This window comes from Crinia signifera, chromosome 9 (genome assembly GCF_055691185.1).
Source record: "Crinia signifera chromosome 9, ASM5569118v1, whole genome shotgun sequence".
Lineage (NCBI taxonomy): Eukaryota > Metazoa > Chordata > Amphibia > Anura > Myobatrachidae > Crinia > Crinia signifera.
Genome location: NC_139225.1, coordinates 122,098,357 through 122,242,535, shown reverse-complemented (window position 1 = coordinate 122,242,535; position 144,179 = coordinate 122,098,357). Strand labels below are relative to the sequence as shown.

At 45.3% G+C, this 144,179-nt stretch overlaps 1 protein-coding gene across 1 annotated transcript; it reads left to right on the top strand.

Moving 5' to 3' along the window:
* The first annotated feature begins 44,654 nt into the window (after nucleotides 1-44,654).
* Nucleotides 44,655-90,705, top strand: LOC146036907 (kinase D-interacting substrate of 220 kDa B-like). The gene is given in 8 exon segments (XM_083160751.1): nucleotides 44,655-44,663; nucleotides 44,997-45,236; nucleotides 48,016-48,747; nucleotides 55,905-55,959; nucleotides 66,440-66,571; nucleotides 80,465-82,233; nucleotides 90,417-90,587; nucleotides 90,589-90,705. Coding segments are annotated over 8 exon segments (3,225 nt in total).
* The last annotated feature ends 53,474 nt before the right edge of the window (nucleotides 90,706-144,179 follow it).

The following is a 144,179-nucleotide window of genomic DNA, read 5'->3' as shown; positions in this document are numbered from 1 at the left end:
TATCTCCCACAGCAACTATATCGTGATTTTCAAGGGGGCATAGGAAGGATGAACCACCTCCCTGCAAATCATCCAATTGCCTGCATAATCTAACAGATGAGGCATGGATCTCACGCAGGATCTGTTGTAAAGAGGAGTCCATGTTTGTCCAAATCAGTAGTCGTCTAATAAGTGTCACAGAGTCAATAGTAGAAAAGTAGACTGGTAGTGCAATCACAGGAAGTAAGTTTCTAAACAGGAGAACTAGCGTCTGCGTGCCAAGTAAGTATGTAGCAGCCGGCAGCAGCAGGGATTATAGCAGTCCCCTTACCTCTGCGCCACTCAATGGTCCCGTGAGCCAGACAAGATGGCGCCAGCTCTCTCCGTGCGGACAGCGGCAGCAAGTCTCAGTGAAGACCGCTAGCCGCTTTCCCCGCCCAAAAAACTCCGGAGAGGACACCAGCGCAAGTCCCCCCAGTCCACTACACCACCTGGGAGCAGGGTGTTGCGTTCCGTGTAGGGCCGCTGACCGCAAGCGACGAAGTGTCCGGGAGCCGGCGTATTGATAGGCCGCAGCAGACGTGTCACCTGGAACTGCAGACAGAGACCACGTAAATGTTCTAGCAGGGGCACCAGGCGGTCAGGTAAGTAGTCTCTCGTCAATACTGGTTTCAGAGCCGTCAGTTAGGGCAAATAAGGATGTTATACAGGATGGAATTCAGGAGCTTCAAGAAAATGCTGCCTGCACCTAGCTCGTTCAAGCCACGCCCCCGAGAGTCACTTTTTATATGCTGCAGGAGCCGGTACCTGACAGAAGCGCCGGCCTCGGCAGGAGGTACTGTGCACGGGAGGGCACGGGGTACCGGCAGGGGCAGATGGCAGCGGGTAACTATAGCCCCGCAGCCCCCCCGGCGCCCACACCTTCTCAGCGCCTCCCCGCCACTGCAGGGGCTGCGGGGCTATAGTTACGTCACTGGTGTTTATCTACATAAACATGCCATATATACATCAGACACAGTATACCGTATCACTTGTAAAAATAAATTGTATGCAATTATAAGCAATCATTCATTTATATTTAAGGCTTTTCTGCTACCTACTGTAGGCCAGCGCCCACAGCCTCCGCCCACAGCACATGTGACTTCATGATGACACAGGTTTGGTGCAGGAAGCTGGATGCCCTTCTAGGCACCCCACAAACCAGAAATAGGGATGGCCATTGTTGCCATTTCTATCGAAGGTTGCCATCGATGGCAGTAGTGCATCTAGTAGTGGCATACAATGCAAAGAATGGCCATCAATGTTTTTACCTATCGATGGTCATCCATTTTCTTTGATTGGCCTGTGGGCCAATCAAAACATGGGGGGTAGGCCGTCATGGGTGTTAGGGCGGAGCTATGCTATGCTCCATGTCCCAGCCCCTTGGGACAAAAAAAAATAAAAATTGACATTGATGGAGGGAAACCATCTGGTTCTCCCCCATCGATGGCAAAACAATGCTACATCGACCATAAACCATCAATGATTTAGAATCATCCATGGTCAATGGCCATCCCTAACCAGAAATAGGTGACACTAGGGCAGTGACATTGTTTCCCACGCCGTGTTGCTCCAAATATTGGGATGCCAGCTTTGTACACCTTTGTTCCAAGGTTCCCAGTCTGCCGCAATGAATACTTGCCGTTGCTGACAATGCTAGACAGTTTGAAGTATTACTGTACATTGGCAATGAGGTTATATATATTTCACTAAAAACAAAAAACTTGTACCTATTTATTTAATAGCATTGCGGCCAGGCTGAGGTGCACGGTTGGGCAATTAAACAGAAATGAATAGATACAGGTGTTTTTGTCAATTGAGGTCCAAATTCATAAGCTGTTCTAGCATCCTATTACTAAGGTGGGCACAATTCTAGACCTCATTTCAGGTCAGTCGGACTGTCTTGTGACTCCTTTGTGTCTTAGTAGTGGAAAAATGACTGGTTCTCATTAAGGAGCAATGGATGTGCCAAGGCAGTGGCTCAGTGTAATGTAGGCACCAGTCTTAACATGTATAAACAGTGATAGTTCTGCGGGATTAATTTCGCAGCACGGTTCCGAGAAATCCACCACATTCTTTTCACGATTGGAACTCACCCGAAAAGCTTCACTTTAGTTTATAATATATTCCAAGGCACTTCTACACTCAGAAGTGTGCTGACTTTATAGAGGATGTTTGAGAATATCTATGAGGAACAATGAGTACTCTGTCTTTTATGACCTCTCTTTCGTAAGTGCTTTCAAGTTTTCCCCCATTCCAACACGTTCTAGCTGAAAAAAAGCAATGTAATAGTTGGAAGACTGGGCCAGGTATCCACTGTGTGCATGGCAGGTCTTCTTGGGTGGTCAAGGATGCGACTACTGGGGCAGATGTATTAAGCCTTAACAAGAAATAAATGCAAGGGTGATAAGGAGAGATAAACGTCAGCACATAAACGTCAAACACAGCCTCATACCCTCCAACATATGAAGGGTAGAAATCGGTACATATTCAGAAAGGGAGCGTGGCCACTGGTAAAGGACACCCCCTTTCCTATACTTTGAATCAACATTTGCAGACCCAGAATCAGCTTTCCTTCCCTCAGTGCACATCAGGCTATGGCTGTATTAATGACAGTTACCAAAGGTGCAGCAGACAAGCTCAATGTTTCCTCTGTCTGCTGCTTCACACAAATTACCTGTAAACATAGGGTTATTATCCCTGCCCCATGGAACAAGTGCAATAAATAAGAGGACAGTAGGAATACTACCAGTTGCAATATAACCACTGTAACTGTGAGCACAGCACTCACCTATCAACTCCCAGCGGTCTGTCTGACTCTGCCCCAAAAACTTACTAACAGGCAGAAGAACTGTTGAAGACAGAACAACCCGCTCGCTCAGCCGTGATGACATCCCCGGAAGCTGGCCTCTGGCCTTGTGGGATATGTAGTCTTCAGCGCTAATGCCCACCCTGCAGTAGTGTGCCAGAAGTGGCAGGCTTCAGGGGCAAACGCAGGATTTATAAGGAGGGGTTTCCATGTGTGTGTGCAAGTGTCTTTCTATATATGTGATGAGGTCAGCATCCCTGTGGCCAGGATTTTGGTGTTCAGTATACTGACGCCGGAATGCCGTCTACCACCGGGAGACCAGCACCAGAATCTTGAAATCAATTAGGATGCTGCTGCCAGGATGCTGAACTGCAGTACATGGGCAGCATGAACATGTGCCCAGGAAGGGGAGTTAGGTTTAGGTACCAGTGGTTGGACGTAGGCAGTACAGGTGTTGGCATTTAGGGTTAGGCTATTAGCAGGGGGGGGGGGGTTAAGGTTTGGTAAGGTTTAGGCACTAGTGTGGAGGGTTAGGCTTCGGGGGGGGGGGTGGCGGGGTAGTTAGACTGCTGTAATGTAGGGTTAGAGTTTTAGGGGGGGGGGGGGGCAGGGGGAGAATAAGTATACTTTTATCTGACCCCGTTGGGATTTCCTCCAATTGGAATGTCAGCATCTCCATTCTGACCATCTGTATCCACATTGTATCGCGCGTGTGTGTGTGTGCGTGTGTGTGTGTGAGTGTGTAGATATACATATTCATTAGAGGTAAGCGCAACCAATATGCAAGTAAAAAAGTAATTTTAAAAGAATCATCAAACATAAGCAAATACAAAGTTCATATTGCAGTGGAGACAAAAACAACCAATAACATCCATATACTTATCAATAAAATGCAAAGTCGGCCAAATATATATACATATAATACTGTATGTGTGTGCATGTGTTATGTTGTTGCTGCACATACTGTATATATACACCACTTCACTATAAAAAGAAAGATGGACAGAGAGAGAGAGAGAGAGAGAGAGAGAGAGAGAGAGAGAGAGAGAGAGAGAGTAGACAGATAAAATACATTATTTATTTATTTATTAACAGTTTCTTATATAGCGCAGCATATTCCGTTGCGCTTTACAATAGCAGACAGTGAAACAACAAAACAGGGTATTTACAGACAGTCAAAATGTAGGAGGGCCCTGCTCGCAAGCTTACAATCTATAGGGAAATAGGCATTGATACATAAGTATAGATATTGTATTCTTTATTGCATCTATTCCACCAGAACGCAAGGTTCTATGACTGGTTCTGGAATTTGATAAGCTTGCCTGAAGAGATGAGTCTTCAGGGAACGCTTATAGGTTTGGAGACTGGAGGAGAGTCTTATTGTGCTTGGGAGGGCATTCCACAGAGTGGGTGCAGCCCGAAGAAAGTCCTGCAGTCGGGAATGGGAGCGGGTAATGAGTGTGGATGAGAGACGCAGATCTTGGGAGGAGCGTAGAGGTCGTGTTGGATGATATTTTGAGATAAGAGAGGATATGTATGTTGGTGTAGTTTGGTTTATGGCTTTGTGTGTAAGTAAAAGAATTTTGTATTGAATACGGTAGAATACAGGTAACCAATGAAGTGACTGACAGAGTAGCTTTGCAGACGATGAACGTCTGGCTAGGAAGATTAGCCTTGCAGCTGCATTCATAATGGACTGTAGTGGTGAGAGTCTGTATTGGGGAAGGCCAATAAGGAGACTATTGCAATAATCAATGCGTGAGATGATGAGAGCATGGATTAGAGTTTTTGCAGTGTCTTGTGTAAGGTAAGGGCGAATTTTAAATATGTTTTTTAGGTGCATGTGGCATGATTTTGAGACAGATTGAATGTGGGGTACAAAGGAAAGTTCTGAGTCAAGGATAACACCTAGGCAGCGAGCTTGAGAGGTAGGAGTGATTGTCATCTTCTCAACAGTGATAGAGATATCAGGTTGGTAACTACTATTTATTGGCGGAAATATAATTAATTCTGTTTTTGAGATATTAAGTTTGAGGTGGCGAGATGACATCCAGGATGAAACAGCAGAAAGGCATTCAGAGACACGCTTCAATACAGATGGCGACAGGTCCGGGGAGGATAGGTAGAGCTGAGTATCATCCGCATACAGATGATACTGAAATCCAAAGGAGCTGATTAGTTTGCCAAGAGATGAGGTATAGATTGAGAAAAGCAGGGGACCTAAAACTGAACCCTGAGGTACTCCAACTGAAAGAGGTAGCGAAGAGGAGGTAGAATCAGAGAAACGAACACTAAAGGAGCGGTTAGAGAGGTAGGATGAGAACCAAGAGAGGGCTGTGTCTTTAAGACCTATGGATTGTAGTGTTTGTATGAGAAGTGTGTGGTCAACAGTGTCAAAAGCAGCAGAGAGATCTAGAAGAATTAGTAGTGAGTAGTGGCCTTTAGACTTAGCAGTGACCAGATCATTCACAACTTTAGTCAGTGCTGTCTCTGTGGAGTGTTGGGCACGAAAGCCTGACTGATGCGGGTCCAATAAGTTGTGCGAGTTAAGAAAGTGTGTGAGGCGAGTATAAGCAAGTCTTTCAAGTAGTTTGGAGGTGCATGGAAGTTGAGAAATGGGACGGTAGTTTGAGAGAGAGCTTGGATCCGAATTCTGTTTTTTCAGAATCGGAGTAATAACTGCTTGTTTGAACAATGAAGGAAAGACACCAGTAGAGAAAGAGAGGTTACAGATTTTAGTTAAGATTTGAATGAGCACAGGAGACAGAGATTTACTTATTTGCGAGGGTACAGGGTCAAGAGGAGAGGTAGTAGAGTGGGAGGCAGAGAAAAGTGCAGATACTTCATCTTCATTTGTGGGATCAAATGAAGCAAATGCTTCAGAGGGCTCAGGTATGGAATTGAGCATATCACCAACTGAGTTGGAGCATACCAATTCATCTCTGATCTTGTCAATCTTATCCCTGAAGTAGGAGGCAAGATCTTGTGCATGTATAGTGGTTGGTGGCTTGGGTGAGGGAGGGTTGAGAAGGGATTTAAATGTATTAAAAAGTCGTTTTGGGTTAGAAGCTTGAGCAGAAATGAGAGTTTGGAAATATGTTTGTTTGGCAGTTTCCAGGGCATAACTATAGTACTGGTAGATATTCTTATATGTAAAGAAATCCATTGGACTGTGAGATTTACGCCATTTACGCTCAGCTTTGCGTGAGATATTTTGTAGGTGTCTCGTTAATTTAGAGTGCCACGGTTGGCGTCTAGGCCTACGTGGAGTGTGGTGGGTAACTGGAGCCACTTCATCCAGGGCTGTTTTGAGGGTCAGGTTTAGGTGTGATACCGCCATCTCAGGAGTAGTGAATGCAGAAATAGGAGCAAGCTGTTGTTGCAGTGAGGAGGAGAGTACTTGAAAATTAATATCATTAATATTTCTGCGGGCTTGAGGTGGATTAAAGGATTTCTGTGTTTTTGGGTTAGAAGTACTAGAGGACAGCATGCAGGTGATAAGGTTGTGATCTGAGAGAGGGAAAGGAGAATTGGTGAATTCCGACACTGAGCACAGCTTAGTGAATATCAGATCAAGACAGTGGCCATCCCGATGAGTAGAGGAGTCAGTCCATTGGGAGAGGCCGAGAGAGGAGGTTAGAGAGAGTAGTTTGGAGGCATGAGCAGCAGATTTTGGGCTATCAATAGCAATGTTGAAGTCACCCATGATGATGGTTGAGATGTCAGCAGAAAGGAAGTGAGGGAGCCAGGCAGAAAAATCTTCCAGAAATCGTGTTGGCTGCCCAGGTGGGCGATAGATAGCTGCAACACGCAGCGAGAAAGGAGTGTAAGTTCTGATGGAATGTACTTCAAATGATGTGAATGTGAGTGATGGAACCTGTGGTATAACTTTGTATGTGAAGGATTGGGATAGTAATATTCCAACCCCACCTCCTCTGCTGTCACCAGGCCTGGGTGTGTGTGTGAAGTGGAGAGCACCGTGTGACAGGGCTGCAGAGGAGGCTGTGTCTGATTGTGAGAGCCATGTTTCTGTTATAGCCAGCAGGTTGAAGTTGTTTGAAATAGCAACACTACTAGTTTCCACTGTAGTATCCCAGCTCCTGATGTGATGGCTGGAAACAGGTCTCTCCCCCACCCACGCTGCTGCCTGCTCCTGCCTCCGAGCTTCTCCATGCCATCTTCCTCAGTGAGTGAACGAGCTCAGCTTTCACTTTGTGCTCAAAGCAGAGCACAAAAGGAAAGGAGGACATCTAGAGGCACCTGGTGGTACTGCAGTGAGCAATGACTTTCAGCAGCTTTCTCGTGTATGCCGGCTAGCACAGAGCATAAGATCCGTCTAGAAGCCTGTATTTATATGTAAAAGCATTATGGCTTGGCCTGAATATTACACAACACTGATATATAACTTTATATTAGTTACAAGGCATCTAAGTTATAATAAATGCATCACTGTGAATGATTCCTGACCTTACAATCCCATAAAATTCTATTTCATCTATCAGATGTATGTAAACGTCACATCAGAGCCTTCACGCGGACAAAGACGGTTTCTTATGAAATTCCATAAAGGGTCAGTGCTAGTTTTCTAATGACAGCATAGTAAATTATCTAGCACTAGACAACAACACGGCTTTGCTAGTGGCCCTAAAGCACCATAACACATATAGGGGCAGATGTATTAAGCCTTAACAAGAGATAAATGCAAGGGTGATAAGGAGAGATAAACATCCATCCAATCACCTGCTAATTGCCATGTTACAGGCTGCATACCCTCCAACTGTACCGATTTAGCCGGTACAGTACCGTTTTTTCACGTTCTGTACCGGCTAAATAAATGTGTACCGAATATAGCGTTTTTTGCGAACAGGAACTTTATCAGGAATCAAAGCACAGCCGGCCGGTGCAGGGAACCACGCAGGAGAAGACACTGCAGCTACTGAAACAACTAGCGGTAGCTGGCAGGCATGATAGATGCTGGCACAGCCAGAGACGCCGAATGCGGCCAGCGAAACTACATATCCCATAAAGCCTGCCACTTCTGGCACACTACTGCAGGGTGGGCATTAGCGCTGAAGACTACATATCCCACAAGGCCAGAGGCCAGCTTCCGGGGATGTCATCACGGCTGAGCGAGCGGGTTGTTCTGTCTTCAACAGTTCTTCTGCCTGTTAGTAAGTTTTTGGGGCAGAGTCAGACAGACCGCTGGGAGTTGATAGGTGAGTGCTGTGCTCACAGTTACAGTGGTTATATTGCAACTGGTAGTATTCCTACTGTCCTCTTATTTATTGCACTTGTTCCATGGGGCAGGGATAATAACCCTATGTTTACAGGTAATTTGTGTGAAGCAGCAGACAGAGGAAACATTGAGCTTGTCTGCTGCACCTTTGGTAACTGTCATTAATACAGCCATAGCCTGATGTGCACTGAGGGAAGGAAAGCTGATTCTGGGTCTGCAAATGTTGATTCAAAGTATAGGAAAGGGGGTGTCCTTTACCAGTGGCCACACTCCCTTTCTGAATATGTACCGATTTCTACCCTTCATATGTTGGAGGGTATGAGGCTGTGTTTGACGTTTATGTGCTGACGTTTATCTCTCCTTATCACCCTTGCATTTATTTCTTGTTAAGGCTTAATACATCTGCCCCAGTAGTCGCATCCTTGACCACCCAAGAAGACCTGCCATGCACACAGTGGATACCTGGCCCAGTCTTCCAACTATTACATTGCTTTTTTTCAGCTAGAACGTGTTGGAATGGGGGAAAACTTGAAAGCACTTACGAAAGAGAGGTCATAAAAGACAGAGTACTCATTGTTCCTCATAGATATTCTCAAACATCCTCTATAAAGTCAGCACACTTCTGAGTGTAGAAGTGCCTTGGAATATATTATAAACTAAAGTGAAGCTTTTCGGGTGAGTTCCAATCGTGAAAAGAATGTGGTGGATTTCTCGGAACCGTGCTGCGAAATTAATCCCGCAGAACTATCACTGTTTATACATGTTAAGACTGGTGCCTACATTACACTGAGCCACTGCCTTGGCACATCCATTGCTCCTTAATGAGAACCAGTCATTTTTCCACTACTAAGACACAAAGGAGTCACAAGACAGTCCGACTGACCTGAAATGAGGTCTAGAATTGTGCCCACCTTAGTAATAGGATGCTAGAACAGCTTATGAATTTGGACCTCAATTGACAAAAACACCTGTATCTATTCATTTCTGTTTAATTGCCCAACCGTGCACCTCAGCCTGGCCGCAATGCTATTAAATAAATAGGTACAAGTTTTTTGTTTTTAGTGAAATATATATAACCTCATTGCCAATGTACAGTAATACTTCAAACTGTCTAGCATTGTCAGCAACGGCAAGTATTCATTGCGGCAGACTGGGAACCTTGGAACAAAGGTGTACAAAGCTGGCATCCCAATATTTGGAGCAACACGGCGTGGGAAACAATGTCACTGCCCTAGTGTCACCTATTTCTGGTTAGGGATGGCCATTGACCATGGATGATTCTAAATCATTGATGGTTTATGGTCGATGTAGCATTGTTTTGCCATCGATGGGGGAGAACCAGATGGTTTCCCTCCATCAATGTCAATTTTTATTTTTTTTTTGTCCCAAGGGGCTGGGACATGGAGCATAGCATAGCTCCGCCCTAACACCCATGACGGCCTACCCCCCATGTTTTGATTGGCCCACAGGCCAATCAAAGAAAATGGATGACCATCGATAGGTAAAAACATTGATGGCCATTCTTTGCATTGTATGCCACTACTAGATGCACTACTGCCATCGATGGCAACCTTCGATAGAAATGGCAACAATGGCCATCCCTATTTCTGGTTTGTGGGGTGCCTAGAAGGGCATCCAGCTTCCTGCACCAAACCTGTGTCATCATGAAGTCACATGTGCTGTGGGCGGAGGCTGTGGGCGCTGGCCTACAGTAGGTAGCAAAAAAGCCTTAAATATAAATGAATGATTGCTTATAATTGCATACAATTTATTTTTACAAGTGATACGGTATACTGTGTCTGATGTATATATGGCATGTTTATGTAGATAAACACCAGTGACGTAACTATAGCCCCGCAGCCCCTGCAGTGGCGGGGAGGCGCTGAGAAGGTGTGGGCGCCGGGGGGGCTGCGGGGCTATAGTTACCCGCTGCCATCTGCCCCTGCCGGTACCCCGTGCCCTCCCCGTGCACAGTACCTCCTGCCGAGGCCGGCGCTTCTGTCAGGTACCGGCTCCTGCAGCATATAAAAAGTGACTCTCGGGGGCGTGGCTTGAACGAGCTAGGTGCAGGCAGCATTTTCTTGAAGCTCCTGAATTCCATCCTGTATAACATCCTTATTTGCCCTAACTGACGGCTCTGAAACCAGTATTGACGAGAGACTACTTACCTGACCGCCTGGTGCCCCTGCTAGAACATTTACGTGGTCTCTGTCTGCAGTTCCAGGTGACACGTCTGCTGCGGCCTATCAATACGCCGGCTCCCGGACACTTCGTCGCTTGCGGTCAGCGGCCCTACACGGAACGCAACACCCTGCTCCCAGGTGGTGTAGTGGACTGGGGGGACTTGCGCTGGTGTCCTCTCAGGAGTTTTTTGGGCGGGGAAAGCGGCTAGCGGTCTTCACTGAGACTTGCTGCCGCTGTCCGCACGGAGAGAGCTGGCGCCATCTTGTCTGGCTCACGGGACCATTGAGTGGCGCAGAGGTAAGGGGACTGCTATAATCCCTGCTGCTGCCGGCTGCTACATACTTACTTGGCACGCAGACGCTAGTTCTCCTGTTTAGAAACTTACTTCCTGTGATTGCACTACCAGTCTACTTTTCTACTATTGACTCTGTGACACTTATTAGACGACTACTGATTTGGACAAACATGGACTCCTCTTTACAACAGATCCTGCGTGAGATCCATGCCTCATCTGTTAGATTATGCAGGCAATTGGATGATTTGCAGGGAGGTGGTTCATCCTTCCTATGCCCCCTTGAAAATCACGATATAGTTGCTGTGGGAGATATCCCTACATGCACAAAACCTCAGGCAGCTCCTGCTACACTCCTGAATTATACAAACCTGCATGAAGCCTGGGAGGGAGACCCACCCTTTCTTTTCAACTCCAGAGGATGCTATACAACAAATGCGCGGGATGCCTATATGTCTAAAGTTCCTCTGGTTTATCCTGATACGGGTCTGATTTCTTCAATGGACTCATACTTTCTTGCTGACCTACACAAATTTATGGCTGTTTGGTATATTACCCCTGTAGGCATCAATGACGATACAGTTTGTCTCCAGCTACCTGCTATGTTACTGAAGACTATGTCTGCCTCTTATATTTGCCATTACATGCTCTCTGGACAGTGGCAAACGCAGGATTTTCAGAAGGGGGTTTCCAAAGGGGCGGAGCAAAGCACGGAGATGGACACTTAGGTGACCCAGTATATGCCGGGTCAGTTAAAGTATTATAGATAGACCAAATGTATATAAATAATAATAATAATAATAATAATAATAATAATAATAATAAAAAAAAATATATATATATATATATATATATATATATATATACATATACATATACATATACTTTGTCACCTACACCTTGACAAAGGGGCATCTGCCCCGAAACATTGGTTGTTGTACTTTTGAATACAAAATTTAAGCACAAGTCCCAGGAGTGCCAGTTTCTTTCTTCCATTTATTGTTCATATACATACATACATATATATATACATACAAGGGCATCAACAACAGTGTAGGCCCCTGGGAATAGCAATGTATTGGGGCCCCTACCGATCGTCCAGTGGTAGGGGTGGGGGAAGTTTTGATGTCCCGCGGGTGGTAGGGGGTATTATATCAGCCGCTCAGCATGTAGGGCCTGGATCAGTAATTTCCACTAATTACCCCTTTATTGCACATATGGTGGGAGATGGGGTGGGAGAAGGGGGCATTGGGCTGAAGGAAGGGGCCCTGATACATAACTTCCAGGGTGGTAGAGGATGTTTAATAAGCAGAGGAGGGGTGTATAGTGGAGTGGGCTTATTATTCATAATTTTCTGGTGGGAGGACAGCTTGCTTGACTGCAGATATCTCCAGTTCCCGGAAATAGATTTCTTAGATTTTAATGGAATTAAAAACTAGAGAATTCCACCTACCAAATGGTAAAATGGACTAGAGCAGGGGTGGCCAACCGGTCAGAGGTAAAGAGCCAAAAAATATCGGTAGTCAAGCTAAAGAGCCGACATCATGCACGCGCCGAAGGTGCATGCGCCAAAAAAAGGGGCGTAGTCTATTTTGACCCCTTGGGTGGGTGTGATACAAATATGCCTCCAATAGTGCAGTGCCATATATACATATGCCCCCAATAGTGCCAGATACACATATGCCCCCCACGGTGCCAGGTATACACCACACGGTGCTGGGTATGCCCCTACGGTGCCAGAAAGCTGGTATGCCCCTACGGTGCAAGAAAGCTGGTATGCCCCTACGGTGCAAGAAAGCTGGTATGCCCCCACAGTGCCACAAACTGCTATGCCCCCACAGTGCCACAAACTGCTATGCCCCCACAGTGCCACAAACTGCTATGCCCCCACAGTGCAAATTCCCCAGCAGCAGCACTCACCATTGTTGCTGCTGCTGCCGGGCGGGGAGAGGACAGTCTGGTGTCCCCCTGCAGTCCTCCTGTCATGTCACCGATGGGAGGAGAGCACAGCACAGCACAGCACGCATCTCCTTCCCCCTTACTTCCCTGTGACTGGGCCGTCCACCATTCAAAGCTCGCTGGCCGGCTCCTGATTGGCTGCTGGCCACCAAGCTCTGATTGGCAGACGGCCCAGTCACAAGGATGCACAGTAAGGGGTAGGAGAGATGCGCGATGCGCGATGCGCGCTCTCCTCCGCTCAGAAGGAGAAGGGATTCAGGGATCCGGCAGCAGGGGGGACTGGGACAGACGGTGGGCAGCAGTGGGAGCAGGAGCCGCACTTTACAAGGGGGAGAGCCGCATGAGGCTCAAGAGCCACGGGTTGGCCACCACTGGACTAGAGGATCAGACTTCAGAGCAATCTGCCAATGAGTGTATAAAACTACATACCAGGTGTGTGGAGCTGGAGCAGTAACCATCTGCTAGAAGGCTGACATCTATGGTTCTGGGAACAGAAGAGACAAGCTACTAGTGTCCTTCAAAGGGGGAGAAACCCAGCTTTTGGAGTATACCCTCAGAAAAACTCTAAGTGAGACAGAACCTGAAATATCTGACTGGGAAGAGCAATTAACAGGCTTGGATGGGGACCACTGCTTTGAAGTCCGATATCTCCGGTTCCCAAGGGCCGATTTTTAAAATTCTTGTACCCATGGAAAGAGGAGACCCTCAGCTTTCAGCCTAGGGCCCTTAGACTCCTGGGGGGGTTTCTGGGTACCCAGAAACCCCCCCTGCGTGCGCTACTGTAACTCCAGTTCCCAGCATGATGTGCAACATAAATTTAGAGATTGTTTTGTTAATAGTGTGTGAGGCCATGCGGATGCATGCTTTACAAACATAGCTTTAGGCCTATAATTTGTACAGCAATGTCCTAAATTTAAAATAGTAAGGAGTGCTTAAGCCGCAACAATGTCATAACCCTTAAATAGCACAGCCTAATTGTGAGGTTAGAGGAGAGTCCCCCAAAACCAAACTACCAATTGGGATACAGCATACATTCATCCAAGAAGGAGTAATTTAATTAATGTTATTTACTATGTACAGTATGTGTGTGTTATATTATTTTTTAGTACTGTGTTTACAGCAGACCCATCTTCAATGTAGTTTAAAAATGTATGTGGCCTTCACACATAACTCACAACTTTTTATTATGTACAAATACAACAAGCATTTGTGTATATTATATATATATATATATATATTTTTTTTTTTATCCCTTCACTACAGACAATGAACAGCACCAGGAGGAGGTGGCAGTCATCATACAGGAGATATTCCTGACTCTCCTGTACCTCCACATCTTGTTTTGCCAACTCGAGGCCCGGTTATAATTTTATTTTAAAAGTTTTTCAGTTTATATTTTAATAATAAATATTTCTGTTCAGGGAGAAGTTGCCTGTGTTGTGATTAAAACATATGTTTGCAGGTTTGTAAGGGCAGGTACATACAGATGTGTAATGTAAGTTATATTTGTATTTTGATGTGAGGGTAACGATTGCTGTGTGAATGTGTGTGTTTTTGAGTTAAATAACACATAGTGAAAATGCATGAATGTTTAATGTTGTTAGATTAAAACATCACACATAACATCAGGGTAGGTATACATGATACACATTTTGGACAAACTAATTATGGACATAATTTAGTACATATACAGAAACACCAACATAACTTGATTTAAAAGTAACAGCAATGTGGGGACACATAGATAGTGATTAAAATGCCACATTAGAACATAACAAATATACATGTAATGAGGGTTAAAATGTTGTTTTATTAGGGTCTTTATTAAGGTAGACAATTGAGTTAATAGAAAACAATAATTGAATAACAATTAGAATAATTAATTAATTGTCAGAATTGTAGTTGAAAGGCAAGATTTGCAGGTCCATATATGTGAAGGGTATGCCAGCGTGCACGGACGTACGCTCACTCTCACGAGCGGTGACATAAGCTGAGTTTTCTATTGAAAACAATAGGGACCCGTCCGTACAAGCTGGCGTACGCTCAGATAGCCGCAAGAAGTCGGCGGGAAGACGGATGAGAGACGTCCGTAAACGGTGGCGTACGCTCTGTTGTACGCCAGTTGTCGAAGTGTAAGGGCTGGTCCGTCCGTGTACGTTGGCGTACGCTCAATTGTACGCCACTCCCCTTAGGCGTTGTTTCTGGCCGTACGTATGCGGCTGATTTGTGGGTGGACTTAACCTCAACGAACGCGTACGGATAGCGTACGTTAATATGGAACGTACGCACGTTTGGCCGCACCGATCAGAATAACCTCCAGAATCACAAGTGAGCTAATTAGCTCCACCTGCGGATCTTTTAAAATGTGTCAGTGATTAATGAGTGCAGCTGTGCAGCAGCTAAGTTGTCTGGAAAATGTGAACTGTTGGTAGCTCTCAAGGGCTAGGATTGGCTACCACTGACATAACTGCTTAGACCATTAGTTGCATAGACTGCATGTGTGTATTCCAATTAGAGATGTACAGGCTCTGATTTACTCTGATTTCAAAGCATGATTTGGGATAGCCAATAAGATCCTGCTTTGAAATCAGAGTAAATCAGAGCCTGCACATCTCTAATTCCAATGAGCACATAAATCTGTGAATTAGCAGCTTCACCATTGTGTGAGTGACAGCAATCTCAGGCTGTGATGGTGTACCATATCTGTATTGTGCCCTTTAAGACGCCAGTCTCAATGATCGGAATTTCATCTCTTTTTGGAGTTTGAGTGGAAGAGTTACAACAGGTTCCTGTCAGATCATGTGTAAGAAGCCTTAATGGGACATGTGAAACCATAAGGTTTTTTGTCTATGGAATATTCAAGTATTCAGGGTTCTCCTCCATGGGCCTGGATCTGTAAACTTGGTGAGTAGCGCTCCTTCTCTCTCTGCTGTCATCATTATTGTGCTTACTGCAATATTTCCTGTGTGGTCTCTCCATCTTTCTCCCCATGTCCTCTGTCTCCTCAATGTTTTTGCCTTCCATTATACTGAACAGTACTTGTGCGCCCAAGGCTGCTCCCGAAGATGCTAATTTCTCCTAATACCGCCACATTACTTGCTCCCACTCCACATACTGCCCCAATTTTACCCCCACTCCACATATTGCCCAATAAAGCTGCGCCCACTTCACATACTGCCCCAACACTGCTCCCAATCTACATACTGCCACAACACTGCTCCCAATCTACATACTGCCCCAACACTGCTCCCAATCTACATACTGCCCCAACACTGCTCCCAATCTACATACTGCCCCAACTTTACTCTCACTCCACAGTGTCCCAAAACTGCTTCCAGTCTACATACTGCCCCAACTTTACTCTCACTCCACATACTGCCCCAACTTTACTCTCACTCCACATACTGCCCCAAGGCTGTGCCCACTTCACATACTGCCCCAAGGCTGCTCCCACTCCACATACTGCCCCAAGGCTGCTCCCACTCCACATACTGCCTCAAGGCTGCTCCCAATCCACATACTGCCTCAATACTGCTCCCAATCCACATACTGCCTTAAGACTGCTCCCACTCCACATACTGCCTCAAGGCTGCTCCCACTCCACACACTGCCCCAAGGCTGCTCATCTCCCACTCATAGTGTATAGCCACTCCTCTCTGGTCAGGTGGCCACACCTCTTCAAAAAGACCATGCCCCTTGGTGGGCCCCTGTGAGCGCATTTCCCTGGTGGACCCTTCATGCCCCCAGTCCAACACTGGAAGTCTCCCATTGCCATAAAGACGAACCACATTACGTTACTTCTGGTTCCGTCTGCAGCATCACCAGCATCTCCTCATGATTTTGCCTGGCCAGCAATCAAATGGTAGCTACCCGTACTGCCCTCAAACATCAGCAATCATCTGCCCTGCACTGACACGGGTGGAGGAAGCAGCAGTATTAATCCTACATGCATTAGTGGAAACCCCCGAGACAGTACACAGCTATCAGCCAGACACAGAGAGACTCAATTTCTGACCGCACACTACTCCGCCGTTACTCCTTAAAATACTGTAAGGACACGTAAACCACACACCTTCACTTCACTCATAAGTACTGTGGATTTTTCAAATTGAGAGGAGAGGGTTCTCATAATTGAAAAGCCTAATCAAGGAGTACGGAAAAAAATAAAGGTTGGGAACTGCTGTTATAGAATGTTCCAGCATGTACTTTTCCTTTCCTTACCTGAACCATTAGTATTATTTGCAACCAGTGGCTATGCTGCTGTCATCTTTGTGTCCACCCCCACCTCCCATATTAACACATTTGCTCTTACATACCATCAGAGTCATCCGGATGCAGCTTATATGCCATCAGACCCCTTCATATGCACTTACTTACCATAGCACTCTTCCATAACTGCTATCATACTCATCCAGATGCTGCTTATTTTCATGTTCCCCTCCTTGAAACTACATTCACATGCCCCTTCTATAGCATCAGGCTCATGTAGATGCTACTTATTTGCCATCAGACCCCTTCATATGCCCTTACATGCCATTGCACTCTTCCACATGCCCCATTTTAGCCAGATATTCCTTATATGTTATTAGACCCCTTCATATGCCTTTAAATGCCATCCCACTCTTTCACATGCCCCTTGTTTACCATCACACCATCTAGATTCTTAAACCCGTACCTCCACCTCAAACTACAATTCCCATTTAGGGATGCTTTCATGTTGGCATGAAATGTTTTGATTGCCTCTTTAAGCTACTTGGTGTAATATGAACCTTGGTTCACATTCCAGCCAAGCTGGTGTCATGGAATGCATCCCAGCCAACTGTTTTAATAAACATACAGCACTATGCTTTGCTTTTAGATGTTCACATAATAAGCGTATTGTTGGTAGAGTGACGTTTATGTACTGTGCATGCATGCAATGCATATACAAAGACATTTGCGAAAGCATATACAGTAATGATCTGTTTATTGGTACTGAGGGGTGACCATCCTAGGACACAAAGACAATGTTTGATGACTCCAAATGAAATCTATTTATTGAGTACAGGTGTTGTTATTCCACCAGCACTACCGCAGGCGCACAAAGACCAAGGTCAGTTTGTCAGAAGCCAATTATCTGTTTTTGGAGTATAGAAGGAAATCCACAAGGACTTGGCAAGAACATACAACTTTAACACTGATAATGCCCTGCTGTGTGTTCATGGAACGGATGAACATGCATACATGCCACGTGATTGGACAATTTTCTACAGCAATTAGAACTGTGTTATGTTCTTCAGGCGTTTGCTAGAAGTGTCATCTTTCTATGATGTCATACTAATCACTGCTTTCATCATATAAAATCTTTATTTTGTTGGTGTTTTATTTACTGCTGTATAATCACAGTAGCACATTGTAAAGCCAGAGCACATGGGTGTGGTTCATAGGTCAGCCACAGGAAGGTCGACATACATTGAGTCGACCACTGAAGGTCGACAGGCTAAGGACGACACCCTCAAAAGGGTGAAATGGGTCAAGGTCAACAGGGTTATTAGGTCAACAGAAGCATTATGTCGACATGGGGAAGGTTGACAGTCAAAAGGTCAACATGGGTTTTTCACTTTTTTTGTCCTGAATGTTGGCACAGTTGACATGGACACCATGTAGGTGCTGCACTGCTCCCTCCATTCCCTAGTGGATGGTAGTGCATGAAATATCGCCTGCCGGCACATGTCGGCTCAAAAAAAAAAACTTAAAAAAAACCCATGTTGACTTTCCCCATGCCGACATAATGCTTATGTCGACATAACGACCTTATTGACATAGACCCATGTCGACCTAAGGCCTGTCAACCTACAGTGGTCGACATGGTCCAATGTATGTCGACCTTTCTGTGGTGACCGTATCCAGAGCACATCACTTTCTTTGGTTTTCTGTCTTGTATTTTTGGAAAAATATACCCCCACCCCATTTTTCGCAGCACTGACCTCAGTGTACAGTTGTGCTTGAAATTTTGTGGACCCCTAAATTCCTAAAAGCAGAAAAAGGGAACCAAATCAAACAAATAAGACAAAAAAAGTATTTAGACTTTCTTTTTTTTTATTGCAAAAAATGAGCATTCTCTATTACATACAAAGGGCGCTGAGCGCTGTGCTTAAACATGGATCGTTCAGCACACAGCGATGCACCCGCAATGTGGGATCCGTGCGGAGCAGCATTTTCCCTATGCTAATTGGCAAAATGCTGCCATCTTATCAGGTAAGACCAGGGCTGGGCAATACCGGCCCTCCAGTTGTTAGTGAACTACACATCCCAGGATGTTTTGCATTAGTTTTGCTATGTGGCCATGCTGAAACTGATGCAAGGCATGCTGGGATGTGTAGTTCAACAACATCTGGAGGGCCGGTGTTGCCCAGCCCTGGGTAAGACAGTGCATCGACATTACACACGGAGCGATACATGATCCATTTCTAAGCGATCTCTTCAGATCACTAAGAAAAGGAGCGGAAATTTCCCCCGTGTGTATGTCCCTTTACCCCAGATAATTTTTAAGAAAGCACCTATAATAAAACAAAGTGAATCCCTTAGTAAATAAAAAAAATAATGGTCCTCTAAGGTGTGCTTATTGCCATAGTGACAGACAGCATTTTGCCAATCTGAGACTTTGGACTACACTCCCATTGCAACAAGAGACTCTGCAGTGATCTGGGAGACTCAGACCCAGAAGGGTAGACAACCCTGTAATTATCTAGTGTTATGAGTGCGGAGTTGAACACATCCATATTTAAGACAGGTATGCTGACCGTATCGACATAATGAAAAACTTACAAACACTCACCAGGCTGTGGGAGAGATCTTGCATTGTGGACATTTGTGCCCATGGAGAGAACGCCCAGCCATCGATCCTGACTGCTGATTTGCTCTTCTCCCCTTCTTGTCATTGACTTTTGAGTATAATGCCAGAAAAATACTTCTGACAAGGGGCTTCAGAGCAATTATAACTTGCACCATAGAAGCCTGAACTGTCTGACTGCTAAGTATAATCTAAATAAAAGTGGGCACCTGCACTGTTTATTGCAAGAACATAAACGTTTTAGGCAGTGCGGATGGTGTAATGGTTAGCATTACTGCCTCACAGCATGGAGGTCATGGGTTCGATTCCCACCATGGCCCTAACTGTGCGGAGTTTGTATATTCTCCCCGTACTTGCGTGGGTTTCCTCTGGGTACTCTGGTTTCCACCCACAATATTAAAACTGGCTAATTGTCTCCCACCCAATTAATCCTAGAATGTCTGTGTGTGCGTGTACATGTGGTAGGAAATATAGATTGTAAGCTCCCCTGGGGCAGGGATGTGAATGTTCAAATATTCTCTGAAAAGCGCTGCGGAATATGTGTGCGCTATATAAGAAAGGTTAATAAATAAACATGGTTATAGCCTAAAAAAAAACCTTAGAGGTTCCCTGTTACAGCAATAGCAGCTCAGCCTTCATAGCCTTGTTATAGTAGTGATCATTTATGGCAGGAAGGGGCAACTTTTGGGCCTCCAGCTGTTGTTGAACTACACATCCCAGCATGCCCTGCAACAGTTTTAGCATGGCCAAATAGCAAAACTGTAGCAGGGAATGCTGAGATGTGTAGTTCAATAACTGCTGGAGGGCCACAGGTTCCCCATACCTGATTTAAGGTAACCCCACACTATCGCAAGCACTTTTGTGGGGGATAGGTAGTGATAACGAGTGATGTAGAATTTTACATAATCATGCTCTCCGCAGGCAAAGGCTGCGTACACGTGCACAGTGTTATTTACCAGAATGTGCAATTGTGCAGTTACAAAAGCCACACTGAAATATGAAACTGCATTATCGTGCCTACAATATGTTTACTGTACACACAGCTATTGTTATGTAGTTAGTTACAGCAAGTACATTTGGACAGTTTGTCTTTTGCTGATGAGAAACATGATCTACCGTACCATACATTTACAGTAACTGATAGAACCTGTTTAACAATAGAAACTCTCTCAGTCGCAGCTTCTCATGTAACAGTCTCCAGCAGACCAATTCCCCTCTAATCCCATTTCTGCGATCCTATACTATAACTAAGTCATGGACTGTATAGGAGACGGTCACCATCAGCCTTGGTTACTATATTTGTTTTACTATAGACTCTGTACTGACAATAGTTTGTGCGAACATCTCACTTTGGCCCTCCACACCCTTTATCAAAGTAGTACTACCATAGGTGCAGGGAGTGCAGGTGCTATGGGGCCCAGAGCTGAGAGGACCCCCTCAACTTACCTGTCAAAGTAACATGTGCTATATATATTTTTCACCATTGAGTAATACATATAGGGGTCCTTAAAACCTTTGCTATGGGGTCTACAGTGGTGCCGAGAAGGGGGGGGGGGGGGGGTGTACTTTTTACATAGGCCCAGGTCTGATGAAGGGGCCCATGTCCGGCTTCCCCCTCCCCAGTTGCAGAGCCGGGCAGTTGCAGAAAGATGACAGGCTGCAGCACAGCCTCTCTCCACAGCTCAGCACACACTGTTCAGTGCCATGTGCTAAGCTGGGGGGAGATGCAGCTACAGTGGCAGCCTGTTCTATCTCTCCTGCATTGGTGTGTGATCAAAAAACTAAAATGTCCCCCCAGTGCCAGATTAAGCCCTCAGGGGGCCCGGGGCACTTTAGACAGGGGGCCCGCTTGCACTTGTCATTACTGGCCACAAACCGCATGGGAAAATATTACACTGTCAAAACACAAAGTAAAGGCAGTATAAAATTGGTCAATGGGTAACTGCAGGCAGTGGCAAACGCAGGATTTTCAGAAGGGGGTTTCCAAAGGGGCGGAGCAAAGCACGGAGATGGACACTTAGGTGACCCAGTATATGCCGGGTCAGTTAAAGTATTATAGATAGACCAAATGTATATAAATAATAATAATAATAATAATAATAATAATAATAAAAAAAAAAATATATATATATATATATATATATATATATACATATACATATACATATACTTTGTCACCTACACCTTGACAAAGGGGCATCTGCCCCGAAACATTGGTTGTTGTACTTTTGAATACAAAATTTAAGCACAAGTCCCAGGAGTGCCAGTTTCTTTCTTCCATTTATTGTTCATATACATACATACATATATATATACATACAAGGGCATCAACAACAGTGTAGGCCCCTGGGAATAGCAATGTATTGGGGCCCCTACCGATCGTCCAGTGGTAGGGGTGGGGGAAGTTTTGATGTCCCGCGGGTGGTAGGGGGTATTATATCAGCCGCTCAGCATGTAGGGCCTGGATCAGTAATTTCCACTAATTACCCCTTTATTGCACATATGGTGGGAGATGGGGTGGGAGAAGGGGGCATTGGGCTGAAGGAAGGGGCCCTGATACATAACTTCCAGGGTGGTAGAGGATGTTTAATAAGCAGAGGAGGGGTGTATAGTGGAGTGGGCTTATTATTCATAATTTTCTGGTGGGAGGACAGCTTGCTTGACTGCAGATATCTCCAGTTCCCGGAAATAGATTTCTTAGATTTTAATGGAATTAAAAACTAGAGAATTCCACCTACCAAATGGTAAAATGGACTAGAGCAGGGGTGGCCAACCGGTCAGAGGTAAAGAGCCAAAAAATATCGGTAGTCAAGCTAAAGAGCCGACATCATGCACGCGCCGAAGGTGCATGCGCCAAAAAAAGGGGCGTAGTCTATTTTGACCCCTTGGGTGGGTGTGATACAAATATGCCTCCAATAGTGCAGTGCCATATATACATATGCCCCCAATAGTGCCAGATACACATATGCCCCCCACGGTGCCAGGTATACACCACACGGTGCCGGGTATGCCCCTACGGTGCCAGAAAGCTGGTATGCCCCTACGGTGCAAGAAAGCTGGTATGCCCCTACGGTGCAAGAAAGCTGGTATGCCCCCACAGTGCCACAAACTGCTATGCCCCCACAGTGCCACAAACTGCTATGCCCCCACAGTGCCACAAACTGCTATGCCCCCACAGTGCAAATTCCCCAGCAGCAGCACTCACCATTGTTGCTGCTGCTGCCGGGCGGGGAGAGGACAGTCTGGTGTCCCCCTGCAGTCCTCCTGTCATGTCACCGATGGGAGGAGAGCACAGCACAGCACAGCACGCATCTCCTTCCCCCTTACTTCCCTGTGACTGGGCCGTCCACCATTCAAAGCTCGCTGGCCGGCTCCTGATTGGCTGCTGGCCACCAAGCTCTGATTGGCAGACGGCCCAGTCACAAGGATGCACAGTAAGGGGTAGGAGAGATGCGCGATGCGCGATGCGCGCTCTCCTCCGCTCAGAAGGAGAAGGGATTCAGGGATCCGGCAGCAGGGGGGACTGGGACAGACGGTGGGCAGCAGTGGGAGCAGGAGCCGCACTTTACAAGGGGGAGAGCCGCATGAGGCTCAAGAGCCACGGGTTGGCCACCACTGGACTAGAGGATCAGACTTCAGAGCAATCTGCCAATGAGTGTATAAAACTACATACCAGGTGTGTGGAGCTGGAGCAGTAACCATCTGCTAGAAGGCTGACATCTATGGTTCTGGGAACAGAAGAGACAAGCTACTAGTGTCCTTCAAAGGGGGAGAAACCCAGCTTTTGGAGTATACCCTCAGAAAAACTCTAAGTGAGACAGAACCTGAAATATCTGACTGGGAAGAGCAATTAACAGGCTTGGATGGGGACCACTGCTTTGAAGTCCGATATCTCCGGTTCCCAAGGGCCGATTTTTAAAATTCTTGTACCCATGGAAAGAGGAGACCCTCAGCTTTCAGCCTAGGACCCTTAGACTCCTGGGGGGGTTTCTGGGTACCCAGAAACCCCCCCTGCGTGCGCTACTGCACAGCACGCATCTCCTTCCCCCTTACTTCCCTGTGACTGGGCCGTCCACCATTCAAAGCTCGCTGTCCGGCTCCTGATTGGCTGCTGGCCACCAAGCTCTGATTGGCAGACGGCCCAGTCACAAGGATGCACAGTAAGGGGTAGGAGAGATGCGCGATGCGCGATGCGCGCTCTCCTCCGCTCAGAAGGAGAAGGGATTCAGGGATCCGGCAGCAGGGGGGACTGGGACAGACGGTGGGCAGCAGTGGGAGCAGGAGCCGCACTTTACAAGGGGGAGAGCCGCATGAGGCTCAAGAGCCACGGGTTGGCCACCACTGGACTAGAGGATCAGACTTCAGAGCAATCTGCCAATGAGTGTATAAAACTACATACCAGGTGTGTGGAGCTGGAGCAGTAACCATCTGCTAGAAGGCTGACATCTATGGTTCTGGGAACAGAAGAGACAAGCTACTAGTGTCCTTCAAAGGGGGAGAAACCCAGCTTTTGGAGTATACCCTCAGAAAAACTCTAAGTGAGACAGAACCTGAAATATCTGACTGGGAAGAGCAATTAACAGGCTTGGATGGGGACCACTGCTTTGAAGTCCGATATCTCCGGTTCCCAAGGGCCGATTTTTAAAATTCTTGTACCCATGGAAAGAGGAGACCCTCAGCTTTCAGACTAGGACCCTTAGACTCCTGGGGGGGTTTCTGGGTACCCAGAAACCCCCCCTGCGTGCGCTACTGGGCTTTATGGGATATGTAGTTTCGCTGGCCGCATTCGGCGTCTCTGGCTGTGCCAGCATCTATCATGCCTGCCAGCTACCGCTAGTTGTTTCAGTAGCTGCAGTGTCTTCTCCTGCGTGGTTCCCTGCACCGGCCGGCTGTGCTTTGATTCCTGATAAAGTTCCTGTTCGCAAAAAACGCTATATTCGGTACACATTTATTTAGCCGGTACAGAACGTGAAAAAACGGTACTGTACCGGCTAAATCGGTACAGTTGGAGGGTATGCAGCCTGTAACATGGCAATTAGCAGGTGATTGGATGGATGTTTATCTCTCCTTATCACCCTTGCATTTATCTCTTGTTAAGGCTTAATACATCTGCCCCTATATGTGTTATGGTGCTTTAGGGCCACTAGCAAAGCCATGTTGTTGTCTAGTGCTAGATAATTTACTATGCTGTCATTAGAAAACTAGCACTGACCCTTTATGGAATTTCATAAGAAACCGTCTTTGTCCGCGTGAAGGCTCTGATGTGACGTTTACATACATCTGATAGATGAAATAGAATTTTATGGGATTGTAAGGTCAGGAATCATTCACAGTGATGCATTTATTATAACTTAGATGCCTTGTAACTAATATAAAGTTATATATCAGTGTTGTGTAATATTCAGGCCAAGCCATAATGCTTTTACATATAAATACAGGCTTCTAGACGGATCTTATGCTCTGTGCTAGCCGGCATACACGAGAAAGCTGCTGAAAGTCATTGCTCACTGCAGTACCACCAGGTGCCTCTAGATGTCCTCCTTTCCTTTTGTGCTCTGCTTTGAGCACAAAGTGAAAGCTGAGCTCGTTCACTCACTGAGGAAGATGGCATGGAGAAGCTCGGAGGCAGGAGCAGGCAGCAGCGTGGGTGGGGGAGAGACCTGTTTCCAGCCATCACATCAGGAGCTGGGATACTACAGTGGAAACTAGTAGTGTTGCTATGTATTTTATCTGTCTACTCTCTCTCTCTCTCTCTCTCTCTCTCTCTCTCTCTCTCTCTCTCTCTCTCTCTCTGTCCATCTTTCTTTTTATAGTGAAGTGGTGTATATATACAGTATGTGCAGCAACAACATAACACATGCACACACATACAGTATTATATGTATATATATTTGGCCGACTTTGCATTTTATTGATAAGTATATGGATGTTATTGGTTGTTTTTGTCTCCACTGCAATATGAACTTTGTATTTGCTTATGTTTGATGATTCTTTTAAAATTACTTTTTTACTTGCATATTGGTTGCGCTTACCTCTAATGAATATGTATATCTACACACTCACACACACACACGCACACACACACACGCGCGATACAATGTGGATACAGATGGTCAGAATGGAGATGCTGACATTCCAATTGGAGGAAATCCCAACGGGGTCAGATAAAAGTATACTTATTCTCCCCCTGCCCCCCCCCCCTAAAACTCTAACCCTACATTACAGCAGTCTAACTACCCCGCCACCCCCCCCCCCGAAGCCTAACCCTCCACACTAGTGCCTAAACCTTACCAAACCTTAACCCCCCCCCCCTGCTAATAGCCTAACCCTAAATGCCAACACCTGTACTGCCTACGTCCAACCACTGGTACCTAAACCTAACTCCCCTTCCTGGGCACATGTTCATGCTGCCCATGTACTGCAGTTCAGCATCCTGGCAGCAGCATCCTAATTGATTTCAAGATTCTGGTGCTGGTCTCCCGGTGGTAGACGGCATTCCGGCGTCAGTATACTGAACACCAAAATCCTGGCCACAGGGATGCTGACCTCATCACATATATAGAAAGACACTTGCACACACACATGGAAACCCCTCCTTATAAATCCTGCGTTTGCCCCTGAGTTACCCAACACCTGGACCCACATAACTACAACACCACTAATGTCAGATATCTCATTGGATGTACTGTTATGTCAATTATTCAAGGGGTGAGGCATGGCCACACTCCAAAAAACCACCAAGGGGACCCTTGTTCCTGGAGAAGGACCGGCCACACCTCATGGTCGCCCTGCAGTGATATGTTGCAACTAATGTTGATGTTGGTTACACATATGTGGTTGTTGTGATTGTTTATGTGTAGAAATGTGTAGGTAAACATTAGACACATTATTTACTTACGGCTAGTTGAGCCATCCTGCTCGCTGCTGGTTGGGTGTGCGGTGGTTGGGGGGGTCAGGAGCAAGGGGGATGGGATAGGACTTGGGATACTGGTAGTGGGTTGGAGTGGGGATTGGAGAGGTTTGGGGGTGGGTGGTGGAGAGGTGTAGAGGGGTTGGAAATGGGGTGGGGAGGGGGTGGGTGTAGGGGAGGGGGTGGGGGTAGGGGAGGGGGTGGGTGTAGGGGAGGGGGTGGGTGTAGGGGAGGGGTGTGGGTGGGGGTAGGGGTGTGGGTGGGGGTAGGGGTGTGGGTGGGGGTAGGGGAGGGGGTAGGGGTAGGGGTGTGGGTGGGGGTAGGGGTGTGGGTGGGGGTAGGGGAGTGGCTGGTGGAAGGGGATGTAGATATTTGGTGGTCCCCAGCTGGACCCATTGTCTCCTCCTCTTCCTCCTCCTCTTCCTCCTCCTCTTCCTCCTCCTCTTCCTCCTCCTCTTCCTCCTCCTGGGCTGCCTGCTCCTGGGCTGCCTGCTCCTGGGCTGCCTGCTCCCGGGCTGCCTCCTCCCGGGCTTCTATGCGTGCCCTTGCCCGTGCTGAAATGTTCATGTTGATGGGATAGAAATCGAAGGTTGGGTTTCATAAAAAAGGGGGAAAGAAAAATTCACATTAGTCATGCTCATAACCTTACAAATTATCATTGCTGTTATATTTCAGACATTTATCATGCGAACTAATTGATATGCTACACCCCAAAACTGAGCAACTACTTAAACCCCCCCTATACACCCCCTATACACCCCATATACACCCCATATACACCCATATACAGCCCCTATACAGCCCCTATACACCCCCTATACACCCCCTATACACCCCCTATACACCCCATATACACCCCCTATACACCCCCTATACACCCCCTATACACCCCCTATACACCCCATATACACCCCCTATACACCCCCTATACACCCCATATACACCCCATATACACCCATATACACCCACATACTCAGGAACATATTTATAAAAAGTACAGAAAACATTGCAAAAAAACGCAGACATACTAGTAAATAAAAACTTACATTGGGCAATATGGTGGCGAATAGAGCAAAGTAACACTGGCTGCCGCCGGCGCAGGTCAGACCAGCGGCGCTCCACCTGTGCCAGGCTTCTGCGGACGCCGGTCCGGGTGTATATTAGGCGGCGGGCAGCATTATACGCCCGCCGCTTGTCCATGTTGGACACATATGGGCCCCTGGGCCCCAGCCGACGGTCCATGACCTCAACCAAGGCCACCAGCTCCTGTGTCGAAACGCGCGAGCCCTGGTTGAAGTCATAGTGGCAATGGCGCAGTTATTAATTGCAGGTACATATATCACTTTTGGTGCTTGCTGATTGGTGTAAAAAATTGTTTGTTTAGTATTAACTTTATTAATCCTTCTTACATTAACAAACTGGATGCGAATAGAAACTTACGCGGACCGTTCCGATATACACACACCATAACCAACAGCATGCATTCAATGTATAGAGAGGAACTGTATATACAGTGTGCGGAAAAGAATACACGCAACCGTCTACTAATAAATACGCTGCTAAAAGGGGCACAATGCAACATGTTGGTGTATGACAATTTCATACTCATTACATATGTAAGGAAAGCATTATACCGTGATGTTTTGAAATGTGACTCACAAAGCATACACGAACTCCAACAGATACCAGCTGACAACACTCATCATTGGAATGACAGGTGCACACATTTCATGATGTAGCACACAATGCTCCACAACCTGTGTATGTGCATATACAGGTGATTGATCAGGTGCGTTGAGACCTGCGTAATTTAAGCGGCAATTATCGGCGGGAAATATCGGCGTAAATTAGCAACTACATTGCGGGGAAAAATATACGCCCCCTTGTTCATGGCGGGAGATTAACATATAAATATTCAGTCAGATGCAGGCCAGAATTGCTGCAAACATGTCTAACTCAGACGATTCCGCAGCTGAGGACGCTCTACAGAGAGCTACAGCAGAATCCCTGCTTGAAGCTTTGCAGAAGAGGGAACAGGAGCGGAGAAGGAGGGCCCAAGAGAGGAGTAGCCTGCAAGACCAAGCGGGCCCCTCACTAACAGGCCCTGTTCAACCTCCACCAGCTCCACAAGGGCCAAGCAACCAGCCAGAACAAGAGGTTGCATCTCTCCAAACAGGTGTGACCCAGCAGGTGCATGGTGAGAGAACTGGGGCCACCAGAAAACGAGCTGCAACATCTAGGGTGAGGACTGAGCAGGATACCACCACCAAAAAGAGAAACCCTGCATTTGTAGAGGCAGAATTAAGAATTTAAGTGCCCAGAGCACGCGAATGGATCGAATTGCCAACCAGGAAGCCGGGTGCCAGTGCAAGGAGAAACCTTTGGGACAAGATCACAGAGGAAGTGAACCAGGTGTCACCAGTGGTCAGAGATTGGCAAGCGGTGAAGAAAAGGCAAGTGTGTTTGTCCCCCTGATAATGTCATATGTGTGTACATATGTTACATGTATGTTTTGAGAATAATAGAAAGGTGTGTTTGTAGATAGTGCTACACTTCAATGTCACATGTGAACACAACCATGTCTAATAACCCACATTGATATATGAAACATGCACCATTGGTGTGATGTGAGGTTATGGGCACAGTTCTGCTCATGTGAAGTATGTGAAGTATGTGATGGGACAAGAGAAAGTGTGTTTTTGAAAGAGTTGTTGTAACATGTTCCATATGATGCTACTGAAACAAGAATGACCAAACTGTGCACATGTAGCTGGTGAGAAACTACACATCCCAGTATGCCATCCCATAGTTACATTACTCCATAATAACCACACTGTCAAGCTATGGTGGAATGTGTAGTTTCACAACAGGTGGAGGTGCATAATTTGGCCATGGATGATGTCATTTCTGCATAGTGATCTATGTATGTGCATTTAGTGGCCTAATGAATGAGATGAGACACTGAAATGCCTCCTAATGGAGACATTAATGTGTGTGTGGGACACATATGGCTAAAAAACATAAGATCACCCACACTAGGAAATGTCACGTAGTCATGATGTTCACTAGCACAGTGGTGCACATATCTCATGGTGATATTTGTATTTTTAAACTTGTAGGTGGACAGACTTCAAAACGACACTGAAGAGGAAGATGACTGACCGGTACAACCACAGCATGTCCACCGGGAGAGGGCCTATGCCAGATAATTTGGAGTATACCCCCTGGAGCAGGACGCCTTGGATGTCATTGATGTGGCCGAGGTCAGGGGGATATCCAATATGGATAGTGAGCTCCCGGCGGAGGTCTTTGCTGCTGCTTTTGATGGTAAGTCACAGTAATGCATTGTATTTTGAAAGATATTTTTTTGTGCGTATGTGATGGTGACATTGTTTTCAATTATTATCCTAGAAGAAGCAGAAACCCAGGATGAACCGGCAGCATCTTCCTCTGCAGAGCCACAGGTGGAGCAAGTGGTCCAGCCTCCACCAAGACGACACCCCCAGCCACAGGAGACATGGGATGCCAGCGTGATGGTGATGCTGGAGAGGATCGAGCAGCAAGGGGTGGATGCTGCGATCCGTCAGCAGCAGGTTGGGGAATTTTTGGAGGATTGGAAGGCCACAAACAGGCAGCAGTGTGAGGCCTTCAACCGCATGAATGACACTCTGGCGGCTGGCATGCAAAGCATTGGCCAACACCTCAGCCGCCAGAATGAAATTCTTGCGGAGCTGCTGACCACCGCCAGGTCCCTAAGGGACAATCCCCCATCTGCTGGCCCACCCCAAGCTGCTCCCCAACCTTCCACCTCTGCTGACCCTCCTGTGTCCACTAGGGGAAGACGCCGCAAGCCATCTGAGCCAAAGGCCCCTGTCCCCAAGGCCCCATCTAAAAGGGGGGAAAAAGGGCCCAAATAATGACACCTGGTTCACTTCCTCTGTGGTTGGACCCCAAATGTTTAAATTGCACTGGACATCCACTTCCTGAGTTGGCCATCGATCCATTTTCGTGCCATGGGCATTAAAGTTCTTATTTTGACCTCTACAAATGCAGGATAAATTTTTGGTGGTGTGTATCTTGCTTAGTATTCACCCTGGTTGTTGCAGTACGTATTCTGGTGTCCCCATTTCTTTCACCATTGCATTTGCAGGGTAACACATGTTTGGAGATATGCAACCTCTTGTTCTGGCTGTTTTTTTATTTTTGTGTCTATTTTATTTGTTTATTTGATTTATGACATTAAAGTGTCAAATAAGCTGTGATGCTGAACAGCAAATAAATTTATTTTACCAATTAAAACAAAATTGTTGTATGTGTAATTTCTTGTGTGAAACAAATACTACATTTATGTGTACTTACTGACCAGGGTATTTTTGAACATTTGTTGAAGTGTGGTAGAAGTTTCCCATGTGTAACCCTCTCCATGGCCATTCCCATGTTCCTATCCAACTTTTCCCTGCTAATTAGTTTGTGTCAGCACATGTGCAGAGCAACTTAATATGTGAGAAAGCAGTTTGTGTGCAGGTGAGGTAGCTCCTACAGTAGTAGGTAAAAGCAGGTCCAGAACAATGCTTTCCTCATGGAGTGGGTGAGGCAGACAAACAAGGGTCAAAAGGTACATTTGTGTAGGAATGCATATGTGTCCTCCCTAAAAAAAGATGTGTGAATCGGCCAAACATGAGAAAATTGCTTGTGAACAAACATGTATAACTTTTTAAATATATATGATTTTACAGTGTCATAAGCAGATGTAGGAATCCTTTGTTAGAGAGATGTGAGTGCAATAATGTGATTGGTGGCATCTTACATCCAAAGTGTAGTAAAATCCAATTCATAGCAGATCAGATAGTGGTACAGTTCTGTATTTTGGGTACTATACAAAGATTGTGTGCAAAATAGTGGGCATGGGCTTAAAACATTGCTGAAACATCCTTTGTAGGTGTTAGATGTGGTTTATGTTATTGTATCATAAATACAAAACCTATGTTTGTATTAGAGTGAACACGTTGACACATGTCGACTTGTGTAGATTGAGTGTGCTACTGTGTAAAGTCTATGAAAGCACGTAGTGAATGTGTATAACTGTTTAGCAAATACCTACCTTAGCATATATAAGCAGGTCTTAAAAAGATTCTTACCTTAAATTTAACAAACCTTTAAATGTAGAGAAGTATAGAAAGATAAGCTTCCAATGTGTTTGAGTGCTGTGTGTGGCTTGCAGGTAGTGAAATCATGGTTTGGACTTAATAGACTGCAGCATTGCTTATTACATTCAGGTGTATGTGTTTGAGTAGTAATCAGCGTTAATTAGCAAACCCAGGCGCACGCAGGCATGCAGTATCTGTAGGGGTGGTCTGAGCTGGCGGTTGGCGGGCGCCTGTTTTGTGTCCGAAATGAACGGTGCTTTAGGCAATCGTGCGGTAGTAGCACTGTTCATTTTTGGTGCACACCCCCGTGTACGCCCATATTTACGCCCATTTTCCCTCATTATTTCGGCCGCTGCCCTCATCGCGCCCCTATGCCGCCCCCAATGCCCGTACACTCGCGTACAGGTTTTTTCGCACGTAGAGACCCCGTCCGTAAGCGTTGTGGAGTGTTCGCGGCTGCGCATTGGAGATGGTACGCATGCGCAGATCATGAAAAACCCCGGAACATACGCGTACAGCCCGGCCGCACCAACCAGAATAAGGCCCTCTGTGAGGAGACCTGCAAAACATGCACTGTTGGTAGCTCTCGAGGATTAGGGTTGGCAACCCCAGAGTTATGTGGTGCACCCATCCCACTTAGTGCCTACACCCATCCCATTCGGGCATCAGAACATTCCCACCTTGTTCCAACATCCTTCTCACTCCATACATCCATCTCAATTAGTATACACATTTAGCTCACAAACATTTTTGGTTGATTGCTAAAACTATAATACCCCATCTACAGTCTATGCATCTACACTTAGTTCCATTATACGCTTCCATGCTTCCCCAAATCCTACTGCTGTGTTCTCCCATCTCTGCTAGTCTGTACTAATTTATCCATACCTCCCAACATGACCCTCTCCTGGAGGGACACTCTGCTCTGCTCCTGGACTTCCCTCTTCATTTAGGATTGCCATCACCTGTGGTGAAGCACCTTTCTTATTAGTTAACCAGTTCAAAAACAGTTGATGGTAATCATGAATTAAGTACAATGTCCTGGAGCAGAGCATTGTGTCCCTCCTGGCATGGGTCATGTTGGGAGGTATGATTTATCTGCACCATCTGTCTTTCCCCATCTGGGCATTGTCCATACCACCATTTTCTTCTCTCTGCACTGCTCAGTGTTTCCCTCTTCAACATCACTCTGCCTCCTCCCATACATGCCACACTGTCTACTCTCCCATCTTCACCAGTTTTCTACCAACCATGCCAGTGTTTTCAACCAATCTGCATCTTTACCCCTCATCCACAGCACTCTGTCTCCCTTCGGCATAATCTCCCCGTATCCTCACCATTCTTATCCCATTAATTTAGCTGACATTGCCGGCAAGGTAAGTATTGAGGTCACTGTTAGGGCTATGGCCCTGGGGTGGTGGTGGGGTGTTAGTCCTAGCCAACCCCCAAGGATTAGGCCTAGCTGCCACCCTCTGTGCTACTGTCTTTCCCCCATCTGCACCATTCTCTTTGCCCTATCTGTTGCACTCTCTCCCCCCACTGCATCACTCTGTCTTACTTCCACCCATCTGCACCAGTTTTCCATCCATCTGTGTTGCTTTGTCCTCCCACCAGTGTTGCTGAGTCTTCCCCCTATCCACACTGCTCTGTCTTCTCCCTCCAATCAACACCACTATTACCTCATCTGAGCAGCTGGTACTTGTGTACTATCACGGCTCCCATCGCATGACATTGCATGCCATAGGTAGTGGCATGCGATGGCATGCGATGTGATTTTTCCGTGTTTTTTATGAAAATGTAACAAAAATCGCATGCCATCGCATGCCATGCGATGCCATGTGATGCGATGTCATGCGATTTTGATCACAAATGCATCCAAATGCATTTAAATTAGTAGCAAACATGTTAAATGCACCCCAAATATAATTTTTCACACTGTACCACCCCCACTATCAACGCCAACCCGAAGCGTGACGAGCGCAGCGGTACGCGTCCTACGACCTTTTCATACCCCCACTATCCACGTCGGCGTGGAGTTGAGAATAGAAAGTGTGGCGAGCACCGCGAGGGGACGCGGATACCTGTGAAGCCCGCGAGGGGACCTCGTGGGGCTCGCTGCGCTCGCCACACTTTCTATTCTCAACTCCACGCCGACGTGGATAGTGGGGGTATGAAAAGGTTGTAGGGCGCGTACCTAGTTGGCTCGCTGCGCTCGCCACGCTTCGGGTTGGCGTTGATAGTGGGGGTGGTACAGTAACAAATGCCCTTTGGGGTGCATTTAACATGATTTTAACACGTCAATGATTTCTGTGAAAAATGGTATCTCATCGCATCGCATGCGATGCGATTTTTTCATATACAATGCACATCGTGGGAGCCGTGATTCTACACAAGTACCGAGCAGCTTTGTCTTCCCCTTCGACCTTTGCATAGACTGCATGTGTGTATTCCAATGAGCACACAAATCTGTGAATTAGCAGCTCCAGCAATCTCACTCTGGGCCTTATTCTGGCCGATGCGTAATTTTCCGAATTCTTTCGGATGGCGTTTTTTAGCCGTCTGCGCATGCATGGGCAATGCTATGCGCATGTGCCACACAAGGTCTCCGTACTCGTTCTCACTAATACCGTACAGAAATGTGCACCGCATTCACTCTGGAAATAGGGGCGTAATATGGGCGGCATTCGGAAGTACACAGGGGCGTAGTTTCAAAGTGGGCTAAACTGGGCGTAAACATGGGCGTACACGAAGGAGTGCACTTATTCTGCATTCGGACAGCACACCGACTGCACACAAACAAAAAGGCAGTAAATATGCGGTCTTCATAAGCAAATATTGCTTTGAAGAAACCACTCGGTCATGCGCTAGGCATTCGGAATGCCCAATCAGTACGGGCGCACCTGAACCAGGTGTTAAGTTTCCCTTAAGTGTGTGTTAGTAGTAATTAGCACATTGTAGAATATTGCATTTGACGTGCAATTATGATAAAATATGCATACATAAAACCTAGATAAAGGGGTGACAATGAATATATAGCACTTCACATGATGTAAGGGTTAATGTCTGTAATGAATGTGGTAGTAATGTGTTTAAGTATGTATTAGGATTTAATTGATTCCAATTCCAAACAAACACTTTTTAATGAGGTTGCCTAATTGCATAAGTGGGTCATGTGACCGATTTCGGAGTTCAGATAATAGTGGTGAGTTTTGTCCACCGCACACGCAAGGTTTGGATGTCGTCCGTAAACACACCCTGTTCTTCTAGTGGGAGTCCGTCCGTATGCGGAGGTCCGGTGGGCGTTTCTTCGGATGATGTCCGCACAGCGTGGCATGTGGACCACTCCGAAAGAATTCGGAAATTTATGCACCAACCAGAATAACCTCCTCTGTGAGAGTGCAAATTCTGCACTTACCCACAGGTTGTGATGGCGTACCATATCTGTATTGTGCAAGGAACACGTCCATTAAGGTGCCAGCCTCAATGATCACAATTTAATTGCTTTTTGGAGTTTGAGTAAAAGAGTTACAACAGGTTTCTGAAATGTCAGATCATGTGTAAGAAGCCTTAATGGGACATGTGAAACCATACGTTTTTTTGTCTATGGAATTTCATAGCTTAAATCTATTTTTTTTTTAACTCAGAAATGTAAAATGTCACTGTAAGAATAAATATTGGATTTTTTTTAAATGTTTAATGAAAATGTTTGTATAACATCACTGTTTTGTGCAAAATGCAAAAAATATTTTTATTTACCAAACAGAATTGTTTATACTTTTAACTTAGCTCAAACTACTTTGTTGCCTTAAAAAAAAAACCATGAAAAGCCATCATAAAGTCCAGGTTTTTATGCTTTTGTCTTCCAATTTTACTGGGATTGGGATTCAGTAGGGATTATAATTAAATATGGGAATGTATTGGGGCAACGCATAGGGAAAAGGGGACCTTAAGTGGGTGACACACAGGTTCCAGTGACTGTAGTGGGGGGCAGCAATAAAGTGTGCAGAAGACTGTAGGGTGCAGGAAATAAACATGTAATTAGACTTAAAAAAAAAAAAAATCACAGTTCCCTGTTCTATGCTATTTCTTTACTGCCACAGATATAAACCTGGAATACATATTAAAAGATTATTATGAAATTCAACAAAGACATACATGGGGAATTACACTGCATAAATTGTATATTAATTATCAAATATGGACATGTCTATAAAACATATGACCCGTGTCATAATCCGTCTGGCTATCATGACAATATACAAGATAAAAACATTTTAATTTCAAAACTAGAACCATTAACAAAGGATAGAGATCTCTTATATTTGCTTTTATTTTATTTTTCTTCATAACAGATGCAAATAAAACAGCACAGAACAACCCATCCCAATAATAACCATTGTACAAACAGTATAACCATGGCAAAACATGTCTAGTATATTGCTTTTAGGAGCAGCTGCAGCAATAAAATACAGTGATTTTAAAGCATTGTTAATTGAATGATAGTGTGTACATACTGTATATATATTTTAGACCGTCTGGGTGGTTTGGGGCATGGTGGGGGCAACTGGGCAATGCTACACTTAGGGAGTATGTATATACACATATATATGTCAGACGGTGCCCTCACAAGTAGAGATAACCTGCCAGATCGGACAATTAAGACCAGATGCACTAAGCTTAAAAAGTGATAAAATGAAGAGTGACAAACAACTAGCCAATCAGCTCCTGTCTGACAGTCTGTGACATGCCAGGTAGGCATGTCAAAGTCCATTTTAGCACTTTTGAGGCCCCCATACAGGACCCAATTCTCCTGTGAGCCACCCGGCAGCTCCCTGGGAGGCTCACATATGAGTTGGCACTTGATGTGCCATTTTTTACATGTGATAAATCACTTGCGATTTATTACATGTAAAACCGGGGAGCTGCAGTGGGCAGTGAGGAGCAGTGGGGCAGGGGTCGGGCAGCGGGTGCTGAGCGGAGCACTAGCTGGCCGGGCGGTGATCATATCATCAGCGGGATGCCGGAATGGGCAGTATTAGATTTTTCAAATAACCTGTCAAATGAGCACTCTCATCCAATCAGCTGACTCCCTTCCGGGCTGCCGCTGATTGGCTGAGAGAACTCTCAGCCAATCATAGAACGGCAAGTCATTTGACAGGTTATTTGAAAAATGTAATACCCGCCACTGCCCATCCCGCTGATGATTTGATCACCATTCGGCCCGCTAGCGCAGCGGTCAGCACTCGCCACCCACTAGTGCAGTGCACATGACCCGCTGCCTGCCCCACTGCTCCCTGGTCAGGCTGCAGGGTAGGCATATGCATACAAGGAGGTCAGACGTGATCTTGTGTGCTGAACGTCCAACCTCCTGATCCAGTCCGAGGCGCATCGGATCAGATATCACATACATGCGATTTCACCCGATTATCGGTCCAAAGTGCCACAATAGTTCATCTGGCCCTAAATATGTAGGTGTATGACCAGCCTATATATGAGGAAGTCACTTGGAATATGAGATTTATGAAACTGATGTCTTATAATTATTGTAAAATTAACTTAATATAAACAGAAACATTTTAAAAGGAGGAGTTTTAAAGAATGGATATTCCCAATACATGTGTGTACACTTTTAACAAGGGATACATGCAGATGACCGGCGTTTTGGATGCTGGCATTCCCAATACCAATGCCAGCATTGCGAAGGAGGGAGTCCTGACAGGGGTCAGGTAAATATATTTACCTTCCCTTTGCTCCACCCAACCCTAACGCTACTTTCCAGCAGCTTCCCTGACCCAGGAAGCCTGTTCAGGGCCTTCCACTGGTTGGATTTGGGTAAATCTTTAATGAACTGTAATAAGTGACAGAAATAATCATAATTCAATGACCTAAAATTACTGGCAGAAAAGGAGGTGGAAAGACCCAGAAGCCTTGGAATAGCAATATTGATAAAAAAAAAGGAAAACTTTAAACCGATGGAAAAGTGTTTATAAGATGAACATAAAAAATAGCTTGGGATCAAAGCTACTGACAACACCCCCAAAATGAAAATGGCTACTAAATATTTTTAATATGGTGACAGTTGCATCCAACGTATTGATAACTTTATTAGTACAAAATGTAAATCCCAGGCAATGTTGGGTACTTCAGCTTGTATGTTTATAAGAAAAAAGACTGAGATTAATATCCCATTGTGGGCCTAGGCAAAAGAAAATGTGCTCTAGGTATCTGCCTGTGGTTCCTAAAATATGATCAAGATCTATACTACAGCCATTAAGGGCGGGATGCAGCAAGTATTGCAAACAACTTGCGATTCATCCGGCCACTCTCGTATGTATGAAGACTTTAGCAGTGGATGGCTCTTGCAGTAAGAGCCATTTGGTGATAGACATTCAGAGTTTAGGTCTCGGAGTCCTATCTGGATGCATTGTGTGAAGCGTGTACTGCAGGGGATGCTGGGAGGGAGCCGCAATAGAAGACCATAGGCTTCTTTGGGCAACGCTGATCTGAAGATGGGGTTGACCGCCACATCCAAGCCCAGGAAAGTATTGCATTCCAGGCTTGGTGCATATGTGAACCATGGCCAAACGTGCAAAAACTGCATTTTTGGATGTGTGCCCGCATTTTAACCATTGCTGCATCTTGTCCTAAAGCTGAAGACCTATCTTTTTATTAGAGAAAAATTAATTGAGTGCACTGTGATGATCTAACCATAAATTATTTATTTTGGTTTAAATCCCTATATATAAAGGATAAAGATAACATATACAGGATAAAAATAATATTAATAACAAAAAGAATAAATAACCACAACACAAATCACAAAAAAATCGCGGGCATCGCGGGCATCACATGCACTAAAAAATCGGGAACAATGTTAAATGGTAAAGAGTACCGTTGATTATGTGAAGGACCAAACACCATGCATATATATTCAGGTACTCGGTTTTTTTGTACATACAACAGGAATGAGGACGATGGGGAAAAAGGGGGAGCTTCTTTGTAGGGGTACTTGAAACTGGTGCAGATGACCGCTCAGTCAGAGGCATAACTCTGGGAGGCAATGGAGTCATCTGCCGCCGGGCTCCTGCTCCCAAGTGGGTACCTCTTCTCCCCGCAAGTTTGCTTCAGTTAATTGAAATCCATTGATGTTACTTCCTTGGCTGACTCCCCCTCCTAGCAGGCTAATATACATCACACACTCTTTATTTTAAACCATATCTATAACACACATGCATACATATAGTTATATAAAGCGGTGTGTGTGTGTGGGGGGGGGGGGGGGTGCACAATATTTATCTTGCCTGCAGGCAACTGGGATGAACTCACGCCACTGCGCTCAGTAGTGTGGGATATGAAGACCTGTCTCTTTATTAGAGCTTATCCAAATTATGCCGTTAGCAATGATACCGTTATAGATGGTAATCTGTGCAGCTGTGCAGTACACCACAGTGCTGTCCGGTGGCACATACTCCTGATTCAGATACAATACCGATACAGCAGTGACCCTTTTTAGTGCTGGAACTGCGGGACAATGCAACTGTTGCAGCCACCCAAAAGTGAACAGAGACACTGCGTTCCCAGACACTGATGCCATTGCAGTTTCCACACTTCTGCTACGGGCTCTGAATCAGGAAAGGAAATGTGCTGTGCCTTGGCAATTCATCTCTTTGCAAATTAAGCCCTGTATGTTGGTTTTCTGCCATTCAAAGGCTGCCACCTAGTGGGAAAAGGCTCAAATATCATTTAAAAAAAATGACTAACTTGGTATCTCTATTTAATGCTTATTTTTAGAGTATGATTAGTTTTAACCACTTTAAGCAATTTTTTGAATTTCAGGGCATGCCATAAATAATTTAATGTAAGAAAAAAATGCTATATTCAATATTTATAATTAGTGTAAAGTGAAGCTAAACTTAACAGTGAAAATATTCTACACTCATAGTTGACAATTTAAAATAATTTCCAGTAACATTTTGCTACAGAGAAGGTCAAGATAAGCATATTATGTGCTGTCTAATGTGTAGCTGGACCATCATAGACTACCATGCCATAGCTGCCTACCCTCCTGCATTCTGCAGGAGACTCCCTGAAATAACAGCAATCTCCCTCTCTCCCTCATTAGTCTAGCAATCTCCCTCATTTCACCAAGCCCATATTATTCAGCTATTATATTTTTTTGGGAAAAAATAAATGAGAGATAGATACATTCATATAGAATCATCAGCACCATTTCCCAGCATTGGTGATAAAACACAATGATCCTTATGGCTACATGGTGTCGTGTGGCCATTTATAGGGAACCACGTGTAAAAAACAATAGATGAACAATCCCTGACATATATCAGTGACTTTTCTTTAGCAAGTATAGTAGCTCTTACTAACTGATCTGGGGCTCATCTACATTTGTATAACAGGGCCAGATTCTCTAAGCTTCAAAAGTGATAAAATCCAGAGTGATAAACAGCCAGCCAATCAGCTCCGACCTGCCATGTCACAGACTGTGTTTGAAAAATGTCAGACAGGAGCTAATTGGCTGGCTGTTTATCACTCTCTATTGTATCACTTTTGAAGCTTAGAGAATCTGGCCCTAAGTCATTTAAAAAGATTCCTCTCAGAAATAACAGTACACACCCACGCTTCTAGGTACCATGTTCACAATCTCTTTTCACACTCTCTCCATATATGGAACCAAACACGCCTTCTAGGTGGAGCATGACACATCCTTTCATTGGGGCGCTGTGCAAAATTCTACTACCAACTTCAATCTCTCTGAAACTAGTTTTCAAAAGTAGGCAAGTACTGTATGTACCATAGACATCATGCCATGTTCAGCAAAACTATTTATAAAGGTGTGTGAGCGAAAGTGACTGCCTACACAACTCACAGCTGTGTCCACAGCGGCCATGTTTAGATGGACGTAGTTCAGCTGCCAAGCACAGGTGCAACTTTTAATGGTGCATGCAATTGTGTGCAAATAGTGTCAAAAATTGCACGCAGTGAAATTGGGCATTCTGTGCAAATTCAGAAAGGCACTAGTTCACCATGGAAATGCTGAATGTAGCATGTGCATATTGGGGATTTTTCTGGTTGAGTCACAAGGCTGCGAATTCGCAGCCTTGTGAGTCCACCAAACCCCTCCCGGCGAATGAACGCCCCCCGCACCCCCCCCTCGTAGTGCGGGTTCGCCAGCACAGGCTGCGAATGGATGTTTTGCATAAACATCCATTCGCATGCCTAGGGTAACCTCCCACATCTTCGATGGTTGGCGACCACCGAAAGATGTGGTGCGTGCACACATATAAAAGTGACTTCTAAGTCACTTACATATGCGTACACGCTGGCATGACTATGGGTGGCAGCTGACATCTGGTGATGTCAGCTGCCAGCCCCCTCCTCACCGCCTCATTACTATGAGAATGCCCAGCATTCTCATGGTAATGCCCATGGAATGCTGGGCATTCCCATATGGTAATGGAGCAGCCTGGCGCCCCCCCCCCCTCTCCGCTCCCTGCATGCCGACATGGGTGCGTGCACCCAGCGAAACGAAAGTTTGCCGTGGGTGCACGCACCCTACATCTGCAAATGCGCAGAGACATGCCTGCGAATGCACAGAGGACCAAATGGATGTGAATAACCCCCATTATCGCACACTCAACTCTACTAATGCTGCTTTCAGACCGCAAAACTGGCTTTGACCCTGTATTTGGAAACGTTTCCAAAAACGGGTCTGCCAGGTAAAACACCTTTCACACCGTATCTCTTAAACGGTATATTACCGTTTAATTGCGGTTTTTTGACACTGGCAGACCCGTTTTTGGAAACTTTCCAAAAACAAGGTCAAAGCCAGTCTTCAGCGCGCGCCGCCCACGCCCCCCCTCCCCCGGGGGTTAACACCCCCAAATCCCCCCCACCCCAGGGCTAACAAACCCCCCCCCCCTGTGCAGCCGGTACCTCCGTTGCGTGATCCGGCACTGCAGTTGGTCGGGGAAGCACTTATGAAAAAAAGCGTCTTTCAGAAAATGGCTGCCCCATAGGAAAACCAGTTTTAAAAAACTGTCTTTCGTATGGGGGCAGCCATTTTCCGAAAGTCACTTTTCTTATAAGAAAAGTGACTTTCGGAAAATGGCTGCCCCCATACGAAAGACAGTTTTTTAAAACAGGTTTTCCTATGGAGCAGCCATTTTCTGAAAGACGCTTTTTTTTCATAAGTGCTTCCCCGACCATACTTCACTGCCGGGATCCACAACGAAGGTACCGGCTGCACGGCGGGTGTCGACACACGTGCCGCGTGGGGGGTGTCGACACATGCGCGGGGGGGGGGGGGGGGAGCGACACGCGCGGGGGGGGGGGCGGCTCCAGTGCTGCAAATATTTAATGAGTGCTCATTAAATATTCGCTGCTCTGAATTTAGGACCCAGCTCATTGGCTGGGTCCTAAATACCGTTTTAGACCCGATTTTGATGCAAAAATACCGGGTCTGAAACGGGTAGGACCCTCCATTTTAACCGTTTTACAAAATCGGCTTTTGTAAAACGGTTAAGGGGTCCTGCACCTTTCAGACCGCACAGATTACCGTTTTAAAACGGTAAAAAAACGGCAATATACCGTTTACAAAGTGCGGTCTGAAAGGGGCATAACAGACACAAGAGCTGACGCAGCAATGCCCACCTCAGGCCCTTGATGCACAGACTGCACAGCCTTTTGAGACGAAGCCTTCGTGTTTCCATTTTTAAGTAAGAATTTTGTTTGTGGTCAAAGTTGCCACCAACATCAATAATATCTGAACAGAGTAATACATAGTAACATAGTAGTTGAGGTTGCAAAAAGACTTACATCCAGTGGATCCAGTGGAAGATCTCTGATACGGCTATAGAACTTCCTGCTCCGCCTCATTGCCGAGGTAAAACCAGATGGCCAGTCCGGCCCTGGTGGTAAGGGCTTAAAATTGACCAATACTGCTCTGCTGTTTTCAGTTCCCCATCTCTACAGAAAGCTGTTCATACATTAATAAATACTGTTGTACTCAAATTAAAGGTTGCATAGTTAAATAATAATTACAGTGCATAAAGGGTCCAGGGAAGCTATTGTCAGAGTTAAATAAAATGCATGAGCTCTTTTCTTAATACAGGTCACAAAAGTCAATTGTTAGTAATTTGATGTGATTTGTTTGTATGCAAAAGTGATGTCATTATCGCATTCTTATAATGGTCTCAAGTTATATGGACATCAGTAATGACTAAAAGCCCCCATACACTAGTGCAAGGTATCCCATGTGAACTTCACATGCAATACACCCAAGTTCTCTCCTCTGGACCATAGCCTTTCCAGTCTACTAAAAACTGAAGCCTGCCCCGCACTTGATGGGCATCCAGAATTTTTCGAATCTCAAATTCTACTCCTCTCTCTGTTCTCACTTGTACAGATTTTGGTGGAGCTCTTCTGAAACGATACGTGGAAGGTATTAGATATTTTGAGTGAGGAGGGAAGTTTGAGCCGAACTGCAGCTGGATTAATGACTTCTACAATGACTCCGACATCGCTTTGGTCTCGGGTAGAGAAAATGGGTAGATACGACCATGGGGCGGAATCTTCCACGGCACTAAGTCTATAGGACAGTCCCATTCCTGATGGGGTGGTAACAGATCCGTGGCCTTCTTGTTGAACACATCTGTAAAGGAACGATAAGATTCGGGTATCCCTTCTAGTCCGTCAGATGCAGAGACACATAAAGGAATTACTTTAGAAAGACAAGACTTTAAACAAGAGGAGCTCCAGGAAAGAATCTGCATGGATGACCAGTCGATGTGTGGACTATGCATTTGTAACCACGGGAAACCTAAGACCACCGGGTAGGAGGCTTGGGGTAGGACCAGGAATTCCAATTCCTCGTGATGTAGCACTCCTACTTCAGGAGCTCCTGAAGAAGCTGGGTGTTGGACCCAGAGAAACGCGTTGAGCCCATTTTACAATCCCCCATCACAGATTGGACTATATTCTAAAACGCATCCATACAAGTCAGGCGAAATCTACACTCCAACGGACTCTCCAGTGCAATTGCACCACCCCATCCGGACATACAACTCCGAGGCAGCGACTGGAATTCACATCTATCCTCCAGGTTTACCATCTCTCCCACCAGAGAAACCAATACAACAACTGGACTCTGTTTTTGGGACTGTGATTGGCCACCTGGTCACCTGCTCCAATGGGACTAACATCTAAGATGTCTGTGTGGTAATATACTAATATATGCCTGTTAAGAATATTGTGATGCATATTGAATGTCCAAATGTTTTATTGTAACCCCCTATTTTACTGATAACTATATCAAGTTACCAATAATACAGCTCTTTAGAGAAATTCTTTTAATAAAATTATTGTACAGGATACCGTTCTGAATATTTATATATTCTTTCAGCCAGCGCTGGTACATCTCTTTTTTTCTATTCTTCTAATTGGGACCTGACAAGTCCCAGTACCAGCTGCAGATAGTAGCGCACTGATCAATACACTTTCTTCTTGAGCTCGATCTCCCCTGGTCTTCTCGACCTGCCTTTCTTGGTAGCGAAGATACACCTTGTTACAAAACTCTTCTAAATTCTCCTGAAGATCCCGGGTTGCTAGATCGTCTTTAATACGCTCTGAAAGGCCGCTCCAGAATGCGGAGAGCAGGACCTCATCGTTCCATTTCACCTCAGAGGCCAGGGTCTGGAACTGCACTACATATTGCGCTAAGGATCGATTTCCCTGGCGGATACAAAGGATATCCATGGCGGATGAGGCGGAACGACCGGGTTCATCGAATATTCTTCTGAACTGGTCTAGAAATCCAGGATAATCAGACAAAAGGGGATCGTTTCTCTCCCACAGAGGTGAGACCCAGTCCAGAGCGGTGCCAGAAAGTAGGGAGACGATGTAAGCCACTCAAGTCCTGTCTGAGGGGAAATGACCTGGTTGAAGGGCAAAATGGACATCGCATTGGTTCAAGAAGCCACGGCACAATTTCGGAGTGCCATCAAATTTGCTCAGTGGAGGCAGATGAAGCTGACCGGGAGATGCAGTGATGCTGGAAGGTGGCTGGACCAGCTCCGGAGTGGGTTGAGGAGGAAGTGGTGCTTTAGACAAGGCTGCTTGTAGAAGATCCTGCCGCTGGGAGATATCTTGCAGGCCTTGAGCAAGTTGTCGCTGTGTATTCTCTAACCCTTCTAAACGGGAAGCGATCCGCTGGAGCAACTCAGCCCCAAAGTCAGAACCCGAGGTGGAATCCATGCGGCTGGTGCAAACTGTCACAGATAACGGAGGTTGAGGACCCACCTCAGGCGTCTGCTTGGGAGAGGGCTGCACAGGCGGCACCTGGAACTTAGTGGGCTGAATGTAGGACCTTCGCATAAATCTTCGGATGTGAGCGAACTCCGTAGTGAGGGCGCGGAGACTAACTGCCCAGCAGTCTTCGCCAGTGACCCCCGCAAGGGGATTTGGACTTTGCAGCGACTGGACAGCAGGTCGCGGCCCCTCGCCAGGAGGACTCACGTATCCGAGAGACAGTGAGACTGAACTGGCCGGCTGTTTCAGAATAACGTAAGGAAATGGGCCAACTTGGTTAAAACAGGATAAAACAGAACTTAAACAGGACCGACTTGGTTTTCAGGATAAAGCAGAACTTAAACAGGACCGACTTGGTTTTCAGGATAACGGAGAATTTAAACAGGACCGACTTGGCTTTCAGGATATCGCAGAACTTAAACAGGACCGACTTGGTTTTCAGGATAAAGCAGAACTTAAACAGGACCGACTTGGTTTTCAGGATAACGCAGAACTTAAACAGGACCGACTTGGTTTTCAGGACAAGGCAAAGCAAGAATCCAGGGATTGAGCTGGGACGCAGCAACGTAATACCAGATCAGGACACTGGAGGCTGCTGCAGAGCAGTGCTCTGACCAGCTACACTGTTGCACCAGCACTGAGGCTTACAGCCTGCTGGATTTTATAGCCCTGCCCAGCATAGTGACCCAGCCCCTATTCCCCAGAAGGGATAAAGCATCCCCAGGCTGCCAGTCCCGGGAGCCGGCGCCCAAGTTGCCGCCGGGTCCGCTGTGGAACCAGGACCCCCCAGAGGTGGCTTCCCCCACGGAACCCTTCAGCCAGGCACCTGAGAGGCGCAGAGACCGCAGCACCCGGCGGGGTGAGTATCGGTTCCCGTGGCCGGCGCTGCGGGACGTGACAGCTGATTTATCACGGATAAATGACACAAGATAGCAAATTAGTATTTATATGGGGATTACGGGTTTTGATCAAATGATTTGTTCACATTGGTGGAGGGAGTTGTATAATGGATAAAGTTTATGAATTAGAAATATTGATTCCATTACTGGAGGGTTTGTCCTGTTGCATACAATACTGAGTGGGAGATACAGTAAGCCTGGATGTTACAGCAGTTATGCCTGCAGGTCTATGAGAAAAATGATGGTGTCACCAGAACTATGCAGGAGAACAAGTAACCGGAATTTCTAGTTTTGTGTAAAACATGTACACTTTGCTTCTGGATTAAGACCATGGGCGTGATGTATTAATATACATCGCCGCCCGGCCACATCGATGCCAGCGCATATGTACTAACATATGCGACTGGCATCGCGGTGCGGTGACGGAGGCCCCCCGCGATACCTGGATTGTGGTTTGCAGGGGGTCTCCGTCACCTCCTGGGCTCTGCGGCGGTCCCCGGCATCTCCTCCTCCCCCCCCTGCAGCCGGAAGGATATCCCCAGCTGCAACATGCTGCTGGTGGAGGAGGAGCAACCCGGAGGACAGGGGAGGGGGGGTGCGGACGCTGGTCAGCGATTTAAGCCCATAGTCTTCTATAGGGTATCCCCACCCAAAGGTGGCGATATAAATACAAGAAAAAGAGAAGACTGTCATGTGCTGTGGCGCACTCAGGATATCAGAAGAAAAACAATCATAAAATGTTACTTTTAATCATTTTCATTTAAAGAACTGCAACATATAAAAACATTTACCATAGGAGGTACATAGAAAGTAGGAAACTTTAAAAAAGTGGATATTATCCTCTTATGGTGAACCCCAATGTCAGTTCCCCTGTATGAAATTGGTCGGGGCGTCCTACAGTGTGTATCCGCTTTACTGCACTAAATAAAATAAATTGGTATCACTATTATTGTCAGTGTCTTATTCAGATAGTCCTCTAGCAGTTGGACACTTCATACCCTCTCTATAAGAAAATTCTGTTTAGGGTAAGTGCTCAAATGAGGCAGTGGGGATGTCAGCGAGTGGTGGTATATATTTATCACACACTATCTTAGCCAGTATCTGTTGCCGTATATTGTTCTTTAAACTGCGTATCAATGTCAGCCTCTGTGAAGACATCGCATTCAGGTGTGGATGCGCGACTCTTACTTAAACCATCCTGTCAGTATACACCCTCGTCCCCCGTTCAAGTTTTAAGGGGTGCTGGTGTACACAGGGGAATAGTGATGTTCCAATTTACACCTTGTTATAGTGAGTGTCCGTATCTGCTAGTGGCAAGAGATCACGGTCAGAGGTTAGCTGCGCGTCTCTTACTCTGCCAGCGCTGCCGGTATTGGACAAATCGCTGCTCGTCAGTGTCAGCAGCCGCCGGCGTCTGAAGGGGAATCATGGTCAATGGAGGTGACGCTACGATTCTTACACCCTTTAAGACCCGTGTTGCGTGTTGCTGCACATTGATGCCACAGGGCTGAATAACGTTTGTATCTGCACTTCCGTGCTCCGTTCGCCCCGCTGTGTTGAGTACGTGGTCAGGGTCTGACCCCACAACTCTAGCTCAGTGCTAGGTATATATTTAAACCGTCCTGTCAGTATACACCCTCGTCCCCCGTTAAAGTTTTAAGGGTGCTGGTATACAGGGCCGGCGCTACCCACTCAGCAGCTCCTGCAAAGCAGGGAGGTGCCATGCTGAAAAGGCGCTGTCTCCCTCCCTGCTCTGCTAAAGCTGCCTCAGTCCTCACTGCCACTGCCTCCTGCACGCCGCCCGCAGCGCCTGTCTGACAGCGGGGGTGGCAGTATGGAGAGGCTGAGCAGCTCCCTGCACAACACACACACTGTCCTCCTCCTGCGACCTGCCCCCTCTTCCTCACGGATACTTGCACTGCGCTGTCTGCCAATGAGGGGTGTAATGGCATCCTCAGTGTCCTGCCTACGCAGATAGAAGAGGAGGGACTGCACAAGAGTTAAACAGCAAAATAACAGTGAGTCTTTTATTATACATGTTTATAACAAATTTTTTAATAATTGTAGATTTTTTATATTAATTTAGACACTTTTTTAAATGATGGGCTGGGTTATGTGCCTAAAGATGGCCATACACGCTGCAATAGCAGCATCCGATGCGATATGCGCTCCTGCAGGCATTGCATCGCATAGACCAAAAAGTATGTGCTGCACATACTTTTTGTACCGCTTTCGGATCGCATCGCACACACGCAAGATCCCATTGCGCACTACCCATTGACGCCTCTGCTATACACGCTACCAAAGATCCACAAAGATCCGCAGCAGCCGCCGGGTCGCCCCATCATATCGGCGAGAGGATCATTGTACTATGGCATATCACAATATCTTGATTCCTACCTGCAGCCAGTAGTGCAAGCACAAAGCACCTTCTTGAAGGACACCACGGACCTGATTATAAGACTGAACCAATTGACCAACCTACCTGAAGCCACGATCCTGTGTACTATAGACGTGGTTAGTCTATACACGAATATCCCCCATCATGAGGGTCTCGAGGCTACCAAGGAGTTGATCAGCAACAATCCAGCATTTGTTGGTCTGGAGGTGAATTTCTACATGCACCTGTTAGAGCTCACGCTCACCAGAAATGATTTCTACTTCGATGGTGCCCATTACCTGCAGCGTCGGGGCTGCACAATGGGATCTTGCGTAGCCCCGACGTATGCCAATGCCTACATATTTGCCATGGAGAAGAAACTCATCTTATCACATCCAGCAGCAGTAGCCCATACTGCCCTCTACGTTCGTTACATCGACGATATCTTGCTTATCTGGACTGGTCCTGTGTCATCATTGGAAGAGGTACTGCTGCATGCCAACACAGCTGACCCACACATAAAATTCACTTCAACCCACAGCGCATCAACCATAAGCTACCTGGATGTCCAAATAACTATCGACAGTTGTAATCTGTCAACATCTGTGTTCCATAAAGCTACAGACAGGAACACCCTTCTTGAAGCAACGAGCTATCACCCTCCGGCTGCCAAGCGCGGCCTGCCGTTCTCCCAAATGCTACGCATAAGAAGAATATGCAGCGTACCAGCAGTAGCAGCAGACCAAATGGATGAGATGGTAAATAAATTTGAAAATCGAGGCTACAACCGGGAGATGTTGTTACAAGCAAAAGCCAAAGCCCTAGCCATCCCCAGAGAAGATACCTTATGCAGCAAGGCTACATCCAAATCATCTAAAAAAAATTACCGTTTATCAATACATATACGACGGCTAGCTCTGTATTGGTCAAATCGGTTAAACAAATATGGCCATTGGTCAGCCAGGATCCTGAATTGCCGGCACTTAAAAATGTATCTATAATGCCCTGCTACAAAAGAGGGACCAGCTTACGTAATAAATTGGTGAAAGCTGACGTGACGGGTCTGGGCAGCACAACCAAAACAGCCCACTTTCTCTCACGCAAGCCTGGGAACTATTGCTGCACAGGCTGTGTTACATGCGGTTACTTAGAACGGGGTGACTCATTTACGCACCCACATACATGGCACAGATACAAGATTAGGCACATCTTCACATGCATGAGCCGGTACGTCGTTTACATTATAAGATGCCCATGTGGACTGGTTTACGTGGGCAAAACCAGCAGAACTTTCAAAGAGCGTATGGGGTTGCATCGCTCGGCAACCAAGCAAGCCCTTGAGGGACAACCAGCCGAACAACCTGTGGCGCGGCACTTCAGGGACAAATGTCATACGCTGCCCACACTAAAATACAAGATGATTGATCAGGTAGCTGCCAGCGTGCGTGGTGGCGATCGTGATAGGAAATTGCTTCAATTGGAGGCTAAATGGATTTTCAAATTGAACGTTATTGCACCAGCAGGCCTCAATGAATATTCCTCCCTTAATTGCTTTCTCTAATTACATGCACTTTCTCTATGTCCCTTCTCTATATCGCTACATGTTTATTTATTTTTTCTTTATCCTTTATCTCTTATTTCTGATACTTTCCAGCATTACTCATGTTAATATGTTCATGCACGCTTTGTGCGTATGACTCTGGATCCCTCTCTATGCTTTGTTTCTGTCTGTTGCCGACTTGGTTTCATGTCGTCAGCTTGGTCATGTCGACCATACATTGCTTCCATTTCTAGAATGCTCTGATCATGCTAATATGTCACATTCACTATTGTATGCTTGTCACTTGGTTACTGCAGGCTCCGGAGGGTTCCCATAGCAACGCGCCAAGCAGAGCAGCTGACTGCACAGAGGAGAACCCGATGACGTCAGTCGTATGCGCCAGCTCGGCTGCGAGCATGGGAGCACCGGAATCAGCATGGATGTCACCTCCTAAGTAAGTGTCTCTGTTTGTCAGTCTGTGTCTTTGATAAAGGCATTTGGTTGCCGAAACGTTAGATCACTACATTGTGGTTCTGTGTTTCATTTTGCATCTGGAAATCCGTTCGAGTGCCGCCCCCTCTGTGTCTCCTGACACTCATCTTTATACATTTACCTGGGAGGGCACCCCGGTTGTTGTTCAGGACATTTTATTCCGAGTGCCGGACCCAAACCCTGTATATAGAGATATATAGATATATATATATAGATGTAACCTTGCATTTTTTTGGATTTATGTCTCACTATGTTAAATGTATTCATGAATATCAATAGTAATTTTGTACCCCCTTTAACATGCCCACAGATGCCCCTAGCCAAGTAGATGAGGGTGTCCGTGGGGCCCTCCTACGACTCAGGGAGCACCTGCACCTAGTGATGGCCAACCTGCAGGACCTGACTGACCTGCTCCAATAATTTTATTTTGTTTATTTTTTAATTTTCATAGTATATTGTTGTTATAATAAATTGTTGTGGAAAGTTAGAATTTGTCTGTGTATTTTTTTTTCTTTTAACAGTATATGTGTAAATAGTTTACAATATTTGTCATTTGCAAAAGGTAAATACTGTATATAGATGTATGTTATTGTAGTGTGCACATCCTTGCAAGACACAAATGTACTATAATTGTAGAGCAAATAACATTATCCAAAAAAACAAAATACACACACACTGTGTTTATAACTGTTGGTAAGTGAGCTTTAGTATGTGTTAGTAATAATTAGCACATTGAAGAATATTTCATTTGACGTGCAATTATGATATAATATGCATACATAAAACCTAGATAAAGGGGTAATAATGAATAAATAGCACTTCACATGATGTAAGGGTTAATGTAAAGTGGTAGTAATGTGTTTAAGTATCTATTAGGATTTATTTATTCCAATTACTAACAAACACTTTTTAATGAGGTTGCCTAATTGCATAAGTGTGTCATGTGACCAAATCAGATAATAGTCGTGAGTTTTGCGTTAATACACCGCATCGGTGCGTACAGGCAGGTTCCCGTCCGTTCTGAAGCTGTAAGACCGTGCAGACGCTGTAAGACTGTGCAGAATATGTGTGTGTCCACCGCACACGCAAGGTTTGGATGTCGTCCGTAAACACGCCCTCTTCTTAAAGAGTGAGTCCGTCCGAATGCGGAGGACCGGTGGGCATTTCTTTGTACGATGTCCGCACAGCGTGGCGTGTGGTCCGCTCCGAAAGAATTTGGAAATTTACGCACCAACCAGATTAACCTCCAAAGTTGTGGGGAAAAAACAGAAAAAGTTTTTCTTTTTTTTAAATCCCCAGGTTTAAGAAGAAGTTTAAGATTTAACTTTTAATCTTTCGTTTAAATATTATTAGACAGACATTTCTTCTAGACAGTGACACACATACATATAAACAGAAATAACCATAAAACAGTATACGTTTGTGTCTCCATGCACTCGGGTGCACTACAGTGAGTCCTCTATAAATTGCAGAGGGATTGCACTTAACGTGCAGATAGTAGTCCCTTTTGTGTATAGTTCCCCTTTGGAAGTCACTCTGGGGATATGGTCAGGGAATGTGCTCCTGTGCTCCTACAAACAGGGCTGGCAACAGCATTCTTGGGGCCCTGTACAATTAAATTTCTGGGGCCCCCACCTAATCCCAAATCCACACAACCCTCTTCTGTACAAGCCTCATTTAACTTTTCGCTGCTCCAGATCCTGCTTTCAGGTGCGGACTTCTCTCGTTCTCAGTCCTGTTGGCCTGGCTCCTGCCTTCTGCTGGCCTGTCACTTTCACAAAAGAACGCTGAGCACTACAAGTAGGCACGGAACAGACGACCCGCGCATGTGCTATAAAGTACAGTAGCCAGAGACTGAGGCTACAGTGCCAGCGGCGGGTATGGCTGTGCACCTGCGGCCACAGGCCATGTGCACACACAGAGTAGATGACACCAAACGGCAGGGTGCACACACAGTAGACAGCAGTGGCACACAGTGTCAGTCAGACTCAGCCACACACAGATGGTGCACAGTAGAGGGCCTGGCCGCGAGGGTCACTGACAGGCCAGTGGCCGTGATGGGGCATGGAAGCTCTGGGGCCCTTGAGATTGCTGGGGCCCGTCACACTTGTCCCCCTTGACCCCCCCTGTCGCCTGCCCTGCCTACAAATATCTTTCAATCTTGAGAACAAGGCTTTAGTAAACACTGTATCCACAGGACCTACAATATGAGACTTTGTTGCAAATTTCCTTTAATACTTTATCCTCAAGGGAGAGGAAACTTAAGGGCCCCTTACACTTGTGAGATTTTGTCAGATTTGATCCAATTCAGGTGGATTGAGTCAATTTATCGGACAAAATCAGATGCGCCTGTCTGACAAAATCTTATGTGCCTGATGTGTAGGACACAATTCACAATCCCTTGCCATTGGGTATAACCAAGAGATTGTGGGCTAGATGTATCAAGCTTCAAAAGTGACAAAACGGAGAGTGATAACCAGCCAGCCAATCAGCTCCTACCTGCCATGTCACAGGCTGGGTTTGAAAAATAACAGGTAGGAGCTGATTGGCTGGCTGTTTATCACTGTACACTTTATCACTTTTTGAAACTTGATACATCTGGCCCTGTAAGAGATTGATCCTCCTGCACATAGGATATATTTCGAGTCAATCAGGTTCAATTTGTTGATCAATAAGTTGAACAAGTGTAAGGGGGCCTTTAGTTTTAAGCAAGGATAAATGTATGCAGACAATTTGCTATGCAAAGAAAAACATATACAGACAATTTACACCATCCTAATATGGATGTCTTCGTCACAGTGTGGCGTTTTAAATTAGAGAGGCGAATAAGCTGTGCTTTTTCCAAGTGTACAGCACATGTGCTCTCAAAATTTTTGTCCTTTAATGTACTGGAGCAAAGCAGTTCAGCGAATTATCTACTGCAGCTCTTAACCTCTAGGAGTGTCAATATTAGGTAACCAATAATGCCTCTCTGACTCCAGTACCAGGAAGGGAAATTTGAGGCAGTCAAAGCAAGGGATAGAGAAGTAGATAGGAGATAGAGTGGTAGTAGTAGGTTTGAGTCAAAGCCTGAGAATCCCAAATTAGGCAATATTCGGTGTTCCCAAACCGACTTTATATACCTATAACAAAAGGGGAGGGGGGTCTGGTCAAAACAAGGAAGTCCCCTTTCCTGTTTAGCAGAAACCTCTGATCCGATCGTCAGCTGCCACTGGTTGCTTAGTGGGCTTTACGGGTATTGTGGGGGAACACCTTTCCTCATGGGATGTCAGGGAAAAGTATAGAAAGCTCTAACGGCCCTTTAGTGACAATCGGCTGCTGCCCAGCTTTATATACCATCTGGTCAGGGCGGAATTAATACATGTACTTTGGGAGAGGTCACCCTTCTCCTATTGTGTTTTTAACGCCTCTGGCCGGCTACCATCAGGTTAATTTTGGGCCTTGTGGGTATTGCGGGTGAGCGGGCTTGTGTGCACATAGAAGGGGGTTCCTATGGTTAGAGCGGGTAAGTAGGGGTACTGCTGTCCAGTTGTGTCCCTATGTCCCCCTGGTTAGATCTCCGACAGTGCAGGGTGGTATTTAGGGACAAGGTCTGGATGAGTGTTCCCTGGAGTGGTATAGTGACCAGGGGAGAGAGTGAGAGGTAGGGGGTTGGGGGTTTAAGTGCTGGGTGGTATCCACATGTAACTCAGTGTACAGAGGTGGGGGATGAGCGGTACCTAGAGAGTTAAACCAGCGAGATAGAGAAAATGGAAGTGGCAGTAAAGGAATGAGGTCCAAGGCTGGACGGAGATGAGGCTGAGCGGGGAAGGGGGCTGTGTACGGGAGAACAAATGAGAGGGGGCCTGTGCGTGCGCTCCGTGCACTTGCGGCACCCGATGAGGTTACTCAAGCTGCTAGCTGCTGCTGCAGGAGGCGCTCTGTAGTGGCATCACTCCACTATCACCACCAACGATCGTTTCACATGGATAGGCTTCTTCAGGGTGCATGTGTGTCAAAGCATGTTATAGATGGTGTTTGAAAAAAGATAGGTGGTAGCTGAGTTATCACTCTCCATTTTATCACTTTTCAATCCTTAGTGCATCTCGACCTGAGTGGGAGATAAGCCTGGCAGTTACAGCAGTTATGCCTGCAGGTCTAAGAGAAAAATGTTGCTGGCACCTGAACTATGCAGGAGAACAAGTAAACAATATTCTTAGTTTTTCATGTCACATCCCTTTTCACGTTATTTACAGCCGATTTCACGTTAAGATAACCATTTGGCCCATCTCAAATATAGTTAACCCATTGAGTACCAACATCTCTGGGAGAAATGTGCCCAATATCTGCCTAAAATGCCAGCATCGCTCACATTTGTTATATAAATTCAAATAAAAAATGTTGTGTAAAAAAAGATTATATTTCCTATTTAAGGTAAACATTACAGGTCATTAGATGATGTTTCCTTGGCAATTTTCAAACCTATTTTTTTTTTTTAAATCACGTGGCACTCAAAGGGTTAAATCCACACAAATTTTAAATTCATTTTTTTACCAAGAGAAAATCATTTGGAATTTAATATATATTGCATTTAATATCATGTACATTGGTGGTTATTCTGATTCACTGGGAAAGGCATAATCACTCTCTAATGGACAAAACCATATGCACTGCAGGTGGGACTGATGTAACATGTGCAGAGAGAACTAGATTTGGGTGGGGGTGTACTTAAAACTGATATATATATATATATATATATATATATATATATATATATATATTCCAAAAAATCCACTAATGGAAATGAGCACTCGCCTCCAAGTTTTTAAGATAAAAAAACTTTTTTCATTTATTCATCAACAGAAAAAAAGATTTTTAGGTTTTACACATACCAAGTCAGTTGTCAGTTTTTCCAAAAACTGTCCCAACGTTTCGATCCCAATCCAGGATCTTTATCAAGGGGAAGTCACCAAAATATCACAGCCTTTGAAGGGAAAATGGAGTCAGCAGTCCAGAGGTCCTTCTGCTACAGTGATATATATACAGTATATAGAAAATGGGGGGAGTGTGGTCCTTTTTCTTGAAGTTGGATCTGATGTCACCTACTTGAACAAAATTGTCATCTGAATTTGTAATGTGAATCAAATTTTGTACAAACTTTTTTTATTGATACTTTATTATTGTGAAGAAATTTAGAATAAACACAAATTTTATGTACCAATGCATGACTATTAATGTACTAAAGTGGTGAAATAGACAGAGCGCACATCTATCTCTTTTTCTTATATATATATATATATATATATATATATATATATATATATATATATATATATATTACCCTGCACAGAAACAATAAAACACCCAAATCTAATTCTCTCTGCACATGTTACATCAACCCCACCTGCAGTGCACATGGTTTTGTCCATTAGAGAGTGACTGTGCCTTTCCGAGAGAATCAGAATAACCCCCATTGTGCTGAGTGAGAATAAATAAATATCACATCAAATAGTTGCAAACAAATAAATCCAATATTATTATTATTATTATTATTATTATTAATAATAATACTTGCTAAATTTCCCAAAACATATAGTTAATTATATAGAAATATCTCCCAACAAGCATTTCAGCACATGTGCACCCATATATGGAGCTAGACATGCCCCTTGGGTGAAGCATGACAGGGCACTGTGCAAAACACTACTTCAAATTAATCTCCCTGAAACTAGCTTTCAAAAGTAGGCGAGTATGAATGAAATATTACTGCATTCTTTTTTCCACAAGACAACAGAAAGAGAACGTTAGTGAGGGGAGGAGAATGGGGTGGACCAGTGTTTTTGTGAAACACTTGGGTCCTAATATGACTGAGAGGTCACATTAACACAAATGTGCTCTCAACAGGTAAACGGACCTCTGGTGGAGCCCCTGATATCAAGTACTGACATGGTGTTTTGTGGTAAGGAACTGCTTTCTCTTCATTAAGCCTCCTGTCTTCCCTATACGCATTTCATGTGGTATAATGTATCCCACCACCTCTGTATATTGTGATCTTTTATTGCCCACCACATTGGCACACTCCTGGACAACTAGTTTCCAACCAATCCAGGTGTGTGTTCCTGATGCCAGCAGTAAGGCAATGTAATCTAATCAATATTACCCCTCATCTCCTCAATCATTAGTTACATAATATACAAGGCATGTATGGCTTGTGTAAAAGTTCAATATGCGTTTCTCACACATAGGGGGAAATTTACTAAGGTAAAATCGTCTAAAAAATTTGTATTCGTACAGCAAAATACGTTTTATTATGCGCATTCGTATTTTCAGGATTTACTATCCTGAAAATACAGTGATGTGTATTCTTATTCATGGTGTATACATGGCGTATTCGTATTTGTAAATACGAATGACTACAACATCGATAAAATACGCCTATTTTTAACATGAAAACAACGTACTTTAGTAATTTACTAACAATTCGTATTTGTAAATAATAGTGTGCCAAGCACAGCGACAGTGTCCATTTCGACAGTTGTTGACATTGATACAGTACCAACATTTTGAAACACATCTGTCTACCTTTCCCGTGTAAAAATGTCCCTTTTGATCCTGTCGACCTATTGACTGTCTACCTAGACACTGTCTATTTAATAATCCCCACCGAAGCACTGTACTGTACAGTATACCAGCCATGGGACTGTATAAAATGGTTAGTAATTCTTATTGCTCCATCTTGTAATATGTATGAATATAAAGACAGAAACGGCCAAATGTAATAGGCTCGGAGTTCGGAGGCCATGCGGGATACCAGCTGAACACTACAAGGTTTTTTTTTTAAAAGGGGCAATCATTTAAAGGTCAAAACCATTCCTTGTAAATGACTGCCCCTTTTAAAAAAATCTCAGCGATTGTCTGGCATCCCGTACGGCCACCGGACTCACAGGCTATTACATTTGCCTCAAGGCATGCAACACAAACCAATTGGACTGGTTTTACAATTTAAAAGGCACATTTATTAAACATATTGCAACCAAAAAAGCAAAATTTAATAAAACAGTATAAATTAAATTACTTGGCGGATAAAAGAAATGGGGGTACTTGTGAGTTATCTGGACGCCCGATTTTTTGATTGTATGCCTTAAGTTAAGGCATACAATCAGATGCGATGCGATGCGATATCGCATCGCATCGCATGCGACCATCGGATGCGATGACCCGATTTTTCCATAGGAATCAATGTTAAAATGGACTGAGTCCTATTTAAGGTAAACATTACAGGTCATTAGATGATGTTTCCTTGGCAATTTTCAAACCTATTTTTTTTTTTTTTTAATCACGTGGCACTCAAAGGGTTAAATCCACACAAATTTTAAATTCATTTTTTTACCAAGAGAAAATCATTTGGAATTTAATATATATTGCATTTAATATCATGTACATTGGTGGTTATTCTGATTCACTGGGAAAGGCATAATCACTCTCTAATGGACAAAACCATATGCACTGCAGGTGGGACTGATGTAACATGTGCAGAGAGAACTAGATTTGGGTGGGGGTGTACTTAAAACTGATATATATATATATATATATATATATATATATATATATATATATATATATATATATATATATATATATATATATATATATATATATATATATATATATAGAAAATGGGGGGAGTGTGGTCCTTTTTCTTGAAGTTGGATCTGATGTCACCTACTTGAACAAAATTGTCATCTGAATTTGTAATGTGAATCAAATTTTGTACAAACTTTTTTTATTGATACTTTATTATTGTGAAGAAATTTAGAATAAACACAAATTTTATGTACCAATGCATGACTATTAATGTACTAAAGTGGTGAAATAGACAGAGCGCACATCTATCTCTTTTTCTTATATATATATATATATATATATATATATATATATATATATATATATATATATATATATGTATATATATATATATATATATATATATTACCCTGCACAGAAACAATAAAACACCCAAATCTAATTCTCTCTGCACATGTTACATCAACCCCACCTGCAGTGCACATGGTTTTGTCCATTAGAGAGTGACTGTGCCTTTCCGAGAGAATCAGAATAACCCCCATTGTGCTGAGTGAGAATAAATAAATATCACATCAAATAGTTGCAAACAAATAAATCCATTATTATTATTATTATTATTATTATTATTATTATTAATAATAATACTTGCTAAATTTCCCAAAACATATAGTTAATTATATAGAAATATCTCCCAACAAGCATTTCAGCACATGTGCACCCATATATGGAGCTAGACATGCCCCTTGGGTGAAGCATGACAGGGCACTGTGCAAAACACTACTTCAAATTAATCTCCCTGAAACTAGCTTTCAAAAGTAGGCGAGTATGAATGAAATATTACTGCATTCTTTTTTCCACAAGACAACAGAAAGAGAACGTTAGTGAGGGGAGGAGAATGGGGTGGACCAGTGTTTTTGTGAAACACTTGGGTCCTAATATGACTGAGAGGTCACATTAACACAAATGTGCTCTCAACAGGTAAACGGACCTCTGGTGGAGCCCCTGATATCAAGTACTGACATGGTGTTTTGTGGTAAGGAACTGCTTTCTCTTCATTAAGCCTCCTGTCTTCCCTATACGCATTTCATGTGGTATAATGTATCCCACCACCTCTGTATATTGTGATCTTTTATTGCCCACCACATTGGCACACTCCTGGACAACTAGTTTCCAACCAATCCAGGTGTGTGTTCCTGTCTCCAGCAGTAAGGCAATGTAATCTAATCAATATTACCCCTCATCTCCTCAATCATTAGTTACATAATATACTAGGCGTGTATGGCTTGTGTAAAAGTTCAATATGCGTTTCTCACACATAGGGGGAAATTTACTAAGGTAAAATCGTCTCAAAAATTTGTATTCGTACAGCAAAATACGTTTTATTATGTGCATTCGTATTTTCAGGATTTACTATCCTGAAAATACAGTGATGTGTATTCTTATTCATGGTGTATACATGGCGTATTCGTATTTGTAAATACGAATGAATACAACATCGATAAAATACGCCTATTTTTAACATGAAAACAACGTACTTTAGTAATTTACTAACAATTCGTATTTGTAAATAATAGTGTGCCAAGCACAGCGACAGTGTCCATTTCGACAGTTGTTGACATTGATACAGTACCAACATTTTGAAACACATCTGTCTACCTTTCCCGTGTAAAAATGTCCCTTTTGATCCTGTCGACCTATTGACTGTCTACCTAGACACTGTCTATTTAATAATCCCCACCGAAGCACTGTACTGTACAGTATACCAGCCATGGGACTGTATAAAATGTTTAGTAATTCTTATTGATCCATCTTGTAATATGTATGAATATAAAGACAGAAACGGGCAAATGTAATAGGCTCGGAGTTCGGAGGCCGTGCGGGATACCAGCTGAACACTACAAGGTTTTTTTTTAAAAAGGGGCAATCATTTAAAGGTCAAAACCATTCCTTGTAAATGACTGCCCCTTTTAAAAAAATCTCAGCGATTGTCTGGCATCCCGTACGGCCACCGGACTCAGAGGCTATTACATTTGCCTCAAGGCATGCAACACAAACCAATTGGACTGGTTTTACAATTTAAAAGGCACATTTATTAAACATATTGCAACCAAAAAAGCAAAATTTAATAAAACAGTATAAATTAAATTACTTGGCGGATAAAAGAAATGGGGGTACTTGTGAGTTATCTGGACGCCCGATTTTTTGATTGTATGCCTTAAGTTAAGGCATACAATCAGATGCGATGCGATGCGATATCGCATCGCATCGCATCGCATGCGACCATCGGATGCGATGACCCGATTTTTCCATAGGAATCAATGTTAAAATGGACTGAGTCCATTTTAACATGGAATTCAATGGGAAAAAGGGGTCCTTTTCATACCCCTACTATCCAAGTGGGCATGGAGTCGGATATAAACCTGTGGCGAGCGTAGCGAGCCACCGAGCCCGAAGCGTGGCGAGCGAAGCGAACCCCGCGAGGGGACGGTATTCCGTGTCCCCTCGCGGGGCTCGCTACGCTCGCCACGCTTCGGGCTCGGTGGCTCGCTACGCTCGCCACAGGTTTATATCCAACTCCATGCCCACTTGGATAGTAGGGGTATGAAAAGGACCCCTTTTTCCCATTGAATTCCATGTTAAAATGGACTCAGTCCATTTTAACATTGATTCCTATGGAAAAATCGGGTCATCGCATCGCATCGCATCGCATCCGATGGTCGCATGCGATGCGATGCGATGTCCCGATCCGACCCGATTTAGAAATCGGGCGTCCGGATAACTCACAAGTACCGAAATGGGAAATCAATACTGAGGTGCTAGTGCACTACACTTAAAACCCACACAGTTCCTGGTACATCAAAAATAATATATTGGGGATCTGTCCGTTCCTATAGAACCCTTAGAGTCACTCCCAAGATGTGAATAAAGGGGTGTTTATTACCGTCCACCTTAAAGCACAGTCCCGCGCTGTTGTTTGCCTTCTGGGCAGGTGTATTAGCTGGTCCAAATGGATGTCCGGTGCACCATGGAGCATAGCTGGCGGTGGGGGCTTGATGGAAATAGCTCCTGTGCTGGACCTGAAGACAATTTACAAGATAAATTGAAACGTTGTTGCTACTTGGCTCGACTGTATTCTTTTGTACCAGCTACGAGTGCCACACCGCCACGCACCTATACTTTATTTCAGTGGAGGCACCGGCAAAGCTACCTTCCGTTACAGGGAGTGCCAAACCTCAGTTATATATATACTCAGCGATGCTATTTGTATATTTCTTTCCTTTTTATCCCAGTTTTAGGGATTAACTATCCCTACACAGCAGCAGCTCAGTGAAGCCAACTCAGTTAAGCACCACCATCACCCCCTAAGGGGCGCTGCTTTCTTTTCATATTGGAGCTGATGACTGGGGCTTTCCAACTAGCCCAACCCAGTGTCGCTAGCCCTCCAGGAACCGGAGATATCGCCAGACAAAGCCAGAACGTTTTCCTCATAGGATAACATGGGACCCGATAATTCTGACCCCCACCCAGTTCCGACGGCTGCCATTTTATCCCGCAGCATCACAGAAACCCGCCGTTGATCTCATTCGAACCCAAATCTCTGGGCCTTCGATTTGACAGGTCCATGTGGGTCAATTAATTCCAGAGATATTGTGGGTAAACAGAGTTTTTTATTTCTGAAATGTAATTTCATGGCTGTTCATGTTCTTTGAGGGCAGATTACTCTGGAACCAAGCAGCCCAGTTTCACGGGACCAAAATCATTTGAAGCCCACTTAAAAGTTCTTCAATATGATACTATACTGGTCTCATGTAAATGAGTCAGTTGGTTCCAAAGATATAGCCGGCTAAACGAGATAGCCGGTTAAAGGGAGGGGAGGGGTGGTTTTCTTCCACCTGACACCAGAAAATACAGGGACTAGGCTCATGTAAAAGGGGCTAACCCGGGAATGTCCCTGCATGATCCTGGGACAATATTCGCTGGTAAATCCCTGCATTTTCTGGTGTGAAAGGGGTATTATTTAAAATAGCCGGGACCTGCAGTGCTCTGAATACAGCCAGACAGCCCCCCGCTCTCTGCCTGGCTGTCACTTCTGCCTTGCGGTGGCTGTCCCACAGTTACCGCAAGAATGTATTCCCCCTTGGCAATGAGCATGCAATCCCACATGGCAACGAGCATGGAACCCCTTACAATGAGCATAGAACCCTTGGCAATGAGCATGTAGGTAAGAAGCACTTATGTAGCATCATTTTTAATAGGCGTTATGATGTTTGGCATAATACATAATGGACATAATGGCGTGTAACTTAACGTGTAATGGATATTATGGTGTAAATGTTTAATGCGCGCCTTTGGTGGACAATGTCCCTGTTTATGAAGTGTATTGTGAATTTTTAATAGGCACAGCCGTATATACGGCCGCTAAATGCAAATACGAAACGGCAGCCTGCAGGGTCAGTCAGATCCGTGCAGGCTGCAGTGTGCAAAAATAGAATAATTAAATGAATAATTTAAAAAAACGGTGTGAGGTTCCCCCCACGGCCTAGCCAGCCCTGCGCTCAAAGAGCCAGTTCTGGCTTTAGAAATTCGTGGATCAATTGCCATAGGGGAACAGTAGAATTTTTAAAACCAGCACCAGGCTGGAAAAATTTAAAGGGGTCCTGTGTATTTTAAGAACTAGTACCGGGCCCAATCAGCCAGCAGATTAATGGCACAGCTGGGGGGCACTTTTTATATAAGGACCCGCGGCCAAACCATTAAGCACCTGACTGGTCAGCCCGGGCAGGGACCCCGGGGGAGTGGGGAGCCCCCCAATAAAGGGGTCCCCCTCCAGAATTAACTATGCCAGGGCTGAAGAGATGTGGCCAATCAGGAGCCGAGTTTTCCGAAAGAATGTAAACAATAATATTGTGTGCTTCTCATGGTCCGTCCTAGCTTCGGACATTTTTATTTCCAGTCAGTGAATGCCTACTTTGGAACAGAAAGGACAAATCCACACCATAGGAGCTGGTAAGTATAATTTCCTTCTGCAGGTACCCCAAACTTGAATACTACTGGAGAAGGGGACAGATTGTTCAGGTCAAGGTAAGTATAAGTATGTATGGGCTTTGTATGTAATAATATATTTACACTACTAGTACCAGTGGGCCCATTAATGCCCCGCATGCTGGGACTTGTGGTTCTCCAAGTCCCTGCATGTGGTGCAGGCTTGCTGGGACTTATAGTTCCACAACAATGTACAATGGTTTAATCTATTTTTTACACTGTAATCAGCATGGTGCCCTCCACTCTGGGGCACTGGGGACAACCCCTGGCTTCAGGCCGGGCAGCGTTAATTTTGGGAGGGGAGACCGATTATTAAGGGAATTACCACTCCCCCAGGGTCCCTGACCAGACTGACCAGCTAGCTTTGGCTGGGGAAACTAATATACAGAGTTTCCTCCGGCTGTGGTATTACCCTGCTGACTGTTTGAGCCTGTTGCTGGTTCTCAAAATATGGTGAACCCCTTCTCCTTTTGTCTCTCATATTATGGGAACCAGGGCCGAGCCAAGAGCCCGGTGCTGGTTTCAGAAATTCAGGGGGACCCCAACTTCTTTTTACCCCTGAATATGTGGCACCAGGACCGGCTCTTTGAGCCCGGGGCTGGTAATTGCGGGACGGGGGGGGGGGGGGGGGGAACCGCGCATCGGGTTTTTTAATTATTTATTTAGCTATGCTATTTTTTACACATTGAAGCCTGCAACGATCTGAGTGATGTTTGCAGGCTGGAAAATGAGGCGTATTTTCCACGCATATTTTCGCAGCAATTACTGCACTTATATTACATATGTCTGGTTAGTAAATCACCAGTCGACTGAATAGTGATTCCTAGTCCAGGGCCGAAACTAGGGTTTCTGGTGCCCGGGGCAAGACATACATTTAGTGCCCCCCCCCCCAAAAAAAAAATTATATATATATATATAATTTTTTGTTGTTGTTGTTCAGAAGGAATGGGATCATTCGTCAGACTGCATTTAGGTCTACAGTCATTAGGTCGACCCCACTAGGTCGACTGGCAGGAAGGTAGACCTGACTTAAGGTCGACATGGGCCAAGGTCGACATGACTTAAGGTCGAATTTTCATAAAGGTCGACATGAGGAAGGTCGACTGGTCATAAGGTCGACATGGGTTTTTCACTGTTTTTTGATCCGAATGTCGACACAGTCGACATGGACACAGTTGGCAATGAGAATCGGACCCTCGCATCGCTCGCTTCGCTCGCAATGCTTCGGGCACGGTGCCTCGCTGCGCTCGGCACACTATTTTATTCTCCCACCATGCCCTAGTGGATGGTAGGGCATGAAATACCGCCTGTCGGCACATGTCGGCTCAAAAAACAGTGAAAAACCCATGTCGACCTTATGACCAGTCGACCTTCCTCATGTCGACCTTTATGCAAATTCGACCTTAAGTCATGTCGACCTTGGCCCATGTCGACCTTAAGTCAGGTCGACCTTCCTGCCAGTCGACCTAGTGGGGTCGACCTAATGACTGTAGACCTAAGTTCATTCTAATAGATGACCGCATCCCGTTCAGAAGCAGGCACACATTTGGCATTTGGTTTTGCACAGAAAGAAAAACATTAATCAGATGCCATTTATGTGCTTACAGACAGCAGAAGGGTGACATTAAACAGGGACAGTGCGCGCCAAAGGCGCGCACTAAAAATTTAGGGCATTTTTTTTTTGGGGGGGGGGGGGGGGGGGGGGGAGTGGTGTGGTCACATAGTAGTATCAATTCACATTATAGAACACACCGTAATGCCCAGTACACATTCCAGCACACACTGTAAGGCCCAGAGCACATTAAACCACAAACCATAATGCCCAATACACATTATAGCACACAACATAATGCCTAGTACACATTATAGCACACACCGTTATGCCCAGTACACATTATAGCACACACCATAATGCCCAGTACACATTATACCAAACACTGTGATGCCCATTATACATAATGACACACACCGTAATGCTCATTACATATGCCACACACGCTAATGCCCATTACGCATAATTTTACACACTGCAATGCCCCTTACACATAATATTACATGCTGTAATGCCCATTACACATAATGCCACTGACCATAATGCCCACTACACATAATATCACATGCCGTAATGCTCATTACAATTTATACCACACACCGTAATGCCCATTACACATTTTTAGTTGGGTAAAAGGTGTCACACACACACATAAGGGGAAGAGGGGATCAGACACCAGGGAAATTGGGGCAGATAGGGTCACAGACACAGAGGAAGGGAGTAACAGGGGACAAGGTGTCACACATGGGGGAAGGGAGCAATCTCCCAATAGGGGCAGAATACAGGCCTGAATAGTTCCCCTTAGTTAGGCAAGGTGGAATGGGGCTCCACAGTGGCGGCAGGTACTCTAATGGCCCTCCAGGTCCTGGGCCTGTTCCCCTCTGGTCCCTCAGGTGGGGTATTAGCTGGAGTGCGGCCCAAGCGGGAGACACTCCGGGTGGGATGGTAGGTGTGGGATGGGTTCCTTGGAGGAATACCTGATGGCAGGATCACGTCTCAGGCTCCTGCCCGTCACGTCTCTTCCCACACAGTCACTGGTCGGCTGTTCTTCCACACCGCCTGGAGCTCCGTCCCTCGATCAGCAGGGTCCCCTCCGTCTTTGGCCAGAGGGCGTACTAGTGCGGGCGCCACAGCGTTGCCGCACTCAGTCACCCCCCCTGGTTGCTGGATGCCAGGCTGGACGTGTCTCCCTCTCTCTGTGCGGCGGGGCTAGAAGTTCCGGTCTCCTCCACGCCGTCCTCTTCTTCTCCCTCCTCCTCACACGCGCGGAGTCAAGGCCGTCCCCCTTGCGCTGAACTCCGACCTCCTCCTCACACACCGCGCGCCTCACTTCCTGCCGCCTCCCATTCGTCCTCCAGTGCTGTCAATCAGCCTGGGGACGCCTCCTTGTGCCCTGCAAAGGTCTGGGGTGCCACATATGTCTGCGGCGCTAGCTCCCCGCTGCTGCCGCTGCTCACCCTAGCGCCCCCCCGCCTCCAGCGCCCGGTGCGCGTGACCCCCTAGCCCCCCCCTAGTTACGGCCCTGCCTAGTCGTATTCTTTCTATGGCATATGCATTTGTATTCCTGAATAGGAATATGAATATGCTTGTCAAAAGAATATGAATGACTGTATATCGACCATAGTAAATTCAGAAAATACAGATATACGGTCGTATGTGGACAGAAATAGCTAAGCATAGGTGAATTTGGAGCCATTTCTAATGAGTAAATTTCCCCCAGTATCTGCTATACATAATGATAAAACCAGTTCTGATTCTGACACAATATACTGTATATTACTATATATTGAATGTGTAATATTATCGGGGCCGCCGATAGACTGGGGTGCTGTGGGTACAGCTGTCTCGGGCCCCGGCCTCTGGAGGGGCCCGGGCAGCTAATTTTGCCCACCACAACCCTGTGCAAGTCCCGAAGCTGCACCGGCTTTTCAGAGCGGCTGCCGGTACATAAGCTCTGATTGGCTCACCAGCCGGTGCTGCATTTTAATTGGCCGCCGGTGTCCTGCATTGAAGAAACCTGTGCTTCGGGCACTGATGCATTCAGCAGGAGGGGATGATAGACTCAGAGAAGGAGTCTGGTGGTAAGTGAAAGGGGGGGGGGGGTGTGAGGGGGGAGATTGGGGGGGGGCAGAGGGGCCCGGACTGAAAATCAGTCCTGGGCCCCAAAATTCCTAGTGGCAGCGCTGAAAATTATAGTTTGTAAACAATAGTAAAGTTATGTGACTTCCTAATATGTTATTTCCATTTAATCTTTCTTAAGATTTCAAGAGCATGGAGGACATCTATTGCCATTCCCTGGCCAAGGCTCTCTATAATACGGTCTCTCCCGTGACAGTCGGATTCTATGCACCATGGGGCAGAGATACGGATTTCCTACTCAATAAGGTTAAATGTGAGTATTTGAAGGGCAGCGTAGTATTACCGGAGTTCTTACAGTGATTAAACCTTTTACAGGACCCGTTAGAGGGTGTTGCCTAGATGTTAAACCCCATTTGAATTTTTGGTACTTGTTTCCTAGCAGGGCGCCCAGTTTTCTTATGTACGCGAACGTAGTGAAATCGCATCGCATTCCGTTATAGTATGATGCGATTTTCCCTTTCCCGCTCCCTGTCATTCCCACCCCCTGTCAGATCCTCTCAGAAATCACTGCAATGTAAAATTCCGGTGGCGCAGAATTGCGCGAACGGCCACGTAATGCGCCTTTCTGTGAAGGTATGCATGTGGCGCTGCCATGTAAAAGCGTGCCAGCTGAAGGTGAGTCTGAGAGTGGCCCACTGGTTACCATGCTGCGATTCATCTATTCCTGGGCCCAGGAGCTCACCTCTATTGAGTATTGCAGCCAGCAGCTGGACATTTCCAAAAAAAATAGCAGCCCTCTATAACCGCTGGATGCGGGAGGCTTGCGCAATGGACTGTCCCCCCTGACAGGCCTGGGCCAGGGAAAACTGTACCTGCCCCCCCCCCCCCCCCTCTCAGCACCCCTGTTCACTGGGACACAGCACCTAAATTAATAGTTTAAAACCCACTGTATTGATGGCAGATAATGGATGAACATCTAATACCAGCATACATGCTCATCTACCAGTAGATGAGTGGCAGATCAAGTGAAGATGATGGAGTGCACATTAGCGCTCACTGCTCATCGCAGACTGCCCCCCCCCACACACACAGCTGACTGCCCCCACACTCTCCAACAAGTTATAGCTGTAATGGCTCACCGCAGGCCCTGCCCGGTACACACCAATGACATTGACTAAGAGTAAGGCTGCCACTGTCTGACTAGGAGCTGGATGGAGGACCGATGACCAGAAGCTCTGCAGTTATAACAGCATAAGAGGAACTGGATGCTGTGCAACAGCTCCCCCTCAATCAGCTCCCGATATTACACTGCACAGAGAGGTCTTGATTGAGCTCTCTGAGGAGCTGCTGTTTGGAGCCACAGGGGGTCCTAGTGCCTACAGGCTCTGTTAAGGTTGACGGTCTGTTTTGCCTGAGTGCCCCACCCACCCTGGATCCACCACTGCAGCAATTTGTAGAACTACAATCATCAGCATGCCCTCATATTAACATAAACACTCAATCACCTACAGTATGATCGGTACTTGTGTAATAGCACGGCGCCCACTAAGCAAATAGCTTAGTGGGCTATTTTGCGAAGTAAAATCGTATCGCATCGCATGCCATTATTGTATGGCATGCGATGCGATGCGATGAGATACGATTTTCCTATTTCATTTATTCACTGCTCTCTGTCAGTGAATAAATCAAAAAGCTTGTATACGTTCAAAAAATTGGGTCCGATGAAAAAATCGTATCCGATATCGATATTGTATTTTGTGTACTAAAAAAATCTTGTCAGATGAAAAAATCAGATCCGATATTGGGGGGGGGGGGGGGGGGGGGGGACCTAAATAAATGACATTGGGCTAGATTCTCTAAGCTTCAAAAGTGATAAAATGGAGAGTGATAAACAGCCAGCCAATCAGCTCCTACCTGTCATGTCACAGACTGTGTTTGAAAAATGTCAGACAGGAGCTGATTGGCTGGCTGTTTATCACTCTCCATTTTATCACTTTTGAAGCTTAGAGAATCTGACCCATTATATGTCATTTAATTGTATACCACATTAAATGCCATTATAACATTTAAAATCGGATCCGATTTTAAATGTTATAATGGCATTTAATGTGGTATACAATTAAATTACATATAATGTCATTTATTTAGGCCCCCCCCCCCCAATATCAACGTCATCCCGAAGCGTGCCGAGTGCAGCAAGCCCTGCGAGGGGCGGTGGAACGCGTCCGCCCGACCTTTTCATACCCCCACTATCCACGTCAGCAGGAGTTGATTATATATAGTGTATCGAGCGCAGCGAGCCCGAAGCGTGGCGAGCCCCGTGAGGGGATGCGTAATACATGTAACATAATACGCGTCTGCTTGCCACGCTTTGGGCTCGGTGGCTCGCTGCGCTCGCCACACTGTATAACATCAACTCCGCGCCAACATGCATAGTGGGGGTATGAAAAAGGTCGGGCGGACGCGTTCCGCCGCCACGCTTCGGGATGATGTGGATATTGGGGGGAGGGACCTAAATAAATGACATGATATGTCATTTAATTGTATACCACATTAAATGCCATTATAACATTTAAAATCGGATCCGATATCGGATCCGATTTTAAATGTTATAATGGCATTTAATGTGGTATACAATTAAATGACATATCATGTCATTTATTTAGGTCCCCCCCCATATCAACGTCATCCCGAAGCGTGGCGAGCGCAGCGAGCCCTGCGAGGGGTGGCGGAACGCATCCATTTGACCTTTTCATACCCCCACTACCCACGTCGGCGTGGAGTTGATTTTATAAAGTGTGGCGAGCGCAGCGAGCCACCGAGCCTGAAGCGTGGCGAGCGTACGCGTAATACATGTAACATAATGCTCGCTGCGCTCGCCATGCTTCGGGCTCGGTGGCTCTCTGCTCGCTGTTAATACACAAGTACCGTATGATCTTTTAACAATAATTTATACACATGGATCAAAGGGGGATCCTTTTTTGTGCTTCTAACTTTTACGTCAATGGGAATAGAATAAAACACTTGGGCACCGCTAATGTGCTCCAAAAGCCACAAATGTAGATGACAGCCTAGGCCAATTTATTTTTTATTTTACTATATTTTATCTCCATCAGATTAAAAACAGGAAGACTGATACTGCTTTTAGATCGCAATGCCCAGCACTTTCACACTAAACCTGGGTTGCCTGTTATACACAGGGTGGCCTGGGTTTGACCCTTTTTAAAAACCCTGGTTGAATTGCTGGGTTGGTTGATTCGGTTGATCAGGTTTGGTGTTTTCACACCGCACCTTGACCAGAGTCAACCAAACAGCAACCCGGCAATAACAAAGGTTTTTAATTCGATCTGTTTAATTGATAAAATATTTTTAGCACAGTATCAGTGTTTTGTTTTTATAACATTTGTGTTTTATTTCTTTGGTAGTGCACTACAGGTCCTGGTAAGACATCATTCTCTGCCAGTCTTGGGTATGCTGGAACTTAGGGCCTTATTTTGGTTGGTGCGGTCCGCTCCGAATTCTTTCGGAACTGACTGAACGCCACGCTGTGCGGACATTGTAAGAACAAACGCCCACAGGTCGTCCGCATTCGGTCGGACGGACTCTCTAAGAAGAGGGTGTGTTTTCGGACTACATCAAAAACGTGCGTGTGCGGTAGGAACACAAAGATTCTGCATGGTCTTACAGCATCCGAACGGACGGAAAGCTGCCCGTACGCACCGATACGGTGTATTTCCGCAAACCTCACTACTCTATTTGGAACTCATACATCTGCTACATGACACACTTATGCAATTAGGCAACATCATAAAAAATGGATTGTTTTTAATTGTAATCAATTAATTCCTAATGGATACTTAAACACATTATTAGCACTTTAGATTAACCCTTACATCATGTGAAGTGCTATTTATTCATTATTACCCCTTTACCTATGTTTTATGTATGCATATTATATATAAATAGAAGGGCAAATGCAATATTCTACACTGTGCAAATTATTAGTAACACATACTAAAGCTCACTTACCTACAGTTATAATCACAGTGTGTGTGTATTATGTATTTTGCCTAATGTTATTTGGACTACAATTATATTACATTTGTGTCAAGCAAGGATGTGCACACTACAATAAAGGTAATTTACCTTGCTGTGCTAAAACACACACATACACACCAACACACCTTCAACACCATTTTTACATTACCCTTTACTTTATAGCACTTGTATGCAAACACACGTCTATATACATTATCTACCTTTTGCAAGTGATAAATATATTACACTATTTACACATATACTGTAAAATTACACAAAAACACACAGACAACTTCTAACTGGGAATAACAATTTATTTATAAACCAAAAAAAAAAATTTAAAGAAGAAGGTCGGAAAGGTCCTGCAGATCAGCAGCCAGGAGTAGCATGTGCTCCCTCATCCAGCGGAGAGCCCCGCGGACGCCCTCATTGACTTCCCTCTGGTCATCTGTGGGCATGCTAAAGGGGGTTAAACATTAATAATAATAATCAGGTTGACATTTTACATTGTGATACCTAAATTCAATCCAAAGTACCTACAGCATGATAAATCATACATACACACAATTACATAGGCTTCAGTTTTCCAAATGTAAATAAATACTATGATGGTGACACACACACAGTGGTTTACACTATACTATATGTTACTTATAACATTGTCAATGTATGTTTGAAAAGCACACCAACACTTGCGTCTAACTCAGACTTGTCCTGCCTTACCACTCACCAATGTACTATAAAGCTACATCCACTATAACTTCTCCCATTTTTGCTTAAATATAATCCTTCATGTCACTGCTCAATGGTTAACTGCAGGTTATATATATATATATATATATATATATATATATATATATATATATATATATATATATAGAGAGGGTACCCTTTCAATGCGCTACAGAAAATGTATGGGCAGCAACTAAGTGTGTCCCCCCTGTTAGTGGGGGAAAAAGGAGAGATAGCAAACAATGTACAAAGTGCGCCCTCCTATAGTGTATCCACCACCAATAGCACAAATGGTGACAATGTGGTCACGGTACAACAAATTTAATATAAAACAGATAAAATATGACAATAAAATTCTTTCATCTGTATGGAGTCATGGATTTCTATAACGGTCAGTACACACAAAACCCAACGCGTTTCGCCGTTAAAACGACTTCCTCAGGGGTAACCGTCAATAGGTAACTTAATGTTTTTTTCAGTCACAGTGTAATACAGCTTTCATTTGAAAGAACATGGAGAAGTGGATCTTTAACAGATCTCAATCATAATGCTTGTCAGCATAACAAGCGTAGGACAATAGATGAAAAAACGTTCTGAAGGAGTTCAGGATTACTCCTTACTGTGGTGTAAGAACACCAATCTCTTATACCAGGTGTGGAATAGTATATGGAGTAACGTTCTGAAGTGATTCAGGATTAATCCTTAGTATGGTATAAACAAACCAAAATAGCTTCTGCTCAACAGCTGATTTAGGTGAGTAACACAGTTTTTGCTTTATATCTGATGACGGTTAAGTAAACCGAAAACGTTAATATTCAAGCACTGAGTGGTCTCAGTTTATTTGCTGAATGTGAGTGCCGCCGTCCCGTGCATGTAGATATATATATATATATATATATATATCAGACAAATGGTATAGGCACTCTGCGGGCTTTGGTAGGTTCAATCAATAAATGACACTTAAGTCAACATAGGTTCAAAGCAACGTTTCAAGCATTTATTGCTCGTCCTCAGGCTCAACCAGTACAGTACAAATGACTTACCTATATACCATCCCCCGCCACAGTGAAGAGGCTGCCACGCTGCTGAACGGAGTCACCGATGGGTGACGTCACAGTAAATGCGACCCGCGCCAGTAGGCGCTGTCGGGTGTGTGTATATTGCTGTCATGGCAACCCCTGAAACATAAAAAAGTGCAATACATGAGCTAAAATACAAAACAGTACCAAGTGACAATATTCGGTACTCTTTACTTAGTTGGGCGCCCGTCGCGGGCATCGCGGGTACATTTATGTCTGGCCGCGACGCGACCGACGCGATGCCCGCGATTTCCCATTGAAACCCATGTTAAACATGGAAATCGTGTCGGTCGCGTCGCGGCCGGCCATAAATGTACCCGCGATGCCCGCGACGCGATGCTCCCGATTTCCCATAGGAATCAATGTTAAAAGGCCCGATGGACACGATTTTACTGTTAAATGCCTCAATGGACCCGATTTGGCCATAGGAATCAATGTTAAATGGGCCACAGAGCCCAAATAAGCACAATTAACCCTTAAATGTCCCCCCAAATTTTTAACGCCACCCCATGATCCACACCAACCCGAAGCGTGGCGAGCGCAGCGAGCCCGCGAGGGGCGGCGGTACGCGTCCTCCGACCTTTTCATGCCCTACTATCCACTAGGGCGTGGAGTGAGAATAGAATAGTGTGGCGAGCGCAGCGAGCCACCGAGCCCGAAGCGTGGCGAGCGCAGCGAGCCCCGCGAGGGGACGCGGATACCTTCACAGTTATACGCGTCCCCTCGCGGGCTTCACAGGTGTCCGTGGCGACGCGGACACCTGTGAAGCCCGCGAGGGGACGCGTCTACCTGTGAAGGTATCCGCGTCCCCTCGCCACGCTTCGGGCTCGGTGGCTCGCTGCGCTCGCCACACTATTCTATTCTCACTCCACGCCCTAGTGGATAGTAGGGCATGAAAAGGTCGGAGGACGCGTACCGCCGCCCCTCGCGGGCTCGCTGCGCTCGCCACGCTTCGGGTTGGCGTGGATCGTGGGGTGGCGTTAAAAATTGGGGGGGACATTTAAGGGTTAATTGTGCCTATTTGGGCTCTGTGGCCCATTTAACATTGATTCCTATGGCCAAATCGGGTCCATTGAGGCATTTAACAGTAAAATCGCGGTCAATCAGCCTTTTTAACATTGTTCCCTATGGGAAAATCGCGGTCATCGCGGTCATCGCGGGCATCGCGGCCATCCCGATTTACCCGCGATGACCGCGATTTTTACCCCCGACGCCCGCGATTTCAATCGCTGGCGCCCATCTAGGTAAAGAGTACCCAATATTCAATAAAAGACACCAAGATATGGAGCTCCTCAGCCCTACCTCCGGAAATTTTCTTGATCCCCTTAATATAAGTGGGGGGAGAATGGTATTCTCCAAACGTGTAGGGGAAAGAAAAGACAACACAATTTTCTCAATAATACAGGTCTGTGTCTAGCATTCCAAGGATACTGAATCCCAGATAGACTCACCTAGTCAAGCTAGGAGAAGTTCCCGTAACAGTTTCTTTTCAAGCTGTCAACACATGTAATAAAAATACTAAGACTCACCGAGGGGCAGTGCCCTATTTTCATCCAAAGGTTTCTTTTTATTTCATCATCCAACAAGCCAGGACCATATGAATAATCCAGAAAAATACTTTTATTCCATTAAAAAACAGGACATCCACCCTCCCACAGCACCGGACTTTCCTTTCCCACCCGGAATGAGAAAGTTAGGGTCCAGGCAGGGCCGTGCTGGGGTGTTTGGCCCCCCACTGCAAACTAAAAAATTGCGCCCTCAGCATTTGCCGAAGGCAGACTGAAAAAAACATATAATGGGTTAAGCAGCAGCAGTACCATATCTAGACATTTTGGTGCCCTGTGCCAGAAAAGGAATTGTTGTCCCTGTCCCCCACTTCCCTCTCCCCCCGACACACATACCAAAACCAGTGATAGAGCGCGCTTTATGCACACGGCAAAATGTACCCCGTAAAGCCTATTACACATTATGCCACACACTGTAGTGCCCATAACACATTGTCATACACCATTATTCCTACTACATGTTATCACCCACTATAATGCCTACTACATTTTATACCACACACCGTAATGCCTATTACATATTACCTACATGCTTATTGCCAGGAGATACATGCTCGTTGCCAGGGGTTTCTTGCTCCTTGCCATGGAGTTCCCATTAAATGCAGCCAACCCAGTACACCTACCCCAGGCAGTGAAGAGAATGCAGGGCTCGTCCGTGCTGTAGCTGCAGCTCCAGGCATGTGCTGCAAATGTCACTCAGGCAGCGCAAAGCACAGCAACAATGCAGCTGCCCCAGCGGTGTCCTGGCTACTGCTAACAATTCTGGAACCTGGGCGGACTCGCGATGGGGAACAATTAAGAGATACTGTAGCAGATGCGGTAGAGTCAGCTCAGCGTTGTTGTTGTGCTTCTGTCAGAAGCAGAGTGGTAGTGCAGGGAGAGGCTGAGCGCCTCTTCAGCCCGGCGCCTCCCTGCACCGCAGGAGCCGCTGAGTGGGTAGCGCCGGCCCTGGGTCCAGGTCAAGCGTAGATGGTAGCACACCAGTGGATAGGGGTTCAGTCCAAAGTAAAAAACGTCCTTAAACACCAACGCGTTTCAAACTATTAAAGTTCTTCCTCAGGGTGTGGAGTGTGAATTCTAAGTCCATGTCCACTTGTCCCAACATGAGCCTATCCAACATGTGTCGTCCTCCTGGATAGGGTCATGTTGGGACATCTACGCTTGACCTGGACCGTAACTTTCTCATTCCGGGTGGGAAAGGAAAGTCCGGTGCTGTGGGAGGGTGGATGTCCTGTTTTTTAATGGAATAAAAGTCTTTTTCTGGATTATTCATATGGTCCTGGCTTGTTGGATGATGAAATAAAAAGAAGCAAAATATGATGGTTTTTGAAGAGACAAAAAACAACTGGAGAATGTCTCTATGTGGTGCACCAAAGAGAAAAAGGATAAAATGTAACTTTTAGTTGATACTCAGTAAAATTAAGCGAAATAAAAGACACAATACATATACACATACACATACATGGACATTTAAATAAAAAGGATAATTAAATCCTCACAACGTGGGACCCCCCTGTCCCATGTAAGTTTTATAATAAACTTTATTATTTGTAAATGTGTTTGTTATTGATCTGAGATTCAACTGGTTAATTCAAATACCACCAGTATTCATATCTTTATGCACAAATTTCCTTGTATAAGCTGTATTTTCTGGTGATAATCACCTAGATAGTACTGTTAATTTTGGCTGGGCTTTATAATACTGATTATAATGATCACCAGGTCAGGAAAGTCATAGTGAGGGATCTTGCCAATAAATTGCCTGGATTTGTTAGTGTGTATTACACTATGGCTATACACTTGGTTGTGGTCCCCACCTATATCTCAAAGTGGTTTCCACCAGCCAATATTCTGTGAGATAGTAAGGATTATAGCCACAGGTTGCCAAAAGTGCGGCAGCCCGATACTTGTATGGAGCCGTATATTAACAGTATACTGTGCTGCGGTGTGGATATCTAGTATTCGTTTGCTCGCCGGGAGACAGGTAAACGCTGTGTGGACGTCACACACAGCGTGTGTCTGCCGGGCAGACTCGTGTGCGTGGGAGCCGCTTCCTATACCGCTAAGGAGAGAAACAGATCAAAATGCATTCAAGTGGGTGGGGGGAACAGGGGGTGAAGCCACGAAGTGTACAGTCGGCGTACGCTTCGCCTAGCAGCTTCGTCAGGACCAACCTGAATGAGCCCCGGAAGCCCATTAAGTACCTGCCCGTTAATGAATATTCATTATTTTTAAATAAAAAGAAACCTTTGGATGAAAATAGGGCACTGCCCCTCGGTGAGTCTTAGTATTTTTATTACATGTGTTGACAGCTTGAAAAGAAACTGTTACGGGAACTTCTCCTAGCTTGACTAGGTGAGTCTATCTGGGATTCAGTATCCGTGGAATGCTAGACACAGACCTGTATTAATGAGAAAATTGTGTTGTCTTTTCTTTCCCCTACACATTTGGAGAATACCATTCTCCCCCCACTTATATTAAGGGGATCAAGAAATTTTCCGGAGGTAGCGCTGAGGAGCTCCATATCTTGGTGTCTTTTGGTGTAATACTTTGGGTTTGGTATCCCAATCTTTGTGGTTACTCCCAGCAGCAACCTCTTTGTGAGCGCAAGTAACTTTAGTCAATCTTGTATTAAGACAATATTCAATAAGTCTACAGCGAACTGTAGGATCCATATTCTAATTAATAATAACATGTAAACAATGTGGAAACATGTTCTATCGGCATAAATAATGCATGTGATCAACCTGGAAAAATCACAACATATGGTAATATGCAGGAAGCAACCAATACATTAACTGCCCATTGGTAGAAACAATTAAAGAAAAAGATATATATTACAGAAAACAATTGAAAGTACAGTGTTCGTTAAGACCATGGGGGTGTACTCTATTTAATCGGTGTATCCACCTTGTTTCTGCTTGTAGCAGAAGTTTTTTACGATCACCTCCTCTCTTATTTTTAGGGACCTGGTCTATTATCTTGTATCGGAGGGTTGATAACCCATGGCCTCTTTTCCTAAAGTGCCTGGGTACAGGTTGTTCATTTTGAATGATTTTGCCCTCCAATGCGTGTCTGATGGTTGAACTGTGGGTTGCCATCCGTTCCTTAAAGGGGCGGATGGTTTTTCCCACATATATTAATCCACACGGACACCGAATAATATAATTATATATATATATATATATATATATATATATATATAGATAGATAGATAGATAGATAGATAGATAGATAGATAGATGACACACACATACATACATACCACATGAAAAGCCTGGGTTTGTCCCTCTACCCCTTACTCTGTAGGAGACCTCACAGTCATAGTGCTTCCTCTGAATCCAAACCCTCCCATTATTAAGCTGCTGCTGCTGTTGTCCATGGACCTGAGAAGCATGTAATGAGCTCCACCAATCATAGCTCAGCAAAAACCTCTCAGCCTATGTCCTCTGCTGCAACGATTGACTACAAAAATAGAGTGTGATATGTTAAACACTTGTGCCAAAATGAGTACACTAACATTGTAAATCTATCAAATCTCTAAAAGAAACATGTAAAACCTTACCTTACACCGGCCCACACTAGAGATATGGATTCAAATGTACCTAGCATCAAGCCAGTATTTATAGGCCTATCACATGTGATTTGGATGCAATCAGTGATTAGTATTGCATGTGTTGTGGACTGGATTTAAATCTGGAATGGGTTATTTACATTTGATGTACCTACAATACAAGTGCACATTACAAATCACCATTCACATATTGCATGTATGACTGTGAAAAGTTGTAGCTGTTCAGTTTTGAGAAATTTAGGCTATGTATAGAAAAACAACCTCGGAATGGACGCCTGGTTTTGTAAAGTATTTTTCCCGCTGGTATGGGCGTGGCGTTTGCGCTGCACAATCACCACGGTGTACGCGGCCATACGGTACGCTGCCGCATGATACATAGCAGTACAGAACGCTGGGTGGGGGTGATGTACGCCAATTAGATACATGGGTATATATAGGTGTGCAAGAAGAAGTAGATTTTGCTGCAAACATGTCTGGGACAGAGTCAGACAATGCTCATGAGCATGAGCTCCTCATGGCTCGCCTGGACTCCATCACCTCCAATGTGCACCTGAGCACAAATCAGCCATTGGGAGGTGACCAGGCAATGGTGTCTGCAGGCCCATCTTCTGCAGGGCCACCTTCGACCTCAGCAGAATCATTGGGGACACAGCAGGTGGCTTCACAAGAGAGAGTAGCCAGGCCAGCACTTCGAGTACAGCAACTGGTAGCCGTGGGCGTGGCCAGAAGAGGCCAACAGAGGAACCAACCACTAAGAACAAAGCATTCCAACCCGAGGAACTTCAAATAGTGGTACCCCATGCACGGGATTTGATAGAGTTGACACACACAAGGTTGACACCCACAATGAGATGGAAGATTTGGGACGACATCACTGCGGAGATTAATGCGGTTGCTCCACAAGTTAGAGAATCAGAGAGTGTTAAGAAAAGGCAAGTTCAAGTGTGTAAAGTTAGAGTTTAACAATACCAGTAATGTGTTTATACAAAGGTAGATGCAATTGGTAAATGCCAGGTCACGTTGCTAGGAGCAAGAGACATGATTGCCATGTCACTTATTCAATATATATTAGATGGTGACTGGGAATGTATGTTCAAGGTGATTATTTTAAGCTTTGACCTAATGTAAGTTCTGTTGAATGAAGCAGCCTTAAAAATCTGTAGCATATAACAATGCATGCTAATACAAACTTTAGGTGTGACACGTAATAATTTTTAAACTTTGGTTGCAGGTGGCATGACTTCAAAAGCAATCTCAAGAAGAAAATGACCGCACGTTGGGAACACACCACTGGGACTGGCCCCATGCCAGGCCGACTTAAGCTCACCCCTGGAGCAGTTGGCCATCGATTGTATAGCTATCGAGAAAGTCCGGGGGGAGAGCAACATGGACAGTGAGGCCCCAGTGGATGTATTTGTGGCTGAACTTGAAGGTAATTTGTTAGCATGACATAACTAGTTTGTAATAAGTTTCAAGGAATGTGTGGTAATTGTACGTTTCTATTTCAGCACCATCTGCAACATGCGGGAGTGGTCTTCTTGAGGAGGAGGAGGAGACAGTGCCACCTGCCACCAGTGGCAGACAGGTGCAGCAGCCGCCACCGGCCACACCGGATGTGCACGGGTGGACGCAGCTGCTTAACACCATTCAGCAGCAGGGAGAGTTAGCAGCAGAGCGGCTGAGTAGGACCGAGAAGGTCATGCAGGCTATTGTCGGCACCCAGCAGGCAATAGCTGGGAGCCAGCAGGTCATGGCTGAGCAAGCCGATCGCCAAAATGACCTGCTGGTGCACCAAAATGACCTCCTCCTCCGCCATAATGAGCTTGTGGCAGAGCTAATCACAACCAATAGGGGCCTATTATCAGCCTTTCTGGTGCTTTATCAACACCAGCACTCCCTGCTGCCGGAAGGGGAACACCATCACCCCCTTCCACAGCAGCTGCTACACCCAACCCAACAGCACAACGTGGCCAAAGAGCTGCTGCACGTGGCCAGGCCCCTACCAGGGCAAAATGGCCACGCAAGTGAGGTGGCATCCACATTAATCTCCACCCTTATGTCATCCCACATCTTTTATTTTGCTGTGTGTGTCAGCTTTATGTGTGCAACCCAATCCTGTGCAAAGGGAACCCACATTTGTGGTGCCTTCAGATGGAATGTTTTGGTTGGTTCCCCTGTTGCCCTCTTTCTGCTACCATTACTGGCTGCTGTTCTTGAAGTGTTGGTCCTATACTTTTCTTGTGAAGCCACCTGATGTGTTCCTAATGATTCTGCTGTGGCTATGTATGAAATGATAACAATTTTGTAAATTTTTAATATTATTTTTCTTTATTATTATGTTCCCTTTATTTTTACCCATGTGCCAATTAACATGGTAAAAAGTGCTTATGTTTTTGTAAAATTTAATAAATTGTTATTTTACCCCCACATGTGTGCTGTTATCGCTGAATGTAAAAGTGAAATGTAAATTTATATTAGTGTTACAAATTTCTGTCCATTGCTTGCAGTGTAAATGTGGGTAAAATAGCAACAATGCAGTCGTGTTTGCAGCATATATTTGTGTATTTAGTAATGGGCCATTTAGGCAGCAATGAAACTATGAAGAGAGTGTAATTATTCACTAATGAATAGAGGAGTGGATTGTATTGTGTTCAGCTGAGAGTGCTTCAGGTGCGGGTGTACTAATTGGGCAAACCGAATGCCTAGCGCATGAACAAGTGCTCTCCGCAAAGTGAAACTTGCTTCTGAAGACCGCATATTTCATGCGTGTTGGTTCGTTTGCAGTCGGTGTCCTGTCCGAATGCACACCTACAACAGTTCGTGCACTCCCTCGTGTACGCCCAGATTTAAGCCCAGTTTTGCCCACTTTGAAACCGCGTCCTTGTGTAGGGCCGAATGACGCCCATATTACGCCTATATTTCCCGAGTCAATTCGGTGCACATTTCTGGACGGTATTAGTGAGAACGAGTGCGGAGACAATGCGTGGCACATGCGCATTGCGTTGCCTATGCATGCGCAGACGGCTAAAAAGCGCCCTCAGAAAGAATTTGGAACGGACCGCACCAACCAGAATAAGGCCCTTAGTGTGTACAGCACTAAAATAATCCAGATGATTGATTATTGATATTCAGTATTGAGGTGTAGTAGAAAAGATCATGGTGTTCTCAGAATGATACTAGGATGAGAAGAAGCTAATTTTATTTTCTTGTTATTGAAGCATACCTACGTGCCGAAACATTGAAGAAACTGAGGGAAGTCCATAAAAATGGCCAGAACACAAGGAAAACCTCTGGAAAAGACTACATTCTTCTCATCTTGTGTATGATATTTTTTCAACCTGTCATTAAGGAGAGGCATAAGCAACGAGAGAAAAAACAGTTTATCTACATCCGGTTCAGTGCGTGGCAATTCTCCGGTAGTGACCAACTCTGGGCTGGGATGGTTACTAGGCTTTGTGACGGCATTGAGAAATACTTTGGATGCATACCCATTAGTGTGTATCGAGCAGTGGGCAGTAAAAACAAAAATAAAGATGCCCCATTTAAACAGGAATGGGTTAGTAAGAAGTTTTTATGTATCCCACTTTGGCTAGCTATCTTGCTGTTCCTATTATTTGGGATCACTGTGGTTACTTTAATTATCATATTTGGCTTTCTATATGGTGATCTCACAGGAGGTATGCTTGCTGCCATTGAAGGTATCGGGGCAACCATGGCTAGTATCTCAACAGCAGGTATATGTAAAGTAGCTTTTACGGTGATTAAAAATGTTGTTATTACCCAGAGGGGCAAAATTGAGCGAAAACTGAATCGGAAAGACATGAGCTCCCAGTTGGGCTTCATGAGTGACGTAAAGAGGGAGGTTAAGATAATCACTAGTTTCATCCACTTCATGGAGGTCCAAGGGCAGAAAATTACAGTGATCCTAGAGATTACAAACTTAGACAAGTGCATGCCGGACAAAGTGGTAGGAGTTCTGAGTGCCATGAATATTCTCCTCTCTGATCCCAATGCTCCATTTATTTCCATCTTGGCCGTAGACCCCAGTATCATTGTGGAATGTGTTGAAAGCTCTAAGATGTTAAAAGGCATGGCTAACAATGGCTATCAGTTCTTAAATCGGATCATAACATTGCCATTCTGTATACCCAAAATGGACTGTAAAACTAAATTGTTCGTCCTGAGAAATATAATTGAGAGGAAGGTTGAGGTCATACGAGAAACAGGAGAATTTTTGACCATAAACTCTGATATACCTAATGAAAAAGATTGTCACTTGCTTCGGCAACGAGCTTTCCTAAACTATGTTTATGGTATTAGTGACCTTCCTTGGAAGGTCACAAGCTACAGCAAACAGGAACAACACAATTGTCTGTCCAACAAAGGACAAAATATAAAAACCATAATAGATGAAGCTTTCAAACACCTGTATGAGATTATGACAGATTATATCACTGACAATGTTGTCTACTTCATTAGGATGGTAAATACAATCCCCATAACCATCAGACTAATAAAAACGCATGAGCCAAAAACTGAGATAGATCCTAAGAAGGTGACTTTGTGGGTGCTTCTGGCTACCCAATGGCCCTGCCGGCTTAGTTGGATATTGCAGTGCATAGAAGATGAACAGCAGAACCAATGCCTTAATGAACAAGATAGGGCTGCTAATTTGTCTACATATGATAGCATTTTCATCTGGAAAGTTTTTGAGAAGTCCCTGGTAGAGCTGGATGCATATAAATCAGACCTCAAAGATCTACTGGAGCTGGACGGGGATCCAGAGATTTTCCAGAAATTATTGGAGAACAAATTCACTGTAAAAGAAGCTAACTTTTTTCTGCCATACACTGTTAATTTAGACTCTTCCATTAAAAGGCAAATGGAACTTTTACGAGGCAGTAATAACCTGTTGGTATCCAAGAAGAGTAACAAACTAACCAAGCAGTCTTTGTGGAACATGAGCACAGACCAAGTCTGCAAAGAGGTAAGTGTGTACTGTTATTATTATACCTGGAAAAAAAATCACAATGGTTTCTTATAGCTATTTAAAAAAAGAATAAAATAAAAACCAAGTAATAAAATTATATAATTGTTTTTACAATAAACACATCACAAGTCAACAAAGTAATATTACACCTGTTTTTTGGACTTAGATAATTCAGCGTCATACAGTACATCCAGTATATACACATTTGAAATGCCTGCAAGAGAACCACTTGCTATTCTGTATATTGGATGTTTAAAGAAGATGCCACATTCAGATGGACTTTCTCCACATTGCATATGGATAGCTGTAGGAACAATATTAATGATGAATGCTCTTGCATAAAAGAGTGTAGGGTGGCACAATCACATACATGAGCGGTTCTCAAATTGTGGGTCCTGACCCCAAAGATGGTCGCAACTCCATGTTGCTGACTGTCAGGCTGATGATTAAACTCTCAGTCAGTGATCCAAAGAGTCTAAAAAATCAGTTGATTTGTCTGTTACTTTAGACTCCTACAATTATTTTGGGCCTTTGCAATTCTGCCATGCATGTGCCATTTGCAATTCTCTCGTGTGGCGACCATTCTGTAGTAATTTGCTTGGTGACTGTGATCATTTTCTTTGTCTGATGGGGTTAATTTGAGAAACCCTGGCTTAGATGAATATTCTTTAGAACAGGTGTAGCCAACTCCAGTCCTCGAGAGCTACCAACAGTTAATGTTTTCCATGTCTCCTCACAGAATCACAAGTGACACCTGTGTACCTGTGTACCTGGAGTTGGCTTCCCCTGCTTAAGAATGTGCATAAAGGGACTAGTTCAGCATGGATCGCTATATAGAGAAAACACAGTTGATTGTGAGCAGAAAGCTTCTGCCCAGAAAGAAAGAATAACCTCCTACCGCAATATTGCCCATAAATTGTAAATTGCTGTGCATTCGCAAATCCTGGAACTAATCTGCACTAATCTGACACAGGCTGAAAGTGGTCAGCGCTGGCGTCAGAGATCCACCTCTGAAAATGCCATGTTTCTGCCTAGAAAGCCTTCCTGTCAGTCAGACTGCATCCATACCCTCCAACATCTGGTGGGTAGAAATCGGTACAAATCTGGAAAGGGGCGTGGTCACTGGTAAAAGGGGCCAGATGCCCTGTACACAAAGTTGGAGGGTATGTATTATACAATTGAATAAATGCAGCCACCTCATCTTACTTCACCTTGCTGCAGTGTGCCTGAAGTAAATTTCATGTGCTGCTCCTTCACTGCTGGGCTCAGCTCCGCTCTCATCACCACGATCCCCTCCGTCGTGCTGCCTGGCCACCGCACCCCACGCAAAGCTGCTCCCACCTCAGCCAGCTTCGCGCTAGGGAGGACGTCACTGCACATGTGGAGAGCGCTGACAGTCCTTTCCCCTGAGTGCACTGGGTCAGCGGTGCCGGTGTGTGACGTCATGACGTTATGACACGCACGCTGGCACAGGACCCCAATGCACTCTTGGGAACCCCGGGTGCTGGGCCAGGTGGGAGCGGCGCACAGTGGCAGATCAGGTACTTGTGTATTATCACGGCACCTGATTTTATCTAAATCGCATACAATTTAGCGGCCGATTCGATCCCCAATGCGATTTCGCGGCCGATTTTCCTGCTATTCCATCCTTGCACAACCTTACTATCCAAGTCGGCCCAAAGCGTGGCGAGTGGACGCGGTACGCGTCCTCCCGAACTGTTCATACCCCAATATTCACGTCGGCGTGCAGTTGAATTTATAAAGTGTGGCGAGCGCAGCGAGCCACTGAGCCCGAAGAGCGGTGAGCCACGCTTTATAAATTTAACTCTGCGCCGACGTGGATAGTAGGGGTATGAACAGGTCGGGAGGACGCGTACCACGTCCGCTCGCCACGCTCCGGGCTAACTTGGATAGTGGGGGTGTGCAAGGATGGAATAGCATGCAAATCGGCAGGAAATCACGGAAGATCAACCGAAAATCGTCCGCTAAATTGCATCCGATTTTTGCAATCGATTTGCGGGCCGTGATAATACACAAGTACCGCAGATTAGACTGCAGACTGAAGTAACACCGAGCCTGGAGCCAGGAGGAGGAGTCGAGACGCCAGGGGAGTCGAGCCAAACTGAATAAATCGGTACATTCGGTATATTCTTTATTTGCCGGTACAGTTGGAGGGTATGCTGCATTTTGCGATTGTTTAGTGTTTGCATTTTCATTTGAAATGTGTAGTCACACACGTGCAATGCTAACAATGCGCTGATAATCGCTCGATTTTCATTCGCTCTAATTAGCGATCCATGATGAAGTAGGACTGTTGTCACATTTCTGTTACATTTGCATTTTGTTCTTAATGGACTCACTCCAAATCAGACTCGTTGCATGCACAATTTAGCAATCTGTGTGTGACTTTTACCAAAAAGGACACAATGGGGTATGGAGGTTATTCTGGTTGACACGCTCGCAATGCGAATTCGCACACAAGGCATAATTTTGATTATTACGCATGCGCATCTGCCACAGTGCACATGTGCAGGCTTCATAGTCTGTGCACGCTTGCACCCTTGCGCACATAAATATGCTTGCGAACAAACATAAATGTAGGCGTGATGTGGGAGTTTCTCTGGGCGCAGAAATGGGTGGAAACTAGGGCGTATACAAGGGAGTTGCCCACAAGTGCTGGGTGGTGGCTTCGCAACCTTGCATGAACACTTGAAGTGCTCGGGCTGAAAAACCTTTGCAAGCAAAAAGTGACTCTCTGGTCTCACAGGGCAGCAGCTTAGCGGACCAAATTTTGCAACACCAATCAGCACGTACAATAGCTAAAATACATGCACCTGCATACAATACTCACCCATGCACCATACAAGTCTCTCATTACCCAATTAACTAACCACATCTACTCAATGCAGGCACACGGTAAGCACACTATTGCACTTTAAACATTTCTACCTTTCATGCTTCATATGTTTATTTAAAAAATATATATACATCTACATCGCTGTGAATGGAGATACTGTACAGTAGGGAGCGAGTGCTACAGTGGATTACATGTGTCTTTCCATTTAGTAAGAACGAAACCAGGAATACTTTTAGAAATAATAAAGCTGATTCTGAGAATAAAAGCCAGAACTTAGTACACAGAGTAAAGACAAAATGATGGAAGGGTTTGTTGGCTAATGGAGGCATGCGCTATACAGTACGCAGCAATGATGTATGTAAACACAACTGTAATATTAACCCCTGATCCACTTTTTAAATAGTAAATACAAACAATACACATTGCCTTAATACACACATCTCCTAAATATTTGGCTACATCTGTCACTCAAAGTGGGTGTCTGTGTCTATAACGCTCTGTTCCTGGACTTTCCTCTTAATGTGTGATTGCCTTCATCTGTGCTGAACACCTTTCTGAGAAATTAACCTGTTTAAAACAGGTGATGGCAATCATACATTAAGGGGAAGTCTAGAAACAGAGCATTGTGTCCCTCCTGGAGAGGGTCATGTTGGGAGGTATGTGACAGAGAACCAGCCCAGTGAGCCCACAGACAGTGCCAGACACCCACTGCCTTCCCATGTTGCCCAGCACTGCTACTCCACAGCCACCAGGTGAGCGCCCCCCTCCCGCGATTTGCGGCAAAACCTCCCCCCCGCGCGCCCCCCCCTCCCGCGATTCGCGGCAAAAACACCCCCGCGACCCCCCCTCCCGCGATTTGCTGCAAAAAGAACCCCCCCACGACCCCTCCCGCAATTCGCGGCATAACCACCACCCCGCGACCTCCCGCGAATCGCGGCAAACCCTCCCCCGTGACCCCCCCCCCCCGATTCGCGGAAAAAACACCCCCCCCCCGCGACCTCCCTCCCGCGATTCGCGGCAAAAAGAACCCCCCCGCGACCCCCCCTTGCACGATTGGCGGCACCCCCCCTGCGACCCCCCTCCCGCGATTTGCGGCACCCCCCCCCCGCAATTCGCAGCAGCCCCAGGATTAAATGGTACATGCAAAACACTGACATGGCTATGGTCGACAATGAAAAAGGTTGACATAAGTTTTTGAAGATTTATTTTTAATTTTTTTAATTTTTTCATATTCATTGTCATGTGTCGACATGGACACCAATGAAGTGGCACACTTATGTCAACATTTACATGTGTTGACCTTTCTGTGTTGATTTTTTCTTGTGGCGATTCGCGTCACACCCCCCCGCAACCCCCCCTCCGGCGATTCGCGGCACCCCCCCCGCGACCCCCCCCCTCCCGCAATTCGCGGCAACCCCCCACCGGAACCCCCATGAACCCCGCTCTCCCGCGATTCGCGGCACCCACCCCCCGCAACCCCCCCCTCCCGCAAATCGCGGCACCCCCCTGCGATTCGCGGCAGCCCCAGGATTAAATGGCACATGCAAAACACTGGCACGGCTATGGTCGACAATGAAAAAGGTTGACATGAGTTTTTGAAGATTTATTTCATTTTTTGAATGTTTTCATATTCATTGTCATGTGTTGACATGGACACCAATGAAGTGGCACACTTATGTCAACATTTACATGTGTTGACCTTTCTGTGTTGATTTTTTCTTGTGGCGATTCGCGTCACACCCCCCGCAACCCCCCCTCCCGCGATTCGCGGCACCCCCCGTGACACCCCACTTCCCGCAATTCGCGGCAACCCCCCACAGGAACCCCTGTGAACCCCGCCCTCCCGCGATTCGCGGCACCCAACCCTGCGACCCCCCCCCCCTCCCGCAATTCGCGGCACCCCCCGTGATTCGCGGCAGCTCCAGAATTAAATTGCACATGGAAAACACTGACATGGCTATGGTCGACAATGAAAAAGGTTGACATGAGTTTTTGAAGTTTTTTTTCTCATATTCTGAATATTTTCATATTCATTCTCATGTGTCGACATGGACACCAATGAAGTGCCACACTTATGTCAACATTTACATGTGTTGACCTTTCTGTGTTGATTTTTTCTTGTGGCGATTCGCGTCACACCCCCCCACCCCCCCCGCAACCCCCACTCCCGTGATTCACGGCACACACACACCCCCCCGCGATTCTCGGCACCCCACCCCGTGACCCCCCCTCCCGTGATTCACGGCACACCCCCCGCGACCCCCCCTACCATGATTCGCCGCAACCCCCGCCCCCGTAACCCCCCTCCCGCGATTTGCGGCAACCCACCCCGCGACCCCCCTCCCGCGATTCTCTGCAATCCCTCCCCTCCCGCGATTCGCAGCATCCACCCCCCCACAACCCCCCCTCCTGCAATTCGCGGCACCCCCCGCGACCCCCCCTCCTGCAATTCGCGGCACCCTCCGCGACCCCCCCTCCCGCGATTCGCGGACACCTAAGTTGCAATACAGGGCATCTTTCATACAATTCTAACCATATTTCTCATATACAAACGTTCACAAATTAAGGGGGCGCAGCCCCTTACGACGGTGTGAAGAGCGCCCGTAGGGCGCGATGAATCACCTAGTACAATTACAGTTATGAAAAAAACAGTGCCCAACATAATATATATAGAAGCTGATAAAACATTGCTCAGTACAATATTCTAGGAACAAAAACTAAAATGTTATTCTATGGTGTGGAGTGACACACCATAATGATATATTATTAACTTTTGTTGGGGAAGTCAGACATAAAACAAACATTATTCACCTATGTAATAAGGCTTCTTTGGCAATGGGCAGCCAATTAGTAAATTTGCTTCAATAAACAAAATGAAATGAGGCACATCGTGTCATTAAATAAAAAGTTGAGAATGGTTTGGCTGCATGGTTGGAGTTGCGAATTAATTCACCAACAGAGGATGTGTGCACGCACACACGCTCAGTGCCTGATCTTGCGAATAGGGCGATGTGCTTGCAAGCACGCAAGTGTGCGTGTAGTTTGTGGCCACTCCCATTTGATCAGCATTGTGAACACTCACGTTCGCATGTGGTGTGGGCGTTGCTTCACAGACTGCGTGCGTGCAATCACCGTTTGCACAGGAGCGTGCGAACGAATAAACCAGAATATGGTCCTATATGTAATAGGTTGTGATTTCTGCCAATCACCTTAAAGATAAAACCAACCTGGTTTTGCCTTTTACATGATTCCCACTTATCTACAAGCTTAATTGCCGAGATTGTGCTGATTTACGGTAATATATCCATATCTTTTTTTTTTTTTTACATCAATAGTTTTTATTGAAAAATCTATTTTTATGGGTGCCGGACGGGGTCCCTACAGTTGGGATCCCGACAGGCATTTAACCGACGTCGGGATTCCGACTGTCAAAACACCGACAGCCGGGATCCCGGCGGCCACCTGCTATTTTCCCTCATGGGGGACCACGACCCCCATAGAGGGAGAATAGAATAGGTGGCTCGCGTAGCAAACCACCGTGCCCGCAGCGTAACCAGCGCAGCAAGCCCACAAGGGGCTTAGTTGCGCTCACCATGCTGTCTGGGTCCAGCCAGTCGGGATCACGACGTCGGGCTGATGACTGTCTGGATCTCGAATGTCGGACCCCTGTACCACACCCATTTTTAAAGTGGGGTAAAGAAAGCAAAAGGATAAAGGGGAGATAGGGAGAGAGAATGAAGGGAGCATGGGTTACATCTGGAATCCAAGAATATCAATACAATATATTGGTAGTAGGCTACTGTATAAGAGGAATACAAAGCAAACATAATAAATGCAATATGGATAGCATCTTCCATTCAGCTTCTACAAATGGATAGAGATAGTAAAAATATAGCATAAAAAAGAGAAGAACAAATTGAATGAGCAAACAATGGTCTTGTAAATTAAGCAGAAGTGGAGGGGTCAGAGGGAGTTTAATTCAAACCGAACTGGGTGTCAACATGTGGAGACCCTTTGGGAAAATGTAAACATGCCAGGGGAACCAACGGACATAGGGGGATAAAGGTATGTACAGTATGAGTAAGGTGTAAATTCGGTTTTTATGAGAAAATGGAAGTTAGTTTTCTGTTGTGCTAAATTTGGACTAGCCGCAATGAGGATATGGCCTAGATTTATATTTAAAACTTTATTAATGAGATTAAAAACATCCAACTTGTAATTTAGTATAATTGGGCGCGACCAGAACACATGATATATATGTCCAATATGACCACACTGTCTCCAGCACAATTTAGATCTAGAGGGCCAGAAGCTATGTAGTAATATAGCTAGGTCTGAGTCCCATTTCTGTTAAGCACTAGCCTTTGGTATGTCGATTAAATCAATCAGGACTTTATACCATCATGAAATATCACCAGTATAAGTCAAATTGCAATGTACGGGTAAGGATTTGTTGGGACAATGGGTCTGCTCTGGTGGCTTGTACCGAAATGGATTTCCGCCAGTGGTCTATTTGATAATAGTGAAGGAGCTCCTATGATGGGATGGAAAATTTCTGTTGAAGGCAGGAAGAGGGCAGTAATAAGTTACGTATTAAGATGTCACTTAATACTGCTATGGCAGAGGAACCCCATTTAGTTAAATTGAAATTAGCAATTCATTTTGAAATTTGGTATTTGGTTAAAATAGAAGAACAGGCAGGGTATAGTGTGAAAGAGATACATTAATTTGGGTAAGAGAGTCATTTAAATGTAGCCATTCATCCCATCCACGAGATATCCAAAGCAGGCCATGAAATAGAGAGAGATGACAGTGTGGAGAGGAGAGGGATAAGATTAATTTAAAAAACTTTAGAAGTATTGGCAGGGAAATTTAGACCCAAATTATCGAATTGAGGATTTCCGCCAATTATTTGGATACTTTGCACGTAGCAAGGGGAGCAATTTGGAAAGATTAATAGAAAGGGTATCTGTTTTAGTGGTAATTTATAGAATGAGGCAGCACTGTACTAATCTAGTATAGAGTGAAGATGAGGAAGTGTCATAGTAGGGTTGAAAACAAAAAAAGACTATGTCTGTGAGATGACGTACCAATGCCTTTTCCTGGGAAATTGGGAGAGTTTTGAATAGTGGCAGCTAGGGGCTTGATAGACAGGAGAAAAACAAGGGGGGTCAGCGGGCATCCCTGTCTTGTCTCCTAAGTGTGTTCTAATATGTGCAGGATCTTCATAACTCTTCGCCATTTACAGAAAATTCCTTATGAACAAAACCTTTCCAGTATAATACAACTCCAGTCTTACACGTGTTTCCTTCTCTTACTCTAGATGACGAAGGCAGGTTTTCAGGACCACAATCTTAAATTGTACCAAAAGAAGATAAAAGAGCACAATCTGGATGGTAAAGCACTTGTCTACAATGATAATAATGAGATAAAAGATGTCCTGGGTATGGGCCTGGGAGACTGGACACTATTCAGTGTACACTTTCTAGGCATTTCTTCCACCGCCTCCAGCACACACCCTTTCAGCAAGCAGAAGGCTCCAGAACTTTATGCTAAATCCATACATTGAAAACATTGCAAATGTAGGAAATGCCTCTGTACATCTCAATTAAAAAAACTCTGACAAGTGAGCAAAGCAACAGAAGACTCCGCACCAGTTTATCTTCCAACATTACAGACGTCCATAGACTACTTAACACAAAATAACTAATATACCTTTGCTTGTACTTGAAACCATGAGCTAAATCATGTTCTTGACTTGGTGGATACCATAAACAAGTTAATATAAAAACTGTGGGATATAATAAAGACATTTATTTGTATAAAAACTTATGTCTTTGGTTAAAATTAAGTAATTTGGTGAGACCTGTAACTCAATGGATCTTACAACTGGGAGTATTCTGTGAAGATATGTTTATGATCCTTCCTAGAGTCCTGTGAATCAGTCTTCTGCTACCAACTCTACTGCCTAGACCAGAGGTTCCTAAACTTTCTGGAATCACGGCACCCTAGGGCTGCTCTACACACATAGCGGGACCAGTGTTCACCATGAGAAATCCCTGTGAGATCAGATCGTAGAGTCTACTGGGAGTGCCACTTTTAGTAGCTGTACTCCTTCTTGTAGTTGCACTGGTAGTCGGTGAGTACACCCAATTGATTAAGCTAGTTTATTGCCTGGGAACTCCCTGGTGTAAGTTTTGGTCATTTTGCTGTGCTGACACTGGAGTGATCAGTTCAATCCTGTCTTTTAGTGTTTTGGTAATGTCAGACATGGTGCATGCTCTCAATATGTTCAGTGCATCCCTAGCGATTGAATTGTGTAAACTTCTACTACCCTATCTGGTTAAAAGTACTGTACTGCTTATATCAAAGCTCACACCTTACTGAATCTTCATCTCAAACCATGGTTAATCTCCCTTTATTTTTCCCAGTTCTGTGTAATTTTAATCAGCGAGGTCAAGCCAGCGTCGTCATCTCACATACTTATTTTTGGGACCTTTTGCTATTCATTTTATGGAGATTGCATACCTCCCAACTTTCTTAATTTAGTATTTGGGACCTGCTGTGCCAGAGGTGCGACAGGCCAGAAAAAAGGGGGGGGGGGGGGCACTGGCACTAGGGTGTGGTCTCTGGGGAGTGCCCCGCCCTCCCTTAGAGACTGAGCAGCCCCCGGGTCCATTCATGCCCTCCTTCCCTGCACTGAAGAGATTCCATGCATAGACACAAAGCATATCTTCAGCAATCAGTGCAACAATGACCTCCGGCTCTCCCCAACTGTCCCCCACCTGCGGAACACTGCCACCCACGAGCACTACAGTCTCCAAATAGTGGGAGAGTTGGAAGGTACAGAGATATTGTTATCAATGTAAGAGCTACCAATTCACTATTACTAGATCTCTTGAATTTGATTACTGGTGTACTCACACTTACATTTGTCACTAATTACTCTGGGCTTGCAATTCTCTGATACTGTCTGGCATATCTGGTCTAAATTACCTCTCAATAGGTCATGTACATATCTAAGCTTTCACACTATTGTGTTTAATATAGTTTATTTAGTCTGTTACAATAGAATGCCGTTTATATGGGACAATTTGTATATATTTAGTCATTTTTGCTACATATCGTTCACATGTACCCTTTTTGTCCTTTTTTATCTTTAACAGCGTGCTAGTTTTGACCTTTGCAGTCCCTTAAATGTTGCTATTCAATATAGTACCATAGTATACTGTACATTATTTCCTTGGATAGTTGCCTGCAGAAATGCAGCTTCTCTCTTATTCATTGGCTTGAATAATGTGATAGAAGCCAGGCATCGTACATTACCAATATACTGTATATCTTGTGAATATTTATCACCAGCACCTCATACTGCCATTCATTGATTTTCCCTTTATTATTTTCTATACAGTCTGTAATAGGTTTGTCCTACTGTATTTTGGGCTTTGTATTTTCTCTTATGACTTGTTATATAATTTCTATCTACCCATTGTGATGTATAATAATGATGCCTGTGCTTCAATAAAAAAAGTTCTCAAAAACATAAAATAGAAAAAAATAAACACTATATATATATATATATATATATATATATATATATATATATATATATATATATATATATATATATATATAAAACCTTGCTGCTGATTTTGGTTGTATAAATCAGTTTGTGTGCATCATATTATCACGAGCAATCCATCAATTTCCAGCTAGCATTTTATACTAAGCACTCTTGTCCTATGATGTTTGATGTTCTCATTTGCAGAAATGGTGGGAAAAAGGTTTTTTTGCGATGTTGAAGCCCGGCGCATGCACATATTCGCTTATGCGCATGTGCCGGGCTCCTGTGCCGGTGCCTTTAGAGACTTGCATAGTTTCCATGGTGCTCGCACAGGAGGGGCGTGATGGAGGCGGGCAGGGGCATATGGTATGCAGATGCCCTGCGTTTCTTGGGCATACCCATGAATCCCAACCTGGGAGTACGTTTTTCTCCCACTAAACAGCCGGTTACCCCCCACCCCCACCACATGAATAGTCGGCCCCAGTGAGATTTTGCACAGCAGCGAACAGGTCTGAATTAGGCCCACTATTACATGTGTGGTTTTTAACAGTTTTCCATTGGAAAACATCTGGATGCAATATGTGAGACTTTTTGGTAACGGTAAAATCATGTGATTTTTACCGCACCCTATTACATGCGATTTGCAATAATCGAGGGATTTTTGCAAAAAAAATCACACATTATCTGAAATCGCACAATGACATTTGGGCTCAAGTGTCTGCTTTCTGTCATGCAAAGGACGCCCCCTAGTGGGGAAAGGCTCAAATATTATTTTAAAACTTGATGAAACTGTGAAGCTGCGCGAACACATTATAAATTAATTTCCTGTAACATTTTTCTGCAGAGGAGGATAAGTCATGAACATCATGTGCTGTCTATTGTTTAGTTGGACCATCCTACACTACACATTGGGCCTTATTCTGGTTGATGCGTACTTTCCCGAATACTTTCGGATCGCGTTTTTACGGCGTCTGCGCATGCGTGGGGAACGCAAGGCGCATGTGCCAAGCATGGACTCCGTACCTGTTCGTGCTAATCCCGTACAAAACTGTGCACCGCAATCACTCGGGAAATATGGGCGTATTGTGGGCGTCATGCGGAATGACACAGGGGCGTAGTTTCAAAGTGGGCAAAACTGGGTGGAAACATGGGCGGACACGGGGGAGTACACTTATGTTGGGGGGCGTGCATTCGGATAGCACTCCGAATGCACGCGAACAAAACCGATAGAAATGTGCGGTGTCCATAAGCAAGTATTGCTTTGCGGAAACCACTCGGTCCTGCGGTAGGCGAACGGAACGCCTAATGACTACAAGCAGTAACAGCTGAACACAATACAATCGACTCCTTTACTCATTACTCACTAATGACACGCTTGTCAGTGCTTCAATTGAAACCATTGCTGCTTCAAGGAACCTTTACTAAACACACACATATATATATATATATATATATATAGAAGTCCAATTATCCAAACGGAAGAAATGACGGCACTCAGGAGACTGTTTAGCAAATTCAACAAGTTGTATTGAGGTATAGAGGGGAACGTTTCGGGGTGTTACCCCCGTCTTCAGCCCCAAACCTACAGCACTGGACATAACATTGCATAGACAATTTATACTTACCTGACCGCGGGACACTCCAAGACGCGCTGTCAGCGTGACATCAGCCGGCGGAAGTGAACCGCTGACCACTTCCGGTACGCGAGGCGCAGCCTTAGTTGCTAGGCAACACTTGGCTTGCGTCTCAGCTGCACGGAAGCGCAGCGTTCCACCTCCTTGCCGGCTGGATCACATAACAGGCGATACACCAGGAATGCCCGCGGCCAGGAAAATACAAAGTAAACAGGCAAAAATACCACATAAAGATCTAGCTCCAAATGGATAGACACGCGAGGCAGCAATAACTGTGCATAAATCACCGATAGTATAGATGGATTAGTGTGTCTTACCGTGGACCGTCCACTCGGCAGACTCACACTACATACCGGGATCAGACACAGAGACACATGCCGACACTGTGTCGTCCCTTGGGCATCCTGATCCTGTGTTAACGCCTGAAAGACAAGAAATACAACAATATTTACATAACGTACATAAAAGGTGGAATAAACAGAAACAAAACATATACATGACTGCATGAATCCAAGTACATTACAACAGTCAAGCATAAGAGAACCGGGATGTTTGAACCTAATTCAATTAATACAGGGTGTTCCAGTTGATCTTCTCATTGAGACCATCCGGATAGATGGTCCCCAATTTGAAGATCCATTCTGACTCCCTGAGAAGCAGTTTTTTGGATCGATCACCACCACGCGGTGTTTCGGCTATGTGGTCGATCATAAAGTACTTGAGGGACGAAATAGAGTGGCCACATTGATTAAAATGGCGCGCCACCGGCCGGTCAATCACCCTACCTCGAGCGGTCAGGTTGATTGCCGACCGGTGGGCCGCCATACGTTCCCTAAATGTACGAGAAGTCTGTCCAACATAATAAAGACCACAGGGGCAAACTATAATGTAAACAATGTAAGACATCCTGCAGGTTAAAACCTGTCTGATGTTAAACATCCTAGAACTGTGAGGATGCTTAAATTGTTTACATGAAATAAGATGTTTGCAAGTTTCACATGACCCGCAGCTGTAGCAGCCTGGTGCTTTAGTGTAGGTGTTAGGGGGTTTTGGTATCCCCATGCCAGTAATGTCAGCCTTAACTAGGCGATCTCTTAAATTGGGACCCCTACGGAAGGCGGCCAGTGGTCTAATTTTATTTAGGCCCGGTAACTCCGGATCCGTTTTGACTATGGGCCACAAGGCATTGGTGGCATGGCGAATTACTACACTAGCCGTGGAAAAAGAGCTGGACCAGGGTAGTACTGCATCAGTGCTTTTAGGTCTAGACCTGAGAAGATCTGATTGTGACATTTGAAGAACTTCCAATTTTTGGGCCTGTAGAATTTTGGGATCATATCCCCTGGCCTCAAACTTGGAAATCAGAGTATCCAAACGGGACCCCACCTTAGCAGGGTCGCTCACGATGCGGGCAACTCGCATCATCTGCGACCGTGGAAGACCCCGTTTGAGGGCCGGTGGGTGATGGCTGGAACCAAGGAGGAAAGTGTTCCTATCAACGTCCTTGAAATATACATCAGTCCCAATCACATTGTCACTGATTGTGACTTCCACATCAAGAAAGTGGGTCACGGTGCTGCTGTAGGTAGCTGTATACTTGATGGAAGAGTTGCCCAAGTTGATATCGGCAATCAGTGTCGACAGCGACTCCTGTCCACCCGTCCACAAGATGAAAATATCATCAATGTAGCGGGTGTACAGGAGTAAGCTGTCACGTACAGCAGGGTCAGAGAAAAATTTAGATTCCTCCTCAAAAAACATAAAAATATTCGCATAAGAGGGGGCCACAGGAGAACCCATGGCACACCCTCTTAGCTGCAGGTAGTAACCCCCGTCGAATAGGAAATAATTGCGCTGTAAGGTCAGCGTTAACAATTGAATAAATAAATCATGATCAAAAATGCCTGGATCTAAAAACTGTGTAATAAATCCGCGGACAGCCTCCACCCCCCCATCATGAGGGATGGAGGTGTAGAGGCTGCACACATCAAGGCACACCATAATGGTGCCTTCAGGCAACACATCAAACTGTTTAAGCAGATGAATAAAGCTAGTAGTATCCTTGAGGAAGGATGGTTTTAACAACAGTAGGGGTTGCAACAGATGGTCTAACAGTTGGGCAGTAGATTGATACAAAGAATCACAGGCCGATATAATTGGCCTTCCTGGGGGCGACAGGGGGTTTTTATGAACTTTGGGTAAAGAATACAACACTGGTACCACTGGATGTTCTTTATACAATGCTTTGATGAGTTTAGATGATATTTTACCATCCCCAACCGCCTTGTTGAGGATGGAAAGCAATTCCTGTTGGTACTTGGTTGTGGGATTGGTAGACAGTTTTCTATATACTTGGGCGTCCGCCAGTTGAGTTTGGAGTTCATGTCGATAGTTGGAAACATCTTGAACGACAATTGTTTCCAACTATCGACATGAACTCCAAACTCAACTGGCGGACGCCCAAGTATATAGAAAACTGTCTACCAATCCCACAACCAAGTACCAACAGGAATTGCTTTCCATCCTCAACAAGGCGGTTGGGGATGGTAAAATATCATCTAAACTCATCAAAGCATTGTATAAAGAACATCCAGTGGTACCAGTGTTGTATTCTTTACCCAAAGTTCATAAAAACCCCCTGTCGCCCCCAGGAAGGCCAATTATATCGGCCCGTGATTCTTTGTATCAATCTACTGCCCAACTGTTAGACCATCTGTTGCAACCCCTACTGTTGTTAAAACCATCCTTCCTCAAGGATACTACTAGCTTTATTCATCTGCTTAAACAGTTTGATGTGTTGCCTGAAGGCACCATTATGGTGTGCCTTGATGTGTGCAGCCTCTACACCTCCATCCCTCATGATGGGGGGGTGGAGGCTGTCCGCGGATTTATTACACAGTTTTTAGATCCAGGCATTTTTGATCATGATTTATTTATTCAATTGTTAACGCTGACCTTACAGCGCAATTATTTCCTATTCGACGGGGGTTACTACCTGCAGCTAAGAGGGTGTGCCATGGGTTCTCCTGTGGCCCCCTCTTATGCGAATATTTTTATGTTTTTTGAGGAGGAATCTAAATTTTTCTCTGACCCTGCTGTACGTGACAGCTTACTCCTGTACACCCGCTACATTGATGATATTTTCATCTTGTGGACGGGTGGACAGGAGTCGCTGTCGACACTGATTGCCGATATCAACTTGGGCAACTCTTCCATCAAGTATACAGCTACCTACAGCAGCACCGTGACCCACTTTCTTGATGTGGAAGTCACAATCAGTGACAATGTGATTGGGACTGATGTATATTTCAAGGACGTTGATAGGAACACTTTCCTCCTTGGTTCCAGCCATCACCCACCGGCCCTCAAACGGGGTCTTCCACGGTCGCAGATGATGCGAGTTGCCCGCATCGTGAGCGACCCTGCTAAGGTGGGGTCCCGTTTGGATACTCTGATTTCCAAGTTTGAGGCCAGGGGATATGATCCCAAAATTCTACAGGCCCAAAAATTGGAAGTTCTTCAAATGTCACAATCAGATCTTCTCAGGTCTAGACCTAAAAGCACTGATGCAGTACTACCCTGGTCCAGCTCTTTTTCCACGGCTAGTGTAGTAATTCGCCATGCCACCAATGCCTTGTGGCCCATAGTCAAAACGGATCCGGAGTTACCGGGCCTAAATAAAATTAGACCACTGGCCGCCTTCCGTAGGGGTCCCAATTTAAGAGATCGCCTAGTTAAGGCTGACATTACTGGCATGGGGATACCAAAACCCCCTAACACCTACACTAAAGCACCAGGCTGCTACAGCTGCGGGTCATGTGAAACTTGCAAACATCTTATTTCATGTAAACAATTTAAGCATCCTCACAGTTCTAGGATGTTTAACATCAGACAGGTTTTAACCTGCAGGATGTCTTACATTGTTTACATTATAGTTTGCCCCTGTGGTCTTTATTATGTTGGACAGACTTCTCGTACATTTAGGGAACGTATGGCGGCCCACCGGTCGGCAATCAACCTGACCGCTCGAGGTAGGGTGATTGACCGGCCGGTGGCGCGCCATTTTAATCAATGTGGCCACTCTATTTCGTCCCTCAAGTACTTTATGATCGACCACATAGCCGAAACACCGCGTGGTGGTGATCGATCCAAAAAACTGCTTCTCAGGGAGTCAGAATGGATCTTCAAATTGGGGACCATCTATCCGGATGGTCTCAATGAGAAGATCAACTGGAACACCCTGTATTAATTGAATTAGGTTCAAACATCCCGGTTCTCTTATGCTTGACTGTTGTAATGTACTTGGATTCATGCAGTCATGTATATGTTTTGTTTCTGTTTATTCCACCTTTTATGTACGTTATGTAAATATTGTTGTATTTCTTGTCTTTCAGGCGTTAACACAGGATCAGGATGCCCAAGGGACGACACAGTGTCGGCATGTGTCTCTGTGTCTGATCCCGGTATGTAGTGTGAGTCTGCCGAGTGGACGGTCCACGGTAAGACACACTAATCCATCTATACTATCGGTGATTTATGCACAGTTATTGCTGCCTCGCGTGTCTATCCATTTGGAGCTAGATCTTTATGTGGTATTTTTGCCTGTTTACTTTGTATTTTCCTGGCCGCGGGCATTCCTGGTGTATCGCCTGTTATGTGATCCAGCCGGCAAGGAGGTGGAACGCTGCGCTTCCGTGCAGCTGAGACGCAAGCCAAGTGTTGCCTAGCAACTAAGGCTGCGCCTCGCGTACCGGAAGTGGTCAGCGGTTCACTTCCGCCGGCTGATGTCACGCTGACAGCGCGTCTTGGAGTGTCCCGCGGTCAGGTAAGTATAAATTGTCTATGCAATGTTATGTCCAGTGCTGTAGGTTTGGGGCTGAAGACGGGGGTAACACCCCGAAACGTTCCCCTCTATACCTCAATACAACTTGTTGAATTTGCTAAACAGTCTCCTGAGTGCCGTCATTTCTTCCGTTTGGATAATTGGACTTCTATTATACCATTTCGCTCTGGCACCAGGGGCAAGTTGTCCAGATGAACCATTGAGTGCCGGCAGTACTTGGAATTGTATATATATATATATATATATATATATATATATGCTGTACTTGTCACACACTTTGAAACTGCTAAGAATGGACATCACTGAATATTAATACTATCAATACACATGTGTATTCTACATGTACTAATTAAACCACACAATGTAGGAAAAAAAAATACATTTATTTAAATAAATGTCACAGAAACTGACAGTGTGAAGAAATCAAAAAGCATGGCAGGAATGTACATAAATAAATTATAACATAAAATAAATATAATTTTACACATTCATAACCACAGCAGAATCATTTGGAACACAAAGGGACTTAGCAACATCACTTCAAGTACAGCAGACAGTAATGGCAGGCAAAAGAGGGCAACAGGGGAACCAAAACTGACATTTGAAACAAGGGCTAATCTGGTTACCCTCAGCACGTGATTGGACACAAGAAGCTGACACACACAGCACAATGAAATATTTGGGACCACATAACGGTGGAGATTAATGCACCCACAAGTTCATTTGCGGGCACGTTTGCCCTTGGTAGGCTCCTTGGCATGTGCAGCAGCTCTTCGGCCACGGCCACGGCCACGGACAGATGCTGGCCCAGGTGGAGCAGATGCTGGTGAGGGGGTGGATGGTCTTCCCCCTCTGCCAGCAGGGAGTGTTGCTGGTGGTAATGCACCAGAAACGGATGACATTAGGACCCTATTGCTGCCAACTAGCTCCACCATAAGCTCATTATGGTGGAGGAGGAGATCATTTTGACGCGTGGCTTGCTCGGCCAGCACCTGAACACTTGCAGCCATGGCCTGATGCGCCTCAGCCATGGCCTGCATGCTCACAGCGATGGACTGCTGGGTGCTGGCCAAGCTCGCCATGATCTCCTCTGTCCTACGCATCCGTTCTGATGCCAACTCTCCCTGCTGGTTAATGTCTCCAAGCATCTGGGCCAAGCTGGCATAATCGGCTTGGACCGATGGCTGCTGCTGCACAGGCCTACCACTGGGGCCAGGTGGCACGGACTCCTCCACCTCCTGAGAAGAGTCATCACCAAACAGTGGGGTTTCTGTTGAAAATTATAAACACAATTAGGACACATTCTAAGATAATTAATTCCACAATCTTATGGCATGCCAAATATTTACCTTCCACAAAAGCCGCAAACACTTCAGCTGGGGCCTCGCTGTCCATGGTGCTCACCCCCCTGACCTCCTCAACTGCAACACAGCACTCGGCCATCAACTCCAGGGGGATGAACTCTAGGCGTGATGGCATGGGCCCGGCCCCAGATCTGTGGCTGTGTTCCCACCGCTTGGTCATCTTCCTCTTCAGGTTGGTTTTGAAGTCGTGCCACCTGCAATGTAAGTTGACATATTAATACATGTCACTCCAGATGTTTGCTGTTGCAGCCATTGCTCTATGCTACATATTACGACATGTGGTTAATGTCAAAAACATAACATTAGATTCAACTATGAAATCAACCCTTACAATACACATTCACACTCACCCTACTATAACTATCAACTAAATGACATGTCAATCATGTCTGTGTATCGTACCAACCTCACAGACCATTTGTAAAATCCATCTAAGCATGAATTCACACATTACTGGTCTATTACTGGTCACATTTAACACAAATGAACTTGCCTCTTCTTGACGTGCTCTGCCTCACGAACTTGTGGCGCCACTGCATTAATCTCCGCTGTTATGTCTTCCCAAATCTTCCATCTGCGTGTGTGTGTGAGCCTCTCCTGTGGACACTCGATCCAATCACGTGCTCGCGGAACCAGGATGGCAAGCTCCTGTGCTTCATATGCCATATTTCTGGAACTTGGTTCCTCTGTTGCCGTTGTTCGCCGACGGCCACGCCCACGGCCACGCCCACGGCCACGTGTCGCTGTACTTGAAGTGCTGCCCATGCTACTATCTTGGGAAGTCACCGGTTGTGTTCCAAATAATTCTGCTGAGGCTGCATATGAGCCAGCTGCAGATTGGCCTGATGTAGATGGGCCAGCTGCAGGTTGGCCTGATGTAGATGGCCCAGCTGCAGGTTGGCCTGATGTAGATGGCCCAGCTGCAGGTTGGCCTGATGTAGATGGCCCAGCTGCAGGTTGGCCTGATGTAGATGGGCCAGCTGCATCATCATTTCCCACTGCCTGCCTGTTCAGTGGCACATAGGAGGTGCTGGAGTCCATGCGGGCAAAGAGTTGCTGCAACTCCTGGTCTCCCTCTGATTGAGATCCAGCCATGTTTGCAGCAACTTTGTCACATTCTAATACACCTTTATATACTGTTTGTGTAATTGGCGTACATCAGCGACACCTGCGTTCCGTGCGCGAGCGTAACGGCCGCCAGCGTACGGCGTGCTGTTTTCGCGCCGCATACGCCACGCCCATAGTTGCGGAAATTCCATTGTGCAAAACCTGGCGTAACTTATACATTAAATATCGGTCACCTATTCTAAGATTGCATATAATGTTCACCTGTGAGTATCGCACAATATACATGCTATTTGGGAATGTTCATGACTACTGTGGTATTGTTGAGATTGAGTGAAATATAATAGTAACCCATTCCCTTAGAAAATCCAGGCCACAAGTCATGCAATACTCATCACTAATGTTATACACAACACATGTGATAGGCCTATAAATAGTGGTTTGATGCTAGAATCATTTGTCTCCAGATCTGTAGTTGGGCAGGTTCTAAGGTAAGCTCTTCCATGGTCCTTGTAGATATGATATACATTAACAATGTAAGTGTATTAATGTATGCACCATTGGCTCACTGAGTACAGATTGTTGGCCCAGCAAAGGCTTTGTAGCATTATTGAAACATGTCACATGTTCACTATTTCACTCACAGGTGTTAAACCTGTGTGTGTGTCCATCTATTGCAGGACAACATGTCCCAGCAGTAGTTGAAATGTGTCATAGTACATGATGTCGGCATCAAATGCAGACACCTATAATACTCAAGTAGTGTTTAGTAGTTACATGTTGTAAGCATCTGTGTGTTTCGGACGGTGTGTATTGAGTTCATATTATTGTAACATCATTATAGATTAATATGGATCTTCGGGACTTCACTGGGCGGCCGTCTATTGTACGTATTGAAGCATATAAATATATTCATTGTCGGATATGGCCATTATGTGCATAGGTGCATCATTATTTATGTGCATTTATTTATAGGTTGCTGAAGCAATGATGGGTTTCATGGCTAGGAGGCTAAGGGCACTTGCGGCTCTCCCCACTCGTCGGGCAAGGAGGCCAGGACGTGCTAGAATCTATTGCACACGGGTGACACTCTTTGGGATGCCCGATGATGAGGTACTTACTAGGTACCGGTTACCGCCACATGTCATTCTGGATCTTCTCTCGCTAATTGAGAGTGATCTGGGACCTCTTCATGGGATCACGACAGCAATTCCGCCTCACACTCAGCTGCTGGCGGTCTTGCATTTCTGTGCCTCAGGATCATTCCAACAAGTAGTGGCAGTACTTGCTGGAATATCTCAGCCGGCCTTCTGCCGAATCCTGAGGCGTGTGACGTCAGCCATGTTTAGGCGCAAGGGGCACTTCATGGCCATGTCTTTTGCCCAAGAGACCCTTCGCAGAAGCCAGCAGGCCTTCCATCAAATTGCTGGCTTCCCTAATGTGATAGGGGCTGTGGATGGCACCCATGTACCATTTGTGCCTCCATCAAGAAGTGAGAAGATCTATAGGAACCGAAAATTGTTCCACTCACTGAACGTGATGGTGGTATGTGGCCCATCCATGGAAATTCTCGCCTTCAACTCGAAGTTTCCCGGAAGTGCCCATGACTCTCATGTTATCCGACAAACCGGGATTTGGCAGAGACTCCAAGAGCTAGAAGGCCGTGATGCGTGGGTTCTGGGTGACTCCGGTTACCCATGTACGCCCTGGCTACTTACGCCGTACAGCTCCCCAGCACCTGGCCCACAGGAGGCATTCAATCGGGCGCATGTTGCCACCAGGCAAGTGGTGGAGCGCTCAATTGGCCTTTTAAAGGGACGATTTAGAGTGCTCCACCGCACTGGTGGTGACTTACAGTATGCGCCTGAAATGGTGTCGAGGATCGTGGGCCTGTGTGTATGTTTTCATAACATTGCTGTGCGGCGTGAGATACCCTTTGATGAGTGGGAGGTTCCATCTGAGCCGCAAGATCCGGCCCTGCGCCCATCCCGCTCCCCAGAATGCCGTAGGGGATACCAGCTGCGGGACTCTGTGGTCCAAAGATTCTTCAAGTACATTTTATATAGTTGAACAGAACACACCAATTATTGTAAAAATCACCCCTTCAAATATGTACAGTGTGTTAGTTGTCAGTCTTATAAAACAACAATTAGGCAGCCTGCCCTCCTAATGGCAAAGAAATAGGAGATATTTATCATATGGCCTTAGTTTTGTTGGAAGTACAATATAGCTGCTCATAATTATACCTTGTGCAAGGGATCTTATGTGTTTGTTTTATCTTCATTATTGTAGTTGATACTATCACTGATGTCTGGTGAGTACATTGATTTATTCTCTTTTTAACACATGTACAGATGGAGCAGGGCTTATTATTGCTGGCGGAGCGCCAGGACCGTGTCCCTGGCGATCCGCCAGCAATCTGGCGCTCTGGCTGAATGAGACGCTCGTGCGTCTCCCACGCACGAGCGTCTCAATAGCCGGGCGGCGAGGCGGCGCGGCGGGTGCAGTCCTGCCCGTCTCCAGCTTCAGGGAGACGGGCAGGGCTGCGGGGGGCTGCGGGGGGGCGGTGTGGACCGGCGGGGACCCGGGGAAGCCGGCGGGGACCCGGGCAAAAGCTCCGTCGGAACGGGACGCGCGTGCACCTCGTGCACGCGCGTCCCCTTCCGACATACAGATGGCGCGGGGCGGGGGATGGCGGGTGGCGAGTCCTCCGCCATCCCCAGCAAAGACAAGCCCTGCGCTATCTGTATGTTTGTTATGTGTTGGTGACTTTTTTATGTGTTGATGTATGATTTGTTTGCAGATATATATATATGATATTTGAATTTATTAACATGTTTAGACATTTCAAGTAGGAGCCAGGCAGGCAGCCAGGCAGGCAGGCAGGCAGGCAGGCAGCGCTGGTGTATAATGGTGGACTCAGGATACCTGCACGTATGTGTATGTTTCTTTTAAACATAAATGTACGCATACACATAGATGCATAGAGTAAGTAATGCGAAGTACAGCTATGCGTTGCAAAGCTATAGCACGCGTTGCTTGGCGGTGCGATGCGTTATTTTTTATTTATTACGAATGGCCAGAAACGGCGAGCCTATGCTGCGGCAGGGCGCCGTATTTACGCCCGCACCCGGGTGCGGAGGACCATCGCCCAACTGGAGAGGCGGTGGTCAGACCTCCGCAGGCGCCAGCCAGAGTTACTCCAGGAGATAAGGAGGCAAATAGCTGATTGTGAGTATTTACACAAGGAAATTTGGCACTTACATCATAGCATATTTAAACTAGAAAAATTGTAGAATGTTAAGTGGGTGTCCATGGGTTTAAAAGTCCATAGACTGTTATGTGTGCTTCTTCCTGGTTAACATGCAGTCATGTGGCTTTTATATGTAATTACATAGGATTATGGATTCGGATGCATACAATGTGCCTGATGTATTATGTGTTAACCATTGATAAATGCAAGGGTTGTAATGATTTAACAAATTACTAACAATCACATATTAACTTAAATTTCAGATTTGTAAGTCCATTAACAGTAAGGAGCAACTTTCAAGCATCATTTTCGATCATTATCACACTTCCATGTATCTCTTGTTATGGCTTAATACATGTGCCCCAATGACCCTACATTGACAATGATGTTTGTTTTCTCCCACACAGCACGAGCCCAAGCACGACAGGCACGGGAAGAGGCAGAGGCAGGCCAGGGCGAGGAGGAGGTGCCTGAGGAGATGGAACAGGATGATGTGGAGGAGGAGGTGCCGGAGGTGGTGGAGGAGGAGGATGTTGTGAAGGAGGAGGAGCAAGTGGAGGATGTTGTGGAGGAGGAGGAGCAAGTGGAGGAGGTGGTGGAGGAGGAGGAGCAAGTGGAGGAGGAGGAGCAAGTGGAGGAGGAGGTGGTGGAGGAGGAGGATGTGGAGGAGGAGGAGGTGCCTGAGGAGGTGGTGGTGGAGGATGTGGAGGAGGTGTTGGTGGCGGAGGAGGATGTGGAGGAGGTGGCTGAGGAGGTGTTGGTGGCGGAGGAGGATGTGGAGGAGGTGGCTGAGGCGGTCGTGCCTATTGAGGAGGCCAGGAATGTCGAGGAGGCGGCCGAGGCAGAGGCAGAGGAGGAGGAGGCGTGTGAGGTGGTGGAGGGTGAAGAGATCGGTATGTATACATAATGCATCATTCATCAATTATTTGTACTCATATTTGTTATGTAGCACTGGTGAGGATAATTTTTTTTACAATACTATTAATACATAACACAAAGTGGGTAGCTACAGATACAGGTACGGGTTAGATGGGGTGACCAAGGCATCCCTTTCATCCAGGACACATCTTAATTACACAGGTTTGTGGGATGGCTTGGAGCTCCATTTTGACTGCCACATAACCGTTGTAGTTAAACAGGATCCTGGAGTAAAGGGATGAGTTTAGCATTTTTGGATTAAAAACACCTGCTGCAAGCGTAGATTCTGTCACATCATATAGCTGAATATATGTTTTAGGGGAATGATATTTATAAACTATATGATGTATGCTATAAATGGAGTATGGCCAGGCCTGCCTTAGAATGGAGTCACAAGTTGTCAGTGTCCCTGGAGCCTCCTCTACCTAAACACCCCCTGTGGTTCAGATTGTTTTTTTCCCATCACAGAATTGTAGGTTGGTTTAGACTGAATAATGATTTTGAGGATGTGTACTGTGCATTCCTGACATTTGCATAACTCCCATGCCACGAACCATCACTGAACTTAGACTGAGGAGATTGTGACAAGTTGGTATTGACGGAGGACATGACATGCTTGTCATTGCTTAGTCATGGGTGGGTTGTGAATCAGAAGAAACACTATGACTGTTAGGTCTTCTGCAGAGTAAAGGGTAGAGGGACAAAAACACAGTATTAATTAAATATGTTTGCATGTATGTATATATGTATGTGTCATATATATTTATCTATGTGTGTCTCTCTCTCTCTATCTCTCTACATATATATATATATATATATATATATATATATACATACATGTCACCTTGCATTTCTTCGATTTATGTAGCAGTATGTGAAATGTATGCATGAATATCATGACTAATTTTTGCCCCTTTTACATGCCCACAGATGCCACAACACAAGCAGATGAGGGTGTTCGTGGGGCCCTCATGCGGATGCGGCACCACTTACAGCTGCTCATTGCAGACCTGCAGGACCTTAGCGACTTACTATTGTAAATGTTTTTTTTTTTTTTTATATTTAACTGTTGCAAAGTTGTCTGAATAAATGTTTTATGCAAGTTCGAAGTTGTTGGTTTTCTTTTCACATTAAACAGTATATGTGTAGATTGTTTATAATATTTTACACAGGGACAAATACAAACCATTGCACTTCAATTGATGTAAGGGTTAATGTGTGCAATGGAGGTGTTAGGCATGGGTTTAAGTATATATTGGCATTTAATTGATTCAAATTACAAATACACTTTTTTTATGAGGATAGGTAATTGAATAAGTGGGTCATGTGATGTATTGCAGAGTAGACATAATAGTGGCTAGTTTTGCGTAAATACACCGCTTCGGTGCGGACGCCCCGCTTGCCATCCATTCGGATGCGGTATCACCGTGCATACTCTGTAATACCGTGCAGAATCTGAGTGTGTCCACCGCACACGCATGGTTTGTATGTCGTCCGTAAACACGCCCTGTTCTTAAAGTGCGAGTCCGTCCGAATGCGGAGGCTCGGTGGGCGTTTTTACGGCCGACGTCCGCACAGCGTGGCGTGCGGCCCGCACCGTAGGAATGCGGAAAAGTACGCACCGATCAGAATAAGGCCCATTGTGACATGTTTAGTAAAACTATTTAATGGTTCTGATGTAGCTCACAAGGGGGTTAAATATACCTGATTGCACGGCATTGACTGCGCATGTATGAGGCCATTGTGTGATAAAATCCTGCTGATTTTTGATCACTGGCCATAACCCAGTTGATTGACATGAAGCCGGCGTTTTAGGGTAGTAATCAGCCATTTCCTGAGAGTGTCAGGGAAAAAACAGGTGTGCTCAATGTAAGAGAGCTGCAAATGCTTGCACTGAATAAAGTTGTACCCATCTCTGCAACAAGGCCATCTCTATCCATGTACGAGCAACTCGGGGCCGTAACTAGGTGTGTATCAGCGGTGCCTCACCCACAGCACATCTGCCCTGTGGGCGCAGACACCGGCACACACCTTATCCCCTGACGCTCATAGCCATAGACAGTGACACGCGTCCCCTCTGCGTTGCACTGTGCTCCTCAGCTGGTGGATTCTCAGTTAGTCATGGCCCCGCCTGCCGAGCAGAGTGCCGAGTCTAGGACACAGAGAGGAAGCGCTGTGCTGATACTGATCAGTGATCCCCCTCTGTGTCCTAGACACAGTGCACTGCTTGGCAGGTGGTGTCGTGACTCACTGAGGATGGGAGCAGCTGGGAAACACAGTGCAGCGCTAAGGTGATGTGCTGTCAGTGTCACTGACTGTGCTGTGGAGGAGCAGCAGTTGGCTCTAGCAGCCCCCCAAAAATGTTATGTAAAAATGGGGAAGAGGGGGATATGACTCCTGTGGGCAATGTGTGCACAAGCCGTGCCAGTCCTGTGGGCATTATGTGTGTAAGGGGCTCTACTCTTGTGGGCATTATTGGTACTATTATGTGACCATGCTCCTTTCCATGAAGACACACCCCTAAATTTTGGTGTGTGCCTTTGGTGCACAAACTGTTCCTTTTTTAAATATTGGGGGTCGCCAATTCCCTTTCTGGCGCAGGGAACCATGTCTAGTGTCTAGTAACAGCAATGAAGCAACTAAATGGTGTCCCAAATCTAACTCTCGTTGCACATGCTATATCAGCCTCACATGCAGTTTGTAAATTTGAGAAAGATTTTGCATTTGCGATCATGCAATAAACTCTTAATTAGGCCTGTAGTTGTGTATTCTTGTCACAAGACAGTGACACCATTTGTGGCACAATCAGGGACGGCAGGGGCGGATTTAGGAGTGAGGGCGCCGTAGGCACAACAATAATGGCCGCCCCCTGCCTAATTGTATTATTTTTATTGATTATTTATAAGCCCTTATTTGATTGAATAGAAGTAGGACAGATTACAGGGACAGTATCTGCATGCCCTATCCATGTACACTCTATATAAGATGGAATATGGAACAGTACAGTGGATATTTCAGGCTGACAGCACCAACAGAAGCATCCAAGTGCCGCCCCCAATCATGTGCCGCCCCTAGGCACGTGCCTCACGTGCCTAATGGGAAATTCGGCACTGAGGGACGGGCGGTGAGGTAAATGGCTCAAGAGTCCCTGGCAAGTACCAGATTTACACACAATATACAGTAGGAGCCATGGGGTACATGCCAACATTATACACATGTGCACAGTGCCAGATTAAGCCTTCGGGGGGCCCGGGGCACTTTAGACAGGGGGGCCGCCTTGCACTTGTCATTACTGGCCGCAAACTGCATGGGGGAATATTACACTGTCAAAACACAGAGTAAAGGCAGTATAAACTTGGTCAATGGGTATCTTCAGGGGATATATATATATACTCCTTTACTCCAACACTCAGTGACCATCTTCATACTCATCTCCATCATTGGCCTCAAGCCTCTAGTTGTATGTTGATTGGGTCCTCACTACTTACATTTAAGCTGTAATGTGTATTGAACTGTGGTGCTCTTTATTTGTACTGTATTTTTGTTATTTATTCAATGTTATGCCAAGTTTTTGTCTCCCTGTATTGTTCCTTTGTACGGCGCTGCGAAACACTTGTGGCGCCTTATAAATAAAATTATAATAATAATAATAATAATAGACAGTAGTAGCGGACCGGCACTCCTCCCTTGCAGGTATGCGCTGTCGTGCCTTCCGATACAGGTGTACGTATAGATAGAAGAAATGGCGGCACTGGCAGACTTGATGAAAAAAATCAATGTGTTTATTTCACATCACAGCAAAAACTCGTGCGTGGGTGTCCGACGTTTCGGGGTAGTGTCCCCGTTTTCAAGGTGCAGAATAACACCTTGAAAACGGGGACACTACCCCGAAACGTCGGACACCCACGCACAAGTTTTTGCTGTGATGTGAAATAAACTTATTGATTTTTTTTCATCAAGTCTGCCAGTGCCGCCATTTCTTCTATCTATCTATATATATATATATATATATATATATATATATATATATCTCCTAAATATTTGGCTACATCTGTCACTCAAAGTGGGTGTCTGTGTCTATAACGCTCTGTTCCTGGACTTTCCTCTTAATGTGTGATTGCCTTCATCTGTGCTGAACACCTTTCTGAGAAATTAACCTGTTTAAAACAGGTGATGGCAATCATACATTAAGGGGAAGTCTAGAAACAGAGCATTGTGTCCCTCCTGGAGAGGGTCATGTTGGGAGGTATGTGACAGAGAACCAGCCCAGTGAGCCCACAGACAGTGCCAGACACCCACTGCCTTCCCATGTTGCCCAGCACTGCTACTCCACAGCCACCAGGTGAGCGCCCCCCTCCCGCGATTTGCGGCAAAACCTCCCCCCCCGCGCGCCCCCCCCTCCCGCGATTCGCGGCAAAAACACCCCCGTGACCCCCCCTCCCGCGATTTGCTGCAAAAAGAACCCCCCCACGACCCCTCCCGCAATTCGCGGCATAACCACCACCCCGCGACCTCCCGCGAATCGCGGCAAACCCTCCCCCGTGACCCCCCCCCATTCGCGGAAAAAACACCCCCCCCCGCGACCTCCCTCCCGCGATTCGCGGCAAAAAGAACCCCCCCGCGACCCCCCCTTGCACGATTGGCGGCACCCCCCCTGCGACCCCCCTCCCGCGATTTGCGGCACCCCCCCCCCGCAATTCGCAGCAGCCCCAGGATTAAATGGTACATGCAAAACACTGACATGGCTATGGTCGACAATGAAAAAGGTTGACATAAGTTTTTGAAGATTTATTTTTAATTTTTTTAATTTTTTCATATTCATTGTCATGTGTCGACATGGACACCAATGAAGTGGCACACTTATGTCAACATTTACATGTGTTGACCTTTCTGTGTTGATTTTTTCTTGTGGCGATTCGCGTCACACCCCCCCGCAACCCCCCCTCCGGCGATTCGCGGCACCCCCCCGCGACCCCCCCCCTCCCGCAATTCGCGGCAACCCCCCACCGGAACCCCCATGAACCCCGCTCTCCCGCGATTCGCGGCACCCACCCCCCGCAACCCCCCCCCCCCTCCCGCAAATCGCGGCACCCCCCCGCGATTCGCGGCAGCCCCAGGATTAAATGGCACATGCAAAACACTGGCACGGCTATGGTCGACAATGAAAAAGGTTGACATGAGTTTTTGAAGATTTATTTCATTTTTTGAATGTTTTCATATTCATAGTCATGTGTTGACATGGACACCAATGAAGTGGCACACTTATGTCAACATTTACATGTGTTGACCTTTCTGTGTTGATTTTTTCTTGTGGCGATTCGCGTCACACCCCCCGCAACCCCCCCTCCCGCGATTCGCGGCACCCCCCGTGACACCCCACTTCCCGCAATTCGCGGCAACCCCCCACAGGAACCCCTGTGAACCCCGCCCTCCCGCGATTCGCGGCACCCAACCCTGCGACCCCCCCCCCCTCCCGCAATTCGCGTCACCCCCCGTGATTCGCGGCAGCTCCAGAATTAAATTGCACATGGAAAACACTGACATGGCTATGGTCGACAATGAAAAAGGTTGACATGAGTTTTTGAAGTTTTTTTTCTCATATTCTGAATATTTTCATATTCATTCTCATGTGTCGACATGGACACCAATGAAGTGCCACACTTATGTCAACATTTACATGTGTTGACCTTTCTGTGTTGATTTTTTCTTGTGGCGATTCGCGTCACACCCCACCCCCCCCCCGCAACCCCCACTCCCGTGATTCACGGCACACACACACCCCCCCGCGATTCTCGGCACCCCACCCCGTGACCCCCCCTCCCGTGATTCACGGCACACACCCCGCGACCCCCCCTACCATGATTCGCCGCAACCCCCGCCCCCGTAACCCCCCTCCCGCGATTTGCGGCAACCCACCCCGCGACCCCCCTCCCGCGATTCTCTGCAATCCCTCCCCTCCCGCGATTCGCAGCATCCACCCCCCACAACTCCCCCTCCTGCAATTCGCGGCACCCCCCGCGACCCCCCCTCCTGCAATTCGCGGCACCCTCCGCGACCCCCCCTCCCGCGATTCGCGGACACCTAAGTTGCAATACAGGGCATCTTTCATACAATTCTAACCATATTTCTCATATACAAACGTTCACAAATTAAGGGGGCGCAGCCCCTTACGACGGTGTGAAGAGCGCCCGTAGGGCGCGATGAATCACCTAGTATATATATATATATATATATATATATATATATATACATACACACACACACACACACATACATACATACATACATACATACATACATACATACATACCACATGAAAATCCTGTGTTTGTCCCTCTGCACCTTACTCTGTAGGAGACCTCACAGTCCCAGTGCTGCCTCTGATTAAAAACCCTCCCATGACTAGGCTGCTGCTTCTGTTATCCATGGGCCTGAGAAGCATGTAATGATCTCCAATAAGCAGAGCTCAGCACAAACGTCTCAGCCTCTGCCCTCTGGTGCAAAGTGTCATGGGACTTAGTCAACTCCCAGTAATGCACTGCACACTTGGCTCCCGATGCTCAGCACCATTAATCATTGTCTTATTGGTGAAGCTGCAGCACTACCCTACTCCCATGCACAAAACCTTTAGCTAAAAAAAAAAAATGCATGCCAATCACAGGGGGCCCCTAGCTAGAGGGGGGCCCAGGGGCACTGACCCCTTGTGCCCCCATTATAATCCGGCCCTGCATGTGCAGCAGTATAGACTGCTGCCTAGTTTTGATAAGAGATGTGCAGAAAAGGTCAACCTCCCATTGACTTTTTACTCCTGAGTTTTGACTAGAATAATAAAAAATTTTGAAATATATTCTTTGTATTTTTGACATACTTCATCAATTCAAAATGCAGGCATATACGCTAATATGACAGGAAAGGCTGTGCCTCACCTACTGCACGCCACTGGCATACCTCCCAACTTTCAGGGAGACGGAGGAGGGCCAGAGCGTTGCGTGCCGTAGGCGTGCCGAAATTTGTGGGAGTGGCCTAAGTGGGGCGTGGTCTATACTTGTGACTCTCCTGCGAGGCCACGCCCCATTTTGACTCTATGGGGGCATGACGCAGAGGCTCTGTGAGCCTCTAGCCATGCCCCCAGCCCCCTGGCTGCGGGAATAGACGCTGTGCGCATTCACTGCTGCTCAGCAGCCGACAGGGGGGGAACTCCCAACAGCCCCCCCCCCTTCGCCGCGGGACACTGCCAGCCGTGGGAGGGAAGCGGGAATGTCCCCGAAAACCGGGACATTCCTACGGTTTTCGGAACTGTTGGGAGGTATGCACTGGGCGCAATGCATGACAGAGAAACTGTAACTGTATGTAGAGAACACAAACCTGAGGGGTTTATTCTGGTTGATTCGCAGGGCTGCGACTGAGTGACTGATGGATAAATATATATTTCATTTCAAAATACAGTCGCTGGCTAATTGGGGATGTGCGGACTCGGATTCCGGAGATCTGAGCCCCCACGGACGTCATCAATCAGAGCACAGGTCCGAGCAGCGCTCGGAGATTCCCGCCTGACTCGGGTCCGGCCTCGCAGGCAAAACGTCATCGCCTGGCGCTGGATTTCGCAAGGCTTTAAATAGCGGCTCCCACGCCCGCCATCTTAACTCCAGTATAGGAGCAGGTTGGGAGAGGGTGTGCTGGTGCTGCTGCTGGGGCTTAAACTTAAACTTGAGCTTGACCTTGAAACCGCAATATTTTTTTTTCGCTGGGGCTGTCTGTCTCCCTCAGTACTGCTCTCCTCTCTGCTTAGGGTGGGATCACCCTAGCAAGGAGGACAGTCGGCTCTAACTGTGTACTTGTAGTACTACTGTCTCCTCTGTGCTGGGGCCTACCTCTGGTGCTGTGCTGTACATAATATAATAATTTTTTTTATATATATATATATATATATATATATATATATATATATATATATATATATATATATATATATAGTCCACTGGTGCTGCCTGCTAGTGCCTGCACTGAATAGAGGCTGCCAGTACCTACTCAGTCCACTGGTGCCACTGCCAGTGCTACTGCCTAAGTACTTACCTAGTAGTACTACCTATAGTACCTTCTAAGCTGCTATATTATTTAATTAAAAATAATACCTGTCCTGCAGTGCTGCCTGGAACTGTAATAAATAAATAAATAAATAATTCTGCTGGACTGGTGCACTGCCCATCCTGTACCTAATAAATAAATACATTATTATAATTTCTGCTGGTGCATATAGTAGTCTGCTACTTTTGTAACTACCCGTGTGCTGCCCACTGCCAGTGCTACTGCCTACCAAGTAGTTTATCTACCTACTAGGGTGCAATATTATTTAATTAAAAAATAATACCTGTCCTGCAGTGCTGCCTGGAACTGTAATAATAATTAATTATAAATAATTCTGCTGGACTGGTGCACTGGCCAACCAGTACCTAATAAAATATAAATAATTAATTATTATGATAAATTCTGCTGGTGCATAGTAGTCTGCTCCTGCTGTAATAATTAATTACCTGTGTGGTGCCCACTGCCAGTGCTACTGCCTACCTAGTAGTTTCTCTAAGATACCAGTAGGCAGGGCCGTAACTAGGGGGGGGGCTGGGGGGTCACGCGCACCGGGCGCTGGAGGTGAGGGGCGCTGTGAGGTCCGGTGTATGTGAACGCTGTAGTGTAGCGGCGGGCATGTTACTTTGACTCCGTCCATCTCCTACTAGCGCGGCTGCAGGAAGCTCTGATGACTTCGAAAAGACTTGCCGGACGCTGATTGGCTGAATTCAGCCAATCAGCGTCCGGCAAGTCTTTTTGAAGTCATCAGCGCTTCCTGCAGCCGCGCTAGTAGGAGATGGACGGTGAGAGGACTGTGCGGGGAGGGGGGGGGGTCTCCGGCTGTGCGGGGAGGGGGGGGTCTCCGGCGCCAGGGACAAGGCGTCATTTGGTCGGTCCCCCCCTGTCAGCTGCTAACTAAGCAGCGGGGAATAAACACTGTGCGCATGCGCACAGCGTCTATTCCCGCAGCCAGGGGGCTGGGGGAATGGCTAGAGGCTCACAGAGCCTCTGGGTCATGCCCCCATAGCGGCAAAATGGGGGCGTGGCCTTGCGGGAGAGCAGCGATTATAGGCCACGCCCCCAAATTAGGCCACACCCCCCAGCAGCATCACTAGGAGGGGGGGGCACCAAAAGACTGCCTTGCCCCGGGCGCCGGAAACCCTAGTTTCGGCCCTGCAGTAGGCGCCTTATGCACACAAAAGACTTACAATTTAATTATTAAATAACATACATAATATTTTGCATGCATGCAATAAACAATTTAAAACATAAGTATCAATGCAATACTGTTTAAAAGCAACATATAGTTACCAAGTCCTGGTTAGGTACTCAGGTATGCGCACAAGTTGAACAGATATTATTATCATCCTGATTAGAGGGGTGGAACTCCCAGCGCTATATTGGGGGACAAAAGGGGGTAAGTCCTCCCAAATGTGGAAACGTAATTTGGCAAATAAGTTCCTTTTAACTCCTTGACCATGGAGTTTAATTTGAAACAGGCACTTGGTGATTACCTTTGGGCGATGTGAAACACAATGATGGTACATCTCCCAGATCTTATTGTCAGGCTCTCAGCAGGTCCCAAGTGGGGTGCGTGGGTGCACTCTCCGCCACACGCCTTACAGTGTTGATTGTAAACAGCAGCTACACCGGCCAGCGAGCCGAGTGTGAGCCGCTGAACACTGTGGCGGGCGGGAGCGTCCTCTCTGTGTGGACACGTGCACGCTCCTGCCGCAAGCCGCCGGGTTGACAAGTGGGCTGTGAATCGTCTAATGGGCAAACAACTCTGTGCCTTAGCTGGTGAACTCTAGCGGGGACCAATGTGTGGAAGGATTGTGGAGCTCAAATTCAGCAGATTTTTCTCCAGGTCCTCGGTCTCAACCAGCGTGGAATTCCTTTAAAGATGTGTTTCGCCACGCTCAGGCGACTTTATCAATTGCCCAATTGATAATTGGCCAATTACGCCAATTGGTAATTGGCCAATTACGCCAAGATAGACCGTTTGCCAGTATCGTGAATCAATCCTTTTAACTTCACGATACTGTCTATCTTGGCGTAAGGAAGAAAGGAAACAAAAGGCAGGGAGAAAGACCCACCTGACATGCGATTTGAACCTGAGCTCTGAGTGAGTAATTGGCTTAGGGGTAACCAACCCCGTGACATTATCCTTTACTATAAATCAAGATACACTGTATATGGAGTGATATGTGCTTTTTTATTTGATACTCTGTAAGTGCTTCTTAAAGGGGGATAACCCCTACAAAATAACCCGCTCATTATATTTGGTCATCAGTACAGAATAATACATTTACTGATCCAATAACCAAACAGTATTACACGAGGGTAATTGCCCTCTTCCTCTCTTGTCATTTCATATGTCGACATTGAACAAAAGAAATCGAGGAGAGGCATCAGGATCGAACACATTAACAGGGGAGTATCAGTCTCTCTATATTTAAGCGCCCATATTTTTTGAATTGAGATATTTTCATTTGCATTTAGTTCTCAGTCTGTTCCACATCATGAGAGTTGGTCTGACAGTTGGGTGCGTAGAGTGGCGTATCTTTAGACGCCACGGAGTGGTAGCCAGATGTAATTTAGAAGAGATGGATTCTATTTGGACCCATTGTTTCTCTGGGGAATTTTGGTACCAGTCCACAATCCTGTTAAGAACAGTGGCTTGGTGGGATTTATCAAGGCCATAGGGAATATGCATTTAACTCTATGTGGACATAGAGGGAGAATATAATAGTGTGCCAACCATTTGACCATGTTGACAAAATGCATGTCAACCTATTTCATGTGTCGACCTTTTGACTGTCTGCCATTAGTGGTTAATCTATTGACTGTCGCCCTAATTACTGACAACCCTATGAACCATACCCACTCTAAGCAGTAGCTCACAAATCATCTAGCAATTAAGAGGATTTATTCTATACTAGGCAGTGTAACCCCCTTTTCCTCTATACTTGTGTAATTCTTGTACACTTGAAAGGAGGTAGGGTGGAGGAGGGTGCTGAGGTGGTGACAGTCCAAGACTACCATTAACCCATCTTGGCCTCTCCTCTCACACAGAACTGCCTATTAAATAAAATGTATGTCAGGGTGGCCTACCTGATGCTCTCCATAAGGGAGAAAATGCTCTGTTCCTGGACTTCCCTGGGAATGTATGATTGCCATCACCTGTGGTGAGCTAGTTAATTGATAAGAAAGGCGTTTCACCACAGGTGATGGCAATCATACATTCCCAGGGAAGTCCAGGAACAGAGCATTTTCTCCCTGAAGGAGAGGGTCGGGTAGGCAACCCTGATGTATGTGTATTAACTGTATTCAGTTTGCTTCTTTGTAAAGTGTGGTGTTTATGTTCTCAATTGTTTCCAGATGGGTTTTTATTGTCCAAAATGCTATGTATTCCAACACTTCTTGTCAGGTGTCACAAACCTGACTTGGCTCACGTTTGTTTCCTGATTTACAAGGTTTCCAGGCTTTTCTATGTCCATGCTTCTGCAGCTGCTCTGCATTCCTCAGTGATTAATCACCTGCGGGGCACCCTGAGTCCAGAACTGGTCACATGATCCAGGTGTTTTCAAGTAATCCCACTTCCTGGTTGTGACCTTATTACTGCTGCGGTCAGTAGCCAATCCTGTGTAGTCTGGATCCCTGTCATAATTGCCCAGCCAATCCTGGCTTCTCAGTGAGTATATGTATACTTGGAAATCCAAGACACATTGCTAGTGCTTCAATTTTCTCCTCTTGGTACAGTTGTGTCTCTCTGCTGCAGTGTGCTTAGTTTCAGGTATTCCAGCTCCTGTGATCCTGTGTCCAGTCGAAGGAATACTCACCTCAGCAGTTCATTTCCTAGCTCCAGTCGATGTTCCAGCCATCATTCACAGTCGGTGTTCTAACCATTGTTCCACAATCCAGTCAATGTTCCAGCCATCGTTCACAGTTGATGTTGTAATCATCGTTCCACAATCTAGTCGAAATTCCAACCATCGTTCCGCATTCCAACTTGATGTTCTGACCATGGTTCCCAGTCAATGTTTCAACCATTGTTCAGCAATTCCAAGTCATCAGCAGTTCAAGCAAAGTAACGTATTGCCCTCTGTTTGGTTGTTGGCTTATAGCCATTTATGGACTGCACTTGAACCACAACTCCTGTATTCCATAATTATTGCATACCAATTATTCTATTGCATACATTACTATTCATCAGTTGCCAAGTACAAACATTTGTTTACCATCTGGTACAATAAATCTGGATGTACTTTTTCCACTGCCTGCTTCCTTTCTCTGGGTGCACTACGGTGCTGTTAATGTACAAGGGTCTACTCAAGCCTCCCTGATTCATACATCGGTCCAAGCCTACGCCTGAGGCCTTCGTCACTTTGACTGAGACCCCAAGCGTGACATTATAGTCCTAGGGTAGCCTACCCTAGTCCTCGAGAGCTACCAACAATGCATGTTTTGTAGGTCTCCTCACAGAATCACAAGTGAGCTAATTAGCTCCATCTGTGGATCTTTTCAAATGTGTCAGTGATCAATGAGTGCAGCTGTGCAGCAGCTAGGTTGTCTGGAAATAGTGAACTGTTGGTAGCTCTCGAGGGCTAGGGTTGGCTACCACTGTTATAGTCCCTTTGGTAGATCCATGCTAGCTGTGCCAGAACTTCCTATAATAGTGGTAGGTCATGGAAAAATGAAAATAATGCCCAATACTTGTTTGTTGATATAAAAGCCACCAAAGTGCTTTACAGCATCAAAAGATGAGTAACACAGGTCATACACAAAACAGGAACATACTGCACAGTTAGATTGCATAAAAGAAGATGGGCCAGATGTACTAAGCTTGAAAAGTGATAAAATGGAGAGTGATAAACCAACAGCCAATCAGAGCCATGTCACAGATTGGGTTTGAAAAATGACAGGTAGGAGCTGATTGGTTGGTGGTTTATCACTCTCCATTTGATCACTTTTCAAGGCTTAGTACATCTTGCACGATGTGAAAACAAGGAGTAAAAAGACCCCTGCTCATGAGAATGATTACAGGCTGTGGCCCAGAAGGAAGCTTTGGATAATAATAAGGGTGCGTCCTTGTGCACTGCTTAAGGGGACATTGAGTAGTCGTGGGCAAAAGGTGGTCTGTGGAACAGCAAAGGATTGATGCACCTTCAAATGCTGCCCCCACTTTGCTTCCCTCATTCTCATTTTTTAAGTGAAGAATAAGGCCAATCCTGGCATGTAGTTAGGGGTGTTATCTATCTGTCTGTTTGTCTGTCTGTCTGTCTATTGGGCAGCATGGACAGCGTAACGGTTAGCATTACTGACTTACAGCACTGAGGTCATGGGTTTGATTCCCATCATGGCCTAACTGTGCGGAGTTTGTATTTTCTCCCCGTGGGTTTTCTCCAGGTACTCCAGTTTCCTCCCACAATCCAAAAATATAGTGCTAGGTTTAAAAAGTATACATAAGGATTGACCACAGCGCTGGAAAAATATGATTTTTATGTAGGGCATGCTATATGCAAGGTTGCTTCTTCCAATAGGGACCACAAAAAATATAAACTTCACGGATTTCCTTAAAAACAACAGTCTCTTTATTAAAAACCAATAAAAATATGGAAAACATATAAAAAAATATGTTCAGAGGAATAAAAAATAAATGGTACTTGTGTAGTTTCACGGCGCCAGCATGGAGTTGATTTTAGATAGCGTGGTGAGAGTAACGAGCCACCGAGCTCGCAGCGTGGGCAAACGAAGCGAGCCCCGCAAGGGGACTCAGACGCTGGCACCGTGAAACTACACAAGTACCAAATACATTTTTAAGTTCACTGTCCTCCTGGGGATGTCTGATTAACCTTTTAATCCACTGTTGTTGAATATTCCCATTTGGCAGGGCCGCTTCCACACTAGTACTCTTCCTTTAGGGTGACACACTGCCACTGTGTCAATCCTTCAGGTTTTCCCTGTGTGTTGGGGTTTTGTAGTGGAGAAAAACGGGAAAGGAGTCCTTCTGAGCTAGTTGTATGGGTTTTTAAGATGGTATTGCCCGTACTACCCTACCATCCAGAATCTGCCTGCGCTCACAGTGTGGCGGGGCTCACGGCAAAAAGCACTTGACAGCCATGTTGTTCAAAAATGAAAGGGCTCCTCTCTCCGGCTTAAGATCTATTAAAGCCGCCCGGGCCGCTAATGTCACTCAGGAACACTTGTTGGCTCCAGCACCGTTTCCCATGTGTCTGGTGGCTATCTTCCACAATTTCCGATCTCCAGCTGCTCACCTGGTGTTATTTTTAAGGAAATCCATGAAGGTCTTCCCTTCATATATTCTGATGTCTCATCAGCCCTTAATAAACCCATTACTTCTGAGGAGATAATATCATCCATTGCAACACAAAAACCCTCTAAATCCCACAACCTGAATGACTATCCAGTGTCCTATTATATAACCTTTCAATCCACCCTCATTCTCCACCTCACTCAAATGAAACTTTAACCTCATGTTGGACGGTACACCCTTCCACCAAAGCCACTATCACTGTCATATCCAAGCCCAATAAAGACCCTCAATTTGTGACCAATCATCACCCCATATCACCACTAAACACTGATCTTAACATTTTTGCCAATCGATTAAACACAATACTCCCCACTCTTATACACCCTGACCAAGTCGGCTTTTTCCCATCCAGACAAGCACTAGACAACACTTGACGCACCATCAACATCGTCCACTTTATAAATGCCAAAAAAAAAAATACCCTCACTATTGCTTGCTCTGGATGCAGAGAAAGCCTTTATGCTCCAAACTCTCCAACAATTTGGTTTCCAGGGAAAATTCCTTCAAGCTATACAGGGACTTGATCACAACCCCTCAGCATCGGTAAAAGCAAGTGGCCTTACCTCCGAACAAATGGCACTAGGCAGGGCTGTCCCTTATGCCCACTTATCTTCTTCCTTGTTATCGACCATTGGCCCAATATATATGTAATAACCTGGATGTAATGGGAGTTCAAATTGAACAATCGCAGTATATAATATCATTATTCGCAGATTATAGTTTTCTCACATCGACGAATCCACTAATTTCACTACCTAACTTCCTGAACTCTCCAACTCAGCTTCTCTCTCTGGATACAAGCTCAGCTACATTAAATCTGAAGCCCTCCTTCTTCATTTATCGGTACACACCAAAACTCTACTCCAGTCTAACTTTAACTTTACTTGGTGTACAGATAAGGCCCTTATTCTGATCGGATCGGTACGGCCCGCGTGCGGCCGTACCGCCGATGTTTTGACTCTGCACATGCGCAGAGGTGAATCTGCGCATGTGCAGCCCCCTTCGCCGCAGACGTATTTCGTCCGCCGCAAAGGGGGCGTATAGGGGCGTGAGAGGCATCATGCCCTCATTTCCCTATGTGTACGCCCCGCGTTTCATGGGCGTTCCCATGCAAACGCGGGGCGTATGCATGGTAATGAGGCCATGACGCAACTCATGGGGGCGGAAAGCTGACGTCGCCGGATGTCAGCTTTCAGCCCCCATACAAGCTACCACACGGACGATTGTCCGTGTGGTCTCAGCTTGCGGGAGCTGCCGCGGCGTGCGGACCTGCCTTCGATGGTCGACGACCATCGAATGCAGGGGGCAGCTCCCACCATGGTGGAGGCGTAGCCTCCACCATTTTTATGCGGATCGCCAGCCGTCCGTGTACGGACGGCCGTGGCGATCCGTAGGGTGGGCGGGGATTGGTTTGTGCGGCTGGAGCCCCGTGTGCGGCTCTGGCCGCACCAACCAGAATAAGGGCCTAAATCCTATCACACATGCAAACTGAGCAAACTACCCCCCACTCTGTCAATAAGGACCTCCAGCAGTGGCAATATCACTACCTCTCAGGGACCGGATGTATTAACGCCATTAAAATGAACATTCTTCCCAGATTATTATACCTATTCTGAACCCTCCCGATCCCAATGCCCTCCAATTCTATCACCACTTTACAACCTGCAATAGGAAAATTTGTATGGAACCATAAAAAGTTGAGAATTCCCCAGACCATCCTAGCTAAAAGCTCCCAGAATGGTGGCTTGATCTTCCAATCCTTCAGCGCCATCTACATGCCACTAGACAGTCAACTGATCGCCTGGCACTCCCTGAAAAATGTCAAATGATGAGTAGATCTCCCTCTATTAATACTTACTCTGGCTCCCTGGCAAATCCCGTCCTCAATTTATCCATTCCTCTCCTACCGTTGATATAACCCTCAGAATCTGGGACATTCTCAATAGGAAATTCAAATTGACAACACATCCATTCCCGCTCACTCTTATTTGGAGCAATGTCTCCTTTGTACCCAGCCTTTCAACTAAAATGGCATCTCCATGGACATTAACTGGTGTTATGAGACTCCACCACATAACGGGTTTATTCGGACCAAAAACATTTGCTGATTTGCAAATGAAACACAATATACCTGACATACTACACTAGCACTACTACCAATTATGCTACTTCGCTACCTCTCTCCAAACCTCTAACTCACCACAAATTCCTTCCCCGATAGAGAGATTCTCTATCCACTGACCCACTGACATTGGTGCCATGTCCCAATTATATAATTTGATATTGACACAAAACCCACCCCTATCTCTAGAGCAAGCCAGGGAGACAGACTTAGGTCGGTGACAAGGAATGGGTTATAATTCATTCCACAATATCCAAATGCTCCATAAGCGTTTCCATATGGGAAAATTCTTATAAAATTTACACCAGATGGTACCTAGTCCCCAAATGCTTGCACCGTATGTACCCAAACTCCTCTAAGTTGTGCTGGAGGAACTGTGGCCACCTTGGAACATTTTATCACATTTGGTGGACCTGCCAGGTAATTCAGCCATATTGGGACATGGTGCGTTCCATCCTATCATAAATCTTTACTGTCCATACTCCTCCAACAACTGCCATTTTTTCCTATGTGCCCCCCTTGACCACATTCCTATTGAAATCAACAAACTTTTTTTATATATTTCGTGTTTTGCTGAATACCAGATTGCCCGTAATTGCAAGGTACTTACAGCTCTGAGCCATCAAGAGCTCTTAAATAGATTCTGGTATGTGGTGAATATAGAATACATCACTAGCCTTCAGAATCTCATAAAAAAATTCCACTCTACCTGGGCTTCTTGGTACTCTTTTCATAATACTCCCCTCCCTGGCCTTAAGTAATGCCCACATTCTAATTATACTTATGTGTCTCCCTTCCTTTTTTTTTGTCTTTTCTCTTTCCAAATTCTTTTCTCCTTCTTCAACCCCACCCGAAAGCTCCAGCTAGTCCTCTCTGACACATCACCTCTTCCTTCCCCCTTCTGTAGACATTTTTGGAATGCTAGCACATTTCTAACTACCCTTATTTTATTACCTCTCTTTGTCCTCAAGTTACTAAATATATTTTTCATAATTGTTCTTTTTTAAAATATTAGTTTTTCATTGAAAATTTTCATTGAAATTTTGCAGGGGGGTTACATAAAAAGGAGATAGGGGAAAACAGGGGGAATATTAGGAGCAAATGATAAAACGAAACAAAAAACTACACCATATACAAATAGAACGAAAGAGTAGACAGTTGCCCAAACATTGCCTAAGAGATAACGTCATATGTATATGCGATAAATGACTGTATAGGAAACAGAATCTAGAATCTACTGTAAGTGACAAGTAATAATCAATGCCATACAGAGTAATAGTCATACACAAGACATTTCAGGGAAGACAAAGATTTAGGGGAACGTAATGCCAGAAGGTTTGTGGAAGTACTCTAGATAGAAGCATGGCCCATCTTTTCTCTATATATAGACCAAACAATTCATTTCATATGGATCAAGTTCGGCAAGGAGGAATATTTGGCGTTAGTGGTTTCACATACAAAATGGTTATGTATCTTGTTTTGAATAAACATTAAATAAGGAATCTTATCAGATTTCCATAATTGAGTTATGGAGCCCTTAGCGGCAGTGAGGAAATGACCCGTTAAATATTTATTGCCTATAGCTGCCCAAAATATATTTATTGCCTATAGCTGCCCAAAATATATGCCCAAAATATATGCAAAATATTACCTCTAAGGCCACATTTCCTTCAACAGTAGTCCGTTACAGAAGGCCAGATTTTATGTAACCGTTCAGGAGTAAAATAATCCCTATGGATATGTTTAAAAAACATTTCGGAGTGATTGACACACCTGGAGATTTTAAAACCTGAGCTAAAAATACTTTCCCAGACCTCATCCTCAAGGGGTCTACCCAGATCTTTCTCCCAGGCAATCTGGGATTTTAGTTTGCTTTTCTTGCCATCCGAAATCAGAAGCTGATACCACCATGAGATTCCCCAATGATAGGACAAAGTATTATACTGTGCCTTAATATAGGCTGGAAAGGCAAGCTTATAAGGAGGAGCTAAAAAGACAAGCCAACATCGTAACTGCAGATAAACAAAGAAATCCTGTTTCTGAATATTATATTATTCTTGCACTTGGGAGAAGGACATTAGAGTTTAACCTATAAATAGGTATTCTAGTGATTTTATCCCATTTGCAATCCAATGGTCTAATGTTACACTGGCACATCTATAGGACTATTACCTGGGGAAAAGGGGAGGGGGGGATTTTGTCTTTGCGCTAGTGTCACTGACAATGACACCGAGAAAAGTGTATGTCTGAATATGTCGTTCCACAATAAGAAGATGTATTATTAGATACTGACGTATCTGTCAATTATGTGTGTGGAGGTTCTCCCTAGAGAGTGATATGATGCAACAAGGAAGAAAATAACTCTCTCTTTGGCCCTTATTTTGATCGGCACGGTACGGCCCGCGTGCGGCCGTACCGCCGATGTTTTTTGTCTGCACATGCGCAGAGGTCATTCTGCGCATGTGCAGCCCCCTTCGCCGCAGACGGATTTCGTCCGCCGCAAAGGGGGCGTATAGGGGCGTGAGGGGCTTCAGCCCCTCATTTCCCTATGTGTACGCCCCGCGTTTCATGGGCGTTCCCATGAAAACGCGGGGCGTATGCATGGTAATGAGGGCATGACGCCCTCATTACCATGACATGGGGGCGGAAAGCTGACGTCGCCGGATGTCAGCTTTCAGCCCCCTTACAAGCTCCCACACGGACGATTGTCCGTGTGGTCTGAGCTTGCGGGAGCTGCCGCGGCGTGCGGGCCTGCCTTCGATGGTCGTCGACCATCGAAGGCAGGGGGCAGCTCCCACCATGGTGGAGGCGTAGCCTCCACCATTTTTGTGCGGATCGCCAGCCGTCCGTGTATGGACGGCCGTGGCGATCCGTCCGGTGGGCGGCCCTTGGTTTGTGCGGTCGGAGCCCCGTGTGCGGCTCTGACCGCACCAACCAGAATAAGGGCCTTTATTAGGGGCACAACTTGGTATGTTAAGTATAATTAAAAATTAGCTTTTATTAGGTTATTAATTAAAATATTGGGAGCCAACCCTAAGGACAAGTATAATTTTACATACAAACATAAAACATATATCGCCTGTCAGAGAAACTGTATCTCCTGGACAGGAAAAAAGGGAAATTTCAAATTTCTATATGATAGTCACAGTTACTGTCTGTGTTGTAGCTTCTGTGCTTCAAGAAAAAATATTTACCATAAAGACAGTACAATTTTACATACATACATAAAACATATATCGCCTGTTGAGAGAAATTGTCTCTACTGGACAGGACAAAAAGGAGAAGTATAACAGTCACTATACTGTAAACGTATGTTTGTGTAGCTGCTGTGCTTTTATATAATGTAGTTACATGTACTTGATTTCAAGCTAGCGAAAATATACCTTATAAGGGAATATTTGATATGCTTATAATGTGGTATCATCCCACTTATTATTGTTACATCAAATTATACTGAGATACTGTAAATAGTAACACAGAAACAAAGAGTTTAAAACAATGTTGCAATACTGTTGTCAGCACAGTGTCCTATTACTATGAAGTCTTGTGATTGCTGGTATTACACTGAGATGCTGCAAATGACAACTACACAAATATCATAAGTTTGTTATGGTGTTGCGATACAATTTATCAGTCTAACGTCTCACTGATACACTGTCCTATGGTTGCTAGTATTTAGTCACCACAACTGTCGTATTCATCTCAGATAACCAGATAGTACAAACAAAACAAAATATACCAGAGTATATAAAGGACTGCTAATATATATGAAAACACCACTGACAATAGAGGGAAAAGTGTCCCTGGTATCAGGAAACCAGATTTCTGTTATACATAGAAGAGGCTGGATATATAGTAGATTCAACAACCTGTCATTATACTATCTTCTATTATACAAAGCGGTCTTCCTGTTAACACATTGGGCAGTATTCAATGAGCATTTTGGCGATGTGCAGCGAATCCTGTTTAGTATTCGCTGCACATTCGCCACTGCTCGCCACGTTCCGGAGCCTCGCCGGCTCCAGTATTCAACGAGTCAGGGGCTCACTGCCCCTGACCGGCGAATTTTTACTCCTGCGGCAATGCCGCAGGGAGCCTGAGGACGGTGGCAGGCAGGGAGATGGAAGTCTCCCTGCCTGCCACAGAACGTTTATGGGGGGGAGGTGGGCTCCCCGGGTGCCAGGCAGCACACGCTGCCCCCCGGGGGTGCCAGCAGGGGACAGGGTATATTCACTACACTCGATCATGTAATGATCGGGTGAAGTGAATATATGAATATCTAATGAGCGGCTCGGCTCCGGCCCCCTGCTGGCTGGTCTGTGTAAAAAAAAAAAAAAATTATTAAATATATATTCATGTGCTTGCAGCACATGAATAAAAATTGCATGCCCCTCCTCAGAATAAAATTCCTGATTTTTTTACACCAAATGTAAAAAAGAAAACACTTTATTTTAAAAGTTCACATTCCACTTCACCATAAAAAGATAGCGATTGCTACTCGGTGAATCATGGCGAAAAAAACCTTGAAATGTATTCGCCATCTGGTCATTGAATAGGATGATTCACCGTTTTAGTCAAAAATTCGCCTTACAGCACAAAATCGCCATAAAAACATGGCGAATCAGCCTCATAGAATACCGCCCATTGAGTATCTCAAAGAAAATGATATACAGTAAGTATAATGAACATCAGTGCAGTATGTGGCTATTAATCATTAGGCCACTTTTCTTATTAAGGATACCGGAACGTAACTCCTTAGAGCTTTCAAGACAGTGCCTTCCTGTGCTACAGTGTACACATATATAGTTAATTAGTCAATTTAGGCTCAATAATTGGCATGAGAAAAATTGTCAGATGAAGAAAAGGGAGGAGAGTCTCCTTTAAATCCGCTGCTACTGCTGCTGCGTGCAGGGAGATGCACCTGTGCCTTTATTGCAAGTGAGCGAGTGCATGCGGGTTTATTATGCCCACTGAAGGAGTCAAAGGGCTTCTGCTGTTGGGGCTCAGCGTGAAAACCCCCTGGTTAACACTGGGTCATTGCAGGGAAGTTATGCACACATGAGTTCCAATGAGAGAGCCCAGAAAAAATGTAGATATAGTGGGTGAAATTTGCTAAAGTAAATTTGTAAAAAAATAGGTGTATTTGTATCCAGAAATACACTTATTTTTGACATTTACTATCCCGAAAATACGGCAATTCGTATTCGTATCGATGTGCTATCAATACGAATACGAATTGCCGTATTTTCGGGATAGTAAATGTCAAAAATAATTGTATTTCTGGATACAAATACACCTATTTTTTACAAATTTCCTTTAGTAAATTTCCCCCAGTATTTCAGGGGTAATACCTCTACCAATACCTTATAAATAGGTATTCTAATGATTTTATCCCATTTGCAATCATATGGTCTAATGTTAAATTTGGAATCAGTGACAATATGGATTTTAACGACAAATAGGGCGATGGCAAGAATAAGAGTAATAAGTGAAGTAGAGGGGTTGATGAGATTCTTTTTGCGCAACCAAGCAGCAATTCCAGGTAAGGGCTTGGAGGAAACATCACACCTCCAAAAAAAGAATAGAATGCAACAGAATATAGGGTTGCCCTCCACCTCAGAACAGCGCTTAAAAGATAAACGTAACTCCCCTGTTTACGTAGACACAACTCGATTGGATCTTTTAGGGTAGTGGTCATAGAATATGAAAGACAAATCACAGGAGAGCTCCGCCCTCGTCTAATACTGCTACTTCCAACAATACTGTGCAAACATATGGGTAATCAACATATGATCTATCTGGATATTGTTATCGGGCGATTTCCCCTCTCAATACACTCACACTATTTTAGAAAACAGGAAAGCACATCAGAAACAATGAAGATCCTTATTATACAGGGATATCTGTCTTTTTTTAATGCAACAAAATTCATAGAGGTCATATTCTGCCAAAAGTTGATGGAAACCACTGGCACATCTATAGGACTGACTGGAGAGAGGAGTTCGGGTACGTGTACAATCAATAGCTGGCCTTGATCTAAAGTTAGGTTAAAGTCCTCTAACATGTGTTCTATTTTAGCACAAAGTTTCCTACAGAATAGGAGTTGTTTTGTATTAGAAGCATAACATGACACTAGTCACCTCTTTATTTTCAAGGCAGCCAGACAAGATCAGATATCTCACCTCGGGTTCAGAATACTGTGAGGTTAGGTTAAATGTGCAATGTTCTGAAATTAAAATTGCCACAACGGCTTTTTTCGCTGAGTCATTCGCCATGTAGCACAGGGGGAAATTACCATTGTTAAACCTCGGGGTGGCTGAGTCAAAAAAATGTGTCTCCTGAATGGCTATGATCTGGGTTTTTATTTTATGGAAGTAATTTAACACCCCAATCTCCTTTTATGTGGGGAGTTAAGACTTTTGGCATAGACAATATTGATCTTGGTCATTTATATGAAGTGTGGAGCAACATACGCAACTTATAAGCATAAAATCCCCCCCTCAATGGAAGGGGGAGCCTGTAAAGATGACCGGAGAAACAGAGTGAGACTGGTAAATGAGGCACCTTTCTAAATGAGGGCTATCGGGAGTGAGGAAGCAAAAAAAAAAGCAGAACTGACACTTCTTTTTTAAATTGTGGAAGAAAAAGTTTCATGGAGCCCACTGTAAGAGCGTCACCGCCAGTCATAGGTTCAGGGCTGTTATCAACAACTGTTGAAGCAGTTAGTGACCCAGGCAAGCCCTCAGGTGAATTTTTCTTAGAGGAGTGAACCCCTGATTAATTTATTTATGGAACTCCCATCTTAGTAAATATACCCCTATATGTATTGTTTGCCGTCATCTTGCCTTATCCCCTCCAGGTCTCCCTGCCTTCGTGTCTTCTCCACTATCCTCCCTGCTTTGCTGTCCCCTACTCCAAGTCTTTCCAATTGTTTCCTTAGTCGATCCAGCAAGTTCCATTGCCTAATATATGCCACCCCTCTTCAGTTTGCTACTGTACATAGAAAATTCCTTTAATTATATAGGGCATATTCAGCAGCGGGCGTAGGCGGATCCAGTTCCGCCATTTTTCGCTTTAGCATTAGCTAGACAGGCGGATTCATTTCCATCATCTCAGTATTTCTCCTATTCAGGGTGAATTCTGGGTGGAATGCCTCCTGGCAAAAAAACTCCAATAAGGTGGAAAGGGGGCATGTAGATTTCACCTTTACACCTTGCCAGTCACACTTCCCTGCCATCGCGCAGTGCTGCTGAGAAGTAGGAGAGCCATCATCGAGGAACAGCTGAGCTGGGGACTGCAGAGCCAAGAGGCCATCGCCGGGGAGACGCTGAGGCAGGAGGCTGACACCAGGGAGCTGCTGAGCTGGATGGCTGTCACCAGGGCACGGCAGAGCCGGGAGATTAATCACAGGGAAACAGCTGAGCTGGGAACTACACTGAGCTGGGAACTAGGAGGCCATCACCAGAGAGACACTGAGATGGGAGGCCATCACCAAGGAGCCAATGAGCCGGGAGGCCACCACCAGGAAGTCTCAGAGCTGGGAGAGCTGTCACCAGGGAGCCACAATGCTGGGAGGACGGCACCAATGCAGGTGAGAAGGTGATCTTCCTTCATTCCCCACCCTCTGCTCTTTCCCCCTCTACTCACCCCACACCTCTCTGCTCCACCCCACATCACTGTCACCCAGTGATGAAACAATGGTGCTGCATACCCCGCCGTGGTTTGGCGGAGCAAGGGTCTGCGAGATACAGCTGAAAATACCTGAGCTGAGCACATTCGCCACTGCTCGCCACGTTCCGGAGCCTCGCCGGCTCCAGTATTCAACGAGTCAGGGGCTCGCTGCCCCTGACCGGTGAATTTTAACTCCTGCGGCGATGCCGCAGGGAGCCTGAGGACAGTGGCAGGCAGGGAGATGGAAGTCTCCCTGCCTGCCCCAGAACGTTTTTGGGGGGGAGGTGGGCTCCCCGGGTGCCAGATAGCACACGCTGCCCCCCCGGGAATGCCAGCAGAGGACCGGGTATATTCACTACACCCGATTATGCATATGTAATGATCGGGTGAAGTGAATATATGAATATCTAATGAGCGGCTCGGCTCCGTCCCCCTGCTGGCTGGTCTGTGTAAAAAAAAAATAATAATAATTTTTTTTATTAAGTATATATTCATGTGCTTACAGCACATGACTAAAAATAGCATGCCCCTCCTCAGAATAGAATTCCTGATTTTTTGACACCAAATGTAAAAAAGAAAACACTTTATTTTAAAAGTTCACATTCAACTTCACCATAAAAAGATAGCGATTACTACTCAGTAAATCATGGCGAAAAAAACCTTGAAATGTATCCGCCATCTGGTCATTGAATAGGGTGATTCACCGTTTTAGTCAAAAATTCCCCTTACAGCACAAAATCGTCATAAAAACATGGCGAATCAGCCTCATTGAATACCGCCCATTGAGTATCTCAAAGAAAATGATATAGAGCAAGTATAATGAACATCAGTGCAGTATGTGGCTATTAATCATTAGGCCACTTTTCTTATTAAGGATACCGGAACGTAACTCCTTAGAGCTTTGGTGGATCAAGACAGGGGGTGCCTTCCTGTGCTACAGTGTACACATTTATAGTTAATTAGTCAATTTAGGCTCAATAATTGGCATGAGAAAAATTGTCAGATGAAGAAAAGGGAGGAGAGTCTCCTTTAAATCCGCTGCTACTGCTGCTGCTTGCAGGGAGATGCACCTGTGCCTTTATTGCAAGTGAGCGAGTGCATGCGGGTTTATTATGCCCACTGAAGGAGTCAGAGGGCTTCTGCTGTTGGGGCTCAGCGTGAAAACCCCCTGGTTAACACTGGGTCATTGCAGGGAAGTTATGCACACATGAGTTCCAAAGTGAGAGCCCAGAAAAAATGTAGATATAGTATTTCAGGGGTAATACCTCTACCAATACCTTATAAATAGGTATTCTAGTGATTTTATCCCATTTGAAATCCAATGGTCTAATGTTAAATTTGGAATCAGTGACAATATGGATTTTTACGACAAATAGGGCGATGGCAAGAATAAGAGTAATAAGTGAAGTAGAGGGGTTGATGAGATTCTTTTTGCGCAACCAAGCAGCAATTCCAGGTAAGGGCTTGGAGGAAACATCACACCTCCAAAAAAAGAATAGAATGCAACAGAATATAGGGTTGCCCTCCACCTCAGAACAGCGCTTAAAAGATAAACGTAACTCCCCTGTTTACGTAGACACAACTCGATTGGATCTTTTAGGGTAGTGGTCATAGAATATGAAAGACAAATCACAGGAGAGCTCCGCCCTCGTCTAATACTGCTACTTCCAACAATACTGTGCAAACATATGGGTAATCAACATATGATCTATCTGGATATTGTTATCGGGCGATTTCCCCTCTCAATACACTCACACTATTTTAGAAAACAGGAAAGCACATCAGAAACAATGAAGATCCTTATTATACAGGGATATCTGTCTTTTTTTAATGCAACAAAATTCATAGAGGTCATATTCTGCCAAAAGTTGATGGAAACCACTGGCACATCTATAGGACTGACTGGAGAGAGGAGTTCGGGTACGTGTACAATCAATAGCTGGCCTTGATCTAAAGTTAGGTTAAAGTCCTCTAACATGTGTTCTATTTTAGCACAAAGTTTCCTACAGAATAGGAGTTGTTTTGCATTAGAAGCATAACATGACACTAGTCACCTCTTTATTTTCAAGGCAGCCAGACAAGATCAGATATCTCACCTCGGGTTCAGAATACTGTGAGGTTAGGTTAAATGTGCAATGTTCTGAAATTAAAATTGCCACAACGGCTTTTTTCGCGGAGTCATTCGCCATGTAGCACAGCGGGAAATTACCATTGTTAAACCTCGGGGGATGTGTCTCCTGAATGGCTATGATCTGGGCATTTATTTTATGGAAGTAATTTAACACCAATCTCCTTTTATGTGGGGAGTTAAGACTTTTGCCATAGACAATATTGACCTTGGTCATTTATATGAAGTGTGGAGCAACATACGCAACTTATAAGCATAAAATCCCCCCTTCAATGGAAGGGGGAGCCTGTAAAGATGACCGGAGAGACAGAATGAGACTGGTAAATGAGGCACCTTCCTAAATGAGGGCTATCGGGAGTGAGGAAGCAAAAAAAAAGCAGAACTGACACTTCTTTTTTAAATTGTGGAAGAAAAAGTTTCATGGAGCCCACTGTAAGAGCGTCACCGTCAGTCATAGGTTCAGGGCTGTTATCAACAACTGTTGAAGCAGTTAGTGACCCAGGCAAGCCCTCAGGCGAATTTTTCATAGAGGAGTGAACCCCTGATTAATTTATTTATGGAACTCCCATATTAGTAAATATACCCCTATATGTATTGTTTGCCGTCATCTTGCCTTATCCCCTCCAGGTCTCCCTGCCTTCATGTCTTCTCCACTATCCTCCCTGCTTTGCTGTCCCCTACTCCAAGTCTTTCCAATTGTTTCCTTAGTCGATCCAGCAAGTTCCATTGCCTTATATATGCCACCCCTCTTCAGTTTGCTACTGTACATAGAAAATTCCTTTAATTATATAGGGCATATTCAGCAGCTGGCGTAGGCGGATCCAGTTCCGCCATTTTTCGCTTTAGCATTAGCTAGACAGGCGGATTCACTTCCATCATCTTAGTATTTCTCCTATTCAGGGTGAATTCTGGGTGGAATGCCTCCTGGCAAAAAAACTCCAATGAGGTGGAAAGGGGGCATGTAGATTTCACCTTTACACCTTGCCAGTCACACTCCCCTGCCATCGCGCAGTGCTGCTGAGAAGTAGGAGAGCCATCATCGAGGAACAGCTGAGCTGGGGACTGCAGAGCCAAGAGGCCATTGCCAGGGAGATGCTGAGGCAGGAGGCTGACACCAGGGAGCTGCTGAGCTGGATGGCTGTCACCAGGGAGCCGGTGAGCTGGGACAGCTGTCACCAGGGCACGGCAGAGCCGGGAGATTAATCACAGGGAAACAGCTGAGCTGGGAACTACACTGAGCTGGGAACTAGGAGGCCATCACCAGAGAGCCACTGAGATGGGAGGCCATCACCAAGGAGCCAATGAGCCGGGAGGCCACCACCAGGAAGTCTCAGAGCTGTCACCAGGGAGCCACAATGCCGGGAGGACGGCACCAATGCAGGTGAGAAGGTCATCTTCCTCCATTCCCCACCCTCTGCTCTTTCCCTCTCTACTCACCCCACACCTCTCTGCTCCACCCCACATCGCTGTCGCCCAGTGATGAAACAATGGTGCTGCATACCCCGCCGTGGCTTGGGGGAGCAAGGGTCTGCGAGGTACAGCTGAAAATACCTGAGCTGCCATGCAGTCTCCTCCCCCACCCCCACAAGGCACACAGCAGCTGTGTCTGTCTGCGTTCAGCCCTCCTCTCTGACTACACAAGCACCCGATGGCTGTGTAAGTGTCCTCCATGCCGTCCCACCTGGCTGTATCCATCCTGCCCACCTTGATTGTAAACCCGGCTGCAGTGATCTCACACTCCCTGCCCAGGCACCAAACAGCAAGGTCTCACATCCCAACACCTGCCCCGGGCTCATCTCATCCATAGGCTGTCTCACCCTTTGCACCAGCGATCCTTCCCATGGCACTGGCACCCATGGCAGTGTCCCCCCAAGAAAGCTGCTATGTTAGAAGTTTTTTAAATTGCACATTTTTTTGTACACATATGTAAATAAAAGGTGTCGCCTCACCCTGTCACCTCACCCCCCCTTTAACTGTTGCCTCACTCCCCTCTAGCACCACCTCACCGTCGCCTCATCCTGTCACCTTACACCCTCTTGCCTCACCCTTTCACCTCATCCTCTCTCACTGTTCCCCTCCATCACCTCACCTGGTCACCTCACACCCCTCTCGGCTCAGCCCTCTGCCTCACTCTACCTCACCCCATTTCACCTCACCATGCCTCACCATCACGTCACCCTTAGTTGCCTCCCACTGTCACCTCACCCCCCTCTCGCCTCATCCCACCTTGCCGTCAAAATCCCCCAACCCCGTCTCGCAATCACCTCACCCCCTCTGGCTTCACCCAACAAATTGGCAATACATTACATAGATTAATTACAGAAAAAAATACAATAAAACAATAATTTATGTTTTGTACACTAGTCCCGACAGAAAAAAATGTCTAATTCAAATTGTCTAGAACCTGACTTAAAACTGTTGAAGCCATTTAGACAGTTTGACACTGAATAGTCTAAATCAGGGGTCCTCTAACTAAAAAATATATTTTTTTTTAATTAAATATATATTCATGTGCTATAAGCACATGAATAAAAATAGCATGCCCCTTCACAGAATAAAATTCCTGATTTTTTTACACCAAAATGAAAACAAAAAAACTTTTATTTTAAAAGTTCACATTCCACTTCTCCATGAAAAGATGGAGAATTGCTACACGGAGAGACACGGCGAAAATCACTTAGAAAGACGGCGAGAAGTGCACGTTGAATAGGGTTGTTCGCTTTTTGAGACCAAAATTCTCCGTCCAACACGAGAAAAGAACAAACTCGCCATAAAACACGGCAAATTTTTCTCATTGAATACTGCTCCGAGTGATGGGAGAGTCAAAAATAACAGACAATGCAACCGATAATTTAGACTTCTTGAATCACTGACTGAGATTAGAAAAGTCATCAGCCTGATGGGCAGCAACATGGAGTCGCGACCCCATACAGAGAAGGCTGGGGCCGACTTTGGGGTCAGGGCCCACAATTTAAGAACCGCTGGTCTAAATCAAATTATCATCACACAATTCAAGCAATTTGCACAGAAAAGTCGAATTAGACTAATTTAGACAGTTGAGGCAAGCAAAAGGAGTTCACAGATAGAATGCTGAAAAAATGGTCTTGTCTAGACTTATTCAATTCAACTTTTTTCAGACGGAAAAAAGGTTTCCGACAAAACAGACCTAACGACCAACACTGAATACTGTCCATACCTATGTCTGATCCCACTATTTTCCTGGCCTGATCATAATATGTAGTAGGTTTATCACAAGGATAGCAGTGTAAAGGTCACTGGCAGGCCCAGCACCTATGCTACCTGTTGCAGTGTGATAGAGTCTTTTCCCTTCTAGCTGAATATTATACTGCAAGAGGCAGATTTTTCTGATACCTCTTGAATTTCCATCACATGTAATCGCTATGATCTCTTCATATCTGGATGGCGGATCAACCATGTTCAGGTTGACGGGAACGTGGTAGACGGTAGCAAGGTCGACATGAGTTTTTGTGTCTTTTTAGTGGCGGTCCACTTGGTTCCTACTTTACTATCGAAGTGGATATAGAGTTAGATTATAATAGTATGCAGACCATAGTGAGGCACCGTCCCCAAAGCATTGCAGGCGCAGCGAGTCATGTGACGAGGCATTGTGCACATATATAGTGTCCACGGGGACAAAAAACTTGTGTCAACCTTGGTACTGTGGACCACGTTCCCGACGATCCTTCACATGCATTGATCTAGCGTCACTGTCTATCTAAACATGGTTGATCAAGTTTGGATGTCTAACTAGACGCCGTTGACCACTAGTGGTCTACCAAGGTATTGTCGACTTACACATGGTCGATCCTCTATCCTGGAACCTGATGCCTTGGGCTTATCATAGTACTCATGCAATGTCACCTAAGTAGGATTATAGAAACAAGGGTACTCTTTACCTAGAAGGGCGCCCGCGATTGGAATCGCGGGCGTCGGGGGTAAAAAATCGCGGCCATCGCGGGCATCGCGGGTAAATCGCGGGTACATTAAAAACGGGTGCCCGCGATGACCGCGATTTTCCCATAGGGATCAATGTTAAAAACGGTGATTGACCGCGATTTTAATGTTAAATGCCTCAATGCCCGCGATTTGCCCATAGGAATCAATGTTAAATGGGCCACAGAGCCCTAATAGTCACCGTGAACTCTGAAATGGCCCCCACAATTGTTAACGCCACCCCACGATCAACGTGAACCCGAAGCGTGGCGAGCGCAGCGGTACGCGTCCTCCGACCTTTTCATGCCCTACTATCCACGTCGGCGTGGAGTTGAGAATAGAATAGTGTGGCGAGCGCAGCGGATACCTTCACAGGTAAACGCGTCCCCTCGCGGGCTTCACAGGTGTCCGCTTTTCGCCACGGACACCTGTGAAGCCCGCGAGGGGACGCGTACAACTGTGAAGGTATCCGCGTCCCCTCGCGGGGCTCGCTGCGCTCGCCACGCTTCGGGCCTCGGTGGCTCGCTGCGCTCGCCACACTATTCTATTCTCAACTCCACGCCGACGTGGATAGTAGGGCATGAAAAGGCGGAGGACGCGTACCGCCGCCCCTCGCGGGCTCGCTGCGCTCGCCACGCTTCGGGTTCACGTTGATCGTGGGGTGGCGTTAACAATTGTGGGGGCCATTTCAGAGTTCACGGTGACTATTAGGGCTCTGTGGCCCATTTAACATTGTTTCCTATGTAAAAATCGCGGGCATTGAACACTAAAATCGGGTCCAATCTCATTTTTAACATTGGTCCCTATGGGAAATCGCGGGCATCGCGTCGCACCCGATTTTTAGTGCATTCGATGGTCGCGATGGTCGCGATGGGCGCCCTTCTAGGTAAAGAGTACCGAAACAAGAAAAAGTGTTTAGATTGATGCCACTTCCATGTATGGCCTACGGTTAATGCTTTGTCAGTACATGTAATCAAGTGTTGGGCTATGATACATTGTAGACTATTTGTATGATTAATAGGGTTATTTTATGGTGCTGCTGTTTTGGGGATAGTATTGATTCCCAGGACATTGGACATTGTGAAATGATAGGAAATCAGCCTCATTTCTTTCCTCCCAGTGGATGAGAAGATAATAGCTGTCACTATATATACCTAAGCATACAGTCAAGTGTTTCTGCACAGATACCAGGTACTGAGCGTGCCCCGCGAGCATCATGCTACAGAGAAGTGATCCTGCCCTGAGGACAATCTCACATCCCCACGCCATTACATTCTCATTGTATATGGAAACATTTTATTATCTATGACATAAATATACAGACATGTTTGTTGGGGGCCACAAATACAGTGCTACGTCTCATGTTCTCTCTGAAACTAGTGCAAACAAATACAATTCCCAAATTAATGAATACTGAATTGAATCTTCTCAGTTGCCTGAATTAATATTTACATGCATGCAAAGCTTATTAAGTAATAAAGCCACTGCTATACTGTATGTGAGGATAAACTTCTGGATAATGTAAATGACACTGCAGCCTATTTAAGTCATCGGTTTATTCATGCAAGAAGCGGTTAGAATATCCTTTTTCTTCTCTCTGTATAAGGACACTGCAGGACAATATGTTTTGGTCAGCTTTGACGTGCTATTGAGACAGCATCAGTGATGCTATGGGAGGGAGAGGGTGATATATATCATATAAAGGGAGACTGCACTCTGTAAATACTAAACATCATATAAATTGGGATTACTGAGTATGATAGCTTCATAAAAAAACACATACTCTTATGTGGTGTACGCACAATTCAATTTAGTCTATTGTTTTGTTTGATTTTGTTTACATAAGCAAAATCAAATTGAAATTGAACAGAAATCAAACACTTTCGATTTGATCCCAATGCCTGGCCCCGCATCAATGAAATCAATTGGAATAATAGACAATAGTGCAGCAAGACTATATAGTACAGATCTGTGCTATATAGTCCAAATCAAATGCTGTGTAATTGGACCCTGATTTGATCCCGATTGAATCGGGATCGAATAGCAAAGCGATCGCACCGTATATGAACACCCCTTGAGATAACTGCTTTACATATAAACAATCATTAATTATTTTTATGTTTATAAACAATTGTTTGCCATGAAGTATGAAAAAAATTAAAAAAGGAGTCTTAAAATGTGTAATAAGAAATCAGCAAAAATTCCTCAAAATACTATGTACACCTACAGCCCTTTCACAGTTCAATATGAAGCCTGTATGTTTATCTTCTGTGTCACTATGATTCTCATAGAATGTAGTACTGCTGGTTACAGTTATAGAATGTATTACATTTCTAATCTTTTCATTGCTGTTTATGAGATGGTCTCACTGGTGCAGAGGTCCTCCTAAGTGTATCACATACTGTACTTTACTTGCACACTAGGGGAACGGATAGTAAATAGCAGGGTACAGTTGCACTTTTAAGACCATTAAATACATTTTAACTCTCCAAACTGGTTATTCCGTATGATGATAATAGTAGGAAGAATACATAATGGCTTAATTACCCCAAAAATGTAAAATCCACTAATACAGTAGTAAATATTGCTTTAAAAAAAAATAACTACATTGACTTAAAAAATGCAAGTTTGACAATGATGCAGAATAATGAAACAGCTCCTAAAGAGTTTATCCTCTTGGGATTTTCAGCCTTAGATAGGTCAGGATTTTACATGTTCTTTCTTATATTTATTGTTTATATCATCACCATCACAGCCAATGTTTTCATTATTATACTCATTAATGGTGAAACCCGTCTTCACAAGCCCATGTACTTCTTCATTGGTGGATTCTCGTTCCTGGAGATCTGGTATCCTTCTGTCACTGTTCCCAGACTGCTCCGGGCTCTACTGACAAATAACCTATCTATTTCTACTGTTGGTTGTATAATCCAATTTTATTTCCACTTTTCATTTGGTGCTATAGAGAATTTTTTCCTAGCTATTATGGCCTACGATCGCTATCTGGCTATCTGTAACCCTCTCAGATATTTACCTATCATGAGACCCGAGGTTTGCCTTAAACTGCAATTATGGGCCTGGGTGGTTGGTTTTATTATAATTGTTATCCCTACTGTACAAATATCCAGGCTTACATTTTGTGCTGCTGAGATTGATCACTATTACTGTGACTTTGCACCACTGATAAGGTTGTCCTGCTCGGACACAATAGGCATCGAAAAGCAGTTTTTTGCTGAAGCTTGTGCAATAATACTGGGCTGTTTTCTGGTAATTATTCTATCTTATATTTGTATTATAAGAACCATAGCTCAGTTTTCCTCCTCGGTGGGTAGATACAAGGCATTTTCTACATGTGCATCTCACCTAATTGTTGTTCTTCTTTTTTATGGGACCTCAATCTTCATGTTTGTCCGGCCAACAGCAGGAGACTTCTTACCCATAAATAAAATACTCTCTGTTATTCCTTCAATAGTGACTCCCCTCTTGAATCCTATTATATACACCCTGCGGAACCAGGAGGTAAAAGAAGCTACAAAAAAATTAGCCAGTCGGTTCAGTAGAAGCAGAACGAAGGGAATATTTATGGTCAATGTCTGACTTTAAAGTTGTTTTAATAAATTCTATGGATACCAAGTGACTGCGTAAAGTTTGCTGTATTATTAACTTAACTATAACTAGCCAATATTTGCACCTGGTGCACCCTCCATCCTCCCAAATATATATATGGATTGTTTACTGAACTTACTGGAGCATTCAGTAAAGAGTTTGTTGGACATTAGAAGACACAGGTGTGCATTATTCTATTAAGGGCAAACAAAAGGGATTTAGCCTGATTTTTTGCCCCAAGTTTTTTTTCTTGGTCAAAAAAAAAAAAAACACGTTCAGGAGAAAACACACAATATTCACAATACTTGAAAAAGAAAAAAGTGTGCTCTGCGCTCAGTTTTGGCAGCTTTTTAGAAGGGTTGAATACGGTTTTGTTGGGGATAAAAAGCGCTTGTGTATACTGATTATATTAGTGAACAAAAAGTGGGAATGGATAATTATATGGAATATAAGTTGATAATGTGCAATATAAGTTAATAATGTGCTTAACCGCTGAAAAGGAAAAAGTTAGTAAAATGTTTACAGCCCTGATAGGGCTTTTTGGTTGGGAACGAAGGTTGCGGGTCCCGGCTGAGGCTGAAGGTTGAGCACTATAAGTGAAGATCCCCGGCAGGCTAATAACTGTCCCTAGCTTACCTAGATCTTCTGGCTTCAGGCTTCACGCTTTTCTTCCTCGCCGTGTGTCTTCCGGACCTCCGCGAGAATGCCGCGATTACCGGAAGTTCGGGTGCGCTGACTTCCGGGATCAGCGGTACGCGGACTTCAGTGTTCCCTGCCGGGGATCTTCACTTATAGTGCTCAACCTTCAGCCTCAGACGGGACCCGCAACCTTCGTTCCCAACCAAAAAGCCCTATCAGGGCTGTAAACATTTTACTAACTTTTTCCTTTTCAGCGGTTAAGCACATTATTAACTTATATTGCACATTATCAACTTATATTCCATATAATTATCCATTCCCACTTTTTGTTCACTAATATAATCAGTATACACGAGCGCTTTTTATCCCCAACAAAACACAATATTCACAATTGTGACCATGAAAATGGGTCAATTATCAGGGAATTTTTCTCCCACCAAAGTCAGTCACTTTGCACTAGGACAAGCTCGTACTCTTTTTAAGTATGCTAAAGTATATTAATGAACCACTCTAAGACATCCTGACATAATTTTAACTAGATCGAAGCTTTTTCATACGTTTCGCTATTTTCATCTAAAAAGTGAAACTTTAGGTATCTTGCCAGAACAGATGTTGACTCAGATCAAAAAGCTTTTGCATGTTTCTTATTCAGGTCAAGTCACAACTTTTCCACACTAGCCGATTTTGAATTTCTCAATTTCAATTCTTTCACTCTGCCCTATTGCTCACTTTGTCCTATGTTCCGGGGGAATTCTTGCTATCCTTTGAACGGCGAGGTTTGTGGCTAATTCAGCGAGCTGCATTAGCCATATAGCTGTGAGCCTCACCGTTTTGATGGCCGCACTCGCCGTTTCCACTTCGCTTTTAGATATAGCGAGGCAGAAACGGCAAGTGCAGGGAGGTCAGTTGAATACTGAGAAAGGGCTATGACAGTGAGCAATAGGCCCTGCTTGCCGTCATAGCTTGCCTGATCAGCATTGACATGATATACCCCATAGAATTTGATGATGTAAAAGAAACAAACACCTTTTTTTTCAACGTATGGTAATGTCAAACCTTATTTGATCCTCAGTTCTCTTTCAGGATATACTTATATATCCCAAGTATGGTTATATTGTTGTACTATATTAGCCTCAACCACCTCTGATGGAAGGTTGTTGAACCCTTCCACAACCCTTTCTGTGAAGTATTTTTGCCCCAAATGAATTAAGTAATACAGTTAGTTGTCTAATAATAAATTATTTTACTTTTATAAAAGCATCAATCTGCTGTTTATTTGACTTTTCATTTAGAGTACTGTAGTTGGCAGACCCTCAAAATCTACCATCCTATAATATCCCACATCAATGGTTCTGAAATGTTTATACTGATATTTGTATAGACTACTTGAGTAGTCTATACAAATATGTAAATTTTCCTGTGTGATAGTCCTCAGCAGCTCTTTAACCACTTCAGTGGTAGGCCCGGAAATTTTCCAGACTCAGCTGCGGAATGCGGAAAATTGGCGGGCAAACCAACAACATGAAAGTGTGCACCAGTGGTGCCTGCAGTTGTGCACCACTGGGCATCACCTCTCCAGGCAGCCCCCCACAGTGGAAGTTCCCCTCTCCTCTCCCCTCTTGTCGCTCCCCCTTGCCCCTCTGCTCTGGCAATCGTATGCCAGAGCTCCCCACCACCATTAGTTGCAGTGAGCAGACGGCAGGCTCGTGGATGTTCGGTGCGGCTCAGGGGGGGACTAGAGAATGCTTGGAGTTCAGGCGCCTGAGTCCTACTGAGCTGAACCAAACATCCCCGAGACTGCCACCTGATTTGGTCACTGTCTGCTGTGAATGGCAGCTTGGCAGCAGCAGGGGAGCTTTGTCCTGCCCCAGCAAGACCACTCAAGGGGTAAATGAGCTGATGTTAAAAGTTTGTCAGGTTTCCCTAGGGGCTCCAGAATCTGGGGGTCATCCCTGGGTTCAACTATCACAAAAGTAAAGGTGACTCAGGCAGAGCAACTTAAAGCAAATGGCAGGTGTTGAACTTCTAAGGTTCCACCTCCACACTTGACGCCACCTCTACACCTTAGGTTTTGGAGAGTCGGAATTGGTGTGTGGATGGTGGTGGGAGCAGTAAGCTGAAGCCATGCCTATGGGGCCAAAGAACTTTGCACCAGCCTTGATCAGACCTGATTGCTCAGCAGGGAATAAGAAGCACCGTGCAATCACCATGCCAACAGTTAGCCACCGCCACTCCAGAGTGTCATCTCGCCCTTCGCAAGCCTGTGACTGAGTAGTAAATATGTCGCAGCCCAACGTAAAGCTGCATATCCATTTAGGGCTCACTCACTGCATGCAGCCTGTGCGCAGTCCTGGACTTACTCAGCAGCTGCTGCTAAAACCAGACTGATCGGGGCCAGAGCTGACATCACACGACTTCCCCTAAAATGATTGGGCACACCTGTGTTTTCCCTAACACTCCTAGATTTGGTGGCTTCCTGTCAAACATCTTGCGAATGGCCAGCAGTTAGAAGAAGTAGCAGGATTGCATTGCACGGGGGCCTTGCGCATACAAACTGTGACCTGTACGCATGCGCAGTCTATCAATAATAGTCAGAAATTTGCAGCCATGCGATGAAGTCCTTATTCAGGCCCTATATCTGTTGACTCTGTCCTCTCGTTGCCCTGAATAACATTGCTGCGGCTGCCACGACAAGACCTCTCTGATCGCGCAGTGCTCCTGTCTGCAGAAGCACTGTACACAAGCGCTGTACACAGCTATAATACAATATAGTTGAGTGGGATCTGCTGTGCACACCCATCTGCCTGCCCGCCCGCAGCAGCACCCTGTGGCTCCGAGTTCAGACTCCAGCTAACAGCAAGCCCAGACCCTGTCTCGGAGGAGAGGTAAGAAACAGCTCAGGGCATTCCCGGGTTGGCACTAGATAGTATACAGGACCCAAGGAGGGTCAAACATGAGGCAATGGATGCAAGCGCCAGGAGACAATGCAGACAGAGAAAAAGTGGCCTTCAGATTTTGGACAACCTTAATAACAGAGAGTAGGGAAGGTGGCGGGGGAGGGGGGGGGAGGGAGATGTCAGTGTATTGCTTATATGTAAGTGGGAATGTACAAAATGAGGTTGGAGAGATGCCAGGCGCAGATGTAGTCTCTTAGCTGATAACTAAACACTTTGTAAGCTGTTGTGTGCCACCTACATCCCACCCTGCCACTCCCCCTCTTTCCTCCCTGCCTGTCAGCTGCTGGGTACACATTTCCTTTCCAGCTACTGGGTGCTCATCTTTCTCTCCTCCTATGCCCCACTCCTTCCACTTAGTGCTCACCTTCTTCTGCTGATATCACCCCCTCCCCCCACCACTGGTTGCTCACACCCAGTTATGGAAACGCCCCCAATGACGGGACAGCCACATTCTATCATCAACTGGAAGCTCCCTGAAAGCACATTTTAAAAGTAGGCATGTATGGCCCACAGCCATGCACATTACTAAAGGATCCCAGGATTGATGTGTCTAGGCTCTACGCAGCAAATTGTCACTGGGCAACAGCAGCCCAAAGGTGAAGGGACAGCAGTAGTGGTGTCTAAGGGTGCTGGTAATCCATGTGTCCAGCCATGCTTAACCCAATTACAGGCAGCAGGTCCAGTTCTCACACAGAGCGTGTTACAGAGTGGGCATAATGTTTTTTTTACCTGTGTCCATGTCATTGTCACCTATGTCGGCCAGCAGGGCCAGACTGCCCTTCTGGCAGTCTGGTCAACTTGAGCAGCAGATATGTGCTGTGCTCAGCTGGCAGGGTTTTCCTGAGGATGTGCAAATGACTTTACAGATCTCTGGGTGCAGGCAGCACCAGAACAAGGTGTTTGTGGACATTGTTACTGCTGAGACTGCAGGCGACTAAAGGAAGCCCACAAAGGAATACGCTATAGC